Source organism: Nicotiana sylvestris, chromosome 6 (genome assembly GCF_000393655.2).
Source record: "Nicotiana sylvestris chromosome 6, ASM39365v2, whole genome shotgun sequence".
NCBI classification, from domain to species: Eukaryota; Viridiplantae; Streptophyta; class Magnoliopsida; order Solanales; family Solanaceae; genus Nicotiana; species Nicotiana sylvestris.
This window is the reverse complement of record NC_091062.1, coordinates 195,786,161-195,930,339: the sequence shown is the minus strand read 5'-3', so window position 1 is coordinate 195,930,339 and position 144,179 is coordinate 195,786,161. Positions and strand designations below refer to the sequence as shown.

Here is a 144,179-nt window from a genome sequence, read left to right as displayed (position 1 = left end):
AGGATAATTTGGTCAAGGTTAAATTTAGGTTTGTATTTTTATTTTAATTAGAAAGAAAATTGAAAAGAAAAAGAAAATAAGAAGAGAAAAATCTGGTTCGGGCCAATTTGGTCAGAATCCCAGGCCCAAAACAAAAACCCACCCCAGACCTAATCCTCAGTCCAACCCAAACTCGTTCCCTACCCGGTCCGCCCCTACCAGAACCAAACGACGTCGTTTGGACACGCTTTGATCAGGGTCGTCGATTTCATTTGATCAAACGGTCCAAGCCTTCCTCATTACCCAACCCTGACCCACCACTGAACCGGTCCAGCCCCAGTCAAATAAAACGACCCCGTTTTGATTAAAAGCTTTGATCGGAGCCGTTGGATTTCAATCATCCAACGGCTCAAATTAAATCATCCATTTTAATATACCCAAAACCAAACCCCTTACCCCTCTCAGAACCCCCCCCCCTCCTCCGTCTCTCATCTTCAAAGACACCCTGTCTCACCGCCTAGCTCCGCCGCCTTCCGCCACCGAGAATCGCCTCATGGCGGTTCCGGTGGTCCAATCTCTTCCATCTTTACACCATAGAAATACCCTGATCCTCTATTTTCCAAATCCTAGACTGGTTTCTTTTGAATCTTACCAAAACTGTTCGAATATTGAAACTAAGATTGACCCCTAGAGGTTCAAAATTTGATTTTTTGTGAACCCAATGACATATATTGGTCCAGGCCCTTAGCGTTCCATGATTAGAAGACTGATTCCTCACAAAAACTTATACTGCTCACTTGTTCTTTACAAGAACAAGCAATTAGTATCAGTTTCGTGTGAATCATGATGGCAAGCGATGTTTTCAGAGTCTAATCGGTGAATTCCCTTTACTATTTTTGCTCATCGTCAAACTCGCTTTACCTCTGCCTCATCTTTTTTTCTTCTACATGTTTTGATTGGTCCATTCTCTGATTGAAGTTGCGATTAGCTTCAGACTCAATTTCTTTAACTTAGGTGATGTTCGTCTATTCGTAGTTCCCTTAATTTTAGTTCCCGCTTCAATGTAGTTGGTTCTGTTTGTGTCTGCGCTTTGATTTTAGGACTATTAATTATCTTCTGTATTCAATCAATAATGTTTGCACTTGACATTTGATTCTAATTGCCCAAATAATTTTGTTTTTGAGTCTGTAAATGTTCAGAACTTCCAAACTGAATGAATTAGAACTGTAGGGGTTTTAACTCAGGGGTCTGCTAACAAAGGGTAGTGGTGCACTACTGAATTAAATTATAAGCACTAATTAGTGAAATGAATTAAAAATGAAAAGGGGACTGGTAGTGGCTGGCTTAATGCCCTTTTAGGAGCTGGAAATCAGAGAACATGGGGGATGTAATTAAAAGGCTAAAAAATACAGATGTAAAAGGGTATACAGTCTGGAAAGGGAGGGGAACAGAAGTAAAAAAGGACAGAATACACCTTAAAAGGGGGATACTCACTGATATATAAGAAGCTAGGACATGAGGGAGTTTGGAGAGAGAACAATAGAGAGTGAAGAGCTGAGAATACTCTGGAAAAGAAAAGGAGAAAACTACTGTTCCATTGCTGTTCTGCATTGAATTTTGAAACTTTCTATTCCTAGATAGTTTCTGATTTTCTGTAGTGTTGAAAAACGATTTGAATTGGTTTCGGAAAGTGTTTGTTCAAGTTTTCTATCCGTTAACTGATACATTGATATATCCGGGGCTATTCATTGTTTTCTCGGATAAAATTTGGGTTGTTTTCCTGCTTCTACTGACTGCTGATCATCCATTTTCTTTGGTGTTTCTTTGCTATCATCAGGTACATATCCTTGACTTTAAGCATGTAAAGATTGATTCACGAAGTATTTCTTTATTGAGAAAAAATGGAGATTATGTTCTCTTTCATCAGATGTTTCTTTCTTTTAGTTTCTTTCGGTTTGTCTTGTCGATTTCTATTTCGATATGCTTAGAGTACAGTTGTTCTTTGAATCATGAGTTTTACATTGAAACTGTAATGGATTATCATGTAGTATTTACTGATTTTCATCTATTTAATTCTTAAGCTCTGTTGTTGTTAGAAGTGTCTGTTAAATTTAAGATCTATGAATATAGTCTATTTGAAAATTCTAGATAGCCATCTCTATTAGAAGTTCAAGTAGCTAGATTAAATGATAAAATAGGTTGCATGTTGTGTTAATTGTGCAAGTTTGAATTATCATGGCAATATGATTCTCCCTTTAGATATGTTTGAGCTGAATTTTGATTGAGTTTTTAAGTATAAGCAATTTGTGAATTCTTGTTCTGTGAATACATATGGAGGCATAAGTCAAATGGAAATGATAGAAGCTCGAGGGAAACAATTGTGATTAAATGGGATTGGTTTTGTCTTTGCTTACTTTGATTGAATCTGTTGTGTATGTTTATTGATATGGAGGGATCAATCTAGTTATTGCCTTTATTAAATTAGCTGTTGAGTTTGATTTCTAGTGCTAGCATGCTAAATTAAAAGGAGGCTACTGCTGCAACACAAATAAATTTCTTAGTATTTTCTCTACCCTTCGCCCTTTCTCTTCAAAGAACCAAATACGTTATTGGGTATTTTGGTAAGGGTTGTGAACGAGGGACTCAAGAGTCATATTAGCTAAGTGATTTGTTTTTCAAATTTTGTGAATTCTTGAATGATAAATTTGCTCTATAATTAGCTACGGCTTGTAGTGTTGCAGATTCTAGTTTTCTATAGCCTCCAATCAAAGACCAATTCATAGCACTAGAATTATCCAAGTTGCTTCTTCAGGAACATATTGTTTAAAGTGGGAAACGATTATGTGAAATGCATGGCTTTAGACAAATTGAAAAACCACTACTTGATAAAGTTACAATGAAAGATGTTACTGAGACTCTCACAAAGAAGGTACTCGGGATTGACAATGGGTAGGCGAATTTTTAGGAGCGTTAATTAATAATTATCATAGCTAGGGGTACGGTTTCCGTGGTGTAGTTGTGGTACCTAATTTAAAATTAGTTTTAAATACGTATATCCTTAATTCTTTTAGTTGAATAGTTATGAGGTGTGCCATTCACACATAGGTGCCATTCACCTATGGCCATCACTTGATCAATCTTAATTCTTTAGAAATCGAGGCGCGCCATTTAGCGAATTTTCATGGCCCTCGCAAAGTTGCAAACGCGAAGTTGCTTTAGGCGCGTTATTTTAATAAATTACCTTCCTAAACTCGGGTGCGCATTTATGTGACCCAAATTCAAATCCTAACAATGTTATATAAAATGTGTTGCGGAATGCAGGTGCATTTATGTGACGTGATTCAAAACGTGTTTTATGTGACGTTGAATTTTTTCAAATGAAAGCGGTTTAAAGTTAAGATTGCACATAGGTTCAAAATGCTTTAAGTCAGATAATTAAGCCGAATATAACAGTTGAGCGACCGTGCTAGAACCACGGAACTCGGGAATGCCTAACACCTTCTCCCGGGTTAATAGAATTCCTTACCCGAATTTCTGGTTCGCGGACTGTTAAACAGAGTCAATAGTTTTCCTCGATTCGGGATTCAAACCGGTGACTTGGGACACCATAAATCTCCCAAGTGGCGACTCTGAATTTCTTAATATAAATAAATCCCGATTCGATTGTAACTTAAATTGGAAAAAAACTCCCTTATACCCTTCCTTCCGGGGTGTAGGTAAAAAGGAGGTGTGACAGCTCTGGCGACTCTGCTGGGGACTGGAACCCAGAACTTCTGGTTCAGGGTTCGAGAATTCGAGCTTAGAATAATTGTTATAATTGGCTTTGTTTATTATCTGATTTTTACATGTTTGGGCCTAATGTGCAAAATGTTGCTTTTACCGCTTTGATATTATCTGGACTGTATATAAAGTGCTACGAAACCCTTCTCTTCTCGCCTTCGGGGATGTGCTCGCTGGTCGAGACTCCATATTCTGTTAGTGTCATACCTTGAAATAAGAAAGAGGCTCAGACAAGTTACTAAGTCGGATGGCCTTTTGGTTCCCGGTACGTAGCCCCCTCCTCGGCTCGAGTTGTCCGCTCGGGTACACAGTCTAGAACAAATACCCAGGCTTTGAACCTAGAATAACTCAGCTTCATGCCGGATCCCTAATAGGAACGTTTTTGTGCATCATGTGCATTTGACTTTGGAGGCTCAACACAGGGGTTGGGTTTGTCTAGGACAGGTGTACCAAAAATGAGAAAGACCATCCTGATGCATCTTACTTGCTACTTGTGCATTTACCTGCTTCGGACTTGCATGCTGACCGGCTTTTGAATATTTTGAGGAAAGAGAAATAGCAGTATGAGGGTTAAAGAGAGTTAATCGCATGTTTTAAAAAAAAACAATATCCAAATAGTACCAAAACTCTGCCGAATTTTTGAGAAATTTTTTTTTTTAAAAAAAAGAAGGAAAATAAAAAAGATTTGTTTTCAAAAATAGTTTGTTTATTTTGCCAATAAAATGAAAAAAGAATCTTATTTTCAAAAATAGTTTGTTTTATTTGCCGAACTACGTCAGTTTGATTCTCACAAGGTGTGGGATATGTAGGCAACCCTCATCGGGTCCAACTTCTTTTTCCCAAAAATAACCCGAAACGAAAAAAATAATAATAATTTATTTTACTGTAAATAGGTAAGGTGATGCCCTTTTTACCAAAAATAGCCGAATGTTCCCGATAGGGACGCCGGAAGGCTGATTTCGCATAAACAGCCACCTTTGGTCTTTTTCCAATTTTTGGCCAGTTAGCAGGCACAACCTTAAAATCTCCCTCCGGAAGTGCTGAAAGGTCGTATTTTCAAAGTTGGGCTTTTGGTTTTAGAAAAAAAAACTGAAAAAGGGTCAGTTTTGATTCAAAATAGAGTAAATCATGATTAATCACCTTAATAAATGTGCAGAATGAGCACAAGCCAGAATTTACCCGTAACAATTATGAACAAGATCCCTTTGGAGTTGCACATATGGTGGGATGACTTGGGCAAATCAGGGCGAGACACGGTCAATCTATACTTGGGAGGCCTCGCTCGGTTGCTAAAAATTAATCCCAGAGGGGATATCATAAAGGCATTGGTCACATTCTGGGACCCGGCTCACAACGTATTTCATTTCTCAGATTTTGAACTTACCCTAACATTGGAAGAAATAACTGGATGTATTGGGGGTCCCAAAGTTCCTCTGAGACACCAATACCTAATTGCTCCGAGGACCATAGCCGTGCACAGGTTCCTAGACTCTTTGAAAATAAGTAGGGGGGTCCACAACCCAGACGTGGCAGCTGGTTTTTGTACTTTGCAGTTTATATACAACAGATATGGTCATATAGGGGGTTCAACAAGCCGGAAAACAAAATCTGCAGCAAAGGAAACCGCCTTAAGTGGGAAGAACGCAGATGTTTTGCATTTATGGTGGTCTTTTTGGGACTTTTGGTGTTTCCTAGAAAAGATGGGAATATTGACATACGAGCAGCCGGGGTTGTCAGCACTTTGTTTACTCATTCCAACATCACCCTCGCACCCATGATAGTAGCTGAAATCTTTCGCGCTCTCACAGCCTGCAAAGCTGGGGGAGACTTTTTTGAGGGGTGCAACGTATTGCTGCAGATGTGGATGATCGAACACCTATGTCGTCGTCCTCAATTTATGAGTTATGGGTCGATAGAGAAAACATGCATAGAGGAATTTTCTACGAGGGTTGATGGAATCAGCTTGCCAGAAGGGGTCACGGAATGGATAGCGCGCCTCCGTTCCGTCATTGCAAGCCAAATAGAGTGGACATTTGGATGGCTGCCTGTGGATGAAATCATATATATGCCAGCCACTGGACCCCATTTCCTTTTGATGGGACTCAGGAGTATCCAGCCCTATGCCCCGTATCGAGTTTTGAGGCAGTTGGGGAGATGCCAAATAGTTCCGAAAGATGAAGATCTTAGTGGCCAAGTGGTCGAGATCGGGCCTAACAGACAATTTCACGAAGCAGCAGTCCGCCAAATTTGGAGCGAGTGTCAATACTTAACGGCAAATACATAAGTACGTGATCGGTCCAAAGGTGAAGTTTCGCCGGGATACCTTGCTTGGTATAGGAGAGAAATCGAGTTTGGGAGGCCGGCCAAGAGACCCCATCTCCAGGAGTTCGTCGGGGCGTCGCAAGAACAGTGGGATTGGTTGGCTAAAGAACATGAGTACAGGGCCACAATAGGCAGATTGGAGAAGCAAGTCATGGAGTTGCAGTTTGTGAAAGATCTGTAGGCCGCCGCAGATGAGGGGGAGAAAAAGAAACTAGCTAAAGAAAATGAGGCCCTTCGAGCCCAAATTCAAAAGATGAAAATAGCTGCAAAAAACCCTGCCCGAAGTGCCAAAGATGAAAAACATATAGATAACCTGAGGCGAAAAGTGGGCGAATATAATTTTGATCTGAACAAAGCAGAAAGTGAATTAACCAGGGCTCGAAAATAATTGGCCGAAAACTCGACAGAACGAGCATGTCTGGTTAAGCAGCTGAAAGAAAAGTATGACAATGAGGTTGCAGGGATAAAGAAAAGGGTCATCGCCACAGAAAACAAAATGATCAAACAGGAAAAAGACTTCAGGGTTGAAATGGAACATTTTTATACGGCCTTGGCGCAATTAGAAATAGACTTGCAACAACTTCAGGAGCAGAATCATGTGGCCGACCAAACTTTGGAAGCCAGGGCCTAGCAGATTGGGCGTTTGTTACAAGAAAAAGGCGTCATAAGAGAGAGAATTAGAAACATCGCCGACTACGTCGTTATGAAGTGCCAGATCTGTTAGGATATGACTCACACTACCTTCTTCGCAACAGTGATGACATTTGTTAAGAAGATAATGAGTGACTTGGACCGACTTCAAAGGGATCTTGCATATAGGCCCGCGGCGAGACCGAATGATGTCCCACGGGCACCAGGAGCATTGATGTATTCATGATTTCTCATGAAGTCTGTATTTCCATTTCGGTTAAAGTCTGTCAGTCATGTTGAGTTTGTATTTTCTTTCTGTTCTGTATTTCCTTTTGTTGGAGTATGAAAGCTTATTTTCGGAGTCTGTATTTCATCTTTGCATCAGAATCTGTTAGTCTTTTGGAATTTGTTAGTTTTGAGTTTTCTAATGGAAGCATTTGTTTTTAGAGTTGTTTACTTGTGCACTTATCTGCAAGAACTACGCACGGTCTGATTCATGCGGGGACATGATACGTAGGCAATCTCTATAGGATTAGACCACCACTAAAAAGAAAAGGTGGAAATGAAAAATAAATAAAGGAGGATAGAATAAAGGAAGCTTAAAAGAAGGGTCACAATTATGAAAGGCCGGAATGACGCACGCAACCGAAGCAAATGCATGATAGAAAATGGTTAATTGCCTAGGTACATTGCATCCCAACGTGTAATTGCATATGTGTTAAACTCTAAAAACCAACAAGTTTGTTGTTTTCAGAGAATTCAAGCAGTTAGATTATCTAGAGGATACTGGCACATTATCATTACCAAACCAGATCAAAAGGACCAATACCAGAAATCATGTCTATCCCGGATGTCAACACAAGTGTTGAGGTAGAGGAGTTGGACGTTAGTAAAATGAAAGAGGATATGCTCAAACTTAAGCAACAGATGGCCGAGATGTATCAGGCCTGGTCTAAAGGACAATCACCCCCGGATTACCCTGCTAACCGTGCTTCCACCCCACCACCGGCTCAGGCTCAGGATCATACTACCATCGATCCAAGCTTTCCCATTTACCAACATTACCATGGCACTACTTCTCATATGCCACAAGCTCCACTACCAAAATCAATTCCATACCCCCTCCGCCAGTCACCCCTGTCTTTGTGGCATCTCCACCAGTTGCACTCCTTAGATCCTCGAGTGAGCCTATGTTCCAAGCTCAGGACAACCAGTACTATCCCCCGGAGCCCACCTTCAAAGCTTCCGAAACCTACCCTTATAATCCACGTTCTGATCTCCCGAGATAAGCTGAGAGACCAGCCAAAAATCTCGAACATGAGAAGATGTTCAGGAAAGTTGAGAGCCTAGAATTGTCATTCCGGGACATGCGAGGATTAGGAGGTCAAGTAAGTGTGGCCTGCAAGGACCTATGTCTGTTTCCAAATGTGCAATTGCCGCTAGGTTTCAAGATGCCCAAGTTTGATCTATACAATGGGCACGGTGATCCAGTAGCACATTTAAGAGGTTTTTGCAGTAAGATGAGGGGAGCCGGAGGAAAAGATGAATTGTTAATGGCTTACTTCAATCAGAGTTTGAGTGGATCAGCATTGGAATGGTACACCTGCCAAGATCACGGAAGATGGTACACAAGAGATGATCTGGCACAAGTGTTCGCTTGTCACTTCCAGTATAATCTTGAGATCATTCCAGACCGACTGTCCTTGACTAAACTGGAGAAGAAGCACATAGAAAGCTTCAGAGAATATGGTTTTCGATGGAAAGAGTAGGCAGGAAGTATAGATCCCCCAATGAAAGAGAGAGAGATGGTTGATTACTTTTTGCAGGCTTTAGAGCCGACCTACTTTGGTCATTTGGTGTCCGCAATCGGCAAGTCTTTTAATGAGGTTGTAAAAATGAGAGGCATGGTTGAGGAGGGACTTAAGTCCAACAAGATCATGAGTTATTCAGCAATCAAGGCAACCACCCAGGCCATCCAAAACGGCACTGGGGTGTACTTGGGAAAAAGAAGAAAGAAGATGTTGCGACAATTGAGTTCGGAGCCTGGTTCAGATCTAGAGGCCCATCACCCTACTATAACCAACCCCTACCCAACCACTAAAATTAACCCCCACACTCCATATAGCCCTCCACAACAATACTACTCACCGCCAGATCCCTATTTTTCCGTCCATCAGGCACACACCTATACCCAAACCCCGGCACACACACAATGGCATGCGCCGGCTCCACAAAATCCATACCCAGCTCCACAAAATAGATATCCACCCCCAAGAGCCTACAGAAATCCCCTCGGAATGGGTTTCCGACCAGGCCAAGCCTTCAAGAATGAGAGGTTACAGAAGCAAAAGACTTTCACTCCACTGGGGGAATCGTATACCAGTCTTTTCCACAGGTTGAGGCAGTTGGGCATGTTGAATCCAATTGAGCCTAAAATGCCAAATCCCCCTCCTAGAAATCTTGACCACTCAGTGAGTTGTGAGCACTGTTCAGGGGCCCCTGGACATGATACAGAGAAGTGTTGGAAACTAAAAACAGTTGTGCAAGAGTTTATTGATACTCATCGGATCGAGGTCCAGGCCCCAAAAGCACCAAATATCAATCATAATCCACTGCCAGCTCACCATGAGACCCATATGATTGAGTTGGTACACAAAGGAGAGGAGCCTAAGAAACCCTTGCAGACGGTAATGATGATCCGTTCCAGCGAAACCAGTTCAAAGGAGAATGTAACCAGTAGGAAATCAGCGGTCCAGTTGAAAGGGGTAGACAATAAGCTAGCTGTGGTAGCCGAGAAAGGGTCGTCAAGCACTGTTGCAGTGAAACCAGAGAAAGCTAAAGTGGTAGTACCAGGGGTTGCAAGTAAACCTGTTGTGGTCGTGAAGGGTGCTCGCACAGAGCTTGTTATTATAAAACTAGTAACTCAGCTTCCAGTGATCAACAACAAGGTTGTTCCTTGGAATTATGAACGGGTGACAGTGATTTACAAAGGGAAAGAAATCAAAGAAGAAGTTTGTGAAGCACAAGGTTTGACTCGCTCAGGAAGGTGTTTCACTCCCGAGGAGTTAAGAAGAGCTAAAGATAATCCAACACCGGTAAAGAAAGCTGTAACTAAAGAAGAGGCACAGGAATTTTTGAGGAAAATGAAAGTGCATGACTATTCTGTTGTAGAGCAGTTGAGGAAAACGCCCGCTCAGATCTCATTGCTCTCATTGCTAATCCATTCAGATGAGCACCGTCAGTTGCTGATGAAAATCTTGAATGAGGCCCATGTCCCCGACAAGATCTCGGTAAACCATCTGGAAAAGATAGCCAACAAGATTTTTGAAGTAAACAGAGTCACTTTTTCCGATGATGAATTGCCCGTAGAGGGTACTGAGCATAACAAAGCCCTTTACCTTACAGTGAAATGTGAAGATTTCGTGGTTAGTCGGGTATTGATTGACAATAGTTCAAGTGCGAACATCTGTCATCTCTCCACTCTAAGCAAGCTGAAAGTAGAAGATGCAAGGATCAATAAGAACAGTATCTGTGTGCGGGGATTTGACGGCGGGGGCAAAGACTCCGTCGAGGACATAATGTTGGAGCTGACTATAGGTGCAGTAGAATTCACAATGGAATTGCAAGTGCTGGATATAGCTGTTTTCTACAATTTGCTATTAGGGCAACCGTAAATTCACGCCGCTAAAGCAGTACCATCAACACTCTATCAGATGGTCAAGTTTGAATGGGACAGACAGGAAATAGTTGTGCACGGCGAAGATAATTTTTGCGCTAACAGCAACACGATTGTGCCATTCATTGAAATGGAAGATGACAAGGGACCATGGGTCTACCAAGTTTCTGACGCAATGTCAATCGAGAAAGTTCCAGAAGGGAAGTGTATCCCAAATCCAAAGATAACCGCCGCATCAGTCATGGTAGCGTATGAAATGCTGAAGAATGGTTTTGTACCAGGAAAGGTTTTGGGATCAGCTCTGCAAGGCATCATACCGCCCGTGTCTCTTCCTGAAAATTTGGGAACATTTGGTCTGGGATTCAAGCCCACAGCCGCAGACATAAAAAGAGCCAGGAAATTGAAACAGAGGGCATGGGTCCTTCCATAGCCGGTCCCACGTCTTTCCAGATCATTTGTCAAGTCCGGTAAGAGAAGTCGCCTAGTAACAACAATTCCCAGTTCTGTGATTGATCCTGACAAGGAGTTAATTGAAAGATTTGAGAAGTTGTTCGACAGTGTGAACATGGTGGAAATTGGAGAAGGTTCTAGCAATGCGGAAGTGCAATTTGTCGGGCCAAAACAAAGCTTAATAATTGGAAGGCTACTCTTCTCCCAACTCGGAAGGAGTCTTGGTAGTTTGTTTTGATTTTCCTTTAAGTTTGTACGGATTATTCCAGGGTTGTAATCCAGATTTCATTTTTTTTTCCAGTCTGTTTGAGTATGCAAACCTTGTTATCTTTTATCATTCAATGAAATACAATTTCCCTTTCTTCATCATTCCTGATGGTTTTCCTTTTTGTTTTCTTTTCTTTTCTATACAATTCTTTTTATTCTGGTTCTAATGACATGGCATGCATAAGGAATCCTCAACCCAGTCTTAAAAATCAATCTGATTTCGAAATATTAGTTCAAGAAGTAGATTGTGATTACGAATCAGAATACGATGATGAGGATGAAGCCTTCAAAGAGATTAGTAAGGAGTTAATTCACTTCGAAGAAAAACCCAAACCCAACCTGAATGATACAGAAGTCGTCAATTTAGGGGACACAGACAATGTCTAAGAGACTAAAACAAGTGTCCACCTCGAGCCAGAGATTCGGGAAGAGTTAATCAAAGCACTCATCGAGTACAAAGATGTTTTTGCATGGTCATATGACAACATGCCGGGTTTGAGCACTGATTTAGTGGTCTACAAATTGCCTACTGATCCAGTATTCCCTCCCGTCAAGCAAAAGTTGAGGAAATTCAAAACTGATATGAGTGTGAAGATTAAAGAAGATATTACCAAGCAGTTGGATGCAAAGGTTATTCGGGTCACTCGATATACTGTTTGATTGCTATGCCGGGTATCATCAGATTCTAATGGATGAAGAAGATGCAGAAAAGACGACTTTCATCACGCCATGGGGGACTTATTGCTACAGGGTAGTGCCATTTGGTTTGAAGAACACTGGGGCAACTTACATGAGGGCCATGACTACCGTGTTTCATGATATGATACACAAAGAGATTGAGGTATACGTAGATGATGTGATCATAAAATCAAAGCGTCAGGCCGACCACGTAGGGGATTTGAGGAAATTCTTCCAGAGGCTTCGTAGGTACAACCTCAGGCTTAACCCTGCCAAGTGTGCATTTGGTGTTCCATCCGGAAAGCTGTTGGGATTTATAGTCAGCCGGCGAGGCATCGAATTGGACCCATCAAAGATCAAAGTCATACAAGAATTTCCACCTCCGAGGAACAAGACTGAAGTGATGAGTCTGTTAGGAAGGTTGAACTACATCAGCAGGTTTATTGCTCAGCTCACGACTACTTGTGAGCCTATTTTCAAGTTGCTGAAGAAGGACGCTGCGATCAAGTGGACTGATGAGTGTCAAGAAGCATTCGACGAGATAAAGGGGTACTTGTCTAACTCGCCTGTGCTGGTACCACCAGAACCAGGGAGACCTTTGATTCTTTACTTGATTGTCCTGGAAAATTCATTTGGCTGTGTACTGGGACAGCATGACGTCACAGGCAGGAAAGAACAGGCCATCTACTATCTTAGCAAGAAGTTCACAGCTTATAAGGTTAAGTACACTCACCTGGAAAGGACATGTTGCGCCATAACTTGGGTGGCACAGAAATTGAAACATTATTTGTCATCCTACACTACTTACCTCATTTCACACTTGGATCCATTGAAGTATATCTTTCAAAAGCCCATGCCGACAGGAAGACTTGCGAAGTGGCAGATTTTGCTCACAGAATTTGACATCATCTATGTGACTCGGACTGCGATGAAAGCCCAAGCATTGGCCGATCATTTGGCCGAGAACCCGGTCGATGAAGAGTATGAGCCACTGAGGACTTATTTTCCCGATGAAGAGGTGATGCATATTGACGAGCTAGAACAGGTCGAAAAACCAGGTTGGAAACTTTTCTTTGATGGGGCTGCTAACATGAAAGGAGTGGGAATAGGAGCCGTGCTTATTTCTAAAACAGGGCATCACTATCCTGTTACAGCTCAGCTTCGTTTTCATTGTACCAACAATATGGCTGAATACGAAGCATGCATTTTGGGTTTAAGGATAGTTGCACACATGGATGTCCAGGAAGTCTTGGTCTTAGGAGACTCGGATCTTCTGGTACATCAAATTCAAGGAGAATGGGAAACACGCAATTTGAAGCTCATACCATACCGACAATGTTTGCATGATCTTTGTCAATAGTTTAGATCAGTGGAGTTTAGGCATATTCCAAGGGTCCATAATGAGGTCGCCAATGCTTTGGCTACCCTAGCGTCAATGTTGCACCATCCGGACAAAGCCTATGTCGATCATTTGCATATTCAAGTACGAGATCAACATGTTTACTGCAACATGATTGAAGAATTTGATGGCGAACCATGGTTCCATGATATCAAGGAGTACATCATAATGGGGATATATCCAGTGCAAGCCACGGGGGATCAAAAGAGAACAATTCGACGGTTGGCAAGTGGATTCTTCTTAAGTGGAGGAGTTTTGTATAAAAGAACACCAGACCTTGGATTGTTAAGATGCATAGATGCTAGACAAGCTACGACTGTCGTGTCCGAAGTACATTCAGGAGTCTGCGGACCACATATGAGCGGATATGTGCTGGCAAAGAAAATTCTCCGAGCAGGTTATTATTGGCTCACCATGGAGCGAGATTGTATCAGTTTTGTGCGCAAATGTCATCAGTGCCAGATACACAGAGATTTGATTCATTCTCTGATAATAGGCTAAATTGTTTAATATAGCCTATGTTTTAGCTCAACTTAAGGATGGTTTACTATTGTAAATATTCAAATAATGCAAAAAATTGGCTATAATCATGACTTTAATGTCTCACAGGATTTCAATAAACAAATGAGGATTTATGATGGTAATCAAGTGAAAAATGGAGTCAAATGATGAAAGGTTGAGCAGCAACATCTTAACAAGAGAAAACCCCACTAGCGCTGGGCATGCGCTCCCGCGCTAGTTCAATTGTTTTGGACAGAAAGAAACCTCACTAGCGCGAGTCATGCGCTGGTCATGCGCTCCTGTGCTAGTCCAGTCCGGGAAATAAATTATTTGGGGGCAAAATGGGAAATCTAAGAGGATCCACTCAACTTACATAAAGTAAAGCTCCATTATTGAGAAAAAGATCAGATTTGGAGGGAGAAAAAGCCATAGAAGAAGGAGGAGCTTCATCTTGGAGCTAAGAAAGGAGAAGAAGAACAACATCTTGGAGCGAGGATTCAAAGAGTTCTTCTAAGCATTCTTCTATTTGTTTGTTAATATTATGTTTAAAACTTTTATTGTTGATTTTTGTATGATTATGAGTAGCTAAAACTCTACTATTCTTGGGTCATAGATGTTAGATAATTATGTTATTTGAAGCTTAGATTGAAGATATTGAATTTATTGTTATGGGTTGTTTATTTGATTCTGCTTCTAATTATTTTACTGCGTAGCTAACAGTGAAATATTATTTACGAATCTTGAGTTAAACTTGAAAAAGGAAATTCTTGATTGCATATAGAATCAAATAGAGCAAGATCCGGATCCTGGGCATCGGGTGAAGAATTCGCAATTAAGATAGACATATACTTAATTGCCTTGTTTGGTTGAAAAATAGGAGTTGTAAATGCATTCTTGCTAATATTAATACCATAGACATATAGGTATTAGTTTAACTTGAATAGATGCATAAGAACTCGAAAGATTCTTATGAATATTATTAACCCTATAATCAATAACCCGGATAATTCAATAAATCAATCTTAAGCTAAAATAGTAGCATGATCTCTAGCAAGTCCATGACCCTGGAATATCTTTACCCAAATTGTTATCAAAATATTGTGTAATTGGTGTAGTAATTTTGTATTGAATTATTGTTTAATTACTAAGTAAATTGTAAATTGGTTCTTTATATATTTTGTGATAATTTAGCTTGAATTGATAATTGTTTGAGTCTACATCAGTCGATAAGTTGATCACAATTCCTCGTGGGAACGATACTTTACTTACTACTATATTACTTGTCGATCGCGTACACTTGCGTGAGTGTTTTGGTCGCAACAAGTTTTTGGCGCCGTTGCCGGGGAATTAGACATTAACTATTCTTTTTAAGATTTTATTAGCTATTAATAAAAACCTAAATTTTCCATCTACTTTGTTTGTGTTGCGCAGGCTCTTCTCTTGAATGCGGAGGAGTAGAAGCACAAACAACCTCTTCCCTTTTGATCCTGAAATTGAACGAACAATTCATAGAACAAGGAAGGAGTGGGAAGCTAGAAATAGAACAGAAAGAGAGTTGGACATTCAAGTTCAACCACAGCCAACAGTGATGGCAGGTAATCAAGAACGTGTGGTGATAGAAGCAGCAAGGCCAAACCTTGCCAATATGACTCAGGCCATTGTGAAGCCTGAAATCACCGGTCACTTTGAGCTTAAACAGTACATGGTGCAGCTGATACAGTCCACTGGACAATATGTTGGTCTATCTCATGAAGACCCACAAAGGCACATTCAAAAGTTTTTGGAAATAACGGATACTTACAATTATCCAAATGTTTCCAAGGATTATGTCAGGCTGACCTTATTTCCCTATTCATTATTGGGGGATGCTAGAGAATGGTTACAAAAAGAGCCAGCTAATTCAATCCACAATTGGGATGATTTAGCAAAGAAATTCCTAATCAAGTTTTTCCCCACCAAAAAGACAAAGTTTTTGCGGAGTCAGATTCTTGGGTTTCAACAACGGGATGGTGAAACTCTTCGCCAAGCTTGGGAAAGATACAAGAAACTACTTCGGGATTGTCCTCATCATTGTCAAACTGATGAAGTACTGGGCCATACTTTTGTTGATGGATTAGACGAAACTTCCAAAATGAATCTTGATTTAGCTTGTGGAGGTAGTTTCATGGCAAAACCATACAGTGAAATACAACTTCTGCTGAATAACTTTACTGCTAATGATCATAATTGGCAAGGTGAAGGAGAACCAAGGAGAGCAATGAAACAGAAAGCAGGGTTACTTGAACTGGATGACATTTCCGCCATGAGAGCAGATTTAGCAAAATTGGCAAATCAAATGACCAGAATGACAATGGGACCATCACAACCAATGCAGCAGGTTCAACAAATGTCAGTTTGTTGTGAAATGTGTGGTGACAATCACACGAGTGACATGAGCCCCGTGAATCCTGAATCTATTTACTATGTTGGGCAACAAAACAGAGATCCGATGAATCAACAAGCCCAATATGGGAACACTTACAACCCAAATTGGAGGAATCATCCTAATTTCTCTTGGGGTGGGAATCAACCCAATCAGAATCAATATAGACCCCAAGGAAATTTTAATCAACCACAAAGGCCACCTCAGCATGTAGAAGAAAATACAAATGATTTGTTGAAGAAATTGTTGCAAGACAACCAACAACTCAGAACTGATTTTAGAAATCTTGAAAGACAATTGGGACAACTAGCTGCAAATCAAAATACTAGGCCTGCAGGTGCTCTTCCAAGTGATACAGAGAAAAATCCGCAAGTTAGTGCAATTACACTTAGAACTGGAAGGGAATTAGAAGAAGTTCCAAAGAAGAGAAAAGACAAGCCTGTACCTGAGGGTGAATTGATTCCCAAAGCAACACAAGAAGTAAGGAAAGATGATATAATTTCAGCACCTGTGAATGTTCCAAGGCCACCACTACCTTTTCCACAAATATTGTAGAAAAATAATGACGATCGCATGTTCAACAAATTTCTCTCTATGTTGAGTCAGATTCAGTTGAATATTCCGTTGGTAGATGCGATTCGTGATATTCCAAAATATGCCAAATACATAAAAGACATTATGGCTAACAAGAGGAGACTGGCTGAATTTGAAACAGTTACACTTACTGAAGAGTGCACTTCAAGGGTCTAAAATAAGCTTCCTCAAAAGCTTAAGGACCCTGGCAACTCTACTATCCCTGTGAGAATAGGCAATGTTGATGTAGGCCATGCACTTTGTGATTTGGGAGCAGGCATAAATTTGATGCCATTGTCTTTGTACAAACAATTAGGTTTGGGAGCTCCAAAACCCACCACAGTGATGTTGCAACTAGCAGACAGGTCCATAGCTTACCTGGAAGGGGTGATAGAAGATGTGCTACTGAAAATTGGGAAATTTATTTTCCCGGCTGATTTCATTATCTTGGATTTTCAGGCCGATGAAAAAGTTCCTATTATATTGGGAAGACCTCTCTTGGCTACAGGTGATGCTATAATTAAAGTAAGAGAAGGAAAAATGATCATGAGAGTTGACAACGAGGAAGCTGTTTTTAATGTATATAAAGCAATTCAACTTCCTCGGCAGTATGAAAAATTGTCTATGATATCCGTCATGGAGATTGATGAACAACTTATTACCTCAAGTGTATATTTGCAGGATTCTTTAGAAAAAGCAATTGTGTTGTTTGAAAGTTTGGAGATTAATGATGAGGTTGAGGAGATGAAACATACTTTGAATGCAACATGTGAATATATAAAAGGTTTTAATCCCTTTGAACCTTTAAACATGCCAGATGGTCCTCTTCAGAAGCCCTCAGTTGAAGAAGCTCCCAAATTAGAATTAAAGCCTTTACCTTCTCACCTTCATTATGCTTATTTGGGTAGTTCTGAAACGTTACCTATTATTATTTCTGCTGACTTGTCTGAATTGCAGGAGGAGAAATTGTTAAGAGTACTATGTGAGCATAAAAGAGCAATTGGGTGGACAATGGCTGACATAAGAGGTATTAGTCCAGCTTTTTGCATGCATAAAATTCTCATGGAGGAAGGGCACAAGCCAAGCATAGAACAATAACGCCGCCTATATCCGAACATGAAAGAGGTGGTAAGAAAAGAAGTGATTAAATGGCTTGATGCAGGTATTGTATTTCCAATATCTGATAGCAAATGGGTAAGTCCAGTCCAATGTGTTCCAAAGAAAGGAGGAATGGCCGTAGTGACAAATGAAAATAATGATTTGATTCCCATTAGAACTGTTACTGGGTGGAGGATGTGCATAGATTATAGAAAATTGAATAATGCCACCCGAAAAGACCATTTTTCCCTTCCCTTTATTGACCAAATGCTTGATAAATTAGCCGGGCAGGAATACTACTGTTTTTTGGATGGCTACTCGGGATATAATCAAATTGTTATAGCCCCAGAAGACCAAGAAAAGACCACATTTACATGTCCCTATGGGACATATGCATTTAAAAGAATGTCATTTGGTCTTTGCAATGCATATGCGACTTTTCAAAAGTGTATGATGGTTATTTTCACTTATATGGTTGAAAGATTTGTGGAAGTATTTATGGATGATTTTTCTGTATTTGGATGTTCTTTTGATGAATGTTTAATGAATCTTGATAAGGTCCTTTCTAGGTGTGAAGAAAAAAATTTGGTACTAAATTGGGAAAAATGCCATTTCATGGTACGAGAAGGCATAGTCTTAGGGCATAAAGTGCCCAAGAATGGATTGTAGGTGGATAAAGCAAAGGTGGAAGTAATTGAAAAATTACCTCCACCAACATCAGTTAGAGGCGTTCGCAGTTTCTTAGGCCATGCGGGTTTTTACCGTCGTTTCATCAAGGATTTTTCAAAAATCTCATCTCCTTTGTGCAGGCTTCTTGAGAAAGATACATCTTTCAAGTTTGATGATGCTTGTCTGAAAGCATTTGATGAGCTGAAATGAAGATTAGTTACTGCACCGATTATCATTTCTCCAGATTGGAAACTTCCATTTGAATTGATGTGTGATGCAAGTGATATAGCCATTGGAGCTGTTTTGGGGCAGCGGAAAGAGAAAATATTTTGTTCCTTTCACTATGCGAGTAGAACTCTTAATCCATCTCAAATGAATTACACTGTTACTGAAAAAGAGTTGCTCGCAGTAGTATGGGCATTTGATAAGTTTAGATCCTATCTAGTGGGGACAAAAGTCATAGTTTACACAGATCACTCAGCTATAAGGTATTTATTTGCAAAGAAAGATGCCAAGCCAAGGTTAATTCGATGGGTTCTTCTTTTGCAGGAATTTGATTTGGAGATTCGAGATCGAAAGGGAACAGAGAATCAGGTTGCAGATCATTTATCCAGGCTAGAAAATAGAGGTCATGTCACTGAAGGAGAATCAATCAAAGAAACATTCCCTGACGAACATTTGCTAGCCATCACTTCGGATGAAACCCCGTGGTATGCTGATTATGTGAATTTCATTGCAAGTGGGGTGACTCCACTAGAATTCACAGCTGACCATAGAATAAGGTTCTTACATGATATGAGATTTTACAAGTGGGACGAGCTTTTTCTATACAAGCAATGTGCAGATCAATTGGTAAGAAGGTGTGCCCCCGAGGAGGAGATGAATGCAATATTGCATGACTGTCATTCTTCTCTTTATGGAGGTCATCATGGTGGAGACAGAACTGCACAAAAGGTTTTGCAATCAGGTTTTTACTGGCCAAAATTATTTAAAGATGCACATGCTTTTGTTAAAAATTGTGACAGGTGCCAAAGAACCGGAACGATCACGAAGAAGCACGAGATGCCTTTACAAAATATTTTGGCAGTAGAACTCTTTGATGTCTGGGGAATAGATTTCATGGGACCATTTCCGTATTCTAATGGGCACAGATATATTTTGGTTACAGTGGATTATGTGTCTAAGTGGGTTGAGGCCATTGCTCTTCCTACTAATGATGCGAAGGTAGTGGTAAGTTTTGTGAAGAAACACATTTTCACACGCTTTGGAACTCCAAGGGTGTTGATAAGTGATGGAGGAACACACTTTTGCAACAAATTGTTGAAAAATGTTCTAGCAAAATATGGTGTAAGACACAAGGTTGCTACTGCATATCACCCTCAAACGAGTGGTCAAGTTGAAGTGTCAAACAGGGAGGTAAAACAGATTTTGGAGAAAACTGTGAGCGCAAATAGGAAAGATTGGTCCGGTAAGTTAGAAGATGCATTGTGGGCTTACCGAACTGCATACAAGACTCCAATAGGTACTTCTCCATACAGGTTGGTTTATGGAAAAGCATGTCATTTGCCTGTTGAGATAGAACATAAAGCTTATTGGGCAATCAAAAAGCTAAATATGAATATGGACTTAGCTGGAGAAAAAATACTGCTACAACTCAATGAACTTGATGAGTTTCGGTTGCATGCTTATGAAAATGCCAAGTTATATAAAGAAAAGACCAAGAAGTGGCACGACAAACACATCCAACATCGTGAGTTTGAGCCGGGTCAAGAAGTTCTCTTGTTCAACTCAAGGCTAAAGCTTTTTCCTGGAAAGCTTAAGTCCCGTTGGGCAGGCCCTTTTGTTGTAGTAAGTGTAACTCCTCATGGAACAGTTGAATTGCGAAACATTAATTCAACAGGCACGTTCTTGGTAAATGGGCAACGAATTAAACACTATTGGGGTGGTGACATTCAACGTCACAAAACCTCAGTAGATTTAATTGACATACAATGCAATATGGCGTCATGCCGCGACATTAAATCAGGCATTGTGTGGGAGGCAACCCACAAATGTATTGTAAATATAGATAGTAAATGAGAATTTATAATTTGGCCTTCTTGAAATTGATGAAAAAAAAGAGAAACGTTCAGTGATTAGCGCGGGTGCGCATGACTAGCGCATAGCCCGCGCTAATCAGGTTTCCATCCGTCTGACCTTCAGTGATTAGCGCGGGAGCGCATGACTAGCGCATAGCCCGCGCTAATCAGGTTTCCATCTGCCTAGGGACAAAGTGACTAGCGCGGGAGCGCATGGCTAGCGCACGACCCGCGCTAGTCACAGGTAACTTCGTTTTAAAAAGTTTTTTTTACTTCTTTAACTTAATAATACCCCCCCCCCACAACCGAAAAACCCTACTCTTTCTCTTCTTCTTCTTCATCAACACCCTCACTTCTTCTTCTTCATCAAATCTCCCCACCTCTTCATTCACCCCATACCCCATCTCCTCTAAGGTATGTCTTCTTCATCTTCTTTTTATTAGTTAATTTTTTTATTTTTCAGATTATTTTCATTTTTTTTGGTGAACATAGTTTTAATTTTCTATTTTTTTGTTTGATTTTCAATTTCTTTGCATATATTTAGTATAATGTCTTCAATTGTTTCCTTGTTTAGTTTTATTATGTAACATTATTATGTGGTTGTCAAGATTGTATATTTTTAGAATAGTTTCTTAAATTTTTTTCTTATTTAACATTAGAATGTAGCATTTATAGAAGATTTAAACATATGTTTGATGTTTGGTTGGGTTGAGGAAGTGAAAAATTAGGAGTATGGTGGTGTAAAGTAGTAATTAGGTTGGTTGATGGTGCATACATTGTGACATAGGGTTGGAAAAAGCTTGAAACTCAACATGCTCACAATGTGTTTGAAAAAATGCCTCTTTGGAGGAAGTAAAGTGACCAACTATGTGGTGAAGTCTGAGTAGCCCGGTTTGGTCACCCAATTGAATAGGGCTAACTCTAAACTACTTGCAGGTATCATGGCCCCTCGTAAACGCCCAGCATCAAGTTCCTCATCCGAATGCCCAGCTACAGCAAATGTTGGTGGACGGCCCAGAAAATCAGTTGATACTAGGCCATTCAACAGTCAAAAGTTTGTGTCAGCCAAGGCACAGGACAGATTTAACAAAAAGAAGGAGAAAACAATAGTGCCTGAACAAGCAATGGATGCAAATGCTTTGGCTATTAATTGTCCAAACCTAGCAAACGAGTTGAGGAGGCGTGGGCTTGACATATTCTTCGAGGAGCCAATCACGGCGAATGTAATGCTAGTGAGGGAATATTATGCCAACCTTCCGGAACATGATAACTACAATGTTACAGTCCGAAAACGACAAGTCAATGCATCTATAGAAACAATTCGGGATGTGTACAGGCTACCCCCAGTGGAGGAAGATTACATAGATATGTTCCAGGCATATAACAGCAACCTAATACCATGGTCCACGTTCACCGACATAATTTGTCGCCCAAATGCAGATATCCAATGGTATAAATATGGGAACAAGTTCCACGCTAATGCCCTGAAGTTCGAGGCCAAATGTTGGTTGTACCTCATCAACATCCATCTCTTGCCTTCCAAGAATTTGACTGAAGTAAACATCCCTCGAGCTTGCTTAATATGGTGTTTCATGAATAGGGCATGGTTTGATGTACCATTGTTGATACATAAAGAAATGTTCCAGAGGGTTAGAATTCAACGCTACTGGTTGTATTACCCATCTCTTGTCACCCTACTATGACTTCGAGCCAATGTACCAAACAATCTTGCTGCAGATGGACGACTAGCTAAAGTCAATCCTTTCACGGCAAAAATGGTCACCACAGGTAAGGAAGTTGTACATCTAGCTGAATTGGTTGTTGTTGATTCTGATGACAGTGACGATGAGGAAGGAGATGAGCAACAAGAAGGAGCTGACGATGTGGAGATGGGAGAAGATGCACAACTTGCACAACCACAAAATTTTGATGCAGCAGGACCGTTTAGGGCTGGTCGGGGACAAAGGATAGACCGCATAGAGCAGGAAATCACTGAAATTAAAACATCAGTGACAGTTCTGGGGAGACGTGTTGATGAAATACAAGTTCAGCAGAAGAAAATGGAAAGCCGGCTCATGGGTTGGCTTCGTGCAATTGGTCGGGCATGCAATGTGGATTCAGGTTCTGTCTCCGACCAGGAGTGACTCCTCGGGGAAGTATCTTTGCTTCATCTCTTGTTTATAATGAAAGATATGGAGACATGTCTCGCTTTAAGTGTGGGGTGGAGGATTCCTTTAAACATATGTTTAACTGTTCTTAAATGTTTTGGATGGTAGTAATTATTATGGATTTTTAGGTTGTTTCAAATGTTTTGGTGGTGTGGTACAATATATAATGTTTTGGGATTGCGTGACTATTTCAGTTTTGTTTTTAAATGTTTTGGTGATTTAGTATTGTTGGAGTAATTGTTGTCTGTTCTTAAACATTTTCAGTAGATTTTTTATTTTAGTAGTTATATTGGCGCGACCCGGTGACGGATTCTTTTAGATAGGAGTTCTTGAGGGACTGAGCCCATAGAAAACAACAAAAAGATTTTTGTTTTTATTGTTTTGTATTTTTAGGTAGTATAACAATTCCCCCTTGGTTTTTCTTTAAGCCGCGGTTCTTTTCCAAGGGTTTATCTTGAACCGGGCATAGGTAGTTTTTAATTTTTGTTTTTATATTTTTTTATATTTTGTAGACTAAAATAAGGAGTTATAAGCTATAGAAAAGTGAACCCATAGCGTTGACACACCTGAACACAATAGACCCTAGAGTGTAACGCTTAGTCCTAATTGTTGAATCTCACTGAAAGTGCCTTAATTTGTATGTTTGTACTGAATTGAATGCTCGTAATGGAGTGTCTTGATGAGCTGATCTGGAATGAGTCATATGCCATGTGTGGTGAGTATTTGTGTAGTCCATGTATTGTACTTGTGTCTAGAACTTGCCCGGTATGTGAGTTGAAGCGAAATTTGAGGTGATGCTCGGTTTGAAAAATGATGTTAGACTTTCTTTGACCTTTTTGAGCTTAATTGCTTATTAAAAATAAAATTTGTCCCTAGTTAACCCTTTTGAGCCTTCAGACTTTTTGTTTGGCACCTGCATTACAAGCCTATACCCTTTTGTTCTTAATTGACATTGTTTTGATCCTTGTACCTTTTAAAGCACTTTAATTGTGAGAAAAACGCTAAAAGAAGTAAGAAGAAAATAAGTGTGGGGTGACTTTTGAGTGGAACCAATAAAAGGATGAAAGGTGCACTTATGTTGTAAATGAATACACCACTAGCAGAAATTGAGTGACAAAAAAAAAGAAAAATAATTACATTGTGTTTTGCTCTAGCTAGTGGGAATGAATTAATAGAGTGCTTAAAGAAGAAGGGTGTATTTGTGGGATGATATTGTGTACAAATGAGAAGTGGGTTGAAGAATTTATGCTGAAAAATTGCTCGTGTGATGTGTTAAAGTGCTTAGGGGTTGAGTCACTACTACTAAATACATCCTACCCGTCCCTTAGCCCACATTACAACCATGAAAAAGTCCTAATTGATTTTGAGTCGAGCTAGCCTAAATTAGTAGAGATTTATATTACGGGCAAGCTTATGGTACCCATTGCATGCATGTGACTTCTATTATGAGAGTGAGTACTTTAATTGATTATTAGAAGTATATGACTTGAATGTGCGGAGTAATTACCAAATATTTCTTGTTGCCATGATGGTGAGGGCATATGACTTGTGACAGAAAAGCAAATCTTGACTTCTGTGAAGAGTAAGTTGAGGAAGTTTGAATATTGCATAGCACTTGAGAGACAACTTTAAGGCTAGGATTGTTCACTGCTAGGTGTTAAGTATGTACAATGTTCTAGGTGTAATGCGTGAGGGGAAATGGTTGAGTGAAGAATTCTCTAAAAAGAATATAGTGGATTGCTCGAGGACTAGCAATAAGCTAAGTGTGGTGTGTTGATAATAGGCTAAATTGTTTAATATAGCCTATGTTTTAGCTCAACTTAAGGATGATTTACTATTGTAAATATTCAAATAATGCAAAAAATTGGCTCTAATCATGACTTTAATGTCTCACAGGAGTTCAATAAACAAATAAGGATTTATGATGGTAATCAAGTGAAAAATGGAGTCAAATGACGAAAAGTTGAGCAGCAACATCTTAACAAGAGAAAACCCCACTAGCGCGGGTCATGCGCTCCCGCGCTAGTTCAATTGTTTTGGACAGAAAGAAACCTCACTAGCGCGGGTCATGCACTGGTCATGCGCTCCCGCGCTAGTCCAGTCCGGGAAATCAATTATTTGGAGGCAAAATGGGAAATCTGAGAGGATCCACTCAACTTACATAAAGTAAAGCTCCATTATTGAGAAAAAGATCAGATTTGGAGGGAGAAAAAGCCATAGAAGAAGGAGGAGCTTCATCTTGGAGCTAAGAAAAGAGAAGAAGAACAACATCTTGGAGCAAGGATTCAAAGAGTTCTTCTAAACTTTCTTCTATTTGTTTGTTAATATTATGTTTAAAACTTTTATTGTTGATTTTTGTATGATTATGAGTAGCTAAAAACTCTAGTATTCTTGGGTCATGGATGTTAGATAATTATGTTATTTGAAGCTTAGATTGAAGATATTGAATTTATTGTTATGGGTTGTTTATTTGATTCTGCTTCTAATTATTTTACTGTGTAGCTAACAGTGAAATATTATTTACGAATCTTGAGTTAAACTTGAAAAAGGAAATTCTTGATTGCATATAGAATCAAATAGAGCAAGATCCGAATCCTGGGCATCGGGTGAAAGATTTGCAATTAAGATAGACATATACTTAATTGCCTTGTTTGGTTGAAAAATAGGAGTTGTAAATGCATTCTTGCTAATATTAATACCATAGACATATAGGTATTAGTTTAACTTGAATAGATGCATAAGAACTCGAAAGATTCTTATGAATATTATTAACCTTATAATCAATAACCCGGATAATTCAATAAATCAATCTTAAGCTAAAATAGTAGCATGATCTCTAGCAAGTCCATGACCCTGGAATATCTTTACCCAAATTGTTATCAAAATATTGTGTAATTGGTGTAGTAATTTTGTATTGAATTATTGTTTAATTACTAAGTAAATTGTAAATTGGTTCTTTATATATTTTGTGATAATTTAGCATGAATTGATAATTGTTTGAGTCTACATCAGTCGATAAGTTGATCACAATTCCTCGTGGGAACGATACTTTACTTACTACTATATTACTTGTCGATCGCGTACACTTGCGTGAGTGTTTTGGTCGCAACAAGTTTTTGGCGCCGTTGCCGGGGAATTAGACACGATGTCGGCACCATGGCCCTTCGTTGCTTGGGGCATGGATATCATAGGACCAATTGAGCCAACAACGTCCAATGGGCATAGATTCATTCTGGTAGCCATTGATTATTTCACCAAGTGGGTTGAGACCAAAACTTTCAAGTCTGTAACCAAGAAAGCAGTGGTCGATTTTGTTCATTCAAATATCATCTGTCGATTTGGAATCCCAAAGGTGATCATCACGGATAATGGTGCTAATCTTAACAGCAATTTGATGAAAGAAGTATGTCAACAGTTTAAGATTGCACACCGCAATTCCACCCCATATCGTCCCAAGGCGAATGAAGCAGATGAGGCAGCCAACAAAAACATAAAGAAGATACTTCGGAAAATGGTAGAAGGTTCCAGGAAATGGCATGAAAAATTACCATTTGCGTTGCTAGGTTATCGCACTACTATCCGTACTTCAGTAGGTGCAACCCCTTATTTGTTGGTATATGGAACCGAAGCAGTGATATCTGCGGAAGTTGAAATCCCGTCCCTTCGGATTGTCGCTGAGGCTGAGATTGATAATGATGAGTGGATCAAAACCCGTTTGGAGCAGTTGAGCTTGATTGATGAAAAATGATTGGCAGTTGTGTGTCATGGCCAGTTGTATCAAAAGAGAATGGCAAGAGCATACAATAAAAAGGTGCGTCCCCGGAAGTTTGAAGTGGGCCAACAAGTGCTGAAACGCATCCTTCCACATCAAGCTGGGGCAAAAGGCAAGTTCGCCCCGAATTGGCAAGGGCCATTCATTGTAACCAAAGTATTGTCCAATGGTGCTTTATGTTTAACAGATATCGAAGGAAAATGCATAGACATGACTATCAATTATGATGCAGTAAAAAGATATTATGTATGATTTCTTTGTTATAATTGTTGATTGTTTGTATTTGGCATTATTTCGAAGATTGAAATGACGAAGGCAATTTGCTCTGCTATCTAAACACTTTACCCTTTGTTTCCCCTTTCTGAGCCTTATTTATTTCTTTCATACCCCTCTTTTGGAATCAATCACGAAAAAGAAAGAAAAAGAAAGAAAAGAAAAAGGGAAAAGAAAATAAGTGAAAAGTATAACAACAAGGAAATTCAGGTGTGAACTACGTTTGACCTGATTCCTGTTAAGGATACGTAGGCAGCTTTACGGTTCGGTCATAGTAAAATAAATATCAAAAGATCCCCAAGCAAGAAACTGGGACAGAAGTTGTGATTGTGATAAGAAATCTGATTACAAAAGTTGTAATTCTAACCCATTTGAAATGTTTGAAGCCTTTTTCGATACCCTTTTCTTTCCAAACATATCCAACAACCCACATGGCTGTCCAAAAGAGACCTCCCGATCAGTCTTCAAGAGATGCCAAATCAAGCAAGTAAAGGGAATTCATATCAGGGGCAACACTCCGGTTTAAGCAAAAAAAATCAAAAAATGAGAGAGTCTTATTGGTGAAAACCCTCATAGGCACCATGAGGCGACGAAAGCTGAGAGAAAATAAAAATGAGAGAGTCTCATCGGTGAAAACCCTCATGGGCACCATGAGGCAATGAAAGCTGAGAGAAAGTAAAAATGAGAGAGTCTTATTGGTGAAAACCTTCACAGGTACCATAAGGCGACAAGGAATTAAGGAATCAACAAATGAGAGAGGTTTGTCGGTGAAAACCCTTCAGGGCACTGCAAGCCGAACAAGGTCCGTAAGTTGGCGGAAAGTAAAATTTGGGTTGTGGAAATCTTGGAGTACAAAATAAAACAATTAGAAAGGAGATTGGTTAAATAGACTGGGCTGATTAATCCAAAATGCATACCATGATCATTGGTGCCAGTAAATCCACTCAAATAAGTTTCTTTTCCTATCTCCAACAGTCATCCAAATTTGGATTCTCTTCTTTATTCTTAATTTTCAAAATCATTGCATTTCATTGTTATTAATTTTACTCCTCTAAAGCTCTTACAAGTTTGGCCTTGTTTCAACAAATAAGAAGGAATTTCAAAGTTTACTACCAGTTTCGAAATTGCACAAAGCAAAATGCGACTAGGACATGCCAGAGATAATATGATGAAAAGTGGGACATAAGGTGTAAGCAAAAGTTAAATTGGTGGAATGGTTCAGTAATGTCGTGGGAGATATACGAGTTCAGACAGAAAGATCAGAAATGGAGAACAACAGTTAGGGATCCTGGAGTTAAGGATAAGTCAGAAGGTCAAAACAATCCTTCGACCATGTTCAAGGCAGTCGGAACCAAGCAAAGCCTAGCAAATAGAAAACCACCTCCAGCAAGAATGCCATAACTAACCGCCATGTTTAAACTGACAAGATTTTCTTTGATTTAAAACAGGGGCAAAGATGGCATTTGTTTCAGGAAGCACCCTGTAAGGAAAACAAGTACCATGCATGTTTGATCGCAGAATTCTCAGGACCCTCCTGGAAAATGTGACTTAGTTTAAAATTCAAAATACGCGACTGAGTAGCAAGATCTGGCATAAATGTACCTCAAAAGAATATAAGTTGTTTTCAAAATTTTCATTCTTGAGATAGAATTTAGTTAGGAGTTGTCAGGACCTTCCTGGAAAATGGGACCTAGTTTAAAATTTAAAATAGTCATGAGTAGTAAAATCTAGCATAAATGTATCCCAAGGAATATAAGATGGTTTTAAAGTTCGCATGTTTAAGATATGATTCAATGAGGAATTTTCAGGACCCTGCTGAATAATGGGACCGAGCTTTGAGATTTCCATTAGATAACAAGATTTAACATAATATATACCTTCAGTAGATATAATTTAGCTTTAAAATTGTCGTTTAATCAAGAATTGTCAGGACTCTCCTGGATAACGGGGAGTAGTTTAAGACCTGCTTAGATAACAAGATATAGCTTAGATTTAAAATTGTCGTTTAGTTAAAAGTTGTCAGGACCCCCTGGATAATGGGACCTAGCTTTCAAATTCTTACTAATAGTTGGTAATATGATTCAGTTTAACACTCACAAATGCGCCCAGCTACCAAACTGGGGCAGAAAATTTTCTTTTGTTTTCTCTATTTTTGTTGAAGTCAGGTGCCCATCTGAAGAATAGGGAGAACAACACGGATATTAAAGATAAGAGCGTGACCAAGTACTAGCAATCAGGCGTCCACCTGTAGAACAAGGAACAACAGTTGAAGTATCAGCAATCAGGCATCCACCTGGAGAATAAGGAACAACAGTTGAAGTATCAGCAATCAGGCGTCCACCTGGAGAACAAGGAACAACAGTTGAAGTATCAGCAATCAGGCGTCCACCTGGAGAACAAGGAATAATAGTTGAAGTATCAGCAATCAGGCGTCCACCTGGAGAACAAGAAACAACAATTGAAGTTTCAGAAATCAGGTGTCCACCTGGAGAACAAGGAACAATAGTTGAAGTATCAGCAATCAGGCGTCCACCTGGAGAACAAGGAATAACAGTTTCAAGTTTCAGCAATCAGGAGCCCACCTGGATAACAAAGGAAAACAAATCAAGTTTCAAGGAAGATTGGCACAAGTATTGGTAATCAGGCGCCCACCTGGAGGAACGAGGGAGAACAAGTCAAAGAAAAGCAGTTTCAAGAAGAAGATGGACCAAGTTTCAGAAATCAGGCGTCCACCTGGAGAACAAGGAAAGACGATTGAAATTTTAGCAGTTAGGAGCCCAACTGGAGAACAAGGGAATACATTCGAGTTTCAGCAGTCAAAAATACAATGGTCAAAGGAAGACATTTAAAGGTTCAGCAACGAAGTGCCCGCCTGGAGGAGAGGGAAAGCATCTCAAAAATACAATTCGAGTCAGCAACAAAAGAACTTCTGAAGAAAATACAAGTCAACAAGGCAACAACAGTCACAAGACCAAGTTTGAAAATAATCTTTGTAAAGCATAGATTATAGCTTAGTCTAGCTTCTTCATTTTTGTCATGGTGTAATAAGGAGGTCAGTAAGCAGTATCAGCAGCAACAGCAGTAACAGTGAAACCACAGCTTCATGATAGTCCCAGCTACCGAAACTTCCTAAACTACATTGACCTGATTCCTTTATAGCCAAGGATATTTAGGAAACCTTTTAAGCAGAGGTTCGGTCAAATTCTTTCAAAAAATGCTTCCTACGGAGTATTCAAAACGGGCAAAAATCGCTCGTATCCGCTCACTTTATCATTGCACGAAAACTCTTTGTGTTTTCGGGCAAAAAGGGGCAGCTGTGAGCACGTGATTTTTGCCCTATGAGAATTACTCCCAAAAAATTCAAAATAAAATAATTTTCCCGTTGTTTGCAATTTTGTGGATTTTTGTGGTATTTTCTGTTATTGTTTGCATTTATCTGTGCATGTTTATTTGTTAAATTAATGAAAATACAAAAATATGTTGCATTTGCATTTAGGATTTAATTTTACAATTAGGATTAGTTAAGTAAGTTGTTTTACAAAAATGAAAAAATCACAAAAATAACGTACTTCGCATTTTAGTGTTTAATATCAAAATTGTGTGATTTTCTTTTAATTAGGTATTTAGTTATTTATGATAATAACTACTTAGAGTTAATTAATATTTTTAGGATAATTTGGTCAAGGTTAAATTTAGGTTTGTATTTTTATTTTAATTAGAAAGAAAATTGAAAAGAAAAAGAAAATAAGAAGAGAAAAATCTGGTTCGGGCCAATTTGGTCAGAATCCCAGGCCCAAAACAAAAACCCACCCCAGACCTAATCCCCAGTCCAGCCCAAACCCGTTCCCTACCCGGTCCGCCCCTACCAGACACAAACGACGTTGTTTGGACACGCTTTAATCAGGGCCGTCGATTTCATTTGATCAAACGGTCCAAGCCTTCCTCATTACCCAACCCTGACCCGCCCCTGAATCGGTCTAGCCCCAGTCAAATAAAACGACCCCGTTTTGATTAAAACCTTTGATCGGAGCCGTTGGATTTCAGTCATCCAACGGCTCAAATTAAATCACCCATTTTAATATACCCAAAACCAAACCCCTTACCCCTCTCAGAACCCCCCCTCCTCCGTCTTGCATCTTTTCAGAGACACCCTGTCTCACCGCCTAGCTCCGCCGCCTTCCGCCACCGGAAATCGCCTCACGGCGGTTCTGGTGGTCCAATCCCTTCCATCTTTACACCATAGAAACACCCCGAGCCCCTCTTTCCAAATCCTAGACTGGTTTCCTTCGAATCTTACCAAACTGCTCGAATATTGAATCTAAGATTGAGCCCTAGAGGTTCAAAATTTGATTTTTCGTGAACCCAGTGACATATATTGGTCCAGGCCCTTAGCGTTCCATGATTAGAAGACTGATTCATTACAAAAACTGATACTGCTCACTTGTTCTTTACAAGAACAAGCGATTAGTATCAGTTTCGTGTGAATCATGATGGCAAGCGATGTTTTAAGAGTCTAATAGGTGAATTCCCTTTACTATTTTTGCTCATCTTCAAACTCGCTTTACCTCTGCCTCATCTTCTTTTCTTCTACATGTTTTGATTGGTCCATTCTCTGATTGAACTTGCGATTAGCTTCAGACTCAATTTCTTTGACTTAGGTGATGTTCGTCTATTCGTAGTTCCCTTAATTTTAGTTCCTGCTTCAATGTAGTTGGTTCTGTTTGTGTCTGCGCTTTGATTTTAGGTCTATTAATTATCTTCTGTATTCAATCAATAATGTTTGCACTTAACATTTGATTCTAATTGCCCAAATGATTTTGTTTTTGAGTCTGTAAATGTTCAGAACTTCCAAACTGAATGAATTAGAACTGTAGGGGTTTTAACTCAGGGGGTCTGCTAACAAAGGGTAGTGGTGCACTACTGAATTAAATTATAAGTACTAAGTAGTGGAATGAATTAAAAATAAAAAGGGACTGGTAGTGGCTTGCTTAATGCCCTTTTAGGAGGTGGAAATCAGAGAACATGAGGGATGTAATTAAAAGGCTAAAAAATACAGGTGTAAAAGGGTATACAGTCTGGAAAGGGAGGGGAACAGAAGTAAAAAAGGACAGAATACACCTTAAAAGGGGGATACTCACTGATATATAAGAAGCTAGGACAGGAGGGAGTTTGGAGAGAGAACAATAGAGAGTGAAGAGCTGAGAATACTCTGAAAAAGAAAAGGAGAAAACTACTGTTCCATTGTTGTTCTGCATTGAATTTTGAAACTTTCTATTCCTAGATAGTTTCTGATTTTCTGTAGTGTTGAAAAACGATTTGAATTGGTTTCGGAAAGTGTTTGTTCAAGTTTTCTATCCGTTAACTGATACATTGATATATCCGGGGCTATTCATTGTTTTCTCGGATAAAATCTGGGTTGTTTTCCTGCTTCTACTGACTGCTGATCTTCCATTTTCTTTAGTGTTTCTTTGCTATCATCAGGTACATATCCTTGACTTTAAGCATGTAAAGATTGATTCACGAAGTATTTCTTTATTGAGAAAAAATGGAGATTATGTTCTCTTTCATTAGATGTTTCTTTCTTTTAGTTTCTTTCAGTTTGTCTTGTCGATTTCTATTTCGATATGCTTAGAGTACAATTGTTCTTTGAATCATGAGTTTTACATTGAAACTGTAATGGATTATCATGTAGTATTTACTGATTTTCATCTATTTAATTCTTAAGCTCTGTTATTGTTAGAAGTGTCCGTTAAATTTAAGATCTATGAATATAGTCTATTTGAAAATTCTAGATAGCCATCTCTATTAGAAGTTCGAGTAACTAGATTAAATGATAAAATGGGTTGCATGTTGTGTTAATTGTGCAAGTTTGAATTATCATGGCAATATGATTCTCCCTTTAGATATGTTTGAGCTGAATTTTGATTGAGTTTTTAAGTATAAACAATTTGTGAATTCTTGTTCTGTGAATACATATGGAGGCATAAGTCAAATGGAAATGATAGAAGCTCGAGGGAAACAATTGTGATTAAATGGGATTGGTTTTGTCTTTGCTTACTTTGATTGAACCTGTTGTGTATGTTTATTGATATGGAGGGATCAATCTAGTTATTGCCTTTGTTAAATTAACTGTTGAGTTTGATTTCCAGTACTAGCATGCTAAATTAAAAGGAGGCTACTGCTGCAACATAAATAAATTTCTTGGTCTTTTCTCTACCCTTCGCCCTTTCTCTTCAAAGAACCAAATACATTATTGGGTATTTTGGTAAGGGTTGTGAACGAGGGACTCAAGAGTCATATTAGCTAAGTGATTTTTTTTTCAAATTTTGTGAATTCTTGAATGATAAATTTGCTCTATAATTAGCTACGGCTTGTAGTGTTGCAGATTCTGGTTTTCTATTCTTAGCCTCCAAACAAAGACCAATTCATAGCACTAGAATTATCCAAGTTGCTTCTTCAGGAACATATTGTTTAAAGTGGGAAACGATTATGTGAAATGCATGGCTTTAGACAAATTGGAAAACCACTACTTGATAAAGTTACAATGAAAGACGTTACTGAGACTCTCACAAAGAAGGTACTCGGGATTGATAATGGGTAGGCGAACTTTTAGGAGCGTTAATTAATAATTATCATAGCTAGGGGTACGATTTCCATGGCGTAGTTGTGGTACCTAATTTAAAATTAGTTTTACGTATATCCTTAATTCTTTTAGTTGAATAGTTTTGAGGTGTGCCATTCACACATAGGTGCCATTCACCTATGGCCATCACTTGATCAATCTTAATTCTTTAGAAATCGAGGTGCGCCATTTAGCAAATTTTCATGGCCCTCGCAAAGTTGCAAACGCGAAGTTACTTTAGGCGCTTTATTTTAATAAATTATCTTCCTAAACTCGGGTGCGCATTTATGTGACCCAAATTCAAATCCTAACAATGTTATATAAAATGTGTTGCGAACTGCAGGTGCATTTATGTGATGCGATTCAAAACGTGTTTTATGTGACGTTGAATTTTTTCAAATGAAAGCAGTTTAAAGTTAAGATTGCACATAGGTTCAAAATGCTTTAAGTCAGATAATTAAGCCGAATATAACAGTTGAGCGACCGTGCTAGAACCACGAAACTCGGAAATGCCTAACACCTTCTCCCGGGTTAACAGAATTCCTTACCCGGATTTCTGGTTCGCGGACTGTTAAACAAGAGTCAATATTTTTCCTCGATTCGGGATTCGAACCGGTGACTTTGGACACCATAAATCTCCCAAGTGGCGACTCTGAATTTCTTAATATAAATAAATCCCGCTTCGATTGTCATTTAAATTGAAAAAAACTCCCTTATACCCTTCCTTCCGGGGTGTAGGTAAAAAGGAGGTGTGATAATAAATACCTTCATCAAAAACCTGAATATGCTACTTCTTCAACATGGCATAATATTATCAAGGGTTGACATCATTGTCAATGGGGTATCTACTGGAGGTTAGGAACATGAAGACATATTAATCTATGGTCTGACCCATGGCTTAGGATGGGTACAACTCTAAGGTCCATGCTTATAGGTCCATTACCTAAGTCACATAATACCCATACTGTCTCTATTGTTCTCAAAAATTAATATTTGGGACTGGACGGATTTTGGTTTTGAAATTCCTCCTGATATAGAAACAATAATAAACAAGCAATACATCTCCATCTATGCTCAACAACATAATCAACTCCTATGGGACCTATCAACTACTGGCAACTTCACTGTGCAAACAATGTACAAAGAACTTACTGATAATAGCAAATATTCAATAGTCTTTTGCAATGACCTTCAATGGGTATGGAAACTGCCTGTTCAACCAAGGATTAAAAGCTTTTTATGGTTGGTTCTCCATAATAGACTACCTACACTTCATTATCTAAACTACATAGGAATTCCAATAAGTCCCATCTGTTCTTTTTGCCTAGCTAGCCAAGAATCAATAAGTCATATTCTTCTTCATTGCTCTTGCGCAGAACATTACTGGAATATCATAGGATTATGAAACATAAGTAAAAATATGCCCCTAAATGCTGCCCCTATGCATTGGTTGAATAAGCTCATTAGCCATAAAGGAATTAATTTTCCCCATAAAGTAAACTCAAAGACTTTTTTAGTTTCAAGTCTTTGGCATCTTTGGACAACTCGTAATAAATATATATTTGAGCATAAAGAACAAAAGCCTAATACTTTAATATCTTAAATCTGGCGATAGAACATGCATACTTGGTAGACTCAAAATACATGCTTACTAATAGAGTACCATTACATCTAAGATGGATTCCACCAACAATAATTATTATAAACTCAATATGGATGTGGCAACTTTTTCAGCAACAAACACAGATGGAATTGGCGGGGTTATTAGAAATCACAAGGGTGAGTGAATGGTAGGATTTGCTGGCCCAATTCCTCATGTGGACTGTCTATCTGCTGAATTGCAATCACTCATCAAAGGTTTAAGTTTAGCAATACAACTACGAATGCTACCACTGGAAGTGAAAATCGATGCAAAAGAGGTAATTACACTTCTAGATAGTCAAACTTCAAGGTATTCTAACTTAATTTGGATTGCAGGTACCTCTTGAGGACACTCCATGATCCAGTAGTCACACATGCGTACAGGGAGCAAAATAGTGTAGCAGATAGTCTTGCGAAACTAGGAAGTAGGATGCCACTTGCTGCTGTGTTGTACATTTTTGTTCGACCACCTTTTTCCATCTCAAACCAACTGTTAGCAGACCAGCGAGGATTCATATCCCAGCGCATGGTTACATCCACATTAATACATCAACTGGATGATCAAGCCGGCAATATATGTTTTGTTAATAATCATGTACCTAATGAGACTACTGGAATTTATTTTGCGAGCGTGAGTAGTAAAAATGCAGTCTCTACTAGTTTAGAGGATCGTCAGTGTGAAAATCCTAGAGGCGATACCTCACATAGTTATGCCTGTATGGATAGTATAGCTGATTGTATAGCTAACAACAACATATGTAATATGATGCATGAGCATCAAAACCCTGTACGCTTGTTTTAATATACTCCCTCCGGTTCACAATAAGTGACCAATTTACTTTTTCATTTTTGTTCAAAATAAGTGTCCAGTTAGGTAATCAAGAAAAAAATCAATTTGTTTTTACTCTTTTACCCTTATGTGCATATCACTAAAAAGTTTTCTCACTCATCACTATAACTATGTGACCAATATTTAATAAGGGTAGTTAGTCATACTAAGTATTTTTATATATGATTTAACATTTTTTTTAATGGGCGTGCTAAAAGAAATCTGGTAAGTTATTGTGAAGCGCACGGAGTATTACTTATCTTTTCTACCAAAAAAAAAACTCGGTATAAAAATTGGCCGGTTCCCTGATTACACCTTTGCGCAAGAAACCAAGAACCGGTTTTGTTCCGAACACATAAAAACCACTGCTAGACCACCACTTCAGACCATCCCCGGAGAAAACATCAATCAATCAATTCGGCGAAACATTAAGAATGTTGTTTCAACTGCCTCGCCTGACCAATGCTCTCAGAGAACCATTCGACGTCGATCAAGCTTACCTTCACCGGAAAGCAATTCTCCAAAATCTCAACTCTCGCAGGTACCAAAATCCCATCTTTTTCATTCTTCATTATCAAATTTTCCAAGTGTTTAGGTGCTTAAGAATATGAGTTTTTCTTGTTTTTCAGTACTGCAACTTCACTTGAAGAATCAAAACTTGCTCGAAAGATTGTATATCAATGGGACCAAGGTAATATCAAAATTTCAATAATAACGTTCTTGTTGTGAAATACATGGAAGTAAGTTTGAATTCTTTTAGAAGATTCATGCCAGAGTAAAAGTAATCAAATTATGATGATATTTTTCTTTATAGTCGATCCTAATTAGTTTATGATTGATTTTTTGTGTGTGTGATAAAGTAATAAAATTTTATTGAAAACGGTGAAAAAACAGCCTGTGCAAGAAGTTTCCCAAAAAGATATGGTTCTCATGGGTACACCAAAAAGAAACAAGGGATAAGAAGGGTTGTTATAATGGAAATATGTTGAAATTCTTGTATTCTCCCTTTTCTTCTCCAACACTTAATGAAGTGTTCTAATAATTGGTGCAGCTTCTCCTGAGTTGCGGCAAGCGTACAAGCAGTTTGTTGGGGCAGTGGTTGAGTTGATGAAGGGTGAGGTTGTGTCAGAGGAGTTTAGGGAGGTGGCATTCAATGTTTATAGGCTTTTCACCGGGACAGTGGTGGAGGATGAGGAACACAGGAGTATTGCTGAGAAGAAGTAAGCAGATAGTTACTAAATGTATTGCTTGAAGATAATATTTAGTAGCTCTTATTTTGTCTCTGTGTGTATTTATGGTATTTGTCTGATCTTTAGACTGAGGATCAGCTGGGGTGGAAGGGGTGAACCAATGTGTCGTGCTGACATACTGTTAACACTAATCAGGAAATAAAAGGCGAATATCTATGGATTTTTTCTTTCCTATGAATACTTTGTGAATGTCTGTATGCTGAGAAATTTTCCATGAATTGCTACTCTGCAAACTCAATCTTGTTATCTAAATACAGGCTAGATTTGCAAAAACTCGTGGGCTATGCAGTTTCGGACTCATTACTATCGAGAGTTGCTTCCTTAGCACAAAGATTGTACGAATTGCAGAATTATCACCCTGGAAATGAGACAGTCTCTTTACAAGAAATGTCTAATGGAACCACTGATGAAGTGGAATTTGGCTCGGACCTTGTCTTTAGACCTCCCGCGCGATTCTTAATTGATGTTTCTTTGGAAGATTCTGATTTTCTTGTTGAGCAGGATGATGCACCTTCTTCAAGTCATGAATCACAGTACGATCATGGCTCCTCAAATTTTAGAGAATCTGTATCTGGTGTAAATTTTGATTTAAGCTGGTTAAGAGATGCCTGTGATAAGATAGTTAGAGGTAATACTTCGCAGCTTCCTCGAGATGAACTGGCAATGGCCATATGCCGCGTACTTGATTCTGAGAAACCAGGTGATGAGGTAACAATCAGTCACTCTCACTTCATAATTTCTGCTGCATACTTTAGCCACACCTTCTGGCGCATCAGTTTTGTAAGCATCTGATATGTACTATTGTTTTTAATTTTGTTTTGTGTAGATAGCTGGCGATTTGCTTGACCTTGTTGGTGATGGTGCATTTGAAACAGTTCAGGATCTTATCATGGTAGAAATTTGAAGCGGTGCTCTAATTATTATGGATCTCCATAGGATATATCATCATATTGTTCTTTAAACTTTACGACGCATTGAAGTAAATAGTATGTACCTGAACTGGTGCTCTAATTATTATGGATCTCCATAGGATATATCATCATATTGTTCTTTAAACTTTACGACGCATTGAAGTAAAAAGTATGTGCCTTACCTAGGGTGTGAAGTAGTCGTGTCTGATGATATGTTGTAGGATTGCTTGAGAGATTATAAATGCGAATGTAGGCCCCATACTATTCATGAGTTGAGTTCTCCAAAGTGCTAAATTTATGGTCAATAGGAGCAGTAAGCTATTCGGTAGAGAACCATTCATTTGCAATATGGTGTTCCTTAAATTTAATTTTTCTTCTTTTCTGCTTTTCCCCTGAAATTTAGTTCCTCGTATCTCAGCACAGAAAGGAAATTGTTGATGCAGTCCATCATGGACTACATGCACTAAAAGCTGACAAGATGTCTCCAGGGGGACAATCACGCACACCTAGTTATGCTGTTCAGGTAATAATAGTTATACTACTATGATAATGTCACATACATGCAATGCATACTTGGCATTTGAATTTACTTGTTATTAATTGTACAGGTAACTGTTCAAACTGAGTCTGAGCGGCAAATTGACAAACTTCGTCGGAAGGAAGAAAGAAAGCATAGACGAGGAACAAATAATGGGGTTGAGGATGATTTGTCTGCCGTGAGTTTTAGTTCTTTACTTCATGCAAGTGAGAAGAAAAACATATTTGAGGACCTCATTGGTCATGGTGAAGGGCCAAACACCTTAGGTCCTACAGCCCTTCCTCAAGGAACTATCAGAAAGCACTACAAAGGATATGAAGAAGTCATTATCCCTCCAACACCAACTGCATCTATGAAACCTGGGGAGAGACTGGTATTTCCCTCTGCTGCCACTATTGTTTTTCTTCGTTTATTGCTGCTCTTCCAACTACTTATCTACTTTGGCTTGATTTGTGGAAACACTTGTTAGTGCTGTTGTCCGGTACTTCTCATTTCTAGCCTTACACACACACACACACACATATATGTATGTATGTATGTTGTTGTATTAAATCTTTTTAAAGGAAAAGAAAAAATAGTAATTTTCAGAATGCTTCAACCTTTTCTATGCCCTGAGCCGAGGGTCTATTGGAAACGGCCTCTCTACCTCCACAAAAGGTATGGGTAAGGTCTGCGTACAAACTACCCTCCCCAGACCCCACTGTGTGGAATTATACTGGGTATGTTGTTGTTGTTGTTCTACCTTTTCTATGCATTCAATACTTATGCTTGAATATGTTCTCCAATGGAGGGTGTATCTGTAAATCAACTTATACAGCAATTTATCTTGTCACTGTTCAGCATTTATATGATAATGCATCTTTTCTTTACGACCAAAAGTAAAAATAAAACAGAAAAAGGCTCCTAACATTTGATGATATTTTACTTATAAAAAAATATTAAATTTTTTTGATCTCTCAACTTCCTCCTATCTTTGTTCTTCCTCTCTCTCCGGCCACAATATCCACTATTGTTTTAGGTAGCACAGAGAAAACGAAGCACAAGTCCTACAGTTCATTTTCTCGACTCTGTAATGTTAGGACTGAATCTCCGGCTGCATGTGATGTGAAGAAAGCCATCTTCTTCAATACCCTGATAGTGTAAATTGTCTTGCATAGAGAATTGGTTCATTTCTATGGAGGATGTGTGCCCAGTATGATCTAGTCAAGAAAGATTTTGCAGCAGACACTTTAGATCTTCCTATCTGCCTTTTTTGTGGGATTATATGTAGCTGTTTCTCCGGAGAAAAGCTTCAGTTCCTCCATTTCCAATTTGAGTCGATGTTCTAGCATATATTCCAGGATGTCCCATGAGTATCCATCCTAAAAAGTTAGGCACAATAGTTTCCCTGTCATTCCATGATTACATATATTCGGGGTTGGTAGGCATTGGCTATCTGGGCTTGTGCTTTGAGTTCTGGGGGTTGCTTCTCATTTGGATGTTCAAATGTGGTGCTTGGACATTGAATTCTCATATTGGGCACACGTTTGGGACGTGGGCTTTTGGAGAGGTGGTTTCTCTTTGTTAGTCGTTTGTGGGTATTTAGTCTTGTACTGAAATGCTATGCTGCTCGGACTCGGTTGTATGTATCCAAATTGGATTCTTCATCAAATAAATTTTAGGAATCGGTGATAAGGATCCGAGTGCGGGTATAGGTGTTGGGATACGGCCAATAAATGTATGTGTGTGTAGACACACACCCGATTAATTAAATTTATTGAACTAAAACTAATAAATATTTGTTCATTATAAACACCAATAATTTATTCATAAAAATGTGTGTGTGTATGTGTGTGTGTGTTATATGTTTATACACACACACTATTAATTAAAGTTATTGAACTAAAACTAATAAATATTTATTCATTATAAACACCTAATATTTTATTCATAAAATGTCTTGTGTGATAGCAAAGCGTTCTCATGCTTTATGTAACTTTATATGTATATGACATAAACCCAAAAATCAAACTAAATACCAATTAATATATACTTCTTGTTCATAGATGTAGTCAAAACACCCAAGGTAAGTTAACCAAATCTGTTGTGGATCCCACATCTCCACCCTGATTTTGAAGGGTCTGAAAACTAGGGTGTAATAGGTCAACCCCCCCCCCCCCCCCCCGCCACAATATACAACTGTGTAACTGGTAATTCGAGACAAGTTCAGGGGATACTTATGCCTTTCATATGTACATATGTGTATATATATGTGTGTGTGTATATGTATATATGTATTTGTGTTTTTTTTGTGTGCGTGTGTGTGTGTGTATATATATATATATGTATGTATGTATGTATTTGAAATTTAGTAAAGTGAGGAAATGCTAAAGGTATTTTATTTGATGCTACACCCAATTATAAAGCATTATAGCCTAACAATCAACAAACTGGAATAGACTAGGGGAGACCAGGGTTTGATCTCAGCGGAGATAGAAAATGTCTAGATGATTTCTTTCCTTCTATTTGGCTATTAAGCATTGGTTGATTGAGTTTTACCCAATATCTATGTTGTTATGAGGGAGCAGGCTCCCGGTGGATTAGATGAGGGGCCTACGAGGTGGCCTGGCTGTACCACTGTTTAAAACAATGTATTTGGAATTGGAAATGTCATGAAAAGTTGAAGATATGTTATTCTGGTAGATCCTCATTGGTTTCCCCAAAAGTTGCTTAATTCAACTGATGGTTTTGCTTGATTGTTTTTCTTATCAGATTGAGATAAAGGAGCTAGACGATTTTGCACAAACAGCTTTCCATGGCTACAAGAGTCTTAACCGTATTCAGAGCAGAATTTACCATACTACTTATAATAGCAACGAAAACATACTAGTGAGTTATTTTCTCCTTTGATAGTGTATGTTAATACTCTTTTTTTTTAATAGTTAAAATGTATGCTGTTTCGCCTATGGTGATAAATTTTTTTATCTGTCTTTGATAGCTTTCTTTTATTACCAGGTATGTGCTCCCACTGGGGCTGGGAAAACAAACATAGCTATGATTGCTATTCTACATGAGGTCTGCTAGGTCTTTCTTTAGAGTTTCTTCCGTGAAGGGTCTACTGGCACTTTGATGAAGTTATATAACCTTCTCTTGTGCAGATTAAAAATCACTTTAGAGATGGTTACTTGCATAAGGATGAATTCAAGATAGTCTATGTTGCTCCTATGAAGGTATAGCTTGAGAATTGTGTCCTTCAATTTCATTCAGATAATTGGTCATATAAGGTGATTTTTTCTCTAGGCATTAGCTGCAGAGGTCACATCAACTTTCAGTCACCGGTTGTCTCCACTTAATGTAACTGTGAGAGAACTTACTGGAGACATGCAGCTTTCTAAGAATGAGCTTGAGGAAACACAGGTTCTGTCACACTTCAGTTCTTGTAATATTGTTGATTGTTTACTTATTGGCTTTATTCTATTTTGGATTGTGGTCTAATTGAGTGGTTGATTGATTGGCTTAATTATGATGCTGTTTCATTCTGAAGCCTTGCTTAAGTTTTCGCTTTCGTCATATTTCATCAGATGATAGTGACAACGCCTGAAAAGTGGGATGTTATTACTCGTAAAAGCAGTGACATGTCACTCTCAATGCTGGTGAAGCTACTTATCATTGATGAAGTCCATTTGCTAAATGATGATAGAGGCCCTGTAATAGAAGCATTAGTAGCCCGTACACTTCGTCAGGTTAGCAAAAGCTGTTTACTTTATCTAGTGTCTGCTGTGGAAGTTTCAGTATTTTTTATATATCCTGATGTTGCCTCTATGCGCTTAACACTGCTGCAATTCTCTACTACTGTTCAACTTCTCCAATAAAGGCCTTTAAGTGAAAGATGAAGCATGTTATTGGCATTTAGAACAGAACAATACAATGTTGGAAGAAGACATTTTATAGCTTTCCATTTTTAGAACCAAAGGAATATGAGATGCATTTAGAAGGTTATGAAAATGCTGTGAGACAGAGGTTAAAGTCATGAACCTAGTGTAACATGGAAATTTATACTTGGCAGTAAGAACTATTGGCTTACTATGAAGATTTAGGTTATGAACTTGATTGTGATATCATCTCCTCTAGTGCTAAGGTGGAGGTGACTCCATTTTCATGTGCGCATGATTTGGTTTAAATTTTTATTCTGGTGCTTTGACAGGTGGAGTCTACACAGTCTATGATAAGGATAGTGGGCCTTTCAGCCACTTTACCCAACTATTTGGAGGTTGGTTCTCGGGTGAACTTTTTTTGGTTTTGAAGTCTTTACCTCCATGTTGGACATTTGGTCTATACAGAATGATGAAGCTCCAAAATTTGTTACATCCTTTTGGTTCGTCTTTTTGTTCATGGCTATTCCTTTTGTGAAATCCAGGTTGCACAGTTTCTAAGGGTGAATCCGGATACAGGTTTATTTTTCTTTGATTCAAGCTACCGTCCGGTACCTCTTGCACAACAGTATATTGGTATTAGTGAGCATAATTTTTTAGCCCGCAATGAACTTCTTAATGAGATATGCTACAATAAGGTATCTTTCTCCAAGACCTTTTTCCTTGCTATGTTGTGCACTCCCAATAAATTTCTGGCCTGACTCTTCACTTACACAGGTTGTTGATTCCTTAAAACAAGGGCATCAGGCTATGGTATTTGTCCATTCACGTAAGGACACGGTGAAAACGGCTGATAAGTTGGTAAGTTTTCTATCTGGATATGATTTAATGCGCAGTTAACCATTTTACTCAATATTTCCGCTCTCTTTGTCGCATTTTGTTTATCTTGCTCTCCTTATCACTTCAATTTACTGAAATTCTTCTCTTCAGCATTCATTTCTCTGAACATTGTTTAACTCACTATCTATATAAATTTTCTTCACTATTTATTGCTTATAAAATCTATATTAGACTCATTTAAATCCATATAGAACCTCAATTTTGATTACACGCCTATTTTTATTTAACTTACAACTCCATCCATATATGTTGCATTTCTTGTTTCTTATTAAGAAAAAAACTTGAAAAGATGGTAACGTTTACTTCTAAGTGAGGAACACAATGGAATGATGTGTTACTTTCTGGTTTTTAGGTTTAGAGATTTTTTCTAAAAGAGTTACTGAGAAGATTAATTCAGTTATGGAAGGGGGAAATTGTTACTTATGAAAGTTGAGATTCTTTCATGGAATGTGATGGAATGTGAGGGGGATGAATGACCCAAACCAAAGGGCCATCATCAAAGTGGGAGTTAGAGTGGGGTGCCAACCTAGTTTTGTTTTCAGGAGATCAAAATGGAAGTTTTGTCGGATGCGATTGTGAGGAGTGTCTGGGGAGGTAGTTGGGTAAAATATGACTGGGTCCCAGTAGCGGGAAGTGCCGGGGGCATTCTTCTTATGTGGGATGATAGAAACTTGGAGGTAAAGGAGATTAAGAAGGTAGTTTTTTCTTTAGCAGCTTTTGTCAAAGATAGAGTGAATGGGGTGAAGTGGGGATTTGGGAGAGTGTACGGACCGGTAGAAGAAGGGTCCAAGGTGTCTTTCTGGGAGGAACTAGCCAATGTTATGGGGGAATGGGACATTTCATGGGTTTTAGGGGGAGACTTTAACACTATTAAATTTCGGGAGAAGAGATTAGGGTGTAGCCTGATTTCGAGGGCCATGGAGGAGTTTCTGACTTCATCAATGATCACTTTCTCATTGACCTTCCTTTGTCAGGGGAAATGTTTACTTGGGCCAGGGCGGAGGATTCCGACTCAAGATCTAGACTTGATGGATTTCTGATATCGCCCTCCTGGGATGAGCTGGTGCCGAATGTACTGCAGATTCCTTTTCCTAGGCTGACTTCGGATCATTTGCCTATCTTGCTTGATGGATCCAGAGGGAGGGGGTGCGTGCTCCTTTCCGATTCGAGAACTTGTGGTTGAAAGTGCCAGGATTTGGAGACAAAGTGAAAGAATGGTGGACAAGCTACGAGATATCTGGGACACTTTCCTTCCGTCTTTCGAAGAAACTTAAATTGCTCAAGAGAGATATTATTAGGTGGAATAAGGAGGTTTTTGGGAGGATAGAGGTTAAAATGAGGGAGCTCATGCATGAATTGGGGGAATGAGAGAGGGGAAGGGGCGAGGGAGTTAGATGAATTTGAGAAAGCGAGACAGGGGGAGGTTAAGAGGGAAATAGTCGAGTTAGCAATAGCTCAGGAGATTAGTTGGTGGCATAAATCGAGGGCGCTCTGGTTAAAGGAGGGGGATTCGAATACCAAGTTTTTCCACAGGGTTGCGGCTGCAAATCGAAGGAGAAACTTCATAGAGTCCTTAGTTGTTGATGGGGTGAGGATTGAGCGAGGGGAGGAGGTAAAATGGGCGATAGTGGGGTTTTACGAGAACTTATGCAAAGAGGAAGTTAGTTGGAGGCCTACTTTGGGGGAATAGAGTTCAACCACATAGACAGTGAGTGGCTAGAGAGGGCTTTCGAGGAGGAGTAGGTGCACGAGGCTGTGTCGAGTTGTGCTGGTGATATGGCCCCCGGGCCTGATGGTTTTTCCTTGGCCTTCTTCCAACTCTGTTGGGACAACATTAAGGGGGAGTTGATGGAAGCCATTGAATACGTCCACGTGAATGGTGTTTTCAAGAGAAGTATTAATACTTCTTTTATTACCATTGTGCCTAAGAAAGAAGGAGCATCTTGTATCAGAGACTACAGACCTATTAGTCTCGTGGGGAACACTTACAAGATTATTTCTAAAGTGCTATCCAATAGACTCAAGAAGGTTCTTGATGTGTCAGTTTCGTCCTCCCAGAATGCGTTTGTGGAAGGTAGGCAGATATTGGACGTTGCTTCGCTGGCAAATGAACTTGTAGACTCCAGAAGGAAAAATAGAGAACCCGACTTACTATGCAAGTTGGACCTTGAGAAGGCTTTCGACCATGTCAATTGGGAGTTCCTGGATTTCATTATGATGCGGATGGGGTTTGGGGTAAGATGGAGGGGATAGATCAAGTTCTGCATTTCCTAAGTCAAATTCTCTGTCCTGATTAATGGTAGCCCATGTAGTTTTTTGGGTAGCTCTAGGGGTCTCAAGCAAGGTAACCCCCTATCTCCCATGCTATTCATTCTAGTGATGGATGCTCTGAGTAAAATGATGGATCGTGCGGCTGGCGGAGGCTTCTTGAGAGGAGTCTCAGCTCCGATCGGGGCGCTCAGTGCTCGAAGAGTCTCTCATTTGCTTTTTGCGGATGTCACCCTGGTTTTCTGTGATGCCGATATGGATCAGTTGACCTACCTGAAGCAGGTCCTGCAGTAATTTCAGATAGTATCAGGACTCAAGATCAACCTCGGCAAGTGTGAGATTCTCCCGGTGGGTGAGGTTGCTAACATCGATGCTTTGTCTTATGTTCTCAGATGTAAGGTGGGCTCTCTTCCCACTACTTACCTGGGTCTCCCATTGGGCGCTTCGCATAAGGATACTGCGGTTTGGAATCCAGTGATTGAAAGGGTTGAAAAAAGATTAGCAAGCTTGCAGAAACGGTACTTGTCAAAAGGCGGTAAGGAAGTGCTTATTAAAAGCATCTTATCGAGTATGCCCACCTATTACTTGTCCATGTTGCAAGCTCCCGTGAGCATCACAGAAAAACTGGAGCGGCTTCAAAAGAATTTTCTTTGGGATACGGCGGAAGGAACTAAAAAGTTTCATCTAGTGAATTGGCAGATAGTCACTTCCCCAAAGAAGTGGGATGGACTTGGAGTAAAAGATCTTAGGGTATTCAACAAAGCTTTATTGGGGAAGTGGCTGTGGAGATTCGGGGTAGAAGAGCATGCTCTATGGAAGGAGGTCATAGTAGAAAAGTACGATTCCATGGAGGGGATTGGAGGACCAAGGCGATCACAACACCTTTCGAGTGTGGCATGTGGAGGAGCATCATGAAGAATTGGGAAGCCTTTAATGGCAACATCACTTACAGGGTGGGAGATGGAAGGAGAATCAGCTTTTGGAATCATAGGTGGTGTAGAGAGGATACTCTGAGGGTTTCTTTCCCCCACGTCTTCAGAGTTTCAAACCAGAAGGAATTGATGGTTCAATAGATTCGCAAGGAGCATGAAGGGGAGGGGGGGGGTAGTATGAGGCCTCTCGTTTAGAACGAACATGCAAGATTGGAGATAGCGGAGCTCCAAGATTTGTTGGCATTGCTATATGGGCAAGATAGGCCCCCAACCATCTTGTGATTCTTGGAGATGGGGGTTGCGTGGCGCTGATTTGTTCACCTTAAAGTCCTTTTACCAGAGTTTGTTAGTGAGAGAGGAGGCCACTTTTCCATACTCCTTGATGTGGATTCCTAAGGCGCCCACGAAGGTATGCTTTTTTGCATGGCTAGCGGCGAGGGGAGTGATCTTGACTGTTGAGAATTTGCGAAAGAAAGGAATTACACTTGTTAGTTGGTGCTACATGTGTAAAAGCTCAGGGGAAGAAGTTGATCATCTTTTGTTGCATTGTCCTGTGTCCTCGGGTTTGTGGAGGGCAATCCTGAATCTTTTTGGTGTTCAATGGGTGATGCCAAGCACTGTAAAGGAAATGTTATATAGCTGAGCTGGTTTCCGTAGAAGAAGAAAGCAAAAGGCGTGGAAGTTCGCCCCGTTAGCTCTCATGTGGATAGTTTGAGGGAGAGAAATAGGAGAGTTTTTGAGGGGATTGAGTTTCTTTTTCACATCTTAAGAATAGTCTTTTTTTGATCGCTTTTTGGTGTACTTATATAGCCCCTACTTGTATAGAAGATTGGACGTCATTTGTAGACGTCATGTTCTGATGTAAATTTTCTACTTTTTGGTATACTTCTTGTGAGTTTCTCCCTTTTGATTAATACAATTTACCTTAATAAAAAAAGATTAATTCAGTTAATAACTTCTGTAAGATATGCTCAATATATCCTTTATGATAGTGAAGGTTATGTTGGATGATTCCACAAGGAACATGGAGATTCAGCATTCAAGTGCTACTATGACTTTCTGTATTGTGAACTGTAACTTGCATAACTATAACTTCATGAAGGACACCTCTTTCACTCACTCACTCTTTCTACCTCTCTCATAAATTAGATTCGTCCCATATCACCAGTCAAATAAAGACAATAAAATTGCAACGAGTTGTAAGGGTCTATTTAAATGGGTTATCCTCAGCGAGGGGACCACTAGTCTCTCAGACTTGATAGAAGTTGGAAAAGTCTTTTTTTTTCTTTTGATAAGGTAAGATTTTATTAAAAACAGTTAGCTTGATACTGGGGAATCACAAAAAAGTTGGAAAAATCTCTTTATGGATGCTAGCAGCATCTTTGCCTAGTTCAAAGCAATATTATTCTTGTCAAAGTAATGATCTTTGCACTACAACATACAACTGCCACAAGGCCTTTTTAGATTCTTGTCGAGCCAACCTAGATTTTGAGTTAATCGATTCCATGTCTTAAAATTTCTTGGATGTTCTGAGAAATCCTTTTTGTGGTTCTGTGCTTGAGATAGGTGATGAATGTGGGGCTAAGCTCGGACTTGTAACTGCTTGCCTGTTGAAGGATGAGTATGCCATACATGGGTGGGTCCATTAAGGAGACCCTGGGAATGGCTTAAATATTTTTAAAGTTCTATGGATGACTAACCAGGCAGGATGCGCCGTTGAGAGACTTTAGTAACTATAGCATGTTGGCAACTGGGAGTGGTGGGCTCGGTAGTTAGAAACTATAAAGAATGATAAAAGAAGAGATGTTGTGAATGGATTGCTTGATTATTCCTTTAAGCATGTTGGGGTTTACATAGTGTTAAGTGTTTACAAGTAATCATGAAAAGGAAAAGAAAAAAAAGTATAGGAATGGATGAGGTACTTTGTTGTTGGACTGTGCTAAAGCCTTTGATTTGGTGATTGCCAACTCGTGTTTTCCGAAAAAGGAGGAGCACTTGGTTACATTCCGGAGTTCGTTGGCCAAGACTCAAAGGTAAGTTCTACAAGGTTGTAGTTAGACCGACTATGTTGTATAGAGCAGAATGTTGGCCGGTCAAGAACTTTCATATCTAGAAGCTAAAAGTAGCGGAGATGAGGATGTTGAGGTGGATGTGTGGGCATACCCGATTGGATAAGATTAGGAATGAAGTTATTCGGAAAAAGGTGGGAGTGACCCCTGTGGAGGATAAGATGCGGGAGGCGAGATTGAGATGGTTCGGACATGTTAAGAGGAGAAGTATAGAAGCCCCAGTTAGAAGGTACGAGCGGTTAGCCTCGGTGGGAAGTAGGAGGGATAGAGGTAGGCCTAAGAAGTCTTGGGCAGAGGTTATTAGGCAGGACATGACGCAGCTAGAGCTGACTGAGGACATGACCCTAGACAGGAGGGTGTGGAGGTCAAAGATTAGGGTAGAAAGTTCGTAGGTAGTCGAGCTATTCGCTTTGTCTTACTTAGTTCGCTAGCATTAGTGTTAGTATGATATCTTTAAATCATAGATGGCTATTACTACCTAGAGTTTGACTGCATTCTTGGATTCAATCTTATTTATCTTGCTGTTATTCCTACTTGTTGCAATTACCTTTTCTTTTTCAGTCGTTCTCTAGCCGAGGGTCTATTGGAAACAACCTCTCTACCTTTCCAGGGGTAGGGGTAAGGCTGCGTACATCTTACCTCCCCAGGCCCACTTGTGGAAAACTATTGGGTTTGTTGTTAGTGAAAACCGTGTTCTTTATATCCATAGGTAGATGTTGTGCAGATTGATCCTTGCGGGTGGGGGAGGGATGGGTGTCCGACATGAATTCTTTGTGCCTTAGGTAGCTGAGGCGCCTCCCAATCTCATTATCAGAGGATTGGTTGGGAGATGGAAGGGCTTGGGAAACTGCAAGGTAGGTAGTTTGTCTTGAGCGCATGTAGCCTAAAGAAAACCACCCAGGTCAATAACTCCTTCTAACATGGGTCACTTGGCCTAGAAAAAAGGTCAAGTACAATCCCCTGTTCCATCAAAGGAAGCTGATCGCAACCTAGTATATTCCCGCAGGTGGGGCCTGGGGAGGGTAGTGTGTACGCAAGCCTTACCTCTACCTAGTGAAGTTAGAGAGGCTATTTCATTGCACTGGTCTTAATCTTTTCTTAAAAACCTGTCCATCTTTTATTTTGTTTGTAATCCTTGCAATTTGAGGCTCTTTTGTCATTGCATTGAGTAAAGCAAAATTGCTCGAACACGGGTGCAGGTGTCGGACACGGGTGCGGATCTAGACGTCGGATCCTTCGAGATGTAAATTCTAAGATTCGGGGATACAGATCCTAGTACGGATACGAATGCAGGATCCGGCTAAAAATAATTAAAAAAAATAAAAATATAAAAATATCTCATAATTGTGAAATACTTACGTATAGCTTGTAAAGTATAGATTTCTTTTTGTTTTCACAAGTTATAGATAAGTAAATGATTGATTTTCTAGATAAAGTGTGCTATTTCTTCAAATTTACCCTGGCTATGGCTCTAATTTCGGGAATCAAATCGTATCTCGTCTCCAATTTTTCCGTCCATCGTGGTCAAAGTACCCAAAATTATTTGATCAAATCCGGTACGGATTCCATACCTACACCCATACTAGTGTCGTGCCGACATGAGTGTGACGCCTAAACTGCCATGTTGGAGCAACTTAGGAGTAGAGGGTTGTAGCTCAAGCTTTATGTATCTCTCTCTATATTTTTGTATCAAGTAATAAAAATTTATTAACGTTTGAGCAAAAACTCCCGCACGCAAGAAGTAAAACCAAAAAGTAGAAAACCTACAAAAAAAATGATTTTCTACAAAATGATACCCAATCTTCTATACATAAACTCATAAAGGGATCTCATGGGTGCACCAGAAAAGAAATAAGGGATAAGAGGCTGCTCTTTAGTTGGACAAAATTCATCTCTATCCCTTCCATAGCTCTCCTAATTCTTTCTCCCCAAACAACCCACATAAGTGCTAGTGGAACCATAGTCTAAGCCTTGCTCCTATTTCGTCCACCACAATCCGACGGAACATTATCTCTTTCATAGGGCTTGGCATCACCCAGAGGGTCCCGAACCATCCTCGAGTTTCCCACCATAACCTCGGAGCTACCCGGATATTGTAGGAGGAGATCGTCTACATGTTTCACCCGAGTCCTTACTCACGAAGCACCAACTGACATATTGAGCTTGCTCTTCCAAAGATTCTCGCTCGTCAAGATTATCCCTCTTGTTTCGAGCCTATGGATCCAAATTGATCTAGGTGGGAAGGCAACCTTCTTCATTATCAGCAACTTCTCATAATATGATTTAACAGAAACCTTCTCTCTCTATGTATGTGTATATTTATATATATCAAGCTGACTTGGAAATGCAGGTAGAAGTATATACTGTATTATAAAGTTAATACATTCCCTTAATATTGCCTCCATTTTACAAACATTTAATGCTCACATGAACAGGTTGAGTTGGCTGGTAAAAGTGCAGAGTCTGAGCTGTTCACAAATGATGAGCATCCTCAATATGAGATTTTAAAGGCAAGCAACCTCTATTTGTCTTTTAATTTAATTTTCTCTTGACATCCTTATTTATGGCATCTTTTTATTTGGTTATTAATTTATTCATTTCAGAGGGAAGTTTTCAAGTCCAGAAATAAGGAGGTTGTCCAACTGTTTGAACATGGGATTGGTATTCATCATGCTGGAATGTTACGTGCTGACAGAAACCTAACAGAAAGACTTTTCTCTCAGGGACTTTTGAAGGTATATTGTTCGCTTTTCCACTTATTCCCTTACATTTTTCAATCTTTTTGGGTTTCTTTTAATCTTTAAAAACCCTGGTCATTGTTAGGTCCTTGTTTGCACAGCAACTTTGGCATGGGGAGTCAATTTGCCTGCTCACACAGTTGTGATTAAGGTTTGTGAAATGCTTGTTCCTGACATATCTGTATCCTTTAAGAGGTTTTGGGTGTAATTTGATGAAGCATATTAAGAATAAACTTAGAGGATGCTTGCATTCCAGTTTTAATGCATGCTCTGCATTACTGTTTTATTTTGACTTGACTGCTATCTATCCAGCCTTAGATGACTATTTTGAGCTTGAGTTTGGTACCTGATTTGGGTTTAATTTAGATTGAGTTCAACTGGATCATTCTGCATTAAAGTTTGCTGTAGAATTAGTTAGCTCAAGTATGAAAAATCGTTTGTATCTTTATTTGCTATTCCAGCAATATAGGATGACTGTTTAAGCTGAGCTTCTAATATCTAGCACTATTGAAGAAGCGGAATTTTAACCATAAATACTAAAATAAATGTGCAGTTAAATAGGAGAATGAAAATCAACTTGCTTGACTTTGTTGTGATAATTTGAAACTTAGAATTCTATGTCCATTAAGATCTTTTGGTCCCTTATCTGGTTTTCAGTTTTGTTTTCATTTTCTCTTTGTGTATGTTTTTGTGCGTTTTATCACGGTTGAGCTTAGGCTTGAGAACTTGTTCAGTTTTTTTTGTTCAAACATCAAGGCCTTACCAGTTTAATTTGAAACTAGGAGATATATGCTTGACTTGATTGGATTGCATCGCTAACCTCCCATGTGGTTGTCCTTACTTCATTGCATGGTTCACTAAAATTAGTTGGATCTTGTATGTTGAAAAGACCACCTTCATCTGATTTCCTATCTTAACCATCAAATGAATTCCTATTCTTTTGATGGCGTATATTTTTTAAACAGTTTTTCAACTGATCAATTGAAAGTTATGGTTGTGTTCATATGTTGATGATTACAATATGATATTGGTATTATGCTAACTGAGCTCAACCATAATGTTAATATTTCCATTTGAATCATTTGTTATAATGTCTTGGACTTTGCATCTGATTAGAACTCAGCTCATGGAAGAAGCACAATGTAATATCCTGGATTAACTATGCACTCCATTGAGAGTGTTCTCCATTAGACCAAATGTTCCATTATGTTTTGGTCGCTAATTGTCTTAAATTTCACATAATATCTCTTGCTAACACAATTCATGGTGCTTGGTCCCTAGTTTCATCTGAAACATGTACAATATATGTAAATCATGTAGTAAACTTTGTTGAGTCAATTGTATTAATTGAAGCTTTTCACATTGTTTGTAAGTTAGTTTTGCAGCTTTTTTCAGTTGACATATTCTTTTGCGTGATAAACCCTGTGACGTTGTGAGTAAATACTTTAGCAATTCATCTCTCCAGGGAACTCAAATATATGATCCAAAGGCTGGTGGATGGCGAGATCTGGGTATGCTAGATGTTATGCAAGTAAGACTTAATTCTCCTTCTTCTTTGTGTTGCTATATCTTATTCGTTAGTAATGTTGATCGGCTCTCATTTATTGTGTTATTGTTTAATGTTCATCCCTGGTAGATCTTCGGACGTGCTGGAAGACCTCAATTTGATAAAAGTGGTGAAGGCATTATAATCACTTCACATGACAAGTTGGCCTATTATTTACGTCTATTGACAAGTCAACTTCCTATAGAAAGTCAGGTAAAGTTTTTATTCTATACCAATTCTAGACCTTTGTTGTCTATTTGTTTCCTATGTGCAGGCTGCAGATATTTGAATAATTCTCTGAATAATTCCCTCCTCTAACTGTTATAGACAATAACATGGTTATGTAAAAACTTGAAGCTTTTGTATCATCCTCAAGATTTCCTTAAAGCTCTCATATACCATAGTAGATGTTGCTTTTTTTACTTTTCCAGCAAAATAGTGAAAATAATTATCATGTTATCCATTTCCGTCTTTTGTAGATAGCTGTTTTGTTATTCATTTCCGTCTTTTGTAGATAGCTGTCATGTTAATCATTTCTGTCTTTTGTAAATATCTGTCAGTTTGAATGATAGGTCTAAAATATCGAAGTCCTTTCGGACAATATTTTAAGAGATTAGCTTCACTTGAAAAAAGTGGGTACTGGAGATTCCCAACTCTTTGCAATTTCTTATCTTCGTCAACACCAAAAACCATGCCTCAGTCCCAAACAAGTTGGTGTCAGCTATATGAATCCTTACTAACCATGTTTCTCCCATTAAAATTCATCTCAGGCAAGCATTGTTTATTTGACATTCTTTAAAGATTCGGTTCATTGACTCTTTTTCTGAACTTCTTATCTTGCAGTTTATCAATTCCTTGAAAGATAATCTAAATGCTGAGGTGGTACTGGGTACTGTAACAAATGTTAAGGAAGCTTGTGCTTGGCTTGGTTACACTTATCTTTTCATTAGGATGAAGATGAATCCTTTGGCCTATGGCATAGGATGGGATGAGGTATTTTTTTCATTTATTTTGGTTTGTAAATCATTGTAGACACATACTTTAGATTTATTTACATATTATCAGGGCATTTTAAACCCATGTATTCATCTATTCCAAAGTTGAAAAAGTACAAAAGCCCACAAGAATATGATAAGCTACCATGTCTTCAAAGTTGTCATGTACTTTTGGAAATCCTTTTGGAGTCTAGTACAATAGTTGTACACATAGTCATGCATTGTCCAGGTGCAGGGCGTTTAACTACATTCATCTTATTTTTGTGAACATAGAATAGTGTGAAATTTCTCTTTTTTTTTTATACTTCCTTTTCTTTTAGAAATGGAGGGTGATTGAAGTGTTGAATGCTTGAGAAATTAAATGTCCGTGTAGGTGAATTTAATGTACCGTATAAATATAAAGGAATTGATGGGTTATTAGACATGTGCATTAGTAATTGTGATTAAATGGGAGCACAATAATTTGATCTTTTATATTGAAGAAATACTTCAGATGAACAAGTCTTGCTTGGCCCCCTAGGCTCTTCAGTAGAAAGCTTTTCCCAACTGCCCCCTGTGACTCATTTAGTAGTCAGAAGCTGGTTCAATAATACACGTCCAGCAGCACTGAACTGTATTGACTCTGAAGCCATATATTTGGTGATGCATAGTTGGATGTCAAGACTACTCCAGAGGTTTTTTCACGTTGGCTTTTCTTGAATACAGCTTCAATTGTCACTAAATGACATTTATAAGTGTGTAAATGAAATGTTGTTTGTATTTGAAGATAAAACCAATTTGAGCTACTTGTTTTTGCAAGAGGTTTGGGGAAGCAGTTAAATGATGTTGCTATCACTATTTTTAGCTGAAGCTATCTTTTCTCTTTGGCAGGTCATGGCAGATCCATCATTAAGCTTAAAGCAAAGAGATTTTATAAGTGATGCTGCTCGTGCTCTTGACAAAGCAAAAATGATGCGTTTTGATGAGAAAAGTGGGAACTTTTATTGCACTGAGCTTGGTCGTATTGCAAGCCACTTTTATATCCAGTATACTAGTGTTGAAACTTACAATGAAATGTTGACACGCCATATGAATGAAAGTGAGGTACTTTGTTTCATTTGCCATCTCATTCAGTTGATGGATCATGAAATTTGCTTCTTTCAGTTATGGTCCTTTGCTGGTGAGAATGGAGTTGTCAGCAGGGAAAACTACTATCTACAGCTTGTTCTTAAGGCCACTGCTTACTATTTGTTTGGGCAACGCGTTCTTATTACTTGAGAAGGGTTACATCTACATATAGTTGATTCCTTGTATCTACTGTAGTAAATGTGCTCCAAAATTGGAATAATGGTCTTTAAGATAGAAAAGGAGTCGAATACAAAACCTGAACATAATAATTGTCATTGAAACTGTCTTTTTTAATTGATATTTTCCTAGGGATATCAGAGTAATTTGATGTGCATGCAGTGCTATTTTGGGAGTGATAATGAAAATCATTCCCAAACAGATATGATAAAGGTCATTCCCAAACAGATATGATAAAGGAATCTACATATAGTTGATTCCTTGTATCTACTGTAGTAAATGTGCTCCAAAATTGGAATAATGGTCTTTAAGATAGAAAAGGAGTCGAATACAAAACCTGAACATAATAATTGTCATTGAAACTGTCTTTTTTAATTGATATTTTCCTAGGGATATCAGAGTAATTTGATGTGCAGGCAGATGCTATTTTGGGAGTGATAATGAAAATCATTCCCAAACAGATATGATAAAGGTCATTCCCAAACAGATATGATAAAGGTCGGCATATTTTAGGAAATTATTGTTCAAAAGATACAGAATTTGCTGCTTGTCAGATAGAAATGATCCTCTGTTTCGTTCTGTGTGACACGCTTTTCCTTTTTTGTTGGTTTCACATTATTTGGCACATTCGTTTTACTTGTGTAACCCATTTATCAGCACAATGTCCAGCTTAAATTCTTATGCAGTATCACATCTGATGATGTTATTTATGGAAGAAAATTCATAGTGAACTTGAACAAGTAGAAGAATTTTTGTTCTAGCAGCAATTGACCTTAAAAGTAAGTGAAGTTTCTTCTTAGTATAAACTAAACACTAACCCATGTCCTGTAAAATAGGAAGGAAGTGAGCGTTCATTTTTCTCTAGCTAAAGTATTACTTCAATTGTATGTGTATAACATTTATCTAGGTAAGTTGCTATCTGTTCAAGTTTTATATGGCCCTCTTTGTTATGTTTCTTAATTGTGTGCTTCACAAAATAATTTCATTTAACAGTGACGAATTCTATGTGCTAGGTTTTGCCATCCATTGTTTTTTATTGTGTTTCCTCTGACATCTATGTTCTCACTGGCTTGTTAGTTGATAAGTATGGTAGCTCATTCTTCGGAATTTGAAAATATTGTGGTCCGAGATGAGGAACAAAATGAGCTTGAGATGTTGGCTCGCACATATTGTCAATTGGAAGTCAAGGGTGGTCCATCTAACAAATATGGAAAAGTTTCAATTCTTATTCAGGTCTTGGTTTGCTCTTTGTCCATTAAAAACTGTGTCGCCTCTCAGCATATAGTTTTTTAATTATGTCGATCGTATTTTTGCAGCTGTACATCTCTCGAGGATCAATTGACACGTTTTCACTAATCTCTGATGCGGCTTATATAAGTGCAAGCTTGGCTCGTATCATGCGGGCTCTTTTTGAGATTTGCCTCCGTAGAGGATGGTGTGAGATGTCTGCTCTCATGTTAGACTACTGCAAGGCTGTGGATCGCCAAATATGGCCCCATCTACATCCTCTTAGACAGTTTGACAGAGATATTTCATCAGAAGTTTGTTATCTCTAAATAATTTTCTGCTAAATAAAATTTCGATTAGTTTCAATATGTTTTAATTAAGAACTGGTGTGTCAGATATTGAGGAAGCTTGAAGAAAGGGGAGCTGATTTGGATCGTTTACAAGAGATGCAAGAGAAAGATATTGGAGCTTTGATTCGTTATGCACCTGGAGGAAAGGTAAATCATCTTTTACAGGTTTTGGTTTGAGGCATACCCTATGACCTTCAGTTAAAAGAGTGTTTCACAATTCCAGGTTGTTAAGCAATTTCTGGGATATTTCCCATTAGTCCAGTTGTCTGCTACAGTCAGTCCAATCACTAGAACAGTTCTGAAGGTGAATACATTTCTGCACTTGCTTTTGTTCTCTTGTTCTTGCTGAATTTTACTCCCTTTTTCCCAATACTGTCCAATTTCCTTCCTGGATAATCGAAAAAAATGTGTCCACTTTACTAAAACAATCTTTTTCCTACCACATTTTAGTACTTATCAATAGCATATGAGCAATAGGGTAACATGGTATCATCCTATATACCTAAAAAGCAAATTAATCATTAGTTAATTACTGTCTCTACCTGTGGGGCCACTTCTTCTTATGCAACTATACAATTAACGCCCGACCACTGGCTGGTCAAAGAAGAAAAACTCAGAATGAGGAGAATGAGATGGAGGAAGCGTTTATCTATTTCTTCTATTTTTATCAAATGCAAAGAGAAAGATTGTCATGAAGCTCCTTTATTAGGTTGTTAGCGGAAACGTAAAAGAAAGAACACAAGATTTAACGTGGTTCGGATCAAAATAATCCTACGTCCACCAGAGAACAATTGTCCTTTTAATATTAACAAAGGAAGGGGAGATTTCCCAATTACACTTAAGAGAATTTCTCTCTTAACTCTCTACTCACTACAATGTATTGTATTATTTTGGGATGATTTCTACAAGTGAAGGAGTGCATCTATTTATAGAGGTAAAGACCTCCTCTTGATGTCATTGCTGACATCAAACTACCTCCTCTTGATGTCATGGGTGACATCAAAGGAGGAAGCTTCCTCCTAGCATCCACACCAACTCTTTCCACCAACTCTTCCAATTGGCATGCCATTGTTGACTAAACATAAACCAACATTTTCAGCATGCCATTGTTAACTAAACATAAACCAACATTTTCAATCTCCACCTTGGTTTGCGTTTCGAGCGTGTGAACAACTCTGGCCAAAACTTCTAAGCTTACTGGGCAACCCCGTTGTAAGAAACAAGAAGAATCAAACCATTGTTGAACATGCCACCTCCACCTAGCAACTGTTCTCTTCGGAGTTGCATCAGTTGATGCACACCCCCGCCAAGTCCTTGCAGTGTGCAAACTTAGCGAGCGGGACTATCTTGGTCAACATGTCTGCAGCATTATCATCTGTGATAACCTTCACGACCTTGATAGTTCCCTCATCAATAACATCTCGAATAAAATGAAATCTGACATCAATGTGTTTAGTGCGCTCATGAAATCTCTGATTTTTCATTAGATGAATAGCACTCTGACTATCACATCTAAGAGTTGATTCCAGCTGAACCAAACTCAATTCCGCTACTAAACTTTTCAACCAGATAGCTTCCTTTACCGCCTCCGCTGCTGCCATGTATTCTGCTTCTGTCGTAGACAAAGCGACAATCGACTGCAAAGTCGACTTCCAACTGACGGCACTGCCAACGAGGGTAAAGATGTATCCAGTTGTGGACCTTCTTCTGTCAAGATCTCCTGCATAGTCAGAATCCACATAACCGAGAATTGAAATACCTGTACCACTTTTTCGAAAGGTAAGACCAACACCAGAAGCTCCTTTGAAATATCTCAATATCCACTTGACAGCTTCCCAATGCCTCTTTCCTGGGTTGGACATGTATCTACTTACCACACTTACAGATTGAGCAATATCTGGACGTGTGCATACCATAGCATACATAATACTACCAACTGCACTGGCATAAGGAATCTTTGACATATGCTCCACCTCATCCTCGGACTGAGGCATTTGTGACTCTGAAAGTTTAAAATGAGGAGCTAATGGTGTACTTACAGGCTTGCACGTTTGCATATTGAATCTCTCGAGAACCCTTTCAATATACCTCTTCTGAGAAAGATGTACAACATCGTCTTCTCTTGAAATCTCCATACCAAGGATTTTCTTTGCAGCTCCTAAATCCTTCATGTCAAATTCCTTACTCAATAGTTTCTTCAAAGCATTTATCTCTGTAATGTTGTTAGCAGCAATAAGCATATCATCAACATACAACAGTAAATAAATCATTGAGTTACCAGACATCTTCTTGTGATACACACAACTATCAAATGCACTCCTTGAGAATTCATGTGTAGTCATGAATGCATCAAACCTCTTGTACCACTGTCTAGGGGATTGCTTCAAACCATACAAAGACTTCTTTAGTTGGCATACGTGATCTTCTTTTCCCTCAGCTAGGAAACCTTCAGGTTGATCCATATAGATTGTCTCTTCTAGATCACCGTGTAAGAAAGCAGTTTTGACATCAAGCTGTTGAAGCTCCAAGTCAAATTGTGCAACCAATGCTAGTAGCACGCGAATTGAGCTATGCTTCACGACCGGAGAGAAAATCTCATTGTAGTCAATTCCCTCCTTTTGGCTGAAACCTTTTGCAACCAATCTCGCCTTGAACCTAACATCTTCCACTTCAGAAATTCCCTCTTTCTTTCGGTAGACCCACTTGCATCCAACTGTCCTCTTCCCCTTTTGTCTTTTCACTAAGACCCATGTCTGATTCTTGTGAAGAGACTCCATCTCTTCAGTCATGGCTAACCGCCATTGTGCGGCATCCTTGCAAGAAGTTGCTTCAATATACGAGGAGGGCTCCAGATCTTTAATCTCTTCTTGTGCAGCTACGAACGCATATGCAATCAAGTTTGCTTGATTTATAAGGCGTTCCGGTTCTCGTGTTTGCCTCTTCTCCCTCCCCTTCGCAATTGTGTATGGTTCATTGACAGCAAGTTCTTCAACGCCTACATCTTCTGACTCATCTTTAACCTGAGTCTCTTGATCCTTTTCCTTGGCAAGCTCCACCGGAAGCTCCACCTGCTCGTTGTTCTTGTTTCCTGAAAACTCCACGGAAACTTTACGGGGATCAAGTATAGAGGATTCATCGAAGGTGACATCTCTACTAACTATAAATTTGAGTAAAGACAAACACCAAAGTTTGTACCCTTTTACTCCATCCACATACCCTACGAATATGGCCTTCTTAGCCCTTGGTTCAAGCTTTCCTTCATTAACGTGATAATAAGCTGGACACCCAAATACTCGTAAGTATGAATAGTTAGAGGGTTCACCTGACCATACCTCATTCGGAGTCTTAAAGTCAATTGCCGATGCTGGAGATCGATTGACAATATGAGCAGCAGTGTGAACTGCTTCAGCCCAAAATACTTTGGACATTTTGGCTTGTAGGAGCATACAACGAGCCTTTTCAAGAAGAGTTCTGTTCATTCTCTCGGCAACTCCATTCTGCTGTGGGGTATGCCTGACAGTCCTATGTCTTGAGATCCCATGAACCTTGCAGAATTCATTATACTCTTCATTGCAAAACTCCAAGCCATTGTCTGTGCGAAGATACTTGATTTTCCGCTCCATTTGATTTTCAATCAAAATCTTCCACTCTTTAAATGCTTCAAAAGCATCACTTTTTGCCTTCAAAAAATACACCCAAACCTTTCGTGAGAAATCATCAATAAAAATGAGAAGATACCTCTTTCCGCCCTTCGATGGAAGTTTAGAAGGACCCCATAAATCTGAATGGATGTAGTCTAGCACTCCTCTTGTCTTGTGTTTGCCAGTGCTGAAGCTGACCTTCTTCTGCTTCCCTAGAACGCAGTGCTCACAGAAGTCAAGCGTGCTGATCTTCTCACCTTCCAAAAGTTTACGATTGCTCAACATCTCCAGTCCACGTGCGCTCATATGACCCAGTCTCATGTGCCATAGTCTTGCCTTGTCATCATTAGATAACTGCACTGTAGATGCATTTGCAGAGCCAACAATGGTGCTTCCGGCCAATGTGTAAAGGCCATTCTCCAGCTTGCCTTTCAGCATGACTAAAGAACCTTTAGTCACCTTCATAGTTCCTGCTTCGCTCATGTACCTGTAGCCTTGTTCATCCAGAGTACCCAAGGAGATCAAATTCTTCTTCAGATCAGGAACATGACGGACTTGTGTAATAGTCCTCACGATTCCATCATGGCAGCGAACCCGAACTGAGCCAATGCCAACTATTGCACAAGTTGCATTATTGCCCATTACTACGGTTCCTCCACTTTTCTCGTAGCTGCTAAACCAGTCTTTTCGGAACGTCATATGCAGAGTACAAGCAGAGTCTAACACCCATTTGTTTTCATAACTACTATTATTATTACACGATGTTGTTAGTACATAATCATTATCAAAATTATGTACCTGTTCAACTGTAGATGCACTCGCCTTTTCCTTGGACTTTGACATTGGGCAATCTCGTTCAAAGTGCCCCTTCTTGCCACAACCCCAACACTCTGTATTCTTCTTGTTCACACGAGACTTTGATCTGTGCTTTGATTTGGTCTTTCCCTGTTGGCTAGTCCGGCCTCTTACAAAGAGGCCACTTGCCTGGTCATCTCTATCTCCTTCAATGTGCCTCCGCACATCACTAGAGTTAAGTGCCTGCCGCACTTGCTCAAGCTTGATAGGCTCCTTGCTATACATCATTGAATTCTCAATATCACGATATCCTGAAGTCAATGAAAATAGCAAAGCACATGCAAGCGTCTCCTCCTCCCTTTTAATTCCTGCAATCTGTAAGTCCATGACAAGTTTATTAAACGCATCTAAATGATCTTGTAACGAAGTACCTGGCCCCATCTTAAATGTGTGAAGACGCCGTTGTAACAACATTCTTGTTGTCACTGATCGGTCTTGGTATAGCCCTTCTAGCTTTTCCCACAACTGTTTGGCCGTCTCTTCGGTACCCGTACTCACTTCACAAAGCACGTTAGGTGCAAGGGATAGTTGGATTGCACTCAATGCATCCCCTTCAATCTTCTCCTTGTCGGGAGCTGATATATCCGTAGGATACTTTCTGTCAATAGCATGGATTGAACCTTCCCTCCGCAGTAACGCCATCATCTGGATCTTCCAGATATTGAAGTTGTTGCGTCCATTGAATCTATCAATTTCAAACTTCATGGAACTCATATTTGCTTGTTCTTCCTCCTTGGATCGTTAAAGGATCCTGTCGCTCTGATACCAATTGTTAGCGGAAACGTAAAAGAAAGAACACAAGATTTAACGTGGTTCGGATCAAAATAATCCTACGTCCACCAGAGAACAATTGTCCTTTTAATATTAACAAAGGAAGGGGAGATTTCCCAATTACACTTAAGAGAATTTCTCTCTTAACTCTCTACTCACTACAATGTATTGTATTATTTTGGGATGATTTCTACAAGTGAAGGAGTGCATCTATTTATAGAGGTAAAGACCTCCTCTTGATGTCATTGCTGACATCAAACTACCTCCTCTTGATGTCATGGGTGACATCAAAGGAGGAAGCTTCCTCCTAGCATCCACACCAACTCTTTCCACCAACTCTTCCAATTGGCATGCCATTGTTGACTAAACATAAACCAACATTTTCAGCATGCCATTGTTAACTAAACATAAACCAACATTTTCAGGTGGATTTGGTTGTAGCTCCACAGTTTGTTTGGAAGGATCGATTTCATGGCACTGCACTGCGCTGGTGGATTTTGGTTGAGGTACCCACTTGTTGATTTATCTTTGTTTTGATGGATATAGGTCTTTATCAATTGATTTCTGAATTTTTTAAAGAATTTTGCCTTAGAATTTACGTGGTAATCAAAACCTAACATTGTAGATTTTTATTCTGTAGCTTCGAACATGCTTGTTTCTTGCATTATAAAAAAATCAAGCATCATATTGTGTATGTGGAATTGGGCCTATCCTGATTCACGAGGTGTCTTTTCTTGTTTACCTTTTTAGTTCTTTTGGTTTGACTTGTCTAGTATGTTGATCTTTCTTCTTAGTTCTATTGTTTCTCCGTACCGGTTTAACAGTAACGCATATAGCCGCAAGCAAAGCATAAAGGTGCTTTTGTTTGGGTAGTCCAGAAGGGAGATGATAGGTGATTATGCTGTGGCGAGATGATCTTGTATTTGCATTTGAATTACCTATGTTTCTCTTTTCGGTTTCTCTTTGGCAGTAAGGTGTTGAAAGTAGGTTGGATAAGAAGAAAGTCAGAAGCTTGGCGGAGGTAGGGTAATAGGATGCCAATAGCCATGCTGAGGCAAGGGCCAATGTCTTAATAGTTTATCGATTTCAGCGGTGAAGTAAATATAAACTTTCTGGTGGTAAATGGATGCCATGGCATGAGCCATGAGGAGATTATTGTGGTCGAAGTTATTTGCAAAGTAACTTATGTGTAAGGAAGAGAAGACTACGGTAGAAACAGAGGAATTACGCTTCGTTCCACTGCCTAGTTGTTGCTTATTAAGGTGCTTAATTTTTTACATTACAATATGTGATTGGGTGAAACATTTAATTTGTCAGGAACTTGGGAAGATTGTTCTATGAATAGTAGTTCTGTGTTCATTGTGATGATGGATATTCGCTTCAGGACCAAAACCTCTAACAAAATGGACATAAACTTACAGAATATCTTCTTCTCGGGAAAAATTGTAACACATGAAAGAGATTAGTGAATGGGTTGATAAGGGGCTATAATGGAAATGATGTTATTTTAACTTTTAAGACTATTCTGGTGCTAGACAGAGTGCAGAGATAAAAAGTAAGACATGGAAGAATCCTTATAAAAAAAGGGTAAGAAATGGAGGAAGAATAGGAATGTGGAAGAAACATAAGAGTGAAGAATCATATAAAATTTATTATGCATAATAGTTGTCTGTTTAAACACAGGAGGATACATGGTTTCTAAAGTCGCAGAAGGATACTTATGATCTATTGATCAACAGGGGGAAAAACAAAGGATACATATGATATAGGGGAAATTTTAAATGATGCCATGTTGGAAACAGTATCTCACTGACAATTTTAGGGGTGTATTCAAGATATCGTGGGTGACTTTCAAGATTGCTTGCTGTCCATTCAACTATCTTTTACTGCCCATCTTGTGATTCATCTAAAAAATAAACTAAACAACTTCAAGGGATGACAGTGGCTGCCTTTGAAATTTGCCCTCCACTTGTAATATTTTTTCAAACCTTCATGATTACTGTTTGCATCACATCTAGTTGGCCCGTGTAAGTCTTGTTTTTTTCTTGAATATACGTCAAATGTTCCAATTGGAACTTAAGATTCATTTTGCATGGAGGAAGGAATTCTCAATTTGAGCCATTTTCATCTTATGACTTAGCTAGGAATTTATTGTTGATATTTTGCTAGTTTATCTTATTAACATATTTGTCTATAACTGCCTTAGGATTCTGAGAATGACCACATTTACCATTCCGAGCTCTTCACCCTCACAAAGAAGATGGCCAGAGCGGAACCACATAAACTATCTTTTACTGTGCCAATCTTTGAGCCACATCCTCCGCAGTACTACATTCGTGCTGTTTCTGACTCATGGCTACATGCAGACGCTTTGTACATCATAAATCTCCACAAACTTGCTCTTCCGGAGGTTGTTTTATCAACTTAAACTCATCTTTATATTGTTGAATATCTGCAATACTTCCCAAAGTTTGAATGTTGGGCGTTGGTTTTCTCTGACTTGAATTTATGTTTCTTCAGGTCCAAACATCCCACACTGAACTTCTAGATTTGAAACCCCTTCCTGTGACTGCACTTGGCAATGGAACTTTTGAGGCCTTGTATAAATTTTCTCACTTCAATCCTATACAAACACAGGTGGATATCTAGTTTTTTCATTTCCTTAAATTGCAATAAATGTCTGGTTCATTAGTCAATATCAGCAGTAGCTTAATACAATCCTGGCAGGCTTTTCATGTGCTGTATCACACCGACAAAAATATCCTCTTAGGAGCTCCGACTGGAAGTGGGAAGACTATATCAGCTGAGCTTGCTATGCTCCATTTATTCAATACACAGCCTGATATGAAGGTATTTTTTTGCAACTTGTTTTGCTAGATACTTCCATGTGAGTAGTCGGTGGTTTTATCAGTTTCTTTTTGTTAATATACATTTTTCTGTGTGAGATTCTCCTCTGCGATATAGATTTCACTTTCCAACCGACCTTGAATAGTCCTTTGACATTTTCTGTGAGAAGGCACGGGAGAAAATATGATATATTGATATTGTGTGTTCAATACAATACAAGAGGTCCTTATTTATAGATATACTATACAAGGACATACTACTCCTATTCCAATGTGGGACAAGACTACATTATGTACATATCTAACACTCCCCCTCAAGCCGGTGCATATATCATATGGACCGAGCTTGTTACACATGTAACTAATACGAGAACCAGTAAGAGACTTAGTGAAAATATCTGCTAGTTGATCATTCGACTTTATAAACTTTGTAACAATATCTCCTGAAAGTATTTTTTCTCTGACAAAGTGACAGTCGATCTCAATATGTTTAGTCCTCTCATGGAACACCATAGTCCTCTCATGGAACACCGGATTTGACGCAATATGAAGAGCAGCTTGGTTATCACACACTAGTTCCATCCTGCTGATTTCTCCGAACTTTAACTCCTTGAGCAACTGCTTGACCCAAACTAACTCACACGTTGCCATAGCCATGGCCCGATATTCTGCTTCGACGCTAGATCGAGCAACTACATTCTGTTTCTTGCTCTTCCACGAGACCAAACTACCTCCTACTAGAACACAATATCCAGATGTAGATCGTCTATCAAAAGGTGATCCTACCCAATCAGCATCTGTGTACCCAACAATCTGCTCGTGGCCTCGATCTTCGAATAGTAATCCTTTGCCTGAAGCTGATTTTATATACCGAAGAATACGGACAACTGCATCCCAATGACTATCACTAGGAAAATCCATAAACTGACTTACAACACTTACCGGAAAAGAAATGTCAGTTCTAGTCACTGTGAGGTAATTCAATTTTCCAACCAACCTCCTATATCTCGTAGGGTCTCTAAGAGGCTCCCCCTGTCCAGGCAGAAGCTTAACATTCGGATCCATAGGAGAGTCAATAGCTCTGCAACCCATCATTCCGGTCTCCTCAAGAATATCTAAGGCATACTTTCGCTGTGAAATAACAATACCTGAGCTAGACTAAGCAACCTCAATACCTAGAAAATACTTCAGACTGCCCAGATCCTTAGTTTGGAAGTGCTCAAAGAGATGTTTCTTCAGATTAGTAATACCATCCTGATCGTTAGCAGTAATACAATATCATCAACATAAACCACCAGATAAATACATAGATTCGGAGCAGAATGCCGATAAAACACAGAGTGATCAGCCTCACTACGAGTCATGCCGAACTCCTGAATAATTGTGCTGAACTTACCAAACCAGGCTCGAGGGGACTGTTTCAAACCATATAATGACCTGCGCAATCTGCATACACAACCACTAAACTCCCCCCTGAGCAACAAAACCAGGTGGTTGCTCCATATAATGACCTGCGCAATCTGCAGAGTGCAATTGGTTGACTAAGAGGAGACAAGTCCGTAGTAGGTGCAGAATCTGATGCAGGACGTGAATCACCCGGGCCTGATGCTGGATGTGGACGACAATGATAAGTCAAGAGTGGCGGAGCTGCAGAAGGTTGAACTGGATTAGAACTGGACCTATAGGTGATGGAACTGGAGCTATAGATGGTGGAACTGGAGCTATAGATGGTGGAACGGGAGCTATAGATGGTGGAGCTGGAGATGTAGAGGAAGATGGATGGGAGATAGTGACTGAATCTCCAAAAGAAGAGACCGGTAGTACCTCAGAAATATTTAAGCGATTACCTGGACCTGTGAAGTATGATTGGGTTTCAAAAAAGGTAACATCAACGGACATAAGGTACCGCTGGAGGTCAGGAGAATAACATCAATACCCATTTTGCGTTCTCGAGAAACCAAGAAATACGCACTTAAGAGCACGGGGAGCTAACTTATCTGTTCCTGGAGTAAGGTTATGGACAAAACAAGTGCTTCCAAGGACACAGGGTGGAAGAGAGAACAAAGGTAAGTGGGGAAACATGACAGAGAATGGAACTTGGTTCTGGATAGCTGAAGATGGCATACGATTAATAAGATAGCAAGATGTAAGAACTGCATCCCCCAAAAACGCAACTGAGCATGAGATTGTATGAGTAGGGTACGAGCAGTTTCAATAAGATGTCTATTCTTTCTTTCAGCTGCCCCATTTTGTTGAGATGTGTACGGACAAGATGTTTGATGAATAATCCCATGAGATTTCATTTACTGCTGAAATGGGGAAGACAAATACTCTGGGACATTATCACTACGAAATGTGCGAATAGAAACCTCAAATTGATTTTGAATTTCAGTGTGAAAGGTCTGGAAAATAGAAAACAACTCAGATCGATTTTTTATCAAAAATATCCAAGGTGCACCTAGAATAGTCGTCAATGAAACTGACAAAGTAGTGGAATCGTAATGTAGAACTGACCCGACTAGGACCCCAAACATCTGAATGGACTAAAGTAAAAGGTACCATTTTCTGAAGCTTTGACAAACTGGGATGTCCCAACCGTTTATGTAATAAAGCTGGTGAATCAGTAACAGGACAAGTTGGTGATGGAAGACAAGATGTGAGTCCATGTGATTTAGCAAAGATAAGGTAATAAAGTCCATTTGATTCACACCCGGTACCAATGATCCTTCCAGTACTGCGTTCCTGTATAAAAACATGATCATCAAGAAATAAAACGGCACATTTAAGTGATTTGGCTAGGCGACTAACAACTATGAGATTAAAAGGACTATTAGGGACATAAAGAACTAAATCTAAAGGTAAGGAAGGAATTGGGCTTGCTTGACCTATTGCAGTTGCCATGGTTTGAGACCCATTGGCCATTGTGACTCTTGGAAGAGATTGAGAATACGAAATAGTAGTAAAAAGAGATTTGTTACCAGAAATATGATCCGATGCACCTGAATCAATGACCCAAGACTCAGAGGATGAAGATTAAGAGACACAAGTCACGCTATCACCTGTTTGAACAACGGAAGCTATCTCAGAAGATGTCTGCTTACCTGCTTTGTACTGAAGAAACTCAAAATAATCCACTAAAGAAACCATCCGACTATTCGAAGTATCAGTTCCCATGTCGCTACAATTAATAGTAGTAGGGTTAACTTGAAATAGTGGAAATTAGTAACTCCTTTGGGAAAACTGAAGAGATCGCTAAGAAAACACTGTTTCTGCGCCGGAAACTTAACAATGTTCTGCGTGGAAAATACTGTTCACGCCAGAAATACTGTAGCAGCCAGAAAAATTCAAAGTGGTCGGAATGAAATAAAACTAGTAGGGGTAGGATCGGAATTACCAGACGACCCAACTATTCTGAAGAAACTTTTTCATAAAATGGCCAGCAGTCCACTTCTGAAATCACTGTTCACGTCGGAAAAATATAAAAGTGGTCGGAATTTGGTGTAACCTAGATGGGTAGGCTCGGAATTGCAAGGGGAACAATCTTTCCTGAAGAGTCATCGCCAAAAAATGGCCGCAAGGTGGCCCATGCGATGTCGGAACTTCGCCGGAAAAGTTTCTTCCAACAGCTACAGTACCGTCGGAGATTTTCACTGGGGTTTGGTTGCCGGACAGTGACTACTCTTGTGGTAGTGTTGGATTTTGCACAACACTGACCGATACAAAGCAGATGCAAAACAACTTTGAAAAATCGCCGGAAAAAAGGGTTTCGGTGACTGATTTCACTTCCCGGAATCGCTGGAATTTATGCACAACGATAAATCTCTCACGATAGCTCTGATACCATGTGAGAAGGCACGGGAGAAAATATAATATATTGATATTGTGTGTTCAATACAATACAAGAGGTCCTTATTTATAGTTATACTGTACAAGGACATACTACTCCTATTCCAATGTGGGACAAGACTACATTATGTACATATCTAACATTTTCAATTAGAAAGTGTAAGAAGCAATGGCACTTATCAAATTGTGTGACGATGTTTTAGTCCCTCCAGCTCAGTTTAAAGCTGAATTTATTGGTGGGAGGGATTTAATACTTACTATCAGACCTTCAAAATGATCACCCACGTGCTTGGCGTATGCTCGAGAATTTAATTTGACGTGGATGAGAGCTGGATTCCTGAACATGTCATCGGAGCTGGATTTTAGGTGTACTTTGTCTGTGCAAATTTGATGTCAGTATCTTATCTCGTTTCAGTATGCTTTTACTGTGATCTGCTTTGCAGATCGGCTCTTGGCATGTTTTAATGCCATGTGTTAAATCACATCAGCTCTTAGATGAGTTTTTCTTGTTAATTAAGCAATCAGAGTTGAGATAGTTCTGGGAAAACCCGTTCAGGGGTCTAAGAATAAGAAAAATCTTACATTTATTAATCGTAAGAACTTGAGTTGCGAGCCTATACTGCCCCATACTGTAGTGGTTAAGTGAGCTGTAAATACAGAAAAGAGAAGGATATTTCTCCACCTATCTCTAATTGTTATTTTAGTGGATGCTATGGTCTTTTACAAATTTTTGTCGTTGATAGTGGTTGATGATAATTAAGTGACCTGTTCAGCTAGAGCTCGTTTAACTGCTTGAATTTCTTAAGTAATTCCAGAGAGATTTCTCTCTCTTGCATCAGTAACTGCAACATAAAGTGTGGGACAACCTTATGCTCCTTGGTTAGGATGTACAGATACCAAATTGATCCCATAGGGGAGACTAGGTACTTATTAGCCCCTTGGGAGCAGTTGGGATTAAGTCTCCTGATTCTGACCAGTTAATGGCTGTATCTTTTTTTTGATAAGTAATTAAAGATATTATAAATTTATGCACTAAGCCAGTGCATGAGGCACCAAAAAGCTAACAAAAAAAATACATCTCTGTTTAAGGCTGTGAATGTTGCTCGATGTGCCTTCAAAAATTCTATTGTTTCTGTTGATGGCTATATCTTTCTGTTGAATCTTAAAAAATAAAAAGAAGACACTACTACATGCTGATTCAGATTGTTGGAAAATTACATATTTAATTTTGTCTATTTAAGATTTCCCATCATTATACGTGTATCTCAACTCTTCAACTTCATCATTGCCTATAATCTTTAAGTGATTTTCTACCTGCAGGTTATCTATATAGCACCTTTAAAGGCTATTGTTCGTGAGAGAATGACGGACTGGAGAAAGCGTCTTGTTTCCCAACTTGGAAAGAAGATGGTGCGTGAAGTTTCTTTTGTTTGGGCATTATTTTTATGACTCAGAGATGTACTATCACTGCTAACTCAAATATTTTAAGCAGGTTGAAATGACTGGTGACTACACCCCGGATCTAATGGCTCTCTTGTCAGCAGACATCATTATCTCCACTCCTGAAAAGTGGGACGGTATCAGTCGTAATTGGCACAGTCGAAGCTATGTCACTAAGGTGCAATATCTCATTCGTTTTTATACCTTTGTTTGTTTGTTTGTTAAGCTATTTATACGTAATATCAAAATCATAACATCAACATTCTCTTCATGAATGCTCTCTTGAACATAATCAAATGTTCAAACCTACATCAATAGGTTGGGCTTATGATTTTGGATGAGATTCATTTACTTGGAGCTGATCGAGGACCCATACTTGAGGTACGCAGCTGATTATCACTGAATGTCTCTCATACTTGTATTGCAATTGCTTTGACTTGTCATTCTTTTTTTTTTTTCTTTTTCTTTTTTCTTCTTCTTCGTCTTCATCTTCTTTTTTTTTTTTTTTGTGATTGGCCAGTTAAAGTTATTCATATTCAAGCACTAAGTGAGTGCTGTGTTCAAAATATAGAAAAGGATAGTTCCCTTTTTAGATAGGTAGGGAGCTAACAAACTCCATCAAGTCATCTATATGATGCACAAAATTTAAATCTAACTATATTAGGTCTTATACTTCCTTCAGAGCATAAATTCCCTCCCTCTATGTAGCCCAAAGGACACAGAGAGAGAGAGCATTCCAGACTTTCCATCTACATAAAGTTTGTTTCAAATTCTTAGGCATCACCCATAACCCAAAAAAGATTAAAAAACGTGCACGACATCTCTTGTTTTTGCAAGAACAAATGATTAGCATTTACCAATTCACTCCCATGCATCAATTTGTTCGAATTGTATTGAATAAGGAGGCTCCCTTGACCTCGTTGAAGTTTACTTTTAACCTTTGCTATCAATATCCATGATACCATGTTTTGCCCTGAATGAGTTAATTTCTTGATATGACGGGAAACCCCTGCATACAAGCTTGTATACCAAAATCTGGAGAATTTTTTCAGGAAAGTACATAATGTTTGGTAGGATGTTAAGGAAACTGTTTTATTTCGAAATGGATGCTATTAAGAAACTCCATTGAGGTGTGAATTGGCTGGAAGGATGTAATGTTTGTTTTGTTCCACATTGGTGGAGAGATGGTTGTTATCTCCTTATATGGTGTCGGGAAATTCTTGCCTCATGAGCTAACTTTTGGGGTGGAGTTAGGCCCAAGGTCCATTTCTTATCATGGTATCAGTGACACTTCGCATGTAGCTTTGGGCGATGGTCGGCCAAACCTACTGTTCAACTGAATTTAAATCCTACATCTTTGTGATGATGGTGGGGCCAAACCTCAGCAAGGATGTTGAGTTCCTAAGGGCGAGTGTACCTAACACAATGGGCAAATACTACATCAGCATGCTAGGTATATAAAAGAAGCAAGCCTTAGACACTAATGACGCATTTTAAAGCCGTGGTGGGCCCAGGCCCAACACGAACAATATTACTAATTGGATGGTCTATTACATATGGTATATGTGCCAGGCCCATTCCTATTCTTAGTTTACCTAATGTTGGACTCATGTTATATTGTCCACGTTCCAGTTAACTAGGCCTTGGCGTGGGGGGTGTTAGATTATCGCACATTGGTGGAGGAAATGGTTGTATCCTTATATGGTTTTGGGAAATTTTCACCCCATGAGCAAGCTTTTGGGTTGAGTTAGGCTCAAAGTCCATTTGTTATCAGCAAGGAAAATAGCCTTTTTGGAAATCAGTGGATATTTTTCTCAGGATCTTGGTTGTGTCAGATCTGTTGCCCTCACGTGGTTTTGATTCATTGACTATATTGTAATCTCTTGATCATGTCTAATGCTGGATTTTCTGGGTCTAGGTTATTGTCTCAAGGATGAGATACATATCTTCTCAAACAGAGCGCTCAGTTCGGTTTGTTGGCCTGTCAACAGCATTAGCGAATGCACAGTATGTGTTTTATTGCTATATTTTTTACTCTTCTTTTTATGTACAAACGCGCTAATGGGTTTCATGGAGTTTTTGCTTTGTTGATTGTTCCGTTTTAGCAATAGATTGCTAGGTTACTACTTTTTATCTTGTTAACTCTTAAATGACATTCTTTCATGCTTTTTCAAACCCAGTAATTTGGCTGATTGGTTGGGTGTTGATGAAAATGGTCTCTTCAATTTCAAGCCAAGTGTGAGGCCCGTTCCTCTTGAAGTTCATATTCAGGCAAGTGGAGCTGTTGATTATAAGCTGCCCAAGGACCATCATCATCAAAGTAGACTTAAGTATATTTACCTACTATTATCATGCTTTAATAGTGATTTGTGAATCCTTTCCTTTAACAGGGATATCCTGGGAAGTTCTACTGCCCGAGGATGAATAGTATGAACAAGCCCGCATATGCTGCTATATGTACCCATTCACCAACAAAACCAGTTCTAATCTTTGTCTCATCTCGTCGCCAAACAAGGCTTACGGCACTGGACCTTATTCAGGTGAGATAACAAATCACGTTTGAACTGTATCTATCTAAATTTTTCTATCTCGTAGTAATGGTAACTAATCTGTTATGTTTTCTTTCTGAATTCAAAGTTTGCAGCTTCAGATGAGCACCCGAGGCAGTTCATAAACATGCCAGAAGATGCACTTCAGATGGTTCTTTCTCAAGTCACAGACCAGAACTTGAAGCACACCTTACAATTTGGAATTGGATTGCACCATGCTGGACTGAATGATAAAGACAGATCATTGGTCGAGGAATTATTTGCAAACAACAAGATTCAGGCAACTATATCATCTGAAAATTTTAGATCTGTAGGAGCAATAATATGCTGAAATTGAAGCTTATATTTGAGTCATTTTGGCTGCAAATTTCTAGGTGTTGGTCTGTACAAGTACGTTAGCATGGGGTGTAAACCTTCCTGCACATTTGGTTATTATTAAGGTACGTGTCTGTACGTAGTCTTAATCGCTTTCCAGAATTTGGTCAAAGTCAGGAATGCTATAATATCGTCTCCCTTTGCAATGCACGCTACCATGGGCTTATTGTCATTTTTTTCAGCTTTATTTGTTACATCGCATTCTTACAGATATGCTGTATACTGGATCACATTTCACTTTACTGGTTTTAAACTTACTTTAATCCATTTCTTACTAATAAATGGAGTTCCTTTCATGTAACTAAAATTTTGAAGGTTATTTGAAGTCCCTAAATTCTTTTTCTCCTTTATTTCTGTGGAATATTTTGGGTCTTTTTTTGTAAAGTTCAACTTTGATATACGTAATAGGACATCTCCTTTTTATCTGCTTGTTGCAATAGCCAAATTTTGAAGTCTTTTTCAATTCAATTTTTTTTTTTAAAGTCTTTCTTCTTTCTCTCTCTTAAAAAAATGCATCCTCCGTTTCAATTTAGATGAGGTACTTTCCGTATTAGTCCGTTCCAAAAAGAATGACACATTTATATATTTGGAAACAATTTAACTTTAAACTTTTCATTTTATCCATTTTGCCCTTAATGAGAAGTTTTTATAGCCACACAAATATCATGGCCCCACAAAGCTTTTACCGCTTAAGCTTTTAGGACCACAAGTTTCAAAAGTCTTCTTTTTCTTTCTTAAACTCCGTGCCGAGTCAAACTACTTAATCTAAATTAAAAGAAAGGGAGTAGATACATATATTTCTTCTCCTTGCATTCCTTCGATGAGTATAATCTGCTCGTCCTAACAGATAACTGTGTTTTTATGTTTTTTAATGACAGTCAAAGTTAGTTCTTCTCAAATGAAGTGTTTAGTTCTTTTCTATTTTTGGTGTAAAGGAAAGTATTTAGAAGATCATGAATCTTTGTTTGATGTTTTAGAATCCTTGTGCGAAGGAAAAGGATTTAGGAGTGTCTTCCTGCATTTCACATTGTAATTGTTAATATACAAATATATTACCTCTAAAAAAAAAGACAATCAAAGTTTTTCATGTGTCCTCAAGATGCACACCATCTTTGGTGTCTAAAATATATCGATCCTTCTGCAGGGAACAGAGTACTATGATGGGAAGGCAAAAAGATATGTTGATTTCCCAATCACTGATATATTACAAATGATGGGTCGAGCGGGTCGTCCACAATATGATCAACATGGAAAAGCTGTTATTCTTGTTCATGAACCCAAGAAGAGCTTCTATAAAAAGGTTATCCATATTTCTTTTCTTTGAATAATTTATCTTGACTATAATGTTGCTTTTTCTTTCTTTCAATTATTTAAGTGCCTAGTATATTGTGCATTTTCTTCCCAACACGTAGATAATGTGCTCTCTTTGCAGTTTCTGTATGAACCATTCCCAGTTGAAAGTAGCCTGAGAGAGCAATTGCATGACCACATCAATGCTGAGATCGTTACGGGAACAATCTGTCATAAAGAGGATGCAGTGCATTATCTCACTTGGACCTACTTATTCCGTAGATTGGTATGGTTTGATGGTCTTAGGGCAGGCAATTTAGCTTTTGTTGCTCCAAATTTTCCATCTTGCATCAATCTACTTGATGCATGTTTTTCTTTCTGCTAGTAATCATAAGTATGTTGTTTGATTGCAAATCTGATATGGGTTACTCATTAATGTAACATATTAATATGAATTTTCTAAATATGTAATGAACTAAGTTGTGTCTCCAGCAGTTAAGTGCCATATAAATGGAAGTCCAGTAAATGAAATGAGTCTTTTCAAATGAGGTAGACTTAATAGTAATACAAGAGCTTTAAGAGTGTGACCCTGTTGCCATTATCTGTTGTTTATGTTGTCTATTTCGGAAGGTAAGTGTTATTTGCTAACTTACCATTGCAAACATCTAACAATTGGAATTGGAAAAAATATGTGGTGGGTGAAGGATTTATTTCAATTGTATCAAGCGTATTGTTATTTGAACTAGTATGAGGATTTGTTTCGGACTGTGACCTTTAAGATCTATATTGTTGTAATCAACAAGCAGACAAAAAGGAACACACGTATTCAAGCAGCAGTTATAGTTGCACAAGAAAAGCACGTGCCTGTTTGATGTGCTTTACCGCTTACTGCTGATAGACTTGTGCCATCGAAGAGTTAAAAATAAGGAGCATCTGAGTTCTACTCCAGGTAGCCAAGTCTTGTCAAAGCTCAAGTTGAAACAGCTCGTGTCAAAAATTTATCAGTTCCTAAGGGACAGTAATAGCTAATCCGCAAATCTGTTTATTTTTTTTGATAAAGTAAGAGATTGTATTAAAGGCATCCAGAAGATGCAAATTACAATAGATGACAAAAGTGTACAGTGTCTAAGGAGACACTGAATTAGCTCCTGTACAATGTTTAAGCTAAGATGGAGCTAACAAAATCCAAAAAAATTATCCACACGATTAACAGGAGTATGGAAGTTCCAACTAAACAGGCTAACTAAACAGATACTCCCTCTGTTCCAGTTTATGTGAACCTATTTCCTTTTTGGTCCGTTCCAAAAAGAATGAACCCTTTCTAAATTTGGTAACAATTTAGCTTAAAGTTACAACTCTACCTTTAATGAGAAGCTTTTATAACCACACAAATACTCTGGGCCCCATTTGGACTTGTTTAGGACCACAAATTCCAAAAGTCTTCATTTTTTTCTTAAACTCCGTGCCCAGTCAAACAGGTTCACATAAATTGGAACGGAGGGAGTAGCTTTTAAAGAGTGTAATGGAGTTGAGATTCCATCAAAACATCTGCGGTTCCTTTCATTCCATAAGCACCAAAAAATTGTAGCTGGGATCATTCTCCAGATCCTCTTGGTGGCTTTATCAACTCTCCAAAAAATCCAACTTACATATGCATCTTTGATGTGGAAAGGCATCACCCATGCAAAGCCAAAAATAGAGTAGAAATTCCAGATGTCACCTGCTATTGGGCAATGAAGAAACAAATGGTTGACACTCTCTGAGTTTTGCTGGCATTGATAGCATCTGTTATCAACTCTCTGAGTTTTGCTGGCATTCTCCAGATCCTCTTGGTGGCTTTATCAACTCTCCAAAAAATCCAACTTACATATGCATCTTTGATGTGGAAAGGCATCACCCATGCAAAGCCAAAAATAGAGTAGAAATTCCAGATGTCACCTGCTATTGGGCAATGAAGAAACAAATGGTTGACACTCTCTGAGTTTTGCTGGCATTGATAGCATCTGTTAGCTAGTACAATACCTCTTCTTCTTAGGTTATCTTGTGTTAAGCAAGCTTCTCTGAGAGCTAACCAGGTGAAGCAAGATACTTTGAGTGGTTGTCTAGTCCTCCAGACTTGTTTCCAAGGCCAGCCCTCAAGCATCCCATTCTGTGAACATAGAGGTTATAGCCTGACTGTGTACTTTCCTCCTATTGAGTTGCCCCAGATGAGTCTGTCAGGTTGATGCTCTTCAATTTTGCATTCTTCCAATGTGGATAATAGTAGAAGCAGATCATTAATTTCCCAGTCTTGGAGGTTTCTTCTGAATAGAGGATTCCAAGTGTTCCCCTCCCTGTTGTGAGCAACCAATGAATTCTGATGACTAGCTATCTGATACAACCCAGGATATGATTCTCTCAGTGTTGTGTTACCAATCCATCTGTCCTCCCAGAATTTTACATGAGAGCCATTGCCTACTCTGTATGTTATTTCCTGGAGAAAATCAGTATGAAGAGACCTGTTTATTAATTATTTAACTAGATAGACCTTGTGTTTTGGGCTGCGGCAAGTTTTATTAGTTTTTTACAAATGATAAGGTTATTTTAGAATCAAAACTAGAGTACTACTCATTGCATCCTTCCGCCTCTCCAGTTGGATGTTGCATGTGTAGTATGTTCCATCTCATGCAAAAGGACAAGAGAATAGTTACATTTCTGTATACTGCCTGTTTAGATGCCCTTTGCAGTGAACAGAAATTTACTTGATTTGTGGGGAGTCGCTGTGGGGCATAATCGGAATTTGGTTCAAAGTCTTACCCTAGTGAAGGCCCCCTCTATCTCCCACCATTAGATTTGTGGTTCGAGACACCAAGAGGGAACAGTAGGAGGGCACGATGGTCCCTGGGAAGGGAATGGGGGTAAAAAAAAAAGGATGTTACCAGAAAACAAAATAAAATAAAATAAAAGATAAAGGAGAGATGACATGACACTTAAATAAAATGAATGACAGGAAATTACATTTTCGCTTCAATCTACTAATGCATCACTATTGATAAATGATGTTTTTTTTTTTTGAGTAAGATGATGTTTTTAAGACTATCTTCTATGTTTGAAGAACTATAAAAAAAAATGATGTACTACTCTTTCCCTGCAAGTTATTATGTTTGCCAATCACAGAGTTTTTTATGGCAGATGGTTAACCCAGCTTATTATGGCTTAGAGGTTGCAGAACCTGGGATTCTAAATTCTTATTTGTCTAGGTAAAATGAAAGCACTACATACTCTTGAAATAGAATTTCTAGGATATTTCTGTTTGTACTCACCTTATTTTTTAAGCAGCTTGGTGCAAAGCACATTTGAGGATCTAGAAGATAGTGGATGCATCAAGATTACTGACGATAGTGTCGAACCACTGATGTTGGGCTCAATAGCATCTCAATATTATCTCAAGTACACCACTGTATCAATGTTTGGCTCAAAAATAGGACCTGATACATCTCTCGAGGTTCGTAGAACACCTAACGTGGATGTTCAAAGCTTATTTCTTTGTCTTAAATGATTTTACGCATACATAGATTAAATATATTTCTTGGTATTCCTGTTTATCTTTTACTTTAGGTTTTCCTACAAATACTATCTGGTGCTTCAGAATACGATGAGCTCCCCGTGAGGCATAATGAGGTAATTTTCTGAACATATATATTTGACGGAAGTTGTTTCTGAACAATTTGTTGCTTTTCAACTCATTCAATTGCTTTTATTGTTGCCTTACTTGTATATAACTTGCTTGTTTTGACAAGTAGGCTAAGAACATTGCTTGTCCTGTTTGTTGCTGACATTTGTAAATTATTTGATCTACAAACCAAAAGTAGTATGTACATTCTGTTAAGAAATGGCCCGTGGATTTGAAATTTCAAAACTATGCATCAACTGCTTCTTTACTGGTCTATTGTACTCATTGTCTGCTTATTTTTCCCTATACCAGGAAAACTACAATGAAAAATTATCAGAGAAAGTTCCATATGCTGTCGACCACAGTCGCCTAGATGACCCTCATGTGAAAGCAAATTTGCTCTTTCAGGTAGGGGTTCTGGCTTTTGGCTGCTAGTTTCTATTTAACATCAACAGGATGTTTTCTGTTCATTTCTCTCTCGTCACTGGGGTGGGGGTGTTATTTCCATGTGATAATAATAATTTTTTTGTTCTTTTTCCTTAAACATGTCACTGTTTTGCAGGCTCATTTTTCCCAATCAGAGCTACCAATCAGCGATTATGTCACAGACTTGAAGTCTGTGCTGGATCAAAGTATACGTGTTATTCAGGCCATGATAGATATTTGTGCTAATAGTGGATGGCTGTCAAGTACCATTACCTGTATGCATCTGTTGCAAATGGTCATGCAGGTCTTTCTACTGCTTGCAAAGCTTTCTTTATCTATTAACTGTAACATGGACTACTATTTATATACTCCATTTTAATTTAAATGAACTTATTTGACTGGGCAAGGAGTTTAAGAAAAAAGAAAAGACTTTGGAACTTGTGGTGTAAAATGAGGCACAAATACTTTGTGTGGCTATAAATCATTGCAAAGGTAAATTTTTTCCAAATAAGTAAATGGGTCATTATTTTTGGCACAGACTAAAAAGCAAATAGGTTCACATAAATTGAAAGAGAGGGACATATATATATATATATATATATATATATATATATATATATATATATATATATAAGAGCTCCCTGCTATTTTTCCTTTTTTATCTAATGAGTTCCCTTTTTGGGCATCTTCTCTCTAAACTCATCATAGATAGATAGAGAGAAATATACAAACTAAATTAATTATATTTAGTTTAATTAATTATAAAAACTAAAAACATACATTTTGTAAGAACATCATGAAATGCATGTTTGATAAAATAAATTAATATTTATAAATATAATGCCATAACATTATTCACATGTTTGACAAAACTGATCTATCAATTCTAACTAAAAAATGAACAACATGCAATGTGAAATAACAAGTCAACACTACTAAAACAAGTAAAATGGAACTGTGAGAAGGCACGGGAGAAAATATGATATATTGATATTGTATGTTCAATACAATACAAGAGGTCCTTATTTATAGCTATACTATACAAGGACATACTACTCCTATTCCAATGTGGGACAAGACTACATTATGTACATATCTAACACTCCCCTCAAGCCGGTGCATACACATCATATGTACCGAGCTTGTTACACATGTAACTAATACGAGAACCAGTAAGAGACTTAGTGAAAATATCTGCTAGTTGATCATTCGATTTTACAAACTTTGTAACAATATCTCCTGAAAGTATTTTTTCTCTGACAAAGTGACAGTCGATCTCAATGTGTTTAGTCCTCTCATGGAACACTGGATTTGAGGCAATATGAAGAGTAGCTTGGTTATCACACACTAGTTCCATCCTGCTGATTTCTCCGAACTTTAACTCCTTGAGCAACTGCTTGACCCAAACTAACTCACACGTTGCCATAGCCATGGCCCGATATTCGGCTTCGGCGCTAGATCGAGCAACTACATTCTGTTTCTTGCTCTTCCACGAGACTAAATTTCCTCCTACTAGAACACAATATCCAGATGTAGATCGTCTATCAAAAGGTGATCCTGCCCAATCAGCATCTGTGTACCCAACAATCTGCTCGTGGCCTCGATCTTCGAATAGTAATCCTTTGCCTGGAGCTAACTTTATATACCAAAGAATACGAACAACTGCATCCCAGTGACTATCACAGGGAAAATCCATAAACTGACTTACAACACTCACCGAAAAAGAAATGTCAGGTCTAGTCATTGTGAGGTAATTCAATTTTCCAACCAACCTCCTATATCTCGTATGGTCTCTAAGAGGCTCCCCTTGTCCAGGCAGAAGCTTAGCATTCAGATCCATAAGAGAGTCAGTAGGTCTACAACCCATCATTCCAGTCTCCTCAAGAATGTCTAAGGCATACTTCCGCTGTGAAATAACAATACTTGAGCTAGACTGAGCAACCTCAATACCTAGAAAATACTTCAGACTGCCCAAATCCTTAGTTTGGAAGTGCTCAAAGAGATGTTTCTTCAGATTAGTAATACCATCCTGATCGTTGTCAGTAATAACAATATCATCAACATAAACCACCAGATAAATACACAGATTCAGAGCAGAATGCCGATAAAACACAGAGTGATCAGCATCATTACGAGTCATGCCGAACTCCTGAATAATTGTGTTGAACTTACCAAATCAGGCTCGAGGGGACTGTTTCAAACCATATAATGACCTGCGTAATTTGCATACACAACCACTAAAGTCCCCCTGAGCAACAAAACCAGGTAGTTGCTCCATATAAACTTCATCGTCAAGATCACCGTGGAGAAAAGTATTCTTAATGTCTAACTGATAAAGAGGCCAATGACGTACAACAACCATGGAAAAAAAAAAGACGAACATATGCTACTTTAGCCATGGGAGAGAAAGTATCACTATAATCAAGCCCAAAAATCTGAGTATATCCTTTTACAACAAGACGAGCCTTAAGCCGATCAACCTGGCCATCCAGACGGACTTTGACTGCATAAACCCAACGACAACCAACAATAGACTTACCTGCAGGAAGAGGAACAAGCTCCCAAGTGCCACTCGCATGTAAAACAGACATCTCGTCAATCATAGCCTGTCGCCATCCAGGATGAGATAGTGCCTCACCTTTAGACTTAGGAATAGAAACAATGGACAAAGAAGATATAAAAGCATAATGAGGTGACGACAAACGATGATAACTTAGACCAACATAGTGAGGATTAGGATTAAGTGTGGACCGTACACCTTTGCAGAGTGCAATTGGTTGCCTAAGAGGAGACAAGTCCGTAGTAGGTGCAGAATCTGATGCAGGACGTGAATCACCCGGGCCTGATGCTGGATGTGGACGACGATGATAAGTCAAGAGTGACGGAGCTGCAAAAGGTTGAACTGGATTATGTGGAGGAACGAGACCTATAGATAATGGAACTGGAGCTATAAATGGTGGAGCTGGAGATGTACAGGAAGGTGGATGGGAGATAGTGACTGAATCTCCAAAAAAAGAGACTGGTAGTACCTCAAAAATATCTAAGTGATTACCTGGACCTGTGAAGTATGATTGAGTTTTAAAAAAGGTAACATCAGCGGACATAAGGTACCGCTGGAGGTCAGGAGAATAGCATCGATACCCCTTTTGCGTTCTCGAGAAACCAAGAAATACGCACTTAAGAGCACGGGGAGCTAACTTATCTGTTCCTAGAGTAAGGTTATGGACAAAACAAGTGCTTCCAAAGACACGAGGTGGAAGAGAGACCAAAGGTAAGTGGGGAAACATGACAGAGAATGGAACTTGGTTCTGGATAGCTGAAGATGACATACGATTAATAAGATAGCAAGATGTAAGAACTGCATCCCCCCAAAAATGCAACGGAGCATGAGATTGTATAAGTAGGGTACGAGCAGTTTCAATAAGATGTCTATTCTTTCTTTCAGCTACCCCATTTTGTTGAGATGTGTACGGACAAGATGTTTGATGACTAATCCCATGAGATTTCATAAACTGCTGAAATGGGGAAGACAAATACTCTCGGGCATTATCACTACGAAATGTGCGAATAGAAACCCCAAATTGATTTTGAATTTTAGCGTGAAAGGTCTGGAAAATAGAAAACAACTTAGATCGATTTTTTATCAAAAATATCCAGGTGCACCTAGAATAGTCATCAATGAAACTGTTAGCGGAAACGTAAAAGAAAGAACACAAGATTTAACGTGGTTCGGATCAAAATAATCCTACGTCCACCAGAGAACAGTTGCCTTTTTAATATTAACAAAGGAAGGGGAGAGTTCCCAATTACACTTAAGAGAATTTCTCTCTTAACTCTCTACTCACTACAATGTGTTGTATTATTTTTGGGATGGTTTCTACAAATGAAGGAGTGCATCTATTTATAGAGGTAAAGACCTCCTCTTGATGTCATTGGTGACATCAAACTACCTCCTCTTGATGTCATGGGTGACATCAAAGGAGGAAGCTTCCTCCTAGCATCCACACCAACTCTTTCCACCAACTCTTCCAATTGGCATGCCATTGTTGACTAAACATAAACCAACACCTTCAATCTCCACCTTGGTTTGCGTTTCGAGCGTGCGTGTGAACAACTCTGGCCAAAACTTCTAAGCTTACTGGGCAACCCCGTTGTAAGAAACAAGAAGAATCAAACCATTGTTGAACATACCACCTCCACCTAACAACTGTTCTCTTCGGAGTTGCATCAGTTGATGCACACCCCCGCCAAGTCCTTGCAGTGTGCAAACTTAGCGAGTGGGACTATCTTGGTCAACATATCTGCAGCATTATCGTCTGTGATAACCTTCACGACCTTGATAGTTCCCTCTTCAACAACATCTCGAATAAAATGAAATCTGACATCAATGTGTTTAGTGCGCTCATGAAATCTCTGATTTTTCATTAGATGAATAGCACTCTGACTATCACATCTAAGAGTTGATTCCAGCTGAACCAAACTCAATTCCGCTACTAAACCTTTCAACCAGATAGCTTCCTTCACCGCCTCCGCTGCTGCCATGTATTCTGCTTCTGTCGTAGACAAAGCGGCAATCGACTGCAGAGTCGACTTCCAACTAACGGCACTGCCAACGAGGGTAAAGATGTATCCAGTTGTGGACCTTCTTCTGTCAAGATCTCCTGCATAGTCAGAATCTACATAACCGAGAATTGAAATACCTCCACCACTTTTTCGAAAGGTCAGACCAACACCAGAAGCTCCTTTGAGATATCTCAATATCCACTTGACAGCTTCCCAATGCCTCTTTCCTGGGCTGGACATGTATCTACTTACCACACTTACAGATTGAGCAATATCTGGACGTGTGCATACCATAGCATACATAATGCTACCAACTGCACTGGCATAAGGAATCTTTGACATATGCTCCACCTCATCCTCGGACTGAGGCATTTGTAACTCTGAAAGTTTAAAATGAGGAGCTAATGGTGTACTGACAGGCTTGCACGTATGCATATTGAATCTCTTGAGAACCCTTTCAATATACCTCTTCTGAGAAAGATGTACAACACCGTCTTCTCTTGAAATCTCCATACCAAGGATTTTCTTTGCAGCTCCTAAATCCTTCATGTCAAATTCCTTACTCAACAGTTTCTTCAAAGCATTTATCTCTGTAATGTTGTTAGCAGCAATAAGCATATCATCAACATACAACAGTAAATAAATCATTGAGTTACCAGATGGCATACGTGATCTTCTTTCCCCTCAGCTAGGAAACCTTCAGGCTGATCCATATAGATTGTCTCTTCTAGATCACCGTGTAAGAAAGCAGTTTTGACATCAAGCTGTTGAAGCTCCAAGTCAAATTGGGCAACCAATGCTAGTAGCACGCGAATTGAGCTATGCTTCACGACTGGAGAGAAAATTTCATTGTAGTCAATTCCCTCCTTCTGACTGAATCCTTTTGCAACCAATCTCGCCTTGAACCTAGCATCTTCCACTTCAGGAATTCCCTCTTTCTTTCGGTAGACCCACTTGCATCCAACTGTCCTCTTCCCCTTTTGTCTTTTCACTAAGACCCATGTCTGATTCTTGTGAAGAGACTCCATCTCTTCAGTCATGGCTAACCGCCATTGTACAGCATCCTTGCAAGAAGTTGCTTCAATATACGAGGAGGGCTCCAGATCCTTAATCTCTTCTTGTGCAGCTACGAACGCATATGCAATCAAGTTTGCTTGATCTATAAGGCGTTCCGGTTCTCGTGTCTGCCTCTTCTCCCTCCTCTTCGCAATTGTGTATGGTTCATTGACAGCAAGTTCTTCAAGGTCTACATCTTCTGACTCATCTTTAACCCGAGTCTCTTGATCCTTTTCCTTGGCAAGCTCCACCGGAAGCTCCACCTGCTCGTCGTTCTTGTTTCCTGAAAACTCCACGGAAACTTTACGGGGATTAAGTATAGAGGATTCATCAAAGGTGACATCTCTACTAACTATAAATTTGAGTAAATACAAACACCAAAGTTTGTACCCTTTTATTCCATCCACATACCCTACGAATATGGCTTTCTTAGCTCTTGGTTCAAGCTTTCCTTCATTAACATGATAATAAGCTGGACACCCAAATACTCGTAAGTATGAATAGTTAGAGGGTTCACCTGACCATACCTCATTCGGAGTCTTAAAGTCAATTGTCGATGCTGGAGATCGATTGACAATATGAGCAGCAGTGTGAACTGCTTCAGCCCAAAATACTTTGGACATTTTGGCTTGTACGAGCATACAACGAGCCTTTTCAAGAAGAGTTTTGTTCATTCTCTCGGCAACTCCATTCTGCTGTGGGGTATGCCTGACAGTCCTATGTCTTGAGATCCCATGAACCTTGCAGAATTCATTAAACTCTTCATTGCAAAACTCCAAGCCATTGTCTGTGCGAAGATACTTGATTTTCCGCTCCATTTGATTTTCAACCAAAATCTTCCACTCTTTAAATGCTTCAAAAGCATCACTTTTTGCCTTCAAAAAATGCACCCAAACCTTTCGTGAGAAATCATCAATAAAAGTGAGAAGATACCTCTTTTTGCCCTTCGATGGAAGTTTAGAGGGACCCCATAAATCTGAATGGATGTAGTCTAGCACTCCTCTTGTCTTGTGTTTGCCAGTGCTGAAGCTGACCTTCTTTTGCTTCCCTAGAACGCAGTGCTCACAGAAGTCAAGTGTGCTGATCTTCTCACCTTCCAAAAGGTTACGATTGCTCAACATCTCCAGTCCACGTGCGCTCATATGACCCAGTCTCATGTGCCATAGTCTTGCCTTGTCATCATTAGATAACTGCACTGTAGATGCATTTGCAGAGCCAACAATGGTGCTTCCGGCCAATGTGTAAAGGCCGTTCTCCAGCTTGCCTTTCAGCATGACTAAAGAACCTTTAGTCACCTTTATAGTTCCTGCTTCGCTCATGTACCTGTAGCCTTGTTCATCCAGAGTACTCAGGGAGATCAAATTCTTCTTCAGATCAGGAACATGACGGACTTGTGTAATAGTCCTCACGACTCCATCATGGCAGCGAACCCGAACTGAGCCAATGCCAACTATTGCACAAGTTGCATTATTGCCCATTACTACGGTTCCTCCACTTTTCTCATAGCTGCTAAACCAGTCTTTTCGGAACGTCATATGCAGAGTGCAAGCAGAGTCTAACACCCATTTGTTTCCATAACTACTATTATTATTACACGATGTTGTTAGTACATAATCATTATCAAAATCATGTACCTGTTCAACTGTGGATGCACTCGCCTTTTCCTTGGACTTTGACATTGGGCAGTCTCGTTCAAAGTGCCCCTTCTTGCCACAACCCCAACACTCTGTATTCTTCTTGTTCACACGAGACTTTGATCTGTGCTTTGATTTGGTCTTTCCCTGTTGGCTAGTCCGGCCTCTTACAAAGAGGCCACTTGCCTGGTCATCTCTATCTCCTTCAATGTGCCTCCGCACATCACTAGAGTTAAGTGCCTGCCGCACTTGCTCAAGCTTGATAGGCTCCTTGCTATACATCATTGAATTCTCAATATCACGATATCCTGAAGTCAATGAAAATAGCAAAGCACATGCAAGCGTCTCCTCCTCCTTTTTAATTCCTGCAATCTGTAAGTCCATGACAAGTTTATTGAACGCATCTAAATGATCTTGTAACGAAGTACCTGACCCCATCTTAAATGTGTGAAGACGCCGTTGTAACAACATCCTTGTTGTCACTGATCGGTCTTGGTATAGCCCTTCTAGCTTTTCCCATAACTGTTTGGCCGTCTCTTCGGTACCCGTACTCACTTCACAAAGCACGTTAGGTGCAAGGGATAGTTGGATTGCACTCAATGCATCCCCTTCAATCTTCTCCTTGTCGGGAGCTGATATATCCGTAGGATACTTTCCGTCAATAGCATGGATTGAACCTTCCCTCCGCAGTAACGCCATCATCTGGATCTTCCAGATATTGAAGTTGTTGCGTCCATTGAATCTATCAATTTCAAACTTCATGGAACTCATATTTGCTTGTTCTTTCTCCTTGGATCGTTAAAGAATCCTGTCGCTCTGATACCAATTGTTAGCGGAAACGTAAAAGAAAGAACACAAGATTTAACGTGGTTCGGATCAAAATAATCCTACGTCCACCAGAGAACAGTTGCCTTTTTAATATTAACAAAGGAAGGGGAGAGTTCCCAATTACACTTAAGAGAATTTCTCTCTTAACTCTCTACTCACTACAATGTGTTGTATTATTTTTGGGATGGTTTCTACAAATGAAGGAGTGCATCTATTTATAGAGGTAAAGACCTCCTCTTGATGTCATTGGTGACATCAAAGGAGGAAGCTTCCTCCTAGCATCCACACCAACTCTTTCCACCAACTCTTCCAATTGGCATGCCATTGTTGACTAAACATAAACCAACACCTTCAGAAACTGACAAAGTAGCGGAATCCTAATGTAGAACTGACCCGACCAGGACCCCAAACATCTGAATGGACTAAAGTAAAAGGTGACTCTGCTCGATTATCAATACGTCGAGGGAAATGAGAGCGAGTATGCTTACCGAGCTGACATGACTCACACTCTAGAGCTGACAAGTGAGATAAACCAGGTACTATTTTCTGAAGTTTTGACAAACTGGGATGTCCCAACCGTTTATGTAATAAAGCTGGTGAATCAGTAACAGGACAAGTTGGTGATGGAAGACAAGATGTGAGTCCATGTGATTTAAAAAGGATAAGGTAATAAAGTCCATTTGATTCACGCCCGGTACCAATGATCTTCCCTGTACTGCATTCCTGTATAAAAACATGATCATCAAGAAATAAAACGACACATCTAAGCGATTTGGCTAGGCGACTAACAGCTATGAGATTAAAAGGACTATTAGGGACATAAAGAACTGAATCTAAAGGTAAGGAAGGAATTGGGCTTGCTTGACCTATTGCAGTTGCCATGGTTTGAGACTCATTTGCCATTGTGACTTGTGGAAGAGATTGAGAACTACTATTTATTGCGTTCCTGTATAAAACCATGATCATCAAGAAATAAAACGACACATTTAAGCGATTTGGCTAGGCGACTAACAACTATGAGATTAAAAGGACTATTAGGGACATAAAGAACTGAATCTAAAGGTAAGGAAGGAATTGGGCTTGCTTGACCTATTGCAGTTGCCATGGTTTGAGACCCATTGGCCATTGTGACTCTTGGAAGAGATTGAGAATACGAAATAGTAGTGAAAAGAGATGTGTTACCAAAAATATGATCCGATGCACCTGAATCAATGACCCAAGACTCAGAGGATGAAGATTAAGAGACACAAGTCACGCTATCACCTGTTTGAACAACGGAAGCTATCTCAGAAGATGTCTGCTTACCTGCTTTGTACTGAAGAAACTCAAAATAATCCGCTAAAGAAACCATCCGACTATTCGAAGTATCGGTTCCCATGTCGCTACAATTAATAGTAGTAGGGTTTAACTTGAAATAGTGGAAATTAGTAACTCCTTTGGAAAAACTGAAGAAATCGCTAAGAAAACACTGTTTCTGCGTGAAAAACACTGTTCATGCCAGAAATACTGTAGCAACCGGAAAAAATTCATAGTGGTCAGAATGAAATAAAAACAGTAAGGGTAGGATCGGAATTACCAGACGACCCAACTGTTCTGAAGAAACTTTTTCAAAAAATGGCCGGCAATCCACTTCTGAAATCACTGTTCACATCGGAAAAATATAAAAGTAGTCGGAATTTGGTGTAACCTGGATGGGTAGGCTCAGAATTGCAAGGGGAACAATTTGTCCTGAAGAGTCGTTACCAAACAATGGCCGCAAGGTGGCCCACGCGACGTCAGAACTTCGCCGGAAAAGTTTCTTCCGACAGCTATAGTACCGCCGGAGATTTTCACTGGGGTTTGGTCGCCGGACAGTGACTACTCTTGTGGTACTGTTGGATTTTGCACAACACTGACCGAGACAAAGCAGAAGCAAAACAACTTTGAAAAATCGCCGGAAAAAAGGGTTCCGGTGACTGATTTCACTTCCCGGAATCGCTGGAATTTATGCACAGTTATAAATCTCTCACGATAGCTCTGATACCATGTGAGAAGGCACGGGAGAAAATATGATATATTGATATTGTGTGTTTAATACAATACAAGAGGTCCTTATTTATAGCTATACTATACAAGGACATACTACTCCTATTCCAATGTGGGGCAAGACTACATTATGTACATATCTAACAGGAACCATAAATATAACACAATTTTAAAATCCAAAACAATAAAATAAAATTATATAACATATGTTAAATTCTAACATAATAAAATAAGTTCTAATACAAGTTAAGATTATGAAACATAAGTTTATAACCTCATTCAACAACGAAATTCTACTTTAAAGGCATCACTCATTATTTCTAATATTAGGAGGTGTTGTTTCAAAAACTAGAATAATAACGCAGTTACGCTAAATGAAGAATATAGAACAAATAAAAAATAAAATATACGAGCAATTACATGGAATCACAAAAAGTAAATGTAGAGAAATAGAAGATAAATAATGTACAAAGAAAAATATATTTTAAAATTAAAACATAAATTAAAATAATGGAAATAAAAAATTATGAAGAAATAAATTTAAAAAAGAAAAAGAAATTAAAAATTAACCTTGTAATTACACAATGTAATTACCACCAATTCTCACCTTTCCCTTGAGAATTGGAGGTGTAATTACACCTCTCCAATTACAACCAATTCCATGCAGCTCAAGTAATTACTTGGCGTGACAAACATGTCAAATTGTGTAATTACATCCAATGACACCAATATCCAACTCCTAGTTGGCTTTCCAAACAACTCCTTAATTTTACTGATAAAATACTCTTATAAGAGTAGCATCCTACTATCTACTGATGTTGTCTTAATGGATGTCTAGCATGTTTCTGTTTTATTGCATTCTGTAAATTATTTGAACGTGAAACATATGCTTATCACTATGTAGATGTTTGTATCCAGCTTATCACTAATTCTTATATCTAGATCAAGTGAAAGTACTGAAGTATCTGAATTGGAAATTTATTTGTGATCAGTATTACGCACCAAAATTTGGCCGTGCACAAACTTGCTAGTATTTCTTTTCTTTCCAACCATTTTGAAAATAAATTTCTAAAACAGTTGTGAGACTAATTATGATACATGGGAGTGAATGTTAGTCCTCTAGGTCCAATATCAACAAGATGAATGTAGTAGAAATGCGGATATTATCTAGTTGTCAATGAGGTCTCAAATTCAAATCCCATCGAAGACAAAAAAACTAGGCGATTTCTTGGCATTTGCCTAAGCCTTGGTGGGTAAAGTTACCGGGTACCTATGCTGGTAGGAAGTAGCAAGCACCCCGTGATACAATAGAGATGCGTGCAAGCTGACTCGGGCACTCTGTCATCCAAAAAGTAAGAGAAATGAGGATAATAAGATGGATCTGTAGTCATACAAAACTGGAAAAGATTAGAAAACGATAAATCGAACCGATGGTCCAAGTAACACTGAAATGATTTTACTATGTCATGAGGGGTGTTCATGGTTCGATTTGGATCGGTTTTTTCCTAAAAAGAAACCAAACCAAGTAAGTCGATTTTTCAAATATTAGAACCAAACCAAACCAATTAAGTCGGTTTTTCTCGATTCGGTTTATGTCGGTTTTTCGGTTTTTTCGTTTTTTTCTTAAATATAAGACATACACTACCAAACACATATTCCGGCGACTACGTTTTCGATGTAACACTATCAAATCAATTACCCTTTTGAGAAATCTATTATGTACCAAAATATATTGATGATAATTGAATCAAATAGTGATGAATAATTTAAGGACTCAATATTTTTAACACGAAATGGATTCTTACACTAAACAAAGAAAACTACCAATCAAACTAGAATGTAAAGGTAAAGAACTATATTAAAAGTGCAAACTATTAACATTTACCATAAATTTTTTGAAACTTTGTATAACAATATACATATATATAGGTGTAATAATAAATTTGAAATAGCTACTCCTATAGTCGGTTTGGTTCGGTTTTTTTCTGATTAAAACCAAAACCAAACCAAATTTGATCGGTTTTTAAAATTCAAAACCAAAACCAAACCAAACCAAAAAGTATCGGTTTTTTGGTCGGTTTGGTTTGCTTTTCAGTTTGGTTCGGTTTTTCGGGTTTTTATGAACACCCCTCATGCTAAACCTCCATATGCATTAATTTCAAGAATAGCATAATTATGATGATTGATGGTGTGAAAAGGATATGAGGTAGGCAGAAATTACATAAAGAGAAAGTTGTCTCAAAAGAATTTTTTTTCTCGAACCCATGGAAAACTTAGATGTGAATAGGACGGAAGCAAATGATCCATATAGGTGAGATGCCAAATTGTTAGGATTAAAAGTTCATTGTTGTTACGCTTAGATCTGGTCTAGCATTTGCTAGGAGTTTTCTGTTCGGTTAAAGATTTGTTTTTGCACGTAGGAATAAGTTCAAGATTTGGAGAATCTTTATTTTAGAAAACCGTTATTCCATTTTAGAAGACAATCGATAAGTATTGAACGAAATGGGGCAGAATAGAGATGAAAAAGCTACAGATGATTTTATAACCAGTCCAACTAGTTTGGGATCAAGGGGTAGTTGATTGATTGGTCGCCTATAATATCTTCTGAATGGTGGTTTTAGACAGGTTCTTGGTATTCTTGCATAATTTTTCCCTTCATTATAAACTAGGTCATTAGCAACTGTACTGTGTCCTTGATGTCTTTGTTTAATCTGCAGGGATTGTGGTTTGACAGGGACTCTCCTTTTTGGATGTTACCATGCATGACTGATGATCTAGTCAGCTTATTGCATAAAAAAGGTATTGCTAGTATCCAGCAGCTGTTGGATTGTCCTTCAAAATCTTTGCCAGCTATCACTGGGAGTTCAGCTGCCTCGAGACTCTATCAGGTGCTCTAATTAGTTTTAGTAGTTCGTGGTGTTTTGCAAAAATCATCATTACTCTCTCACTGAAAAATTATTGATTTGCTTGTATCCTAAGAATGTTTGTTTTGAACATGCATCGATCATCTATGAGTAGAACTTAGTCCAGAGTGTTATAGAAGAAACATATAGAAGGCATGTTTCAGAAATTAATTTTAACACGTCTATTTGTATGGTTTTTCAGCCTTAGACTGCAGACATAGCTGCTTGATAGGTATAGGCATAACCTTGGGGAAAACTAGAAAGAAAAAGACCTTTTTTAAAAAAAATAATCTCACTGTTTTAGTGTTTTAAACATTATGGATTTACGTTTGGGGTATGTGTTGAAAAGACATGCTGAAGTTGGTCCAAAATGAGGTAGCAGGACAGTTTGGGGTATGTGTTGAAAAGACATGCTGAAATTGGTCCAAAATGAGGTACCAGGACAGTCCATACGCGTGATTTCTTCCGGAATTAAAAAAACAATGAAGCTTGAACTTTTAAACTGGGAAAAGGTTTCAAGCTTCATTAACCTATCCATTTTGATCATAGCAAACATTAACATATTTGGTTAACTGGAAAAACACTGGAACTCAGTATCTCATGATCATGATCCAAACTCTGATACATCCTTAATCATCAGAACTGTCGGGGAACATTTCTGATCCTACTGATTGAACCCCTTAACCTCCCCCCCCCCCCCCCCGGGTTTTTTTGATAAATCACTTAATCTATTTTGACTGGTAAACTAATTTTTCGAAGTTGAAAGAGGGGCTACCTGCATGTGAGTTGCTCTAATTCTTAGTCCATTTAATTCTTTGTAACTACAGTTTTCCTCTGTCAGGCTTCTTGGTTTAGTTCTTAGCTTAGTATGAATGTGTACCAGTAGCTTCCTATTTTGTCAGTCCTTAGCTATAGATCACATTGTGAATATGCATCTCTGTAAATGAGGCTGTATAGTGATATATGGGGAACATTGTCAAGCATATGGAAGGACATTGTTGAATATGTTACCATCTCATCTAATAGTTTAAACTATTAGAGGAAGTACACCTTTATTTACATAATTATGTCTTCGACGCGCTCCTCATGTGCGGGCGTAATTCTTTTTCATGGGTCCAGTACGTGAAAATCCTTTATTGATAATGGATGACGGTGAGATTTGAACCCGAACATCTACCTTCTCTGATACCATGTTGAATTGTGTGACCATCTCTTCTTAAAGCTTTAGCGGTTAGAGAGAGCACTCTTTTATTTACTTAGTTATGTCTTCAATGGAAATGATTGTCTTCAGCAGAACCTTGTTGAAGTAGTATTCTCCACTTGTTGTGCCAACTTGATGCTGAAAGACTTAATTTTGGAACAAAGCCAATTATGTCATTAGTAAAGCAGAAGTCAATGGGGATACTACTGTGAAGAAATTCAAATCTCGAGCTCGAGACTCAGCGCGGAGAAGGGGCCGGAACTGCACACTTTCGTTTTAGAGCTTTTCTTTAGACAGACTCTGTTTTTCCCTCTTGTTATGAGTTCCAAAATTTCCTTACTGCCTCTCACTCGATCCCTGAGAATAATTTCCATGTTTTTTGGGGCCCTCCTGTTGTTTCCTCTCAGGAAATCAAAGGATCTCTTAATTTATGCTAATGAAGTAGACTTTGTACCGATACTCTAATGGTTGCACGTCCTAATGTGTGTGTTTTATTTGTCATAAACTGCTCATGTACTGTGTATGGCGAGTACGGAAAATCTATGCTTGTGGTAACATGTATACTAATTGCAGATCTGATTCACATACTTGTACTGTTTGGACAGGATATGCAGCACTTCCCTCGGATTCAAGTTCGACTAAAGATTCAGAAGAAGGAATCTAATGGTGGCAAGATTTTTACCTTGAACATTAGATTGGAAGATGCGAACACTCAGCGAAGAACAGCAAAAGCTTTTACCCCACGATATCCAAAGGTATTGAGCTTCTGCTTGCTTTGTATCCTGGAGCATCCCAAAGACACTAACATTTTGGTCTTTTCAGGTAAAAGATGAAGCTTGGTGGTTAGTCCTTTGTAATACTTCGGCAAGTGAACTGTATGCTCTGAAGAGAATGTCTTTCTCTGGTCGTTTGCAGACAAACATGGATTTGCCATCCGTTCTGACCAATTTCCAGGTTCATATCCATTGATATAGTATACGTACTTGTTTTGATATTCACTAAACCTGCCAGCTTTCAGTACTCCTGTGAGCTGCTGCTTCCCCCTCTTCTAGTAGCACCAATGTCCCAGTAGCTTAGCAGTCACTTCCTTGTTATATGGCCTTTTGAGAAATTAAACACCTGCCCCCTACCCCCCACACAAACCAAAAAGAAAAGTTGATAGCAGATTAGCTATTAGGAGTTTGAGACCTGTTTGCCTTCTTTATTTTGGGAATCAAGATACAATCCTCCCACCTGCCTACCCCCAGAAAAGGGAAAAATAAACATGTCCCTTTTCTGTCTCTGCTAATAATAGATATAATTCTTCCTCAGTTGAGACATAATATTGGGTATTTTCAATTTCAGGGGATAAAGCTCATTCTAGTATCGGATTGTTATCTTGGGTTTGAGCAAGAATACTCGATCGAAGGATTGGCATAATTTCGGACAAACTATAGCAACTCCATATGGGACCGAGGCACAGTTGTTGTTGCTGCTGCTGTTGTATAGAAACTCCAGATTGAAATGCAATGTTCCCATCAGTCATTAGAGGTATGCTAATGGCTTCTTTAGAAATGAAACATTGTTGAGTATTGCTTTGTAATACCTTTTGAGCAATGGATCCTCATCTTTCTTTCTTTTTTTTCTTTTTTTGGGTTTTGTTTTTTGGTAAACAAAATTTTCATTACCAAGTAAAAACTATGTACAGCTCAAAAAGTCAAAAGTAAAAAAAAAAAGCAGGATTGGAACTAGACTACTTCCCAGGTGCAGCTACTAGCCAACATTCTCCTAATCAGCTACTTCATTTTTGCTTTTCACGTAGATGCAGTTAAACAAATATGCATCAAGATACTGTTGGAAGTCATATGAATCCAACAACTTTTCCAGCACATCCTTTTGTTTTTTTCTAATTACTGTCTAAAATAGTTACTATTCAACAAAGTACACAAGCGAGTTTCAAGTACTGGATAACAGATCTATAGTAGGTCACAGAAGCCCTGGGGGAGTGTACATAAAATACTTGGCAAATACTACATCGGCAAATGACGGGAGAGATGCTGGATATATAAACGACAGAACTCGATATAAGCTGTTTTATTTCATGCGGATATCATATTAAGGTCGGACATCTCTATAACATCATATATATAAAATCATTCACTATAAAAGTTAGGTTTTTCTCGGATTTAATATAAACAATGGGACTCACTAGTTGTTTCCTCACCCACGAAAGTCATTGGTAATCTTCATGTACTTCATTTGTCAAACTCCACACGCTTAAGTGTGATAGTGTGAGACCTAGCTCTTTATTTTGGTATTAATTAACTTCATCAGATTGCAAATTTTAAAGTTTTAGTTCTTTCTGATAAAGCTTTACAGTTTATCAAACTATCAATATTTACTTAAAAGAAAGAAATATAAAATTTCAATGCTTATACTAGGTTGACAAAGCCAAGTTCATTTCATAAGGGAGATAAAACAAAGCCAAGTTCGTTTCATAAACAAGGTTGAGTCACGACTTTAATGGAGTTGATCGAATTAATATTTGTTTGTAGTTATTTATTTTTTGAAATTGAATAAGTCGTGATAATCGTTTTGTTAATATAACAATAAAATATCATCCAATTTAAGTAAATGACAATGCAATTTTTTTTTCTTAATTAACTACCTAATTTTCCTTCCATACATCACGAAAAACTTCGTTATGCGTTGTGCCAACCAAACCCTTCATATCCACCAGTGAGGTTCTTGACAAGTATCAACGTATTAAGGTCAAGTAATGAAAAAGTAACAAGTGCACGACATGAAGTTGAAGGTTTCGTGCTTGAAATATAAAAGTAGAAAAGAAAAAACACTTAGAATGTTTTTAATTGGAGCTCTCTTTAATTTTTCTTCCATACAGGTATACAACTTATAACTTAGAAAACACCTAAACGTTAGCAAGCGTGCCATACACACTGCATTATTGCTTCTTTTTGAACCTTCATTTATAAGGAAATGAATCTTCGATTTTGCAACTTCCGAGCCATTATTATGTCTTTTACAACTTTTGTATTGACTATTCCTATATGTCTATGATTATGCAAATTCTCACGGCATCCAGCTAGCTTGACTAGTGATGGATTTTGGAATTTTGGACAGATGACATACTGTGATCGCGAGTATAGTACATGAACGGAACTAAAAGGTTTGTAGCACACGAAAATCTGAGAATCGCCTTAAATTTCTATTTTATTGTCCTAAAACACCAAAAAACGAGTAACAATCATGGAGATGCATTGACTATTGTTAATTAAGTCGTGTTTTATAGGCCCTAGGAGATTTGGGGCTGGTCGCCAGAATTCATGGAGATCGCATGGACTTTAGCACATGAAAATCTGGGAATCGCCTTGAATTCCTGTTTTATGGCCCTAAAATGCAAAAAAATGAGGAACAATCGCGGTGAAGTGAAGACTATAACTAGGTCATTTTTTATATGCCCGCAAAATTTTAGGAGATTTGGAGTCAGTCGCGCGAATTCATGCCGATAGTGCGGACTATAGCACACGAAAATCTGAGAATCGTCCTAAACTCCTATTTTATGGCCTTAAAATGCCAAAAAACGAGAAATGGTCATGGCGAAGCAATGACTATCATTCTTTAGGTCGGTTTTATGGGTTAGCAAATTCGAGGCTAGTCGCCCGAATTCATACAAATGGCATGGACTAAGCACACGAAAATCTGAGAATCGTCCTAAATACCAATTTTATGGCCCTAAAATGCCAAAAAACAAGGAAAGTCATGGCGAAGCGATAACTACTGTTCATTAGGTTGTTTTTATGGGCCCGTGCAATTTTCGGAGATTGAGCACCGGTCGTTCAAATTCATGGAGATGGCATGGACTGTAGCACAAGAAAACCTGGGAATCGTCTTGAATTATTTTTTTATAGCCCTAAAATGCCAAAAATCGAGGAACAGTCATGGCGAAGTGATAGTTATTGCTCATTAGGTCGTTTTTATGGGCCCGCAAAATTTTAGGAGATTCGGGATCGGTCGCCCGACTTCAGCCAGGTAGTGTGGACTATAGCACACGAAAATTTGGGAATCGTTTTGCATTCCTGTTTTATGGCTCTAAAACACCAAAAACGAGGAACGGTCATGGCAAAATGATGAATATTATTCATTAGGTCGTTTTTATGGGACCGTAATATTTTAGGAGATTCAGGGTCCGCCGCGCGAATTCAAGCCGATAGTGGACTATGGCACACGCAAATTTGGAAATCGTACTGAATTCCTATTTCATGGCCCTAAAATGCCAAAAATGAGGAACGATCACGGCAAAGCGATGATTATTGTTCATCGGGTCATTTTTGAAGGGACCACAAAATTTTCGAAAATTTGGAGCATGTCGACTGAATTCATGCTGATAGTGTGGACTATAGCACACGCAAATCTGGAAATCATCCCGAATTCCTATTTTATGTCCCTAAAATGCAAAAAACCGATGAACTATCATGACAAAGAGATAACTACTAGCCATTAGGTCGTCCTTTATGGGCCTGCAAAATATTAGGAGATTCAGAGTTGTTCGATAGAATTCATACAGATGATGTGGCACACTAGAATATGGGAATCATCCCGAATCCGTATTTTATGGCGCTAAAATGCCAAAAATGAGGAACTATCATGGCGAAGCGATGACTATTGTTCATTATGTCATTTTTTATGGGATCGCAATATTTTAGGAGATTCGGGGCCAGTCGCCTGAATTCAAGCAGATGGCGTGGATCACACGAAAATCTAGATATCGTCTTGAATTCCTATTTTGTGGTCCTAAAACGCAAAAAAATAAGGAGCGGTCATGACAAAGAGATAATTATTTTTCATAACATCATTTTATATGAGACCGCAACATTTTAGGAGATGTTCGAAGATGGTCCCCCGAATCAGGCAAAGGTAGTGGACTATAGCACACGAAAATCTATGAATTGTCTTGAATTCCTGTTTTAGGGCCCTAAAATGCCCAAAAATGAGGAACGACCATAGCAAAGTGATTATTGTTGTCATTTATTGATGGGCCAACAACATTTTAGGAGATTCAAGGCCGGTCGACCGAATTTATGCAGATGGCGTGGACTGCAGCGCACGAAAATCTAGGAATCATCTCGAATTCCTGTTTTATGGCCCTAAAACGCCAAAAATAAGGAACGGTCATGACGAAGCGATGACTATATTTATTAGGTCATTTTTTATAGGCCCGTAAAATTTTAGGAGATTCAGAGCCGGTCGCCCGAATTCATGCAGATGGCGTGGACAATAGCACACAAAAAATTGGGAATCGTCCTGAAATCTTGTTTTATGGCCCTAAAACGCCAAAAATGAGGAACGGCCATAGCAAAACAATGACTATCGTTCATTAGGTCATTTTTTATTGACCTGCAAAATTTTAGGATATTCAAGGCCAGTCCCCCGAATTCAGACAGATAGCGTGGATTGTATATAGCACACGAAAACCTTGGAATTATCCCGAATTTCAGGTTTATGAAGCTAAAACGCCAAAAAACGAGGAACAATCATGGCGAAGCGCTGGCTATTTTCTATTAGGCCGTTTATTATGGGACTGCAATATTTTACAAGAGTCGATCGCCCGAGTTCAAGCAGCTGGAATGGATTATAGCACACGCAAATTTGGAAATCGTCTTGAATTCCTTTTTTCTGGCCCTAAAATGCCCAAAAATACGAAATGGTCAAGCAATGTTGTAACGACCTGACCGGTTATTTTGAGCATTTCCATCTCGTTCAGCTATTTGAAGTCTTGTGTCACGACCCAAACCGAAGGGCCACGACGGGCACCCGGTGCCTTACTCAACCGAGTACCAACATAACATATCTTTATTATTATACTATCTTGAGTAAATGAGCCAGAAACCCGTCATGAGATAACAAGAATAAAACATAAGGGAATACTCAACATATGACGACCCAACATGATATAAAAACTTATACATGTGACATACGGGCCTATAAGGCCGACATGACCATTTGTAAACTCAACACATAGGCCAACAAGGCCATACAAGTATTCATAAACCTGACATCTGTGTACAAGCCTCTAAGAGTACAAAAAATCATAAAGGTCGGGACAGGGCCCGTCATACCAATCAATACATATCCAAAACATACTGACCAAATAGGCAACTCCGGAGCAAGCGGAGTGTACCAACACCTCCGCTGAGCTGATAGCCTACTAGGAAGACTGTCAACCTATCAATCGGGACCTGCGGGCATGAAACGCAGCGTCCCCAGGCAAAAGGGACGTTAGTACAAATAAAGTACCGAGTATGTAAGGCAGGAAAGCATAAACAAGAACATTAATGTAAAGAGAGATAGAGGAGATACAACCTATAACATCTGAGTGCCTCTGGGGGATACTGACATGAAATGCATAATACATATATATACATAAACTTTTAAAAACATACGCCTCTGTGGGCACCATCATCATCATATCGTACCCGGCCTCAAAGAGGAGTCAGTAAAAACGTACCCGACCATTATAAGGCTCGGTAGAATCGTACCCGACCACGTGGAGCTCGGTAAACCCAACTGATCAGTGGTTTCACAATAGGTGTCTTACCCGGCCTACTATACCGCGGCTCGGTAGAGTAAAATAGATGATATATATAATGCATGCTAGACTCATGGAATCACGTTCTAAACCTTTTGGAGTGACTTAAGGTCGTTGCACCTTCGATTAACATTATGGACATCATACCATCAATATGAGCTTCTATAGGATTCAAGGATCATACATACTTGCTTAAAATAACTTTATAAGGAAAGAACAACATGGACAACCTTAGTTTCTAGGAGTAGATCCGTTATGAAATAGCATATTCATTTCACTTTAGATCATGCCAAAAGAAAGAGGAAGTGCCTTAACATACCTTAACCATGGTGAGTCCTTAATACCTCCCAAGCTACTCTTCAAACAACTCAACTCAATCTACCATTGCATAAGGAGATTCAAAATCAGTGTTGAATAAAGGCTAAGTCTGCAACTTAAACTTGTAGTTCGTTTATATAAATTCGGGCAGCATCTCCCCTAAAACAAGAGCCTCCTCCAATACCATATACCAACAACAATTACCAGAGAAATCCAGCAATACATAATTATTAATAACAAGACACCATAAAACAACAACACGTCATAACTATTTTACGACGAGCGACAAGCTCCAATTGGAATTTGTATACCCCATATCATCCTTTATAGACTTTTTACTTTAACTTAATAGTATCATTAACATGATAATGAAGTCATTCATCAATAATTCCAGCCTTATACCATATATCCATAACAAAGAAAATGATCCACAACTGTCGCACCTCCATTTTACCGCGCCCGCGGGGCGCGTGGGGAGTTTTCTCCAATTAAAGGACAGTCGAAACGGGATTTATTTAATTATTTAAGAGTCGCCACCTGGGAATTTTAAGGCGTCCCAAGTCACCAATTTCAATCCCTGAATCGAGGAGAATATGACTCTGTTTATTATTCTGCGAACCAGAAATCCTGAGTAAGGAATTCTGTTAATCCGGAAGAAGGTGTTAGGCATTTCCGAATTCCGTGGTTCTAGCACGGTCGCTTAACTGTTTTTATTATTGGCTTAATTATCTTGATTTTATTAAATATATTGATGTTATCTGATTTTACTACCGCTTATACTTATTGTGATTGAGAACCCTTCTTTGAATCGAATTACGCGTACGTATATTCGTGTTATAAATTAAAAAGATGCGGAATTGTGTCACGCGTACGTGTACACAATAACTTTTGATAATATATTTATTAAACAATCATTTTATATTTTTTTTTTAAAATGTGCCGGATCAAGAATATTTATTTTTTTTCTTAAATAGTGAACCATACACCTCGGGTTTTTATGAAATTGATTTAACGCTTTTGGAAAAATCCTTTTATTAAATATTCGCTCGAAATTGCGCGTACGCATAATCCGAATTTTGCTTTTAAAAATATAATCAGGGTACGCGAACGTATCCCTAATTGCGAAAAATATTTGCAATGATATTAGGGATTTTTCCATAAATTGTTTATTATATTATGAGAAATCTTCATTTAAGATATCCTTTAATTCTTGAAAAAGAATTCACAATTTATTGAATGTTGCCCGTTGATTATAATTTTCGCATATAACATGTTCATCCAAGACTATTCAAATTTTAGGAGTAAAATAAGCGAAGTATGAATAAAAATACCACTTTCTCGTAAATATGATATATATATATGTATATACCCAAAAGTGAATTACATGTGCAACTACACCAAAAAAATGTTTTATAAAGGGAAGGGATATTTTTAAAGAATTTTTCATTATTTATTTAATGAAAATTCTATTTCTACTTACCCTTGATATAAAATGTTGCGATTCATGCTTATACATCTCATATCATTCTCATACACTTGTTTTAATCTAATAGGCGAAATTAGATTAATTTATTTACGATGGTAAATAGGTATCAAATTGATAAGAAAGAGAATTATAAATCGATTAATAATATTGCCTTACATGCAACATAGTTGTATGTCTGAAACATTCCTAGCATTTTAACATCATAATGAGATACATCAACTCATCATCCATTAATGATTCTATATATACATGTTGTCATGCCATATATGAACGTACAACTCACATCATTCAATCCATAACTAAATTAGGTATTAGAATAAACTAGCAATATGGTTTTTGACATTTTTATACTACTCTTTATTCAACTAACAATATCTAACCTTAATCCATAACCAAACAATCGAAATACATTAACCATGCATTTTTTTTATATTTTAGAATACTCTATACCTGACTAACAACGTCATAGGATTTAACTAATAGCCAACTTTATGCCATGTTCCCTATCTTAACAATTCAATCTTAACTATAATGAAATTCTAGAATAGGTAATATTATTACAACACTTATATGAATTTCAAAAGAGAATGATTAACTGATAATTAACATGTCAAGCATACTTCTATATGAAACAACATGAAACAAAACTGAAATTTATAATAACAAACTTAGATAAATGGAAAAATAGAACTGCAATTCAAGCTTCATTGATTTATCATGCTGAATCTCTTTCCAACATAGAATTTAAGAGATAAGTACCTGAAAATGAAGGTAGAAGGAGTAAATTTCAGTAGTTGCAGCAGTAACAAAATTAGCAGAATATACCAATAACACAGCAAGTCTGAACAAGACCCGTTGACCCAGATGAACAGTGACAGAGACTTAAGAAAAATTTCAGATTTGGACTGAACAATATTCACAGGCAAACAACGGGATTCCAGAAAGAATACATTTCAGATTTCAGTTTCTTCCTGTTTCGGATTCCTTATTTCTGATTTTTCTGTTTCTGTTTTCTTTTATTTCTTCTTCCTTTTCAAATTTCTGTTTCTACTTGACTTCCCTCTCTCAAATTTATCTTTTTCCTTCTGTATATCTCTCTATGTTTATATCTGAGTATATTCCCTAATGCCTTGAAAACCAGATTTTTTCTCTCTCAATTTCCTCTTTTAATCTCCTAAAAATCTCTTAAAGTCTCTCCAACTCTCCTAAAAAACTCTCCTTCTGAAAACTGATTTCCCTCTCTCTGAAAAACTGATTCCTTTCTGTCTGTCCAGCTCCTGTATTTATACAGGGCTGGTTGCACCCTTTTAATGCTGGATGGACCCTTTATCCCTTTAAAAATTAGAAAGTTTCCATTAAAAACTACTTTTTAATACTTTATATGATCCTAACCTGATTTTCAGCAGCCCCATTATCCCTTGTTTCCCATTAGTATCTTAAACTATAGCCACTAACATTACATTATAATACACTAGCACTAACACCCTGTTTTTACTGTTTCATTCCCAGAAATGCCCCTGACCTACTGCAAAACAGATTCTAAAATCTGTATAAACTTAATTATCTTTCTGATTTACAGCTATAACCAATCCTATTAACCTCCTAACACAATTGTATTTGACCAACTTTTGTAAACTTGAATTCAAACTTGACATTACAACAATATTACACTGAATTCAGAACTAACATCATAACAACATATTACTGAAATTATCATAACAATTCAGACTGGACTTAACATTGAACCAAAATCAAACACACACAGGTTCATGGTCAATATACTGACAATGCCCTGTTCAGAAAACAATACATACATATCATACATTTGAATTTACTGGTTTATTAAACAAGAACTAACTGATTAACAATAACTAATTAACTAGTTATAGTAAAATAATCTATTCAAGACAGGCTGTCTCAGTCAACATTTTTAGAAGCAAGATTCACAATACAACTAATCGACGAACTTAATCGAGTCGATTACACACATTGTAATTAATCACAACCAACAGAAACAATTCACATTCGGATCAAGTAGATAGGTAGGAAACAGAAATGACAGAATTAATCAAAAAAAAATATAAAAAATTAACAAGCTATTAATACAGACAACAATACACGTAGAATACACAAAAGAAAAATAGGAAAAATACCTCTGAATCTTCAATCAGACTCGAACTCAACTCGGCTTCGGATTTTTGTTTGAAATCAAACAGACCTTAGTCGAGGTATTTTCCACTGAAAATACTTCGACTAAGGTCGATTAAACCTCAATCTTTACTTAATCGGAAAAATTCCAAGATTGGAAATTTTTTAGGGTTTCAAGTTCTTGGATATTAAATCCGAACATTTCCGGGCAGATTCGAAGAGAACCAAACATGATATAAGAGTGAGGGTAGCCTAGGGGTCATCTGGTGTCAGCTTAAAACAAATCTGAGTTTGTTCTTGTTTGGTCCGAATTTTCAAAAGAAGATTCGAGAAGCTCGGAACTGATTCGAGCCAAACAAACAATAGATCCATACTCAGAGTGACTAGGGGAAGCTATGGTGTCGATTTGGGACTGTTAGGTTTAGATCAGGTTTTCAGGCCAACCTTCGATTTAAGATTCGAAGGGTTGGGGCCTGATTCGAAGGAATCTAAGGTCATATTCGTGTAGAGGACGTTCAGGGGATCTTAGGGTGTTATTTTGGTGACCGGCGGCGTTGATGCCGCCGGGTTTCAGGATTTGGGGTCTTAGGGCGGCTAGGGTTAGGTGGGAGGGTCTGAGGAAGATGATGAACAGTGAGAGAGGGGGGGGGTTTAGTTGGGGGCCGGGGTAGGGCTTGGGACTTATATAGGGGTGGGGTGGATTGATATTGTCCGTTGGATTAGATAGAATGAAGGGCCAGGATCAACTCACTTAACCAAACGACGTCGTTTGGTTTAACGTTGGGGTCGGACTGAATCGGGTCAATGGGTCGGGTTACGGGTTACGGGTAAAGGTAGGGGATATCAGCCGTTGGTTGGATTTAATCCAACGGCCCTTGACGAGAGGTGACCAAACGTCGTCGTTTGGTTCTGGCTTTGAATTGGACCGGACAGGCTGTTTTGGATTGGGCTGTGGGGGGAATTAATTCATTTGGGCCTGGATTTCAACCCAGGTCCAATTACTATAATTAAAGCTTATTTTCTATTTCCTAATTTTATTTTTAATTAATTTTTTTTAAAAATCCTAATCAGAATTATAAAAACAAAAAATTATCATTACAAAAATACTAATTACCTTTCAATAACCATTAACACAAATAAAACATTAATCATACAGTGAAACATTAAAAACGGAACAAATGCATATTTTTTGTGATTTTATTTTAAATTGACTCAATTATTAAATGCATAATTAAATCCTATATGCATGCAACATGTATTTTATTTTATTTTTCGTTTTATTATGACAACGTAAACATTTACGGATATAAGGCAAATATTTAACAAACACCACGCAAATTCAAAAATTGCACAGTAAAAGAAATTTATTTTATTTTTGATTTATTTTGGAGTAGTTTTCGTAAGGCAAAAATCACGTGCTCACAGCTGCCCCTCTTTGTGCGGAAACTCGAAGAGTTTTCGTGCAAAGATAAAGTGAGCGGATACGAGCGATTTTTGCCCGTTCGAATACTCCGTGGGAAGCATTTTTAGAAAGATTTGACCGAACCTCTGCTTCAAAGGTTTCCTACATATCCTTGGCTATAAAGGAATCAGGTCAATGTAGTTCGGGAATTTTGGGTAGCTGGGACTACCGTGGGACTGTGATGTTACTGCTGCTTCGTGCTGTTTTTACTGCTTGCTGACCTCCTTATTACACCTTACTTTAAAGGAAATACAAAAACTAAACTAGATTATGGTACAGGAATTATAAAAATCTTATCTAGATCATGCCCTTGCGTTTCTTGTTGTCTTGATATCTTGGTGACTCTTGGGCATTTGGCTTATTCCGTATTCCTTTTCATTGTGTCCCGTATTTTCTTTTGGGACTCTTGTTGTTTCTTGCTGGGGATTTTGTTGGACTCCTCTGCTTTATTGATTCTAAATGTCCTCATTCTCCAGGTGGACGCCTGACTTCTTCAATTCTTCATCCTCATTCTCCAGGTGGACGCCTGACTTCTTTAATTCTCATCCTCATTCTCCAGGTGGACGCCTGACTTCTTCAATTCTTCATCCTCATTCTCCAGGTGGACGCCTGACTTCTTTAATTTCTTTATCCTCATTCTCCAGGTGGACGCCTGACTTCTTTAATTCTCATCCTCATTCTCCAGGTGGACGCCTGACTTCTTCTTTTCTCATCCTCATTCTCCAGGTGGACGACTGACTTCTTCTTTTCTTCATCCTCATTCTCCAGGTGGACGCCTGACTTCTTTAATTTCTTTTTCCTCATTCTGCAGGTGGACGCCTGACTTCTTTTTAACTTCTTCATCCTCGTTCTCCAGGTGGACGCCTGACTTCTTTTTAACTTCTTCATCCTCGTTCTCCAGGTGGACGCCTGATTTCTTTTTAACTTCTTCATCCTCATTCTCCAGGTGGACGCCTGACTTCTTTTTAACTTCTTCATCCTCGTTCTCCAGGTGGACGCCTGACTTCTTTAATTCTCATCCTCATTCTCCAGGTGGACGCCTGACTTCTTATTTTCTCATCCTCATTCTCCAGGTGGACGCCTGACTTCTTTAATTCTCATCCTCATTCTCCAGGTGGACGCCTGACTTCTTCTTATCTCATCCTCATTCTCCAGGTGGACGCCTGACTTCTTCTTTTCTTCATCCTCATTCTCCAGGTGGACGCCTGACTTCTTTAATTCTCATCCTCATTCTCCAGGTGGACGCCTGACTTCTTCTTTTCTCATCCTCATTCTCCAGGTGGATGCCTGACTTCTTTAATTCTCATCCTCATTCTCCAGGTGGACGCCTGACTTCTTTAATTTCTTCATCCTCATTCTCCAGGTGGACGCCTGACTTCTTTAATTCTCATCCTCATTCTCCAGGTGGACGCCTGACTTCTTCTTTTCTCATCCTCATTCTCCAGGTGGACACCTGACTTCTTTAATTTTCATCCTCATTCTCCAGGTGGACGCCTGACTTCTTTAATTTCTTTATCCTCATTCTCCAGGTGGACGCCTGACTTCTTTAATTCTCATCCTCATTCTCCAGGTGGACGCCTGACTTCTTTAATTTCTTTATCCTCATTCTCCAGGTGGACGCCTGACTTCTTTAATTCTCATCCTCATTCTCCAGGTGGACGCCTGACTTCTTCTTATCTCATCCTCATTCTCCAGGTGGACGCCTGACTTCTTCTTTTCTTCATCCTCATTCTCCAGGTGGACGCCTGACTTCTTTAATTCTCATCCTCATTCTCCAGGTGGACGCCTGACTTCTTCTTTTCTCATCCTCATTCTCCAGGTGGACGCCTGACTTCTTTAATTCTCATCCTCATTCTCCAGGTGGACGCCTGACTTCTTTAATTTCTTCATCCTCATTCTCCAGGTGGACGCCTGACTTCTTTAATTCTCATCCTCATTCTCCAGGTGGACGCCTGACTTCTTCTTTTCTCATCCTCATTCTCCAAGTGGACGCCTGACTTCTTTAATTCTCATCCTCATTCTCCAGGTGGACGCCTGACTTCTTTAATTTCTTCATCCTCATCCTCCAGGTGGACGCCTGACTTCTTTAATTCTCATCCTCATTCTCCAGGTGGACGCCTGACTTCTTCTTTTCTCATCCTCATTCTCCAGGTGGACGCCTGACTTTTTTAATTCTCATCCTCATTCTCCAGGTGGACGCCTGACTTCTTTAATTCTCATCATCATTCTCCAGGTGGACACCTGACTTCTTTAATTTCTTACCAGGTATTTCCTGACACAAATATTGTATTTGCCCCTGTTTTAAATCAAAGAAAGCTTCGTTAGTTTAAAGCAGGGTGATTGACTGGGGTATTTTTGCTGATGGTGAGACTTCTCTTCGTTTCTCTTTGTTGCCTTGGAATGGTTGAAAAGACTGTTTTGTCCTTGTAATTGATTCTTGACTATAGGATTCTCCTCTGTATGTTTTCCTTCGAACCCTTTTAACTGTAATCATATGTCCCTTCTGACTTTGCTGATCCACTTTTGATTTCACCTTTCTTACACCCATATCTTTTATCTCCCACCTTTCGTGGCCGTATTTTGTAACCTTGAATCTTGGTAGTATACCTTGACATCCCTTCTTATTTGTTTGGAATAAAACGTATTTCAAAGCTTTTAGAAAAGTAAGATTATTAGTGACGAAACACGTTGATTTCGACAATTATAGAATGAAAAGAAAAATCCAAGTTTGGATGACTATTGGAGAAAGAATAAAAACTTATCTGATTGGAGTTACTGGCACCAATGATCAGGATATGCATTTCGGATTAATCAACCCAGTCTTTTAATCAATCTCTTTTCAATTGTCTCATTTTTTGTTTTTCCAAAATTTCCATAACCCAACTTCATTTTTCATTTCACAGACCTGTTGGACTTGCAACGTCTCAAAGAGTTTTCACTGATAAACTTTCCTCATTTGTTCATTTCTCACTTCCTTTTCGCCTTAGGGTGCCTATGAAGGTTTTCACCAATAAGACTCTCTCCTTTTACTTTTCTCTCAACTTCCGTCGCCTTATGGTGCCCGTGTGGGTTTTCACCTATAAGACTCTCTCATTTTTACTTTCTTTTCTTGTTTGTACCAGAGTATTATGAACCATCTTCATTTGCTTGTCTCAGCATTTTTCTAAGATTGGCCGAAAGGTCTTTCTGGTATGGGGTTAGAAATGGAAAAGCTAAACAATTTTGGTATGTGTTTAAAATTACAACTCTTGGAATCTTTTTCTTATTCCCAATACAATTCTTGCCCCAGTTCTTTGATTGGGGTCGCTTGATGTTTCTTTTTGTGCACATTTTATGTATATTGTGCACCCTATGACCGAGCCGTGAAGCGCCTACGTATCCTTCTTTGAGGAATCAGGTCAAACGTAGTTCACCAAATAATAGTGATGATTTTTTTTTATTTTTTTTATTTTTTTTATATTATTATTTTTATTATTTCATACTTGATTTTTATTGATTCCAAGAGAGGGTAGGAAAGAAACAAGTATGGCTCAAAGGGGAAACAAAGGGTATAGTGTTTCGGATAGCAGAATAAATTGCCTTTGTCATTCCAATCTTCGAAATAATGCTAAATACAAACATTCAAAAATTCATGCATAATATCTCTTTACCGCGTCAGAATTGATCGCGATGTCTATGCACTTGCCTTCAATGTCTGTTAAGCATAGTGCACCATTCGATAATACTCTGGTCACAATGAATGGTCCTTGCCAATTCGGGGCAAATTTGCCTTTTGCTTCAACCTGATGTGGAAGAATACGTTTCAGCACATGCTGACCTACTTCAAATTTCCGGGGACGTACCTTTTTGTTGTATGCTCTTTCTATTCTTCTTTGATATAATTGACCATGGCATACTGCGGTCAATCGTTTTTCATCAATCAAGTTTAACTGTTCTAGACGGGTTTTGACCCATTCATCATCATCAATCTTTGCTTCGGCGATGATCCGAAGGGAAGGAATCTCAACTTCTGCAGGAATTACTGCTTCGGTGCCATATACCAACAAATAAGGAGTGGCTCCTACTGAAGTGCGAACAGTAGTGCGGTATCCCAATAATGCAAATGGTAATTTTTCATGCCATTGTTTTGAACCTTCTACCATTTTCCGAAGTATCTTCTTTATGTTTTTGTTGGCTGCTTCTACTGCTCCATTCGCCTTGGGCCGATATGGGGTAGAGTTACGATGTGTAATCTTAAACTGTTGACATACTTCCTTCATTAAGTTGCTGTTAAGATTAGCACCGTTATCTGTGATGATCACCTTCGGGATTCCGAATCGACATATGATATTTGAGTGGACAAAATCGACCACAGCTTTCTTGGTCACTGATTTGAATGTCTTGGCCTCAACCCATTTGGTAAAATAATCAATAGCTACCAGAATGAACCTGTGCCCATTGGATGCTGCCGGCTCAATTGGTCCAATCACATCCATGCCCCAGGCAACGAAGGGCCATGGTGCCGACATTGTGTGCAACTCGGATGGTGGAGAATGAATCAAATCTCCGTGTATTTGGCATTGATGACACTTGCGCACAAAACTGATACAATCTCGCTCCATGGTAAGCCAATAGTAACCAGCTCGGAGGATTTTCTTTGCCAACACATATCCACTCATGTGGGGTCCGCAAACTCCTGAATGTACTTCAGACATGACAGCTGTAGCTTGTCTGGCATCTATGCATCTTAATAATCCAAGATCTGGTGTTCTTTTATACAAAACTCCTCCGCTCAAGAAGAATCCATTTGCTAATCGCCTAATGGTCCTCTTTTGATCTCCTGTGGCTTGTGCAGGATATATCCCCATTCTGATATACTCCTTGATGTCGTGGAACCATGGTTCACCATCAAATTCTTCTTCAACCATATTGCAATAAACGTGCTGATCGTGGACTTGAATATGTATTGGATCTACATAAGCTTTGTCCAGATGGTGCAACATTGATGCTAGGGTAGCCAATGCATCGGCAACCTCATTATGGATTCTTGGAATATGTTGGAATTCCACTGATTGAAACCGTTGACAAAGATCATGTAGACATTGCCGGTATGGGATGAGCTTCAAGTCTCGGGTTTCCCATTCTCCTTGAATTTGATGTACCAAAAGATCCGAATCTCCCATGACTAAGATTTCTCGGATACCCATGTCTGCAGCTAGCCTTAACCCCAAAATGCAAGCTTCATATTCAGCCATATTATTGGTGCAATAAAATCGCAATTGAGCCGTAACAGGATAGTGATGCCCTGTTTCAGAAATGATTACAGCTCCTATTCCGACTCCTTTCATGTTGGCGGCTCCATCAAAGAAAAGTTTCCAGCCAGGTTTTTCAATTTGTTCCACCTCGTCGATATGCATTGTTTCTTCATCAGGAAAATAAGTCTTCAACGGCTCATATTCCTCATCGACCGGGTTTTCGGCTAAATGATCGGCCAGTGCTTGAGCCTTCATTGCAGTTCTAGTCACATAGATGATGTCGAATTCCGTGAGCAATATCTGCCACTTTGCAAGTCTTCCCGTTGGCATAGGCTTTTGAAAAATGTATTTCAATGGATCCAACCGAGAAATGAGGTAAGTAGTGTAGGATGACAAATAGTGTTTCAATTTTTGAGCTACCCATGTTAGGGCGCAACATGTCTTTTCCAGATGAGTATACTTAACCTCATAAGCTGTGAACTTCTTGCTAAGGTAGTAGATGGCCTGTTCTTTTCTGCCAGTGAGGTCATGTTGCCCCAATACACAACCAAATGAATTTTCCAAAACCGTCAAGTAAAGAATCAAAGGTCTTCCTGGCTCTGGCGGGACCAACACGGGTGGGTTTGACAAGTACCCTTTTATTTTATCGAACGCTTCTTGACACTCATCGGTCCATTTGACTGCAGCATCCTTTTTTAACAATTTGAAAATTGGCTCACAGGTTGTTGTGAGCTGAGCAATAAACCTGCTGATATAATTTAACCTCCCCAACAAACTCATTACTTCAGTTTTGTTTTTTGGAGGTGGCAGTTCTTGGATGGCTTTAATCTTTGACGGATCTAGCTCGATGCCTCGTCGACTGACTATGAATCCCAGCAACTTTCCGGATGGAACTCCAAATGCGCATTTGGCAGGGTTAAGCTTGAGGTTGTACCTGCGAAGTCTTAAGAAGAACTTCCTCAAATCCCCAACGTGGTTGGCCTGATGTTTTGATTTTATGATCACATCATCCACGTACACCTCAATTTCCTTGTGTATCATATCATGAAACACTGTGGTCATTGCTCTCATATAGGTTGCTCCGGCGTTCTTTAGACCGAATGGCATTACCCGGTAGCAATAAGTTCCCCATGGTGTGATGAATGCCGTCTTTTCTGCATCTTCTTCATCCATTAGAATTTGATGATACCCGGCATAACAATCCACGAAAGACCCTATATCATGCTTGGCACAATTGTCGATCAAAATATGGATATTAGGTAATGGGAAATTATCCTTTGGACTTGCTTTGTTGAGATTGCGATAGTCGACGCATACTCTAATTTTGCCATCTTTCTTTGGTATAGGAACGACATTAGCCAACCAAACAGGATATCGAGTGACTCGAATGACCTTTGCTTCCAATTGTTTGGTGATTTCTTCCTTAATTCTCACACTCGTATCAGGCTTGAATTTTCTCAGCCTCTGCTTGACAGGAGGCACCGTTGGATCGGTGGGCAATTTGTGGACCACCAAATCAGTGCTCAGGCCCGGCATGTCGTCATACGACCATGCAAAAACATCTTTGAATTCTATGAGTGCTTTAATTAACTCTTCTCGGATCTTTGGTTCGAGATGGACACTTATTTTAGTTTCCCGGACATTACTCGTGTCCCCTATATTGACGTCCTCGGTATCACTCAAGTTAGGTTTGATTTTTTCCTCAAAGTGAATTAACTCTTTACTAATCTCTTCAAAAACCTCATCTTCATCATATTCTGATTCATAATCACAATATATTTCTTGAATTATTACTTCGGAACCAGATTGATTTTTAAGACTGGGCTGAGGATTCCTCATGCATGCCATATCACTAGAGCCAGCGTAAAAGGAACTGTACAGGAAAGAAGAAAAAGAAAAGAAAACTATCAGGAATGATAATAAAAAGGAAACTGCTTTTTATTGGATGATGAAAGATAACAAGGTTTGCACACTTCAAACAAACTGTAAGATAAGCTTTGGGATTACAACCCTGAAGTAACCCAAACAAACTGAAAGAAAATCAAAATAAACTACCAAGACTCCTTTCGAATTGGGAGAGGAGTGGCTTTCCAATTATTGAGCTTTGTTTCTGGCCCAATGAATTGAACTTCTGCGTTGCTACACCCTTCTCCGCTTTCCAACATATTCACATCACTAAACAATTTCTCGAACCTTTCAATTAATTCCTTCTCAGGATTGACCCGGGATTTAGGAATTGTTGTTATCGGGCGATTTTTAGCGCCGGTCTTGACAAAAGACTTTGACAGATGTGGTACTGGTTTTGGAAGAACCCATGCTTGGTGTTTCAACTTCCTGGCCCTTATCACGTCGTTGGCGGTGGGTATGAACCCTAAACCGAATGCTCCCCAGTTCTCGGGGAGAGATACTGGTTGTACAATTCCTTGCAGAGATAAGCCCAGACCTTTGCCGAGTATAAAGCCATTCTTTAACATTTCATAAGCTACCATGACTGATGCAGAAGATATCTTTGGATTCGGAAGGTATTTCCCTTCTGGAATTTTCTCTATCGACACTGTGTCGGTCACTTGGTATACCCATGGTCCCTGGTCATTTTCTGTTCCCTCGACCGGTACAATGGTACTGCTGTGAGCATTTAAACTTTCTTCTCCATACACGACTACTTCTTGATGATCCCATTCAAACTTGACAGCCTGATGTAGTGTTGACGGGACTGCTTTAGCAGCATGGATCCATGGTCGACCCAATAACAAGTTGTAAGAAACAGATATGTCCAACACTTGGAATTCCATTGTGAATTCAACTGGCCCTATAGTTAGTTCCAACACTATGTCGCCAAATGAATCTCTGCTTCCACCGTCAAACCCTCGTACGCAGATACTATTCTTCTGGATCCTTTCCTCTTTAATTTTTAATTTGTTTAAAGTGGAGAGAGGGCATATGTTTGCACTTGACCCATTGTCAACCAATACCCGGGTTACTACGGAGTTTTCACATTTCACGGTGAGGTAAAGAGCTCTGTTGTGCTCGGTACCTTCCACAGGTAATTCATCATCAGCAAATGTAATTCTGTTTGTCTCAAAGATTCTGTTGGCTATTTTTCCCAAATGATTTACAGAGATCTTTTCAGGAACATGAGCTTCATTCAGGATTTTCATCAACGCCAGACGGTGTTCCTCTGAATGGATCAGTAATGACAACAATGAAATTTGAGCGGGGGTCTTCTTTAATTGATCCACAACAGAATAATCGTGGAGTTTCATTTTTCTTAAAAACTCCTCCGCCTCTTCTTCCGTCACAGCTTTCTTTGTTGGCATTGGATTGTTTTTAGTTTTTCTCAACTCTTCGGGAGTAAAACATCTTCCCGAACGTGTCAAGCCTTGCACCTCACACACTTCTTCCTTGATTTCTTTGCCCTTGTACATTACAGTCACCCGTTCATAGTTCCATGGGATGGCTTTGTTGTTGATGACCGGCAGCTGGATTACAGGTGCAATAATAACCCGATCTGTACGGGCTCCTTCCACGAATACAATGGGTTTGTTAGCAACCCCTGGTACTATCACTTTCGGCCTTTCTTGTTTTGCGGCAACTTTGCTCGATGATCCCTCATCGACTATCATAGATGGTTCATCACCATTTTTGTTTTGCTTAGACACCGGCTTCTCCTCTATTAACTGCTTATCTGGCTTGGTTTCATGAGATTTGATCATCATGACAGTTTGTGACGGCTTCTTTGTCTTCCCATCAGCTTGTATGATTTCTATCATATTAGCCTCTTGATGGGCTGGCATTGGATTTCTATTGATATTTGGGGCTTCGGGGTTTTGAACCTCGATTTTATTAGTATCAATCAGCTCTTGTATTGCATTTTTCAAATGCCAACATTTCTCCGTATCATGGCCTGGTGCACCGGAGCAATATTCACAGCTAATGGTGTAATCCAGATTCTTTGGAGGAGGATTGGGTAGCTTGGATTGTATTGGTCTCAGCATGTCTAGCTGTCTCAGCCTGTGGAACAGACTAGTGTAAGACTCTCCCAATGGAGTGTAAGTTTTCTTTTTCTGTTCCCTTTCTCCCCTGAATGCTGGCCTAGGCCTGAAACCTGGTCCGGGATAGGCTCGTGGGTAAGTATTTGGTGTGACAGGAGCACGCCAATTGGTGTGAACAGGTGGCTGATTGTATGCTTGAGCATGGTTAATGGAAAAATGAGGCTCTGAAGGGTGATAGTAGTGTTGGGATGAATCATGATGGTAAGCTGATTGGCGAGGTCGTGGTTGATTATAGTAAAGCGGTGAACCTCTGGGTCCCGACCAAATTCTTGAATCAACTACGGCTGCTTCCTCCCTCTTCTTTCTTCCGATTCCTCCTACCCCGCCTTGAATAGCTTGAGTAGTTGCCTTAATTGCTGAATAGCTCATGATTTTATTTGTCTTGAGGCCTTCTTCCACCATACCTCCCATCTTCACTACTTCGTTGAATGATTTCCCAACCGCTGAAACCAAATGGGCATAGTAAGTCGGTTCCAAGGCTTGGAGGAAGTAGTCTACCATTTCGCTCTCCTTCATAGGAGGATCCACTCTTGCTGCCTGTTCTCTCCACCGAAAACCATACTCTTTCATTGTGTTTCTTCTCAAATTTGGTCAAAGATAATCGATCTGGGATGATTTCCAGATTGTATTGGAAATGGTATGCGAATGCCTGTGCCAGGTCATCCCAGGTGTACCATCTTCCATGGTCCTGGCGTGTATACCACTCCAAAGCTGATCCGCTTAGACTTTGACTGAAGTAAGCCATCAATAATTCATCCTTTCCCCCAGCTCCTCGCATCTTGCTACAGAAACCCCTTAAGTGGGCTACTGGGTCGCCGTGCCCGCTGTATAGGTCAAATTTGGGCATCTTGAAGCCAACTGGCAATTGTACATTAGGGAATAAGCATAAATCTTTGTATGCTACACTGACTTGCCCACCTAATCCCCGCATGTCTCGGAACGATTGTTCTAGACTTTTGACCTTCCTGAACATCTCTTCTTGTTCAGCATTTTTGGCTGGCTTGTCAATTTCGGTTGGGAGATCAAACCGAGGAGCAGTTGAATTGATTTCGGAGGCTTTGAAGGTGGGCTCCGGGGGGTAATATTGGTTGTCTTGGGCCTGGAATGTAGGCTCACTAGGAGATTTGTGAAATGTAGCAGGGGGAGGTGCTACGAAAACAGGAGTCATAGGTGGAGGAAAGTACGGAACTGGCTTTGGAGGTGGAGACTGTGGTGTCTGAGAGGTGGTGCCTCGGTAGTGCTGATAAATGGGGAAACTTGGGGATAATTCAGTGGTGATATTATCCTGAGTTTGGGTCATTGATGGAGCAGGGTTATTTGGGTAAGATGGGGGTAACTGTCCTGTAGACCAAGCTTGGTACATCTCAGCCATTTGCTGCTTGAGCTTAAACATCTCTTCTTTCATTTTCCCGACATCCATCTCTTCTATCTCCATACCTGTGTCAACATCTGGGATAGACATACTTTCGGGTATTGGTCCTTTTGATCTTGTGTGATAGTGATAATATGCCAGTATACTCTTTAGAGAAACTAACTGCTTGAATTCTGAAAATGAACAAACTTGTTAGTTTTGAGAGTTTAACACATATATAATCACACGTTGAGATGCAATGCTCCTAGACAAATAATTCCTTTCTATTATGCATTTGCTCGGCTGCTTGTGTCGTCCCAGCCTTCTTGAAATTTTTATTGTTATTCATTTTTATTTATTATATATATCTTTTATCGTGGTGGTCGAATCTGAGAGATTGCCTACGTATCATGCTCTTACATGAATCAGACCTTGCGTAGTTCGGACCAAAGACAATCACTTTTATTCATTACACAAAGATGGAATTACATTTGAAAACTTTATGAAAATGGCTTGAAAACACACACACTTAAATCAAAATAAAGATACAATTCTTAACATCTCACAACGTGCCCCACTTTCCACTTTTGTTGTCAAATATTGGGTTATCTGTTCAATGTGGGGCTTGACCCGGATGGCCTCCCAGCGTTCGATACATCCTTTCCAACTCCATTGCTAGATGATGAGCAAAAGTGGGCGCATGCTCTGTAAACCTTTCATAATCCATTCCTTGGCAGTTTACATAACTTTGAGATGTGAAGACTGCCAGGTCGTGGATTTGTGCCCTGAAACCTTGGAGACGTTGGTCTTGGTCTTGCAATTGCTGCTGACGAGTGGTGGCTATATCTCTGACACGGTTCTCACGATCTAGAGCTGATTCTAACAAAGCTCGGAGTCTGGCCTGCTCTAATCTTGCTTGCGCTCTTTCCCTGTCGAGGTCTGCTTGTTGGTGTTCTCTGTTGCATCTTCTTGCCTCTTCTAGTTGTGCACGAAGCTGGTCTTCTGATCGCATCCAATAGTCTTTTTCCTTCTTGAATTGTGCCTTGTCTTTTTCGGATTGCCTATCTTGGCGTTCCTTGTTAGATCTGGCTTCTTCGTTTAATTGTTGGATCTTTTCTTTTGCTTTGCTCAATGCCCTTCCGTTTTCCGCAAGAATGGAATCATAATCTTGCATTCTTTCAAAGAGATTGGCGATGGTTTTTTGATCCTTCCAGCTCCTCTTTGGCGTTTCAGAAACTCTTTTCATTTTTTGGAATCGAGCATGAAGATTTTCATTCTCACAAGCTAGACTCTTTTTCTCGCCTTCGGCTTCTTGTTCTTGCAAATCTTTCTCCAAACTGAGGCTTCTTAGATTTTCTTTTAGGGCATGGATAGTTGCTTTGTACCCTTTTTCTTTTTCTCCCCAGATCAACCGCTCTTGGATTTTATCATTGAAGTTTTGAACATGGGGTCTTTTTGTTGGCCTTTTTAGCTCAGGTTCTGGTACATCATCCACGCGAGACCGTTTTTCGAACCACCTTGCATATCCAGGATTTATCTCACCCTTTGTAGCGTCTAGGACTTGAGTATCACTTTTCAAGTATCGGCACCCATTCCACATCTGTTGAAGTAGAGCTTCGGGAATAGTGGCTTCTGGGTGTAATTCGATTACTTGCATACTCAAATCTTCATCATCAGGAACTATTTGATATCTCCCTAGTTGCCTTAGGACTCTTAGTGGTGCATACGGCTGAATGCTTCTCAATCCCAATAGCAGTAGATAACTATTTGAGGTTGACATATGTATTGCTTCCCTCATCGGGATCCATCCCAGGGTCCATTCAATTTGATTGCCGTTAAAGCCTTTAGATGAGATACCCATGCTTCTATCCCTTCTGGAGCCTGATAATTTTTTGTCCTTTCCTCATAGCTCTCGATGTAATTATCATTGTTTGACCCATACTGTATGATCTTGGGCTGTTGTTGGAGATGTTCAATCACCCACATTTGCAACAAAATTTTGCATCCTTCGAAGACTTTTGCTCCTGATATGCATAAAGTCAAAGCCCGATAAATATCTGATAAAATGATGGGGACAAGGGTGTGATTTTCTTTAGTGGTGAGGATTTGCACAACTTTTGCGGTGCGAATATCAATTGTTCGCTCTTTATTTGGGAAGACCATGACTCCTAGAAAAGCCACCATGAAAGCAAATCGACGGTGAATCTGCCAAGTGTCTTTGTTTTGCTTATTAGTAAGGCCTTTTTCATGAATTTCAAACCCATCTGACTTTCCGAACCTTGAATACAAAAAGTTGAAGGAACAACATCCATTGATGACATTGCTTTTCCTGATTTGACTGCTGATGTTCAAAAGACCGAAGAATCGATGTACTGAAGGAGCCTTTGTGAATATCAAGCTTTGATTTCTTAAACTTCCGTCAAAACCAGTATATCCAGCTATCTCCTCTAATGTAGGAGTAAGCTCGAAGTCAGAGAAACGAAAAACATTGTGAGCAGGGTCCCAAAAAGTTACTAATGCCGCAATCAGATCATCACGGGGTTTAACTTTCATAATGTCCGTGAGATTTCCCAAATGCTTGACGACCCATTTTTGACCGTCTTCGTCTAAATCATACCACCACATTTGAAGCTGACATAGAAATTCTTCCGTACTTGTGGATGAGGGGCTTTGTGTGGTGCTCATTTTTTATCTGAAATTTAATTTTGATAAAGTCAAAATTCATTTTTTTTTGAAAATTTATACTAAAAAAAATCATTTTCGATTTTTATTTTTATTTTTATTTTTTATTTATTAAATACCTTTATTGTAAAATTTAAAACTATTTTTTTTTCCAAATTTTTTTTTTTTTTTTAAAAAACAACTCATTTTATTCCTTTCTCCTTACCATGATTTTATTTAAACTGGTCAACAAGCATGTTCGAGGCAAATGAATGCACAAGTAACAAGTAGGATGCATCATGATGGTCTTTTTATTTTGGGTTCACCTGTCCTAGACAGACCCAACCCCTGTGTTGAGTCTCCAAGGCCAAATGCATATGATGCAAATATTCGTTCCTACTAGGGATCCGGTACATGGCTGAGTTATTCTAAGTGTAAAACCTTAGGTTGATTGTTCTAAACCTGGCTTACCCAAACGGACAGTTTGAGCCGAAGCGGGGGCAACGTACCGGGAGCACGAAAGTCTGCCCGGCCTAGTTACTTGTCCCAACTCCGTCTTATTTGGTATGACTTTAACAGAAAGGTGGGTCACGCGCACGTGTACACCATAAATTCAGAAGACTCAGAAAGAAGGGGGTTTCGTAGCAGTTGTATATATTCACAATTCAAATAATATTAAAGCGGTAAAAAGCAACATTTAGCATATTAGCATATAAACAGTTGAAAATCATATAGTAAATAAAGCCAATTAACACAGATATTTTAAGCTCGAATTCTTTAAATCCTGAACCAACGGTTCTGGGTTACAGTTTACTTTTATCCCCAGCAGAGTCGCCAGAGCTGTCGCACCTCCATTTTACCGCGCCCGCGGGGCGCGTGGGGAGTTTTCTCCAATCGAAGGACAGTCGAAACGGGATTTATTTAATTATTTAAGAGTCGCCACCTGGGAATTTTAAGGCGTCCCAAGTCACCAATTTCAATCCCTGAATCGAGGAGAATATGACTCTGTTTATTATTCTGCGAACCAGAAATCCTGAGTAAGGAATTCTGTTAATCCGGAAGAAGGTGTTAGGCATTTCCGAATTCCGTGGTTCTAGCACGGTCACTTAACTGTTTTTATTATTGGCTTAATTATCTTGATTTTATTAAATATATTGATGTTATCTGATTTTACTACCGCTTATACTTATTGTGATTGAGAACCCTTCTTTGAATCGAATTACGCGTACGTATATTCGTGTTATAAATTAAAAAGATGCGGAATTGTGTCACGCGTACGTGTACACAATAACTTTTGATAATATATTTATTAAACAATCATTTTATATTTTTTTTTTAAATGTGCCGGATCAAGAATATTTATTTTTTTTCTTAAATAGTGAACCATACACCTCAGGTTTTTATGAAATTGATTTAACGCTTTTGGAAAAATCCTTTTATTAAATATTCGCTCAAAATTGCGCGTACGCATAATCCGAATTTTGCTTTTAAAAATATAATCAGGGTACGCGAACGTATCCCTAATTGCGCAAAATATTTGCAATGATATTAGGGATTTTTCCATAAATTGTTTATTATATTATGAGAAATCTTCATTTAAGATATCCTTTAATTCTTGAAAAAGAATTCACAATTTATTGAATGTTGCCCGTTGATTATAATTTCCGCATATAACATGTTCATCCAAGACTATTCAAATTTTAGGAGTAAAATAAACGAAGTATGAATAAAAATACCACTTTCTCGTAAATATGATATATATATGTATATACCCAAAAATGAATTACATGTGCAACTACACCAAAAAAAATGTTTTATAAAGGGAAGGGATATTTTTAAAGAATTTTTCATTATTTATTTAATGAAAATTCTATTTCTACTTACCCTTGATATAAAATGTTGCGATTCATGCTTATACATCTCATCTCATTCTCATACACTTGTTTTAATCTAATAGGCGAAATTAGATTAATTTATTTACGATGGTAAATAGGTATCAAATTGATAAGAAAGGGAATTATAAATCAATTAATAATATTGCCTTACATGCAACATAGTTGTATGTCTGAAACATTCCTAGCATTTTAACATCATAATGAGATACATCAACTCATCATCCATTAATGATTCTATATATACCTGTTGTCATGCCATATATGAACGTACAACTCACATCATTCAATCCATAACTAAATTAGGTATTAGAATAAACTAGCAATATGGTTTTTGACATTTTTATACTACTCTTTATTCAACTAACAATATCTAACCTTAATCCATAACCAAACAATCGAAATACATTAACCATGCATTTTTTTTATATTTTAGAATACTCTATACCTGACTAACAACGTCATAGGATTTAACTAATAGCCAACTTTATGCCATGTTCCCTATCTTAACAATTCAATCTTAACTATAATGAAATTCTAGAATAGGTAATATTATTACAACACTTATATGAATTTCAAAAGAGAATGATCAACTGATAATTAACATGTCAAGCATACTTCTATATGAAACAACATGAAACAAAACTGAAATTTATAATAACAAACTTAGATAAATGGAAAAATAGAACTGCAATTCAAGCTTCATTGATTTATCATGCTGAATCTCTTTCCAACATAGAATTTAAGAGATAAGTACCTGAAAATGAAGGTAGAAGGAGTAAATTTCAGCAGTTGCAGCAGTAACAAAATTAGCAGAATATACCAATAACACAGCAAGTCTGAACAAGACCCGTTGACCCAGATGAACAGTGACAGAGACTTAAGAAAAATTTCAGATTTGGACTGAACAATATTCACAGGCAAACAACGGGATTCCAGAAAGAATACATTTCAGATTTCAGTTTCTTCCTGTTTCGGATTCCTTATTTCTGATTTTTCTGTTTCTGTTTTCTTTTCTTTCTTCTTCCTTTTCAAATTTCTGTTTCTACTTGACTTCCCTCTCTCAAATTTATCTTTTTCCTTCTGTATATCTCTCTATGTTTATATCTGAGTATATTCCCTAATGCCTTGAAAACCAGATTTTTTCTCTCTCAATTTCCTCTTTTAATCTCCTAAAAATCTCTTAAAGTCTCTCCAACTCTCCTAAAAAACTCTCCTTCTGAAAACTGATTTCCCTCTCTCTGAAAAACTGATTCCTTTCTGTCTGTCCAGCTCCTGTATTTATACAGGGCTGGTTGCACCCTTTTAATGCTGGATGGACCCTTTATCCCTTTAAAAATTAGAAAGTTTCCATTAAAAACTACTTTTTAATACTTTATATGATCCTAACCTGATTTTCAGCAGCCCCATTATCCCTTGTTTCCCATTAGTATCTTAAACTATAGCCACTAACATTACATTATAATACACTAGCACTAACACCCTGTTTTTACTGTTTCATTCCCAGAAATGCCCCTGAAATCCTGATGTTATTACTGAAAAATCAGAACCTACTGCAAAACAGATTCTAAAATCTGTATAAACTTAATTATCTTTCTGATTTACAGCTATAACCAATCCTATTAACCTCCTAACACAATTGTATTTGACCAACTTTTGTAAACTTGAATTCAAACTTGACATTACAGCAATATTACACTGAATTCAGAACTAACATCATAACAACATATTACTGAAATTATCATAACAATTCAGACTGGACTTAACATTGAACCAAAATCAAACACACACAGGGTCATGGTCAATATACTGACAATGCCCTGTTCAGAAAACAATACATACATATCATACATTTGAATTTACTGGTTTATTAAACAAGAACTAACTGATTAACAATAACTAATTAACTAGTTATAGTAAAATAATCTATTCAAGACAGGCTGTCTCAGTCAACATTTTCAGAAGCAAGATTCACAATACAACTAATCGACGAACTTAATCGAGTCGATTACACACATTGTAATTAATCACAACCAACAGAAACAATTCACATTCGGATCAAGTAGATAGGTAGGAAACAGAAATGACAGAATTAATCAAAAAAAAATATAAAAAATTAACAAGCTATTAATACAGACAACAATACACGTAGAATACACAAAAGAAAAATAGGAAAAATACCTCTGAATCTTCAATCAGACTCGAACTCAACTCGGCTTCGGATTTTTGTTTGAAATCAAACAGACCTTAGTCGAGATATTTTCCACTGAAAATACTTCGACTAAGGTCGATTAAACCTCAATCTTTACTTAATCGGAAAAATTCCAAGATTGGAAATTTTTTAGGGTTTCAAGTTCTTGGATCTTAAATCCGAACATTTCCGGGCAGATTCAAAGAGAACCAAACATGATATAAGGGTGAGGGTAGCCTAGGGGTCATCTGGTGTCAGCTTAAAACAAATCTGAGTTTGTTCTTGTTTGGTCCGAATTTTCAAAAGAAGATTCGAGAAGCTCGGAACTGATTCGAGCCAAACAAACAATAGATCCATACTCAGAGTGACTAGGGGAAGCTATGGTGTCGATTTGGGACTGTTAGGTTTAGATCAGGTTTTCAGGCCAACCTTCGATTTAAGATTCGAAGGGTTGGGGCCTGATTCGAAGGAATCTAAGGTCATATTCGTGTAGAGGACGTTCAGGGGATCTTAGGGTGTTATTTTGGTGACCGGCGACGTTGATGCCGTCGGGTTTCAGGCTTTGGGGTCTTAGGGTGGCTAGGGTTAGGTGGGAGGGTCTGAAAGAGATGGTGAACAGTGGAGAGGTGGGGTTTAGTTAGGGGGGTCGGGGTAGGGCTTGGGACTTATATAGGGGTGGGGTGGATTGATATTGTCCGTTGGATTAGATAGAATGAAGGGCCAGGATCAACTCACTTAACCAAACGACGTCGTTTGGTTTAACGTTGGGGTCGGACTGAATCGGGTCAATGGGTCGGGTTACGGGTTACGGGTAAGGGTAGGGGATATCAGCCGTTGGTTGGATTTAATCCAACGGCCCTTGACGAGAGGTGACCAAACGTCGTCATTTGGTTCTGGCTTTGAATTGGACCGGACAGGCTGTTTTGGATTGGGCTGTGGGGGGAATTAATTCATTTGGGCCTGGATTTCAACCCAGGTCCAATTACTATAATTAAAGCTTATTTTCTATTTCCTAATTTTATTTTTAATTAATGTTTTTTAAAAATCCTAATCAGAATTATAAAAACAAAAAATTATCATTACAAAAATACTAATTACCTTTCAATAACCATTAACACAGATAAAACATTAATCATACAGTGAAACATTAAAAACGGAACAAATGCATATTTTTTATGATTTTATTTTAAATTGACTCAATTATTAAATGCATAATTAAATCCTATATGCATGCAACATGTATTTTATTTTATTTTTCGTTTTATTATGACAACGTAAACATTTACGGATATAAGGCAAATATTTAACAAACACCACGCAAATTCAAAAATTGCACAGTAAAAGAAATTTATTTTATTTTTGATTTATTTTGGAGTAGTTTTCGTAAGGCAAAAATCACGTGCTCACAACAACTCCATTTATTCTTAATTAGCAACTTTATTCACTAGTTCATGTCTAGTTCATCCATTTAACTTAACCAATGCCAAGATAACCTTAAGCGCCTGTAGGAACACAATATAATTACCCCATACAGTGGATGCAAGTCTAAATCCATGTTATATTTAGATTACAACAGCCCAACACACCCCAATCAATTCATACCAAAAACGACGACTATAGTAGTGTCCAACACCCCGAAAATATTACAAAGAATGACTAATCCATCATTTCGCCATTAAGTGGTGTTTCTCCACACCATTTATCTTCCAAAAACTCCATTAAATAGCAGCAAAATATACAGACCAAAAGCTACACGAAACAGCCCACAAAACAGTCAATTACAAATCAAATAACTCGAACTCACGGCTTCCGATCACCGTCCCGTGAGTTCTAACTATTATGAAATAAATTAATCAATCTTCCTTGATGTTTAAGAGCTTGAAACCAGAAATTAGGAATTTTTATTAACCTCAAAATACCTTCCAAAACTCAAACTACAAAGAAAAAGAGAGGTTATATAGCGATACTTACGTCGTGGGGATCGTTCTAGTGTTATTGCTTCGTGATTTCGTGCCTCGGACGATAATATTGTTGGATAACCTTGTGGACAGCTTAAGGGTGAGGTTAGGGGTCTTATTTGGTCGACCTCTCTGGAATTATGAAGAAAGAGACGACATAGGAAGATAAATATCCATTTTGGTTGAAAAGTCAAAAGGTGCTACTTGGCACCATCTCATTGGCCCTTTTTCAAATACTTATATCTTTTTATCCGGATGTCGTATGAGAAAACGGTTAAGAGCATTGGAAACCACATTCCAAGACCTTCAATTTGGTATATAATATGTCTCAAAAGACCTCATATAGCACACGAAATTTATTACTCAATAAGCTCCATTACAAGGCAAATCCTTAGTCGGTTTTTTCGTAACTTAAATCCGATTTTTCTCAAACTTTATACTTCATATACAAACATCATATATAGTCATATCATGGCTTTAAACTCATTTAAATCATGGTTAACAAGTTTCATATTCATCTTAACTTACTTAACACTTCGGCAAACCTTTCTTATCCTTGTAGAAAGATTTCATCCTTTTTGAGTTTACATTAGATAATCCTATAATGATAGTAACATCTAAAGTACGGGGTGTAACAACATGTACCCTTATAAACATTTATCCTTGAATATTAACTCTCAAAGTCTTGAAAAAAATATGGGACGTAAAATCACTTTATATACTTTCCAAGAGGATCTCATTTCTGAGCTTACATCAACGGACTTACGACGTACTTTCACGTACAAAAACATGGGTTGTAACATCTTGAGTAGCATCATTTTATGTATAATGACTTGTGTGAATCGTCGGTTTTGGTATTCAGGTTATTCGGGATTGATATGGAAGAATGATTCTCAACTAGAAAGCTTTAAATTGGAAGAGTTGACCCAGTCCGGATTGTGATTTGGAGGTCTGTAGTTGAATTTGGCTTGAAATGACGAAAGCTGGATTTTTGGAAAGTTTGACCGAGAGTGGACTTTTTGATATCGGATTCAAATTGTGATTCCGGAAATTGGAATAGCTTTGTTTTTTCATTCGGGACTTGTATGCAAAATTTCGGTTCACTCCGGGTTGATTTGCTATGTTTCGGCGCGAGTTTTGGAAATTTAAAGTTCAAAATTCATAGATTTCGATTTGAGGTGTGATTTGTCGTTTTGATGTTATGTGTGATTTGAGGCCTTGAGTAGGTCCGTGTTGTATTATGGGACTTGTTGGTATGTTCGGACAGGGTCCCAAGGGGCTCGGGTGAATTTCGGACATAGTTCGAATTATTTCAAATGGCATTGCATTTACTGGTTTTTCTGCTGTTACCTGTTGCTTCTGGTGTTCTTCACGATCGCGAAGGTGTAGCCGTGATCGCGAAAGGTGTTTTGGTCAGTGGAGCTATTTTTTCTTCGCGTTCGCGCTTTTGAGGTCATGTTCGCACTAGGTTGAAGATTTTTTGTCTTTGTGTCCGCGTCCATTACCATGCGTTCGTGTAGTGTTGAGGTTTGACAACAGGGAGTTGGAGAATTCTTCAACGCGATCGCGAAATGTGAGTCTCGTTCGCGAAGCTTTGGCATCAGTGGTCATCGCATTCGCATGGGGTGTATCGCGAATGCGTAGAGTCTTTTATTGGCAGTGTGATCTTTGTTCATAAAGAACACGACGAATTTCCCGCATTCGCATAAGAGGAATGCCTGGGCAGATTATAAAGTACTCTATTTCGAGGATTTCGGCCATTATTACATTTTTGGAGCTATGGAGCTCGGATTGAGGCGATTCTTCAAGCAATTTTCACCATATGAATTGGGCTAAGTGTTCTCTACTCGGTTTTGTTTATATTTCGTGAATCTATCTCCGTTTTTGGTAAATGGATGGTAAACTTTAAAGAGGAAATTGGGGGTTTTAGCCTAAAGTTTCATAATGTGAATTTTTGATTTTTTAACGTCGATTCGGAGACGAATTTGAGTGAAATTAGTATGGTTGGACTTGTAATTGAATGAGTTGTCGTATTTTTGTAAGTTTTGTCGGGTTCCAAGGCGTGGGTCTGGATGTTACTTTTTGCCGGTTATGATTAAGGATTCGATCTTTTATCATTTGGAATTGTTCTCTTGGGCTTTATTTGATGTATTTGAGTTACTTTTGGCTAGCTTCGAGCCGTTCGGAGGTCGGTACGCGCGAAATGGCATTCTTGGAGAATCCCTTGGCTTGCTCGGTATTGGAATTTTCTTGTTAGAGGTAAGTAACATTTCTAAACTTAGTGTTGAGGATACGAAACCCCAAATTACATGTTATGTGATTAGTGTTGAGGTGACGCACATGCTAGGTGACGGGCGTGTGGGCGTGCAACGTATAAGTTGTGACTCCGTAGTTCCTGGGGTACTATGTAGTTACCTGATATTACTTGTAACCATGAAATTCCTACATACTTGAGCTACTGAGCTGTGATACATGTTAGAAACCATGCCTAGGCTACATGTTTATCCTGTTAGGATCCACTGAGGTCATTTTTGTTGTTGAGCTATTTGCTTTCATTGTTTTATACTCAGTCATACGCATTCATATGCATATCATATCTCAGTCTCTGTTATCATTTATTGATACATCATATCATCATTTTGGGCTAGTTTCATGGCATTGTGAGCCCGAGAGACTAGAGAGTTTGATGACTGAGTGAGAGTGATATTATAGGATCGGGTTGCACGCCGCAACATGTTATATTGATTACATATTATGGGATTGGGCTGCACACTACATCATGTTATATTGGTTATATTTTATAGGATTGGGTTGCATGTCGCAACGATATAGCGCTTGGGCTGAAGGAGCCCTTCCAGAGTCTGCACACACCCCCAGTGAGAGCAGTTGATTATGTGTGTGTGTGTGTATATATATATATATATATATATATGGATTGGATTGCACGACACAATAAGCCTTATAGCTATACATATGTGGATCATATTGGACGCCGCAACGAGTATTGTACAGTGCTGAGTGATTGAGTATGCTGAGTATTGAGCACGGTAAGAGAGAAATATGAGATAGTGAGATTGGGTACTCTGAGAGTGTGAGTACATGAGTTCATCACTGAGAGGCATTGCATTTGACATGCGTACTTGAGATACATGCATAGAGATGCATTTCTTTCTGTTGTCCGATTTTGGTGACATTCATGATTTTACCTGTATCTTGACATGTAGGCATAGAAATATACTTTCGTCATGCTATTTGAAAATGAAACATTTTGGGAAAAATTTAAGTTTTCAAACTTACTCATATTTTCGACAATTTCGGTAAAAGATTTGAGTTTTCACTGATATACTTGAAAGGCGGAACTATTTTCGGGAATTATGAATAAGCTGAGCATTTTAAATTCCAAGTTACTTCTTTAATTACTTGTTTTACGTTGTTATGAACTGTTGTTGGCTTTTGGGATTGGACCCAAGCTTGTTCCAGCTCGTCACTACTTTCAACCTAATGTTAAGTTCGTTACTTATTGAGTACATGGGATCGACTATACTCATACTACACTTCTGCACCTTGCATTTAGATGTTGACTGCTGATGTTGTTGTGTTCGACGGGAGCTAGATTTAAAGATGTACCTGTGTTCCGGTTGTACCTGCCTCTTATTTATGGTAGCCTTACATTCATACAACTCTATTTATGTACTTTTCAAACATATGACGTATTTACTTCATATAAACTTTGTAAACTCTATTCTTAGAAGCTCATGATTTGTGCTATCAGTCCTTAATTGTTAAATTGGCTTATCTAGCGAATTGGGTTAGGTACCATCACAACTAGTTGGATTTTGGGTCGTAACAGAAGTGTTGAGTATTGTTTTTTTTTTTTTTTGAGAAGGTAACATTTGTGTATATTGATATATAACAGTACATAGGTTATATTGAAAACATATTTATAGTGTGCAAAAGGATAGACTACTGAGCTACAATCCTAGCAGTATTCTAGGACTTCTAGGATCGATACAATATCTTCTGGCCACTTTTGTTTACACCAAAAATAAAAAAGTAGGACACAATTCATTTTGATCTTCTGTATTGAATTGCTACTATCCTCAAAAAATCTAGAGTTTCTTTCCTTCCATATTGTCCATCATATACATGCGGGGACAGTCCTCCATCTATCTCTGCTTCCGGCACCATTTCCAGCTTCATCCCAACTAGTGAGCACTTTAGTAATCTTAGAGGGCATTGTCCATGAAATACCTCTAAGGTTAATGAATATCTTCCATAGTTGATCTGTGATCCTGCAGTGTAGAAATAGATGGCTAACTATCTCAACTATTTCCCCACATAAAAAACACCTAGAGTACAGTGGGATCCCTCTCTTCATAAGATTATCCTGGGTCAAGACTGCCTCCTTTGCAAGTAACCAGGTGAAACAATATACCTTGTAAGGTATCTTAACTTTCTAGATGTGTTTCCATGGCCAGTTAGTAATCTGTACATTAGTATGATTAAGCATCTTGTAAGCCTCATTCACCTTGTAGATTCCTCTGTTGTGGCCCTTCCACCATAGTGCATCCCTACCATTCTGAAGGCCTTTGAATGTTTCCAGTTGCTTGTAAAGTTCAGTCAACCTCGTCAGCTCCCAGTCATTCAGCCTTCTTCTCAGTATCAGATTCCAACCTTGAGGGGTCCACATTTCAGCTATTGTCTTTTGTTGGTATTGAGCTAAACCATACATATCTGGAAATAGTTCCATCAAGCTTCTAGATCCCATCCAATTATCCTTCCAGAAAGATGTTTTGGTACCACTCTTCACTCTGATGCAGGATTGGCTCTTCACTATAGGCCAGAGTGTTCTGATGGATCTCCATAAACTAACCCCATATGTTGTATTGACTTCCTTTGAAACCTAGTTGTTTTCCTCTCCATACTTAGATTTGATGACATTACACCATAGGGATTGAGGTTCTTGAGAGAATCTCCATAACCACTTCATCTTAAGAGCCTTGTTTTGATTTTTAAAGTTCCTGATGCCTAGCCCACCTTTGTTTTTGCCAATCATCAGAAATTTCCATTTCCCTAGATGATACCCCTTCTTTTCTTTGTTTCCTTGCCAAAGGAAAGATCTTCTGAGTCTATCTAGTCTCTGAATAACACTTACAGGGATGGGAAAGAGTGACAACATGTATGTAGGAAGTGAGTCAAGTACTGAATTGATCAGAATCAATCTTCCTCCCATAGAAAGGTACTGAGCTTTCCATTTGGATAACTTCTTCTCACATTTCTCAATGATTGTATTCCATATCTCCTTGGACTTGGACTTAGCACCTAAAGGCATGCCCAAATAGATAGCAGGAAGAGATCATACTGCACCTCTCAAACTCAGTGATAATTGCTCCATCTCAGGCACATCATTGATTGGATACAGATGACTCTTTTTCCAATTAATATGCAATCCTGAGATACCTTCAAATAAGAGCAGGATAATTCTCAAATACCTCAACTGTTCTTCTTTTGCATCACAAAAAATGAGAGTATCGTCAGCATATTGGAGATGTGTAATCTCCAGATTGTTGTTGCCCCTACTTGCTACCTCGAACCCTTTGATCCATCCATTGATTTTTGCAGTTTTGATCATATTGTTCTGCCCCTCCATAGCAATTATGAAGAGAAAAGGAGATAGGGGATCTCCTTGTCTGAGCCCTCTATGTGCAGGGAAGAAACCTTCTGGGATCCATTAATGAGAATAGAGAATTTAACTGAAGATATGCAAGCTCTCATCCAGGTAATCCATTTCTTCCCAAAACCCATTGGTTCCAGCATTTTCAACAAGAACCTCCAATTCACATGATCATATGCCTTCTCAATGTCTAGTTTGCACAAAATTCCTGGTTTTTTTAGTTTGTTTCTTGAGTCTACTGCTTCATTGGCTATTAGAACAACATCCATTATTTGTCTTCCTTTGATAAAAGCCATCTGATGTGCATCCACCAATTTGTTAATCACCCTTTTGAGTCTCTCTGTTAGAATCTTCGAAAGCAACTTATAAAAGATGCCTATTAAGCTTATAGGCCTGAAATCCCTGAGTTCCTTGGCTCCAATCTTCTTAGGAATCAAGGTTATGTATGTTGCATTGAAGCTTATTTCAAACAGTTCCTGAGAATGGAAATTATGGAGAGCCTCCATTATATCTTGTTCCAAAATGTCCCAACATTTGATGAAGAAACCCATAGTGTATCCATCCGGCCCTGGAGTCTTATTTACTACATATATCTTCAAACAAGATAGCACTTCTTGTTCTTCAAAGTTGCTTTGTAATCTTTTTCTTCTTCTGATATTGTGGGGTAGTTGTCGAAATTGACTTCAGGTCTCCATTCCATAGCTTCTGAATAAAGATTCTTGTAGAATTCAATGATCTAAGCTTGATTCTCCTTGGTTCCTCAATTGTTTCATCATTCACGACTAGTTGATCGATGTTGTTGCATTTATTACGCGCATTAACAGTTTGGTGAAAAAACTTAGTGTTCCTGTCTCCTTCCTTAAGCCACGGAGCCCTAGATCTTTGCCTTCATGCAGCTTCTTCATTTTTCAGATGTTCCTCATTTCCATGAGGGTAGAAGCCTTCCGCACAGATTCCTCCTCAGTCAATGCTCTTGTTTCTTGAATGGCATCAAAGACTGCCAAATGTTTTAAAAGCTCGGTTCTTTGAACCCCCCAGGTTTCCTTGGCTACTTTTGCTCCATTCTTTGAGTTTACTATTTAAGGCTTTGAGTTTGCATGTTAACACATAATCTGGCCTCTCGTGAAATTCAAAAAAGGTCCACCATTCTCTGATCATGTCTACAAAACCTTCAGTATTCAACCACCAATTATCAAACTTAAAGTAGGATTTGGTTCGCTCCCAGGACCCACACTGTAGTGAGATAGAAACGTGGTCTGATATCAGCCTTTGTAGGACTACTTGTTTTATGTTCCTGAATCTATCATCCCAATCTGCTGAAATTAAGATTTTGTCAATTCTGGATGCTATGATCTGATTATCTCCTTTGAAACAAGTATAAATTCCCCCTTTTTATTGGAGATCAATAAGTTCCATGTCTTCGATAAAATCTGAGAACTCCACCATAGCTCTAGACCTTCTGTTGCAATTACTTTTTTCCGAAGGAAATCTATTGACATTGAAGTCACCACAAACATCCCATGGCCCTTCCATCAATCCTCTTACTGCCGCTATCCCCCCCCCCCCAATACAACTTTCCTCTCAATGTCACAATTAGGAGCATATACTCTTGTGATATGACATGCAAAATTTTGCAAAAGATCCTTGAATTTACATGTCAGAGTATACTCTCCTATTTATAACACATCTCCTTCCCAAACTCTACAATCCCATAACATTGCGATACCTTCTCTAGTACCACTGGCTTCTAGACATGCATACCTCACCCATCTCCCTCCCCAAACCTGACTAATAACCTCCTTTATATCCCCCTCTAATTTTGTTTCCTGAAAGCATATAATATCTGTCTTCCACTCCCTCACCAAACTTTTTATAATCCTTCTCTTAGCCAAATCGTTCAAACCCCTGACATTCCATGATACTAAATTAATCAGCATAATTCAATAATTGGCAGAATGTTCCCCCTACTTCTTTTTCCATTACTTTGAACTTGACATCAAAAGAAACTGGATCTTTCAGCTCTTTCTTACCTTTAAATCTATTCTTTTTGATTTCTGAATATGATTCCATCCTTCTACTTTGTCTACAACTGTCGATTTGCAGTAGAAGCTCCAACGCTTTTTCTTCGTGCCCCTGAAAATCCACCCCAAACATCTTACTCAATCTGATTAAATTCTGATGTACCCAAAGTGTTGCATTCATCTCTTTTTCTGGAAAAGAATTGTGATGCTGAATAGAGATAGGAGTAGCTTCTTCGACTCCCCAATCTTCACCATTGATCCCTGAATTGAGTTGGCTTAATTGTAGTTGCTGCTCAGATTCTACTTTTGATTGGTCTTCTCCCACAGTGATAATGGCCATAGCATCTACTACATTATCTCCATGTAACCCTGCTCCAGTTTCTTCTTCTGTCACCATGCATGTAATTGAATTTTCAGTATAGCTTGCCATTCTTTCAGAGTGCTCGCCAGTTGATGGTTGATTTTTTAGAGAGGGGGGTTGGTTTACGTTAGATACAATCTTCAGTTCTTCTAAGCAACAGTCATAAGTTAAGTCTTCTGAGAGGCTTTGTTGAAAGTCATTAAAAATGACTTGGGCTGAAAAATCAGGCCTAAATATTGATACTGGCCCAACCCTAGAAGAGCCCAACAAGTTTCTTTCCCTACCCTATCTGCATGCCTGGCACGTGCCTCCACAATAAATTCAAAGCATCTTTTACTGCTTCCAATGTTCACAGCCAGTTGGTTGTCCTTCCCATTAATTACGCAGGGGGTTTTTACCCTTAGGTCTTTCAATGGTTTCGACCCATTGAATATTTCAGTAGCCTTCAGAGACTCCGGCGACTCTTCCTTTTCTGGCATGCTTAACTCAAATCGAGTTTGCTTTTCCGCCCAAATTGGAATAAAAAATTTAACCCCTTCTCTTTCTATGATAACCTCTGATGGAATATTCCGACCCTCTCTAGCAATTTCGATCCTAGCCCATCTTGAGCTATGTCTCTTCCTCGATAGCTATCCACCCACCATAAAGTTCACCTATTTCTTTGAAAATCATTTGTGACCACATGTGCATAGGTACTCTCATGGCTCTGATCCAAGTAGTTTTAACTAGGGGTTGGCGTTCAGTATTTCGGTTCGGTATTTAAGAATTTCGATATTCGGTTTATCAATTGTGTATACCAAATACCGTACCAAAATATTTCGGTATGGTTCGGTATTTATTATTTTGGTTCGGTACGGTTTCGGTTTAATATTATGGCTTCTAGCCTACAATTTTTTTCTGTCAGAATTGTATCTGCTTAAAAATGTGTAATTACCTCACTGATAAAAAAATAAAACTGTACAATCAAGCGGATGGCAGCATAGCACTGAATAAATGTGGAACTTGAAAAGGCAAGCTCAATGGTAGAAATGCCAGTGGTGGTGACTAGCAAATATTTTTGGCATTAAAGACTTGTCCAAATGGATAATGTAAGTAGATCTCTCTGCTACAGTTATTAAATAGAATAAATGAGCAAAAAGAAATCAAGGTAACAAGAGAAGAGGTGGGAAACTAGTCATTTGCATTGTTATCTATGTAATTTGTATCTTCCTACTACACATGAGCCTCCTTTCTATAATACAGAGGCTCAAAGAAACCATCGGCCCTTGACCATTCTTTTAAGTAGATAATATAATTTGAGCACATGGTGCAGTAGTCTTTTTCAATATAAAATCATGTCAAAATGGAACTCGCCGCAAGGCCTTCGACTTAATAATATGCAGCAGGAGCTGAACCAACAGTCATTTAAGATCATCAAATTACATGGAATTTGATCTCCTCTCTTTCTTGAAAATGCTAGATGAACATAATGATAAATAAACTAAACAAATAAACATAGCAAAGGACTTAGAAAAAAGAATCCAAGAACATAATACAAACCACATAGACTAGCAAACAGTGTCATAAAAATGAGTCACTCGTAGTCACAGCACAAGTAGAGCAGAGAAGTATCAGTTCCAGAACAAATTAGTGCAAAAAAATAAAGATTGAAGAATGAAAAATTGAAAAGTTATGAACCTGTTGAAGTCTTGATTTGAAGAGTTGATAGCCGATCTCAGTTCTCACAGGCCACAGCCGATCTAGCGATCTCACAGGCGACAGCGGACAACCGATCTCTGAGTTTTTCGTAAGGAGTCGTTCGTTCTTACTTCTTAGGTTTCTCAGTCGTTCGTAGGTTTCTCAGGATGTTAGGGTAAACTAGGGTCAGGGGGTAAGAAAAGAGGGTAAGAAAGTGAAAGACTTTTGGGTTATTGGGTTATTCATTATTGGGTTGGGCTCCAAAAATTAAAATTTTGGCTTTTGGGTTGGGCTCAACCGCTGGGCACTGGGCAGTCTACTCCTAGTCTCCTACATGATTTTTTAAATTTTTGATATTTCGGTATACCGAATTGTCAAGATCCTAATACCGAGTACCGAACCGTTATACCGAAATATCAAAAATTTAGTACCGAATTGAACCGAAATACCGAACCAAAATACCGAATTAATTTGGGCCGGTTCGAAATTCGATTTTTCGGATTTTATACCCACCCCTAATTTTAACTGGAAGAGAGTTGGGAATACAACCAGCAATGAGGTTCCACCATTCTAGAAAAAGCCTTTGATTTTTCCATGTACATTCTCCTTGAATGATTTGTTTAGCCATGTGTTTGGGAACTCGAAGAGATACAAGTCCCCAGCCATGTCGTACATATTCACCCCAAAAGTTTTGCTCCATGCAACAGAAACCCATCTTCTGATATCTGCTAGGGTGGGTCTCTCTTTGACTTCCTTCCCAAAGTATCCAATGACGCATCTTTTTAGAAGCCCATTATCCTTCACTCCAGGTATTTTTGCAATCTTTATAGTTCCATTTAAAGTGTTGCCCTGAACTTCATGAGGAATGTTAGGTTGCCATTTACTCTCTTTAACTGCTTTGGCATATGGATAGTTTGCTTCAGTGATTCTGGGTGGGGCTGAGATAATTAATTGAGCTTCACATTTAATGAAACTTTCTATCTTAAATGCTACATCCTTCCATCCTACATTTATGACTGACTCGGGAATAATAATAACTGATCTAGCGACCCCTTGTAATGACAAGATGCTCATATATCTCCCATATTCATTGTACTTCCTGGTACAGAAGTATTCTAAAATTCTGTCCTTTGTTTTTCATCTCCTTATTATATTCTTTTGGTCTTTTGAAGCCTCTTTGAGTACAAAACATATCCATTCCATAATCTTTTTGCTCATTGTTGATCGTCTCATCATGTTTCGACTTCTTTCCACCTAGTCAAACCATGTGTCTTTGTTGGAGTACCATCTGGTAATGTCAAAAGATTTAAAACCAGCATTGAAGTAGATTCTTTCCCCCATTTCAAGTATTGTTTTCCTGCTATGAAGTCAAAGAAAAGTAACGGTTTTATAGTCTTCACATTGGGTGAAAACTAGTATAGGAGGAATTTTAGGAAGAAAGGGATGTTTTCCGGCAACTAAATCCACCGGAAAAGGTTGTTCTACAATCCTAGAAAGTAGGAGAAAGAAGGATCTCGGGAACCGTATCTAGGAGCATTTTTACCTTGGCTACATTATTTTAAGCCAAATAAAATTTTTTAGCCTAAATAATAAGCGTTGAGTATTGTTTATTAGGTCATTTTTTATAAGCCCGCAAAATTTTAGAAAATTCAGGTTCAGTCGCCCGAATTCATAGAGATGGTGTGGACTATAGCATACAAAAATTTAGGAATCGTCCTAAATTCCTATTTTATGGCCCTAAAATACCAAAAAACAAGGAACGATCATGGATAACCGATGATTGTTGTTCATTAGGTTGTTGTTTATGGGTTCGTAAAATTTTAGGAGATTCGAGCCGGTCGTCTGAATTCATACAGATGATGTGGACTATAGCACACTAAATTCTGGGAATCATCTTAAATTCCTGTTATATGGCCCTAAAACTTTAAGAAACGAGGAATGGTCATGGCGAAGCGATGACTCTTGTTCATTAGGTCTTTTTGATAGGCACACAAAATTTTAGGAGATTCGGGAACGGTCGTCCGAATTCATGCAAATGGCGTGGACTATAGCACACGAAAATCTAGGAATCGTCTTTAATTCCTTTTTTATGGCGCTAAAACGCCCAAAAACGAGGAACGTTCTTGGTGATGCGAAGACTATTATTCATTAGGTCAATTTTTATGGGCCTGCAAAATTTTAGGAAATTCAGTTTCGATCGTCCAAATTCATGGAGATTGCGCGGACTGTAGCACAAGAAAATCTAAAAATCGTCCTGAATTTCTATTTTATGGACCTAAAATGCCAAAAAATGAGAAACGAGAGTTCATTAGGTTGTTTTTTATGCGCCCGCAAACTTTTAGGAAATTTGGGGTCGCTCACCCGAATTTATCTAGATGGCGTAGACCATCACATGCGAAAATCTAAGAATCGTCCTGAATTCATATTTTACAGCCCTAAAACGCCAAAAAATGAGTGGCGAAGCGATGACTATTATTCATGATATAAGAAAATATTTACTTCGTATATTTACTTTACGTGACCACGCGAAGCGCAAGCATTTTCACTATTTTGAAATATATGAGAGTAGTTATTAAAAAGATAATAATGTATATACACGAGGAGAAATGGAGGGGAAAATAGATTCTTTTTACGGTGCATGCTACTCCTTTAGAAATTGGAAATTTGGGGGCATTTTCATAGGGTCACTATTGAAGTTATACTTACATTCATTTTAGCCCGAAAAGCAAGGATTCCTTCATTTGCGTCTGTTGCTATTTATGTGTCTACTCCTTAACCCAGCTTTTAAGGTGAGAACAACGAATTTAATATAATAGTTGTGGATTCGATTTATATTCTTATGACCAATGGGGCGGGTGTCGAGAGCGAGGATCCATTTTCTGCATCTCGAATGGTTTACTAACCCAGGATGAATATAGGCCTGACCTCTCGCTCGGATGTAAGACTTCCCCGGCAGACAGATGTCCCATACCACCTTTCATGAACAGCTATGCCCGAGAATGAATTGTACTCAATGTCACACCTCCTTTTTCCGTACCCGAGAGGGGGCAGGGGAGTTTTTCCAATTAAAGGACAATCGAAACGGGATTTATTTATTTATTTCAGAGTCGCCACTTGGGAGATTTAGGGTGTCCCAAGTCACCAATTTTAATCCCGAATCGAGGAAAATAATGACTCTATATTATAGTCTGCGTACCAGAAATCCGGATAAGGAATTCTGTTAACCCGGGAGAAGGTGTTAGGCATTCCCGAGTTCCGTGGTTCTAGCACGGTCGCTCAACTGTTATATTTGGCTTATTTATCTGATTTTTAATACAATATGAACTTATGTGCAAATTTATCTTTTAACCGCTTTACTATTATTGTTTTTAAAAGAAATGTGAACATCATTTAAAACACGTCTTTGGACTACGTCACATGAAATGCACCCATAATCCGGAACACATTTTATTTGATGTTTTGAGATCGGATTTGGGTCGCATGAAATGCACACCCGAGCTTAAGAAAGTAAATTATTAAACACGCGCCTAAAGAGACTATCGCGTTATTATTTTGGGAAGGCCACGAAATTCACTAAGCGGCCCTCCTGAATTCTAAGTAATTTAAAACAAGTATTTACTGAGGGCCCCGTAATTTGTATTTTTATTCGGCGAGGCTCATCTCATTCTTATTTTTTTTTTAAAAGGAATTTGCACCGTCATGGAAATGCATCTCGGGCCACGCCACAATCAATGCGCCCGTGACTAGAGACACATTTCGACTCCGTTGAGATTTGGATTTGGGTCACATAAATGTGCACCCGAGTTTAGGGAGATAACATTATTAAAGGCGCGCCTAAAGCAACTAGCGCATTATTATTTTTGGGGAGGGCCGTGAAATTTGTTAAACGGCCCATCCCGGAATCTAAGTATTTAATACATATATTTTGTGAGGGCCCCGCAATTTGTCCATTTTATTCGGCGAGGCTCGTCTCATTTTATTCTTTATTATTACTATTATATTTTTTATTTTTTTATATTTTTTAAAAGGATGCCATTTTTATGTCTTTAACAATACTGAAACTTACGGCCTCTTTACAACTAAAATCCCATGACTTGTTAAAAGTTTAATAAAAGGAGTTTAGTAAATGAGTGTTTCGGTAGTAGTAACAACATGCACTAATACTATTTTTTCGAATGACCTGACCGAAGGAAAGGACGAACAGATTAACGTCAAACTTGTGTCATAGAACGACTAATCCAACTTAATTAAACGACATCAAAGAAACAAGAATAACATAACATGAAAATGAACCAAAATGCAGACAATGAAACATAGGCAGAAAATTTCCATACCAATTTTTATATTGCATCTCAAACATTCAACGTAAGTTTATTTATCTAATACATCGAGGTTTACTAACCTTTGCACCTCGACAAACTCAGAGCGACAAACACGATTCCGACGGAACTTAAGTCGGACCTTTCTGAACGAAGAACAACGACGGAACCTCGGACAGCGCCTCGACGTACCGGACCTCGACTCAACCTTTAGACCTTGGACTGGAACTCGACCTCAACACAAGGTCGAGCAGCTCACCTCCATGAACTCCGGCTCAACTAGTGGCGTGAAGCTGATGGACTGTTTAGTCGACGATTGTGGGGGTCGACGGGCAGTGTTTAATAGTGATGGGGTGATGGTTGTCGACTGGAAAATGACGAGGGCGTTAGTTGCGACAGTAGGGTGGGTTGTTTGAGCAGTGGTTAATGGCTGGAGCTCGGACGTGAGAGAGTGGAGGTTATGGCGTTGTGGGGTGTTCGTCACTGGTGGTGGTCTCAAGGTGGGTTTGGACGTGGTGGTTCCGGCGTCGTTGGGTCGTGACTGGTTTTTTACGAGTGAAGCAGCGAGGGTTATGGGGTTTCTGGGAAGGTGAGGATGGTGGTCTGTCGATGATGGTGGAGCTGGAGGAGGGGCTGTTTGGTCGTTAATGGAGGTGCGTGGAGGTGCGACTGGTTGTTTGGTCGTCGGGCAGTGGTCGACGGACTGGTTGCGAGACGACGAGGGAGATGGTGTCGTCGGAGCAGGTGGGTTGGTTGAAGGTTTTGGATGTGAGGGTGCCGGCGTTAATGGAGGTGGTGAGACGGAGGGTTTGGACGACAGTGGGTCGACGGAGAAGCTGGAGAGAGTTGGGTTGCGACGGAGTTTGGGAGGATACGGGCTCGTTTGGTGGTGGTTTTCGCTGGGGGACGTGGGGTTTGGTCGTGGGTTTTGGTAGGGTTTTCTGGGTGTTTGCTTCTTCTTCTTCTTGAAGAAGAAGATTCAACAGTGGTCGTCCCGTAGCCTAAGAAGATATACAGTACTTCCCCCTTCAAAAATCCTAAAAGTCCTCCTTTAAAAATGTGTTTTGTCCGTATTTTTGTAATACAATGCCCATGAAAATGAGCCCCACGCGTGGTGGGGTTCGAGGCATATGTCCTCCACGTGTGGTGGGGTTCCCCACGTGTCCTGGACACGGTTTATTATGGGCTAGATCCAAAAATTAGGCCTAAAACCGGGTAGTTTAAACCCGAATATTATTCTTTTGCCCGGACCCGAGAAATAGGAACACGTTGCTTAACTAGTCCTATGTAAGCAAAATAACTACCAAAAATAAGACTAGTATTTAAACAAAACTATATCTTTTTAAATATTTTTCAAGGTTTAAAATAGCTACAAAATATTAATGAAACTATTTTTTTTTGTAATTTTCGTTTTAAATATTAAGATAAAATATGAGGTAATATTTTTTGTATTTTTCAAAGTTAAAATGACTATAGGATATTAATAAAACTACTTTTTTGTAATTTTCGTTCTTTAATAAAGTTAAAAATATGAAGTAATATTTTTGTATTTTTCAAAATTATAATGACTGCAAACATTAATAGAACTATATTTTTTTTGTAATTTTTGAATTTATATAAAGTACCAAAATAAAGTACAATTTTTTTGTATTTTTCAAGTTTATGAGAAATACATAAACTAAAATTTATATATATATTTTGTGATTTTTTCTTTTTGCAACAAAATAAGGTAAAATAGTTAAAATAGCTATACTAGACCCAATTTCACATATTCACGCTAAAAATGTGAAAATTCTCGGGGAGGGTCAAAAATCACGTGCTTACAGCTGCCCCTCTTTGACTGGAAACACGAAGAGTTTTCCGACAAAGAACGACTAGACGTGTTTTTGACCCGACCATTACTTGGACGGACTACACTTAAGGAAAGGGAGGGAATGTGACCGAGCCCTGGTATCTGAGCTGCCTACATATCCTTGGTTATACAGGAATCAGGCCACGTGTAGTTCGGGAATGAGAGAGATGGTAGAGTGTACCGAGGTGAAGAGCCGATCGAGGTGCCGTTCCGTTGAGGTTCCGGTCCGCGGTCCTGTCATTACAACAAAAATGAAAACTGAAAAAGACTAATTAAGCCTATCAGCTACTAGTTACAAGGATTCCTATCTTTAAGTCTTCTGAAACTTGGTCTTGAGTCTTGAATGGTGCTTCATACAGACTTTGGATTTGAACCTTGATACTTGCTAGTTGTAGGCGCTAGTTCTTGAGCAGATCACATTTGTTCTCCTCATCCGTGCTTCGGATTCATTCATTTTTCTCTTTTTTTCTTTTTCTTCTTTTTTTTTCTTTTTGTTTTTGTGACTAGCTTTTGTTGACCCTCTCAGACTGTTGACTCGCATTCTTGGGGCGAGATTCTTGTTGCTTCTCTTTTTTGTTGTGGCTTTCTGCCTTCCAATGGGTTACGGCCTGACTTTGAACGATCCCGCTGTTCTGCAGGCGGACCCCTAACTTCTCAATCTTTGACATATAACAATCTTTTGCTCTACAGGCAGGCCCCTGACAATCAAAACAAACAAAACAAACAAAATTTCCTAACCCAGTTTGTACTGGGAAGGTTTGTGAGTCGTTAGCAAAATCGTAGCCCACTGATACTACTGATGCAGTGCTGAGAGTGAACTAAACACTAGATTAGGATGTATTCCCTTGTTATACAGGTGGGCGCCTAACTTCAATGCTTGAAATGTAAGGACTGAAATGTATTCCTCTGTTCTATGGGCGGGCTCCCAACTTCAACACTTGTAATGAAAAAGACTGAAATGTATTCCTCTCGTTATACAGGTGGGTGCCTGGATTTAGGAAAATGACTCTTTTTTTCAAAATGTTTTTTTTTTAGCATCTTAGGAGAAAGATTCATCAGACTAAGATTTTGATCCTAGGAGAAGGTTCGTCAGACTAGGTCTCTATCTTAGGAGAAAAATTCATCGGACTAAGATTTTGATCCTAGGAGAAAGTTCATCGGACTAGGTCATTTTTGTTTTTGGTATCTTAGGAGAAAGATTCATCAGACTAAGATTTTGATCCTAGGAGAAGGTTCGTCAGACTAGGTCTCTATCTTAGGAGAAAAATTCATCGGACTAAGATTTTGATCCTAGGAGAAGGTTCATCAGACTAGGTCTTTTCTTTTTGGTATCTTAGGAGAAAGATTCATCAGACTAAGATTTTGATCCTAGGAGAAGGTTCGTCAGACTAGGTCTCTATCTTAGGAAGTGCGTCTCCTATTGGGGATAACTGTTTTTTAGGAAGTGCGTCTCCTACTGGGTGAAACTAAACTTTAAGAAGTGCGTCTCCTATTGGTGAACTATTCTTAGGAAATGCGTCTCCTACTGGTAAAAGCATTGCTTAGGAAGTGCGTCTCCTATTGGGTGCAATAAACTTAGGAAGTGCGTCTCCTATTGGTAGAACTGAACTTAGGAGGAAATGCATCTCCTATGGGTGAAACTGAAACAAACCTAGGAGGAAATGCGTCTCCTATGGGTGAAACTGAAACAAACCTAGGAGGAAATGCATCTCCTATGGGTAAAATTAAACAAACCTAGGAGGAAATGCGTCTCCTATGGGTGAAACTAAACAAACCTAGGAGGAAATGCATCTCCTATGGGTAAAACTAAACAAACCTAGGAGGAAATGCGTCTCCTATGGGTAAAACTAAACAAACCTAGGAGGAAATGCATCTCCTATGGGTAAAACTAAACAAACCTAGGAGGAAATGCGTCTCCTATGGGTAAAACTAAACAAACCTAAGAGGAAATACATCTCCTATGGGTAAAGACGTGGAATGTATTCCCTTATTATACAGGTGGGCGCCTAATGGTAAAGACACAAAATGTATTCCCTTGTTATACAGGTGGGTGCCTAGAATATGGAATGCACATACAAAAGTATTCCTCCCGTTATTCAGGTGGGCGCCTGTTTAAACTAAGACATAAAAGTATTCCTCTCGTTATACAGATGGGCGCCTGGAAAAGACATGAAAAATGATACGCCCGCATTATACTGGTGGGTGACCTTGAACAGAAATGAAAAGACAGAAAATGTATTCCTCTTGTTATTCAGGTGGGCGCCTGTCAAGAAATGTAAAGACTGAAACCAACATATCCTATTTGAGGGCGGATGAACCCAACATATCCTATTTGAGGGCGGATGAACCCAACAGATCCTATTTGAGGGCGGATGAACCCGACATATCCTATTTGAGGGCGGATGAACCCAACATATCCTATTTGAGGGCGGATGAACCCGACAGATCCTATTTGAGGGCGGATGAACCCAACATATCCTATTTGAGGGCGGATGAACCCGACAGATCCTATTTGAGGGCGGATGAACCCAAAATATCTTTAAGACTTGAAAATGTCTTACCTCGAATACTTGCTGGGGATTGGGATGAACTTTTCCTTTTCTCCTTCCCCATTTTTATTATTATTCCCTTTTTTTTATTATTTATTATTATTATTATTATTAGCTTCCTCCTTTGAAGTCTAACCGCTGAGGATACCGACTTTCCAACCTTGTGTTGGACCCCTCGCAACTGCTAGGGATAACACTGTTGAGGAATTATTTACTTACCTGTTGGGGGTAAAATGTTATCAGCTGGGGGTACCTGACTTCCAGAAAATTTTCTAAATGGAAGGAAAATTTTCTGCCCCAGTTTGATAATATCCCTTGTGGCATGCGTTTCTGCATCAATGCCATTTCCCTTACCTGTTTCAAATTAAACAAAATTGTTAGTTTAAAACGCGGTGGTTGGTTGTGATACTCCTGCTGGGATGGTTTTCCCTTCCTCCCTCCTTGCTCTGTGTTCCACCACTTGTTGGGGATGATGTTATGTGCTGGGGATAATCCCTTCCTGCTGGGGATATCCCTCTTCTTTTGTGGCATAGCTTGGAAACTGGCATTTTCCCGACCTTTTAGTCTAGTATGGATTTCGCCGAATCATGCTCACTGCTCTCCTTGCTCTGTTCATGGGCCTTGGCCTTTGAGGTTTATGACCTTGGTTTTGGCAAGGATATCTCTCTTGACGCTCGTCAATCCTTTTGTCAATTCCCTTTGCTGGGGATATCTTTTTTGACACTGGCCTCGCGCTTGTTCCTTGCTGACTATACCATTTGGATATACTAGTCAGATCTCATCTTGGAAAGCTGATGGCATATTTTGAAGTCATTTCATACTTGTTCTGACCGGACAGACTCTATTGGGGAAATTTTTTATGAAAGGAGAAAGATAACAGAAACAAAATAAAAGACAAAGGAAACGATGACTCTTTTACAAAAGAAACTATAAATAAAAACCTATCAAACGCAGATACCGACTCTAATGGCCATGACATGCATATGGGGCCTATCCTTTACCGTCAATCATCTTTCAAGATCCTCAATTGGTGATTCCCCATCTGATTCTTAATCTTATTCGACTTGCAGTGCCCGAAGGGTTTTCACTATCAAGTCTCTCTCATTTTTGGCTTTTCTCTCAGCTTTCATCGCCTTATGGTGCCTGTGAAGGTTTTCACCGATAAGACTCTCTCATTTGTATCACTTTCCAGCTGGGGATTTGGAGTGTCGCCGGTATGACTCTTTCTGTTGGAGATTAGAGTCCTTTCTGCTGTGGAATAGAATGTTATGTTCGCCGGTAAGACTCTTCATTTGTCTGACTTGGCAACTTTTGAAGACTGATCGGAAGGTCTTTCTTTGGACCGTAATGGGGGTTTTGGACAGGCTAGAAAGAAAGGGTATAAAAGGCTCAAAAATACATTAATTTTTTGGGTTATTAGTTACAACCTTCGGAATTAGATTTATTTACAACGACCGCAACCTCTGCCCCAGTTTCTTGCTTGGGGATATCTTAATTGTTTTTTTTTCATTTTTCAAAACTATGACCGAGCCGTGAAGCGCCTACGTATCCTCTTTGAGGAATCAGGTCAAACGTAGTTCCCAATTCCTCTATTTTCATTTGATTTTCTTTTTTTTTTCTTTTTCTTTTTTTTTGTTATCAATTTTCTTTTCTTTTCTGTTCCTTTTTTCTTTTTTTTTTCGTTGTTGTTTTCTTTCTTTCTCTTTTTTTTCGTTGTTACTGATTCCGAACGAGGGGTATGAAAGAAAAATAAATAAGGCTCAAAAGGGGTAACGAAGGATAAAGTGTTTAGGTAGCAGA

The 144,179-nt window shown here is 38.8% G+C and overlaps 1 protein-coding gene across 4 annotated transcripts; it reads left to right on the top strand.

Moving 5' to 3' along the window:
• The first annotated feature begins 36,163 nt into the window (after positions 1–36,163).
• LOC104224009 (DExH-box ATP-dependent RNA helicase DExH14) lies at positions 36,164–94,734 on the top strand. 4 transcript variants are annotated; one of them, XR_011400359.1, is made up of 50 exons: positions 36,164–36,368; positions 36,457–36,518; positions 36,879–37,047; positions 37,335–37,785; positions 37,904–37,969; positions 38,407–38,511; positions 38,597–38,899; positions 41,278–41,394; positions 41,521–41,580; positions 41,664–41,735; positions 41,806–41,922; positions 42,087–42,248; positions 42,710–42,775; positions 42,923–43,075; positions 43,155–43,238; positions 50,982–51,056; positions 51,150–51,281; positions 51,370–51,435; positions 52,750–52,815; positions 52,921–53,043; positions 53,674–53,823; positions 54,696–54,908; positions 56,187–56,342; positions 56,426–56,650; positions 56,732–56,833; positions 56,910–56,990; positions 62,379–62,459; positions 64,160–64,363; positions 64,474–64,590; positions 64,681–64,803; positions 69,966–70,055; positions 70,138–70,263; positions 70,404–70,466; positions 72,004–72,092; positions 72,266–72,356; positions 72,476–72,625; positions 72,723–72,914; positions 73,009–73,074; positions 74,154–74,309; positions 74,442–74,585; positions 77,471–77,538; positions 77,618–77,783; positions 77,897–77,959; positions 78,264–78,359; positions 78,514–78,681; positions 91,201–91,371; positions 93,193–93,342; positions 93,410–93,541; positions 93,932–94,117; positions 94,389–94,734. XR_011400359.1 is itself a non-coding variant. In XM_070147779.1 (49 exons), exons 1-49 carry the CDS (start codon positions 36,262–36,264, stop codon positions 94,004–94,006), a joined length of 6,264 nt encoding a protein of 2,087 aa, XP_070003880.1. In that variant the 5' UTR covers positions 36,164–36,261; the 3' UTR covers positions 94,007–94,203. The 4 variants fall into 4 exon arrangements, 2 of the variants coding, with proteins under 2 accessions (XP_070003880.1, XP_070003881.1); XR_011400360.1 differs by lacking the exon at positions 94,389–94,734 and adding an exon at positions 94,259–94,322; XM_070147779.1 differs by lacking the exon at positions 94,389–94,734 and having other exon boundaries at positions 93,932–94,203.
• The last annotated feature ends 49,445 nt before the right edge of the window (positions 94,735–144,179 follow it).

Excerpts from the sequence above, each read along its gene's own strand:
- LOC104224009 (XM_070147779.1), top strand. The coding sequence starts at position 36,262 with ATGTTGTTTCAACTGCCTCGCCTGACCAATGCTCTCAGAGAACCATTC. Across the intron at positions 72,915-73,008 it reads TTGCAAACAACAAGATTCAG|GTGTTGGTCTGTACAAGTAC; the intron begins GCAACTATATCA and ends GCAAATTTCTAG. Across the intron at positions 74,586-77,470 it reads CCTACTTATTCCGTAGATTG|ATGGTTAACCCAGCTTATTA; the intron begins GTATGGTTTGAT and ends TTTTTATGGCAG.